General features: G+C 30.2%; 2 protein-coding genes across 3 annotated transcripts; one reads left to right on the forward strand and one right to left on the reverse strand.

The window, feature by feature from the left end:
* Positions 1 to 30,576: 30,576 nt before the first annotated feature.
* LOC128989304 (uncharacterized) lies at positions 30,577 to 73,996 on the forward strand. Its single transcript, XM_054411183.1, has 4 exons — positions 30,577 to 30,652; positions 44,394 to 44,637; positions 50,201 to 50,355; positions 73,849 to 73,996. The coding sequence occupies exons 2-4, from the start codon at positions 44,407 to 44,409 to the stop codon at positions 73,994 to 73,996; spliced, it is 534 nt and encodes a 177-aa protein (XP_054267158.1). The 5' UTR covers positions 30,577 to 30,652; positions 44,394 to 44,406.
* Positions 55,782 to 71,407, reverse strand: LOC128989720 (epidermal retinol dehydrogenase 2-like). Of its 2 annotated transcripts, none has more exons than XM_054411735.1 (7): positions 71,324 to 71,407; positions 69,635 to 69,797; positions 64,775 to 65,116; positions 62,132 to 62,264; positions 60,449 to 60,563; positions 58,205 to 58,324; positions 55,782 to 56,724 (listed from the first exon to the last, which is right to left on the reverse strand). In XM_054411735.1, exons 2-7 carry the CDS (start codon positions 69,776 to 69,778, stop codon positions 56,649 to 56,651), a joined length of 930 nt encoding a protein of 309 aa, XP_054267710.1. In that variant the 5' UTR covers positions 69,779 to 69,797; positions 71,324 to 71,407; the 3' UTR covers positions 55,782 to 56,648. The 2 variants fall into 2 exon arrangements, with proteins under 2 accessions (XP_054267710.1, XP_054267709.1); XM_054411734.1 differs by lacking the exon at positions 71,324 to 71,407 and adding an exon at positions 71,225 to 71,256.
* Positions 73,997 to 144,179: the final 70,183 nt, after the last annotated feature.

The raw sequence follows: 144,179 nt of genomic DNA on the forward strand, positions 1-144,179 counted from the left end.
GCTGATCTTGTTTATTAGTGTTTTCAAAAATTGTTTCCTACTCATAGCATTAAGTTGTCCATAGTAATTTTTTTTTTTTAATTTGTAATTGTTATTATTATTTCTATTTCTTCTACTTGGTGGTGTTCTACGTTTCCTATGTTACTTTCCTATGTTTCCATAGCTTGCAAATCGGCTCTTTCAATGATTGCTCAAGAAATAAAGCAAAGTGTTAATTCAGTTTTCTTTTTATTTTACAAAATTGTCCAGGCTTTCTCGTATTTTTTCATTGTAATATTTACGCCAACCCAAATTCAAATAGTAAATATTTCATTTCATCCAAGTCAGTAAATGTTTGTAGCACACGTTTCCTTAAATTGCAACTAAAATATTAACAGCAATTAAATTATCCAGCGGATCATAATTTAAACAAATTTGTTCTTCATAAGGATAATTTGGGAACTTTAACAGCCACAGGGGCAGAGTCCATGGTACTGTTTCAAAAATGTAAGGTCAGTTTGAAAATCTACACACCTAGACGAATATTTTTGTATATCATATGTGGGATTAAATCTTAAGTTTCTAAGTTTCATGTAGCGAATTAATAATATAAATTGTTACTTTTATCTTTAATCATCCTTATATATAATACGTGAAGGCGATTTCTACAAAACACTACTCCTCCGTTAATAATAAACGGATTTTTACAAACGACGTGTCAAAATCAAGTATTTTTTGTGTAGATGCCCCCTTTCACCAATTCCTGTAATAAAAATCTTTGGGCTTTGCCCCACAGGCCATCAAAGTTGGATTTTCTCCCATAAGATTAACATGGGGGAATTTAAATATTTAATTGGAAAATTTGTCTCCACTAATTTGAGAGAACGGCTGGGCGTAGAAACTCGGTAGAGGTGTCCAAAGAAAGGTCTTGGTCTGTACATGAGTTATCAAAAGAAAAACTAAGCAAAATCCCTCAGGGCTCTGCCCCAGAAGCCTTTAAAGATCCCTCCACAGAGTTGTTTACATTTTGGACATGTGAATAATACTTTTTAATAAAACAGCTGTTCATTTTTAAATTGTATTTCACATATTTATTGGGAGTTACTGAATTGTACCAAATAAGTATTTGCAATGTTATTTTCTTCTGATTTTAAAATTAATTTTCCTCTTTATCATGTCATGTTTTGCAATATAACGTTCCATTACGGAATCAATGTAAAATCATTTTATCACAGCAATTCTTAAATTATTTCTTATTGAACTATCTTATATCTATTGTACTGTGTCTGCCTTTGTAGGTGTCTGCCTTTTTCACCACTTTTGCCTACATTTTATCATATTATTCTACACATATCAAATATTTATGTAGAAATGTCTGCTCTTATTAATCGTGTCTAATAAAATCCAAACATAAAAACCTTGCCTAAAATGGTACCCATCTTGATAAATGATTTGCACCTGCCTATATTACAGACTTTGGCGCACTTGGTTGGTAACATTATTGAAAATAACTCTACATTTTGGCTGTAAAATATGGTACAAAGAGAAAATACGATGTAAGCAGCTACTGCCATGACAGAAAGTTCATATTCCTTTAAACTAGATCACATAATCCTTTATAAGATACGTTGATTACCAATATGTAAACGTCAATATATACGTAACAGCCAATTTACAGTATTTTTGCTTTTTCGAAATGTCCCATTGCTATGTCATTTGTATTATTTGTTGCCCATGAAGCAGCCAAGACCATATAAATGAGGAGGCCCTTAACAGTTCAAGAATTAAAGCCAACTTCACTTCAAGTATTCCACTACTATACACCTAACATTCCGTAGAGAGATTATTTTGACAACTTTATGTTATTGATAAGGCTGAGACAACTACCTGACACCCCCCATGTCAAGGAATTCCAGCTTTAATAGTAACCCCACAATCAATTTCTCAAAACTATGCTAGAGGGTTCATTCATTGGCACAGAAGTACGATATGAACTGACGCGACGTGACGAAGGAAAAATCAAACTTACACTGTAACGGATATACCTTCCTTTGAAGTTAGAATATGTCTTCCCAAAAAATATTCTCTTTTAAAATAAAATCATATTACACTGATGAAATCACAGAAGTGTTTAACTACAAAAGACCCACCAATACGATTTTAATACTATTTAAAGGTTCTTCCAAAGGAAGAGATGTCATATAACATACTAATAATAACTCCGATGAGTCCAATGACGTACGGTATGGGAAATATTTTAATCACTGAATGATCAACCAAATTTGGCAACTAACGCAATTAAAATCATTATTGTTTTTACACTTATTACCCTTTAAACAATGCTAAATGCTAAAAATATGTATATTCACCAAATTTATCGCAGTTAGATGAATTAACGTAAGCCTTGAAAGTAACCGTCGATTTCGACAGGTTTCACCTAGTATTTTTAATTATGTGTACAATGCAGCTGTCTGCTTGAAATATTGAGGGGGGCAAGTGGCTATCCAATATTTTCCAAAGTTAAAGCTCAATCATTCTGTTTTATGTAAATGAAATCTGAAAGTGCAAAAATACGTTAAATAACAAATGAAATAAAATATTTACTAGAGAGCTCAGAAATGATATTTCTATTCTGTGCTCTCTGATATTTACACTTATACTGATCGCTTATTGGGGATGATGGTGATTGGAGTGTCCAATCACAATCGATCACCACATAACATCTTTTATATGTATATTCTATATGTATATGTCTTGTGAGTAAAAAGTATACGCGTAAATATACACTTATATTTAACACATTACAACTGTTATTCGACGTATTTTTGTACATTCAAGGAAAACACGTACGATGCTCATAAAGAAGTTATTTAGTTAATGAAATGTATACTTGCTGTATCTAATGTCATGTTAGATCTGGTTTACATAATCGGAATGTCTACTTGCAGTAGCCAAAGTCAAAGCTGGACCTGTTTCTTGTAAACGACATTAGATACATTTACATTTACATTTACATTTACATTAGATACATTGACATAGGATACATTTACAGTATCCAAAGTCAATGGTACATTTGGTTTGCATGAAAGAAATGCCTACTTGGAGTATCAGGAGTCAATGCTGCATCGGGTTTACTCATATGAAATGTCTACTTGCAGTATCAAAAGTCAATGGTACATCTGGGTTACATGAATGAAATGTCTACTTACGCCTACTCAGCAGGAGTGAATAAGAACTTCGATCGCTCAAAAAGACTAAAATAATTGCACCTATTTTGATCAATAAATAAAACAATTCAATGGATAAAATATTATCAGAAAAAATTAGGTAATCCAAAATTTCTCTTCTAACTTCTACAACTTAATTTTACAACTTTTGTCTGTCACTAAGACCTATAAAAGTGTTATGGTTAGATCAACAGGGTACTGAACCATCTCTTTACTCGCACCTGGTGATGATTCAATTCAATTCTTATTCCTATTTCCTATTCAATTCAAGTATTGACGGATTCTATCGATAGGTTGTAAACGTGTTAGGAAGTAATGGTTTGCTGAGGGTACATAGTTAAGTTTGGTCTAAACAACTCCAACTAGTTGAATATGCCATTTTACATTTCAGCAATAGAGAGTTGGTTGAACAACTAATTTCAAATGCTGTTTGGTTTTGTACTGTGCGAACGGTTTTCGGTATTGTAAGAGAGGTTGGGGAAGGTACATTGTCTACCTTATAACAGTTGAATAATAACCTGCCACAGTAGATGAAATATAAAACGTTTTTCAATATCAAACGAAAATTTAATATGCCTAAGGAATTACGTACTCTACAACAAAAATTCTATATATTTATAGCAAATTTCCCATATATGGATAAGCACTATTACCGTAGGTCTCATGGTAATACCTGGACCTGGGGCTGATTTACTTTTTCTTTTTGACAACTAGAGCAAAAATAATCTGATTTTGATGAAACTGGGTACAAACGTGTTGAGCAATCATGCTCAGACTATGGGGACGGGGTTTTATGGGGTAAAAATTTGTTTGACCAATTCTTTCCCCACAAAACAAAAAGTTCACAATTTCTTAACCACTTTGTAGAGCTTAAAAAAACAATAAATTTATTATGTCGTAGAGCTTGTATTTTGTATATTGTATATTGTACTTGTACTGGTATCGATGAAAATTCCAATTTTAAAATTTAAAATTCTTATTAAAATGTTATTCTTATGGAGAATAAATGAACATTTGTAGTTTGCTTGTTGATGGATATATTTGGATTAAAATTATCGATTGTATTAATATTGTACTAAGCTTTTAACATTTGAATAAAAAAATACATTTTATTTTATCTCAGTCCATAGTTACCTTGGTCTGCAGGTTAGTTTTGGTGTGGGTAGTTTATCTAAATTATTTTATATTTAAACGTGAATTTTTTTTTAACTGGAACTAAAATTATGAATGATTTCGTACAAAAACGTTTAAAACTTTAAAAACTACTTTTTACATAAGTGGTACAAGAGGAAATGAAAAGCTTTTCAAGCGATTAAATGGTGTAACTTTAAATGGGTAGCTATTTCGCTGAGCTTGACACTTAATGGATTGTACAGTATTTTCTAACTGAGTCAGGCACTCATGGGCCGTCGCATGCTGTGATGGGGAATTTATTAAAGAAGCTTGACTGAATAAATAATCAATAATAAATGCGACTCAAGAACTTATGGTCCCACCTAAACCTACTTGTAAGGTTTCGATTTACACTCTTAAAATACACTTTTTTTCAAATCTGTATATTAATAATATGTAGGAAAATAATTATTTCCAATGTAAACTGTATAAAGGAATATACTTAACAGGGATTACATTACAAATCCTACTCCAAAGTTACAATTTAGATTGCATATTAGTTTGGGATATACCTGTGTATTATTTACCAGCCCATATTATCAAAGCAAAAAATAATTTTCAACTATAAAATTTAATTAAGTGTTTTAATCACAAATGATTGTTAAATCTAAAATGGAAACACATACGAAATAAACAAGTTTACCAACCCTTTATCTTTGATCAAATACTCTCTCAAAACATATTTAACAGAGATGGATTAAGGATACTTTTATTTTATTGATCCTTCATTTTTTTTGCGGAACATGTTGATATATGTAGTTGTATGTTTACTGTTCAATGTTGTAGAAATATGTATATTTCTATTTTGTAAATTCCAAAACAATTTCAGTACAATTTACCTAATGTTCCAAATATTAACGATGTTTTATAGTCTCTATTCAAAAAGATTTCTAGGTCAATATTTAATTAGAATGAGGCTAACTAAAATCGTTCGACATATTTAATTTTATTTTCAAGGAGTAAAAAAACGTAAAGTAGCAGTGCGTATGTGAGGATAAGAATATCTTTGTATGAAAATAACTCTTTCTGCTCATGGAATCGGTTCGCATTGCTTTTCCCTAAAGTGGCTGTACACACATTTCATCCACTGTAAACATTTTAACATTGAATATGCACAGGGTAAACGTAAAAGTGTTTCAATATTTAAATTTCGCTTTAACAGCCAAAATAGGTCGTGAACTCCATTGTAAATACTAAATGTTTACTTGTAAGCTAATAATGCTAAAGATGTCACTTTGCTATCTACTTCACTTAAATATAACATTTTCAATCAATCAATCAATTGTTTGAAATACAAATTGTATTTAATGTTTTTCTTGCAGGAACTCAACCTTGGCCCTTAAATAAAAACGGGAAATTAGGTACTAAACATCGCCTAACTTAGGTTGGAATAGGTGTAATTATGAATAATGTAGTAAATGACTATTTGACATAATGAATTGCTATTCTTTAGAAAACAAAAAATAAATATTATATTTTCGCCAATTTTAAAATACGTCGTATTCATGTCACAAATAACATCTTACTTAAAAAATATAAGTAGAAAGATGAGAAACAGAAGCAATTAATAATGGCAATTTCAGTTAGTATTTTAACATTTAATAGTTTCAAACCGACACTTAATTTAATTTATTATTTTACTATTATAATTTGGCATTTTAACTTATAGGCAATGATAATTTAACTAATAATTTATCTTAGAGGTAATGTTTAGCTCTAGAAATAATTTTCACTTATATTGCACAAGGGGAAGAACTGCTTTGGATAAGCCCTACCCTAAACTAACAACGGTACGGCAAAATTTTGCTAGTATATCTGTTAAAATAGTCAATTACTTTCCAAGTGAAACACTATAGTTTGGTTTGCTCACCACACCACCGTTTTTACAGTCCAGATGATTATTTTGGAGAGCACAAAATAGCGGTACCGGTACTAAAATTGTTATCTAGTTCTTAGGTATTCCCTAGTCAACTGTTAGATAGTCTTCAACTCTTTGTTAAGTGCCTAACTTTTGTTATTGTATATAGTGCTGTGTTTCCCAAATGATTTTGAATTTATTTATTTTCTTGTTATCACTGCTTATTGTGTAGAATCTGTGCTGTTTCTGCTAGTCGACTTAAATAAGTTGATTAAGCTAAGCCTAGTTTCCTCCTTTATTAGGCTAAGTCAGTGAAATTCGATTTTAGTACCTGTGACGGTCTTGAGGTTTTTAACGGCTGTGTTTTAACTATTTAGTAATCTAGCCCTTTTTGACGCTATTTTCATTGTTAACGACGCCTATTGAAGCTTGTTATTTAACGACAAAAAAAGCTACACAGAGCTACGTGTTTTAAGATCTGACTCGGTAGAAGATGAGTATACAGTAGAATGACTGTTATGGAAGGTTTAAAGGCCAGGGGCATTGTAGGCAAAGAAAACAAGTTAAACTTCTAGTGGCAATGACAGCTGAGCCGTTTCAATGTTACTGACTTCTCAAAATCGAATGTGATACCTTATGCGTATAATATGGATCTGAAACACAAAACAAAACACACAAAACAAAAACTTGACACTCGAAACAAATTAAACGAGTTCCAAGCTTAAAAGAGACTAAAAAATTGTTAAGGAATAAAATATTGGTGAGTCACGATAGTTGGTGGTAGTTCAATTTATTTTTACATTTATTTATATGTAATTTTATTTATTTAAATATAATTTATTCACACGTTATATACTATTTTAAAACCTTTTGTTTAGCTCGCTTTCGTGTCCGGTACAATTTTTGCAATCGATTTTAGATTAACTTCCTGATAAGCTAGAGACTTGAAACTTGAAACATAGCTCACAAATGTATGACAATGCAACATTAAATCATTTTTTTTTTGTTTTCCTTGGACTGCCCCTATTGGCTTCCAAATATTCAATTTTTACATTTTGTAAGAGTTTAAATATATCAATTGAAGTCACCTGTAAATACTTTGATTTGACAGTTTGCTTAAAGACAGGTTCTGCTCATGAAAGATTCTAAAGTTTTATGACCATAAGAATAGTAGCAACGACATCTAATAAAACATTTAAAAATGTTTTGGTTTTTTTAACAGGCCATATAATATTGATATTATATTTTACATTAAAGAGTAAAAAAATAGAAAATGATTTATAAATAAAAAGAATTTCGAAACACCACGTTTTTAAACGAACTAAAAAGTAGAAAATAATTTACAAAAATATGGAGAATAAAAATACTTGTAGGATTTAAAACGAAAAACGTGAGGTGCATGCAATAGATAATAATAGTTCGATAGCTGTAAGATATTTGTGAATTAGCTATAACATGCACCCAATGTTTTTGTTTTAAATCTTACAAGTATTTTTTTCTCTTCACATTTTTGTAAATTATTTTCTAATTTTTAGTTCGTTTAAAAATGTGTTATTTTAAAAAGGTTTTTTTTATTCACAATTGAATATGAAGTGTAGAAATTTAAAAAGATATATGTGAGAAAAACCATGTTATGTTTAAATTTAACCAATAATTACATTTCCTGCTCATAATGAAGTGAAATACTAAGATCTAAATCGGTGTTTCATTAAATGTGTAACTTGTATATGATACAAGTTAGCCGTGGTCTAAACTACCATGTAGGTTTACCAGATTGTTTGACTGTGGTTACAATAAGGCAGCACAGTCAAACGATTGTCTCGTGTATTATGTAAGTAGTGGGAGCTGTTGTCTGTGGCTATTGTGTTTGGGGACAGTCTGTCCACTGTTCTATGTACTTAGCTGCTGGATTACATTGCGCGGTTACTGACAGATTTTCTAAGGATTATTGGTAATCCAATGTCCTTGTGACGATAATATACCATTATGATATTGTAGAATATTGTATAGACATTTATATAGCAAATAATAACAGATTATTAAATGAGTACTTGATAAGATTATACATAAAATTTTGGATTTCTACTGTTTTAGGAATCAACGTTTTAAAGGTTTTTAACGGTGAATTAAAAAGTGACAATCATAAGTACCTAGTAAATATGTGTAATTTTAAAAGACTCTACCAAACGGGATTTAATTCCAATGCTATCAAAAACACTTTTATATCAACCAATTTATCCTAGCTCCACAAATTTACGATCCTATATTAAATAAAGTTATGAAAAGGCGTAAAAAGCGATCACTTTAAAAGCAACCGCTCTGTAAATTGCTGAACGAAGTCTTTTCAGAACTTAATAGGGTTAAATCTTTCCTGCTAAAATGTGTTGGATTCCTTTCTTATATTGGAACCACAAGCTACATGATTTTATAAAATATTAAAAGTTAATAGTGTTATCCAGATTAAAGAACTGTTTTAAGTGGAACTCAAGTTCCAATTTGATCTAATTAATTTTTGATTACATAATACTGTCATCATAGAATAAATATTGCGTTTTTATAATACACTTATCTCCTACATCTTTTATGTAGGAATAAAGATAATCATGCTTCCATAGCAAAAGGCTTGACATTGATTATTAAGGTGTCAAACATTTTCCTCAAGTGTTTGAAATAGTTTAAAAACAGCCAAATAAGTAAGTTTGAATGTGTTGAAGTTATTTCCGTGACCGATGTCCTTTAAAATATACAGGCAAGTTTGACAAAATAATATTCATCCATACAAGTTTATATTGGATATTGGATAAGTTTTGGTCATTTGGCATTTGGTCATTGGTGGGATTTTAAGAGGATAAAATTGTTTAAGAACAAATTTTGTTTGTTAATAATATTTATATTAAGAAACGGATCTCCAAAAATTTTAAAATTCAAACATTGTCTATTTTTAAGCTCCATTAGAAATGTTTTTTAATATTCCATACAATATCCATTTTCTTCATTAACTTTGGGGAAACCTATTTAGGAGATAATTTTTGGCTTCGCATTTAAAATGTTAAGAAAAAAAAAATATTTTTTTTCATATCCCTTCACTTCGATGTGTAATTATTGTCAAAATTTGCTCAAATGTGTAGTTTTTTACCAACCTATTGACCCAGGACTATTTGTTTACACATTTCTCTATTGATTATTTTTCTGCTTATGTCCTGTAAAGTCTTTATTTTGTGTATTTCAACACGATATGCCCATATTTAACCAAAGTAAATACAAAAAAGGCAAATATCTGCCTTCCTCCTCTATGGTAATGTTAAAAGAAGCAAAACAGGTGCTTTGCAATCTCCATTAAACGTAGTAATGCTGTTAACTTCCAATCAAGCCAGGCACAGTTTATTTAAGGCCAGCTAGGCCACACATTATTTAAGGCCACACATTATTTAGCCGCATCTGGATTGCACATGTGCGGGATTCGAACTCGCGCACATTGACGCTACCCTCGTCAGTGCAATGCATTGGCCAACTGAGCTACCATTTCATCTTGATTACATATAAAAGCCCATTCATTACAATATGTAACTACTGTCAACCCTTGATAAACTGCTTAATTTTTTTAATAATTATCACTAATAAGGTCTTTGTTACCCGGCTTCTGCCTCCAATCCACGGCAATTTTAGGAAACTACAGCTGTTTCATGCCTTTTATTGCCTAAAACCACCGTGGGTCGGAGACAGAAGCCAGGTAACATAAACCTTATTGTTGCTAATTTTAACGATCCAGTGGCCAACCATCATGAAAATGTTTTTAACAACACATTTAATGCATTTTAGATTTATAAGACGTAACAAATTATTATTATTATCCTACTTTAAAATGTTAAATGTAGTGTCATAAGTGAAACAACAAGGAAAACTAAGTAACTGATTATGAAAATAGTCCTAGTGCCTTACTAGGTATAAATAGATTATTTTAAACATACAATTTTAAGTTCCCTGGTAAGTTCAATAGATATTGTTTTAATTTTTTTCAACTCCACCTCAGCTACAACCTTTGATTTAATTTAGAGTAATTTCTTATAAAACAGCAAATAACAAATTCAGCAAAGAGATGTAATCCATGTAGTTATAGTCACGTTTGATTATACAGTTGTTGGTTTACACGGATTCGAGGTTCTATTATCTGTCCATTAATTAATCGGACAATCCCAATTGCATTCTCACCAAACATTGTTATTTCAACCAAACACCAAATCAAAAACATTTAGTAAACCGATACGTCGAATTAATGGTACTGACCTTTCCATGTTTATAACTGCTGTGTAAACAATAACTAACATCTCTCTGGCATATTTACTGAACACTTAGTATGAATATGGTCTAGTTGTTTTTTTTTATTTATCTCTAAGGAATTAAGACGCGGAATTGTAACGTGCATTAATTCTACTGTTAGAAATAATTATCCATTATTAGACACAAAATTGCTTCTTGGTTTTGCAGAACCCTTTTTTGGGGGTGGGCATTCGCCAACTGACCTGGGTCAGGTAGTAGGGTATTCCTGAATTGCGCCAACTACTCCAGGGAGCCATTCAAAAAGCTCATTCGGGACCGCAAGTGAATACAATTGAGTAGGTTAAGTAATGTTAGGCTATGTTAGGTTTCGTTAGGTTAGGTTAGGATAGGTAAGGATGACACGTAAACAAAGTTATTCCTTCTGCCGGCAACTCAATCCTACCATAGGCTTGGGCTTGGCGCAATTAAGGAACTCTTTGGCGTAATTAATGTACGACCAGTTTTGGTTTCATCCAATTTCATGTGCTACCTACAGTTTTAAGATAATCCTGGGTTAAAAACAATGTCAAAACTTATCAATAATATTGGAAAGTGAATTTCATTTGCATCCTATCAGTTTTGTGGTCCGATTGAACGTAAAAATGCCACAGTAATAACAATCATTTACATACATAATTTACATAATACATTTCAAGGTAAGTAAGAACATGCTCAGTTACACAAAAAGATGTAATGTATCCTTTGTAAATAATGAAACACAAGAACTTTTCCCCAGGGCATTATTTTCAATCACGTAAGGATCGCAAAAGGAATGGTAAATAATACTTTCTTACATAAGGAAAATACATATCACGTACAAAATAGTTGAATCCCTTCAGGTCTCTGTAGTTTTGATAGTTTACGGACAGGGAAAATTTGCATTCTTTCAACACTGAATTCACATCGTATAGCAAAGGTTAATTTGTTTTAAAGGTGCATATAAATAAATATATATATATATGGTATTTAAACTAATTAAGAATGTTTATAACATCAAAAATAGTAAAAAATAATTTGTATACACATGGTATTTTAATTTACTAAATGTTTTCTTCAATTAAGCCCTCATATTTCGGTTTTGTCCCAATTAAGAGAGTTAGAAAGTTTATTTGACCTTACGTATGCAATTTAGTTCTTTTATAAGATTAGAATCAAGTCAGATCTAAGATAACTTCATGAGTTTAAAATACGACGCTTAACACCTGTTAAGGAGTTCAAAGAATAACTCAAATCAAATCAAAATTATTTATTCCATAAAATAAAAAACAATATTACAATACATTGTAAGTAAAGGGAATTATTCCCCCGAATAGACTATTGATCCGTGATCGGGGGAAGAGTTAACAATATCATCAGTCTATGGGTATTGTAAAATTGTTCGATTCACTGCACTTTTTTTATTTTAAGCACATAAACTAAATAAATCTAAGCTCTAAACTAAATAACTGTATTTTAAATGCTAACAAAATTTTAATTCTAAAATGAGGTTAATTACTTTTTAACATTAAACACAACGTCGCACTACCCTGTACAAGACTCAGTCCATTGTATTTATTCCAACACAATGGGCTGAATCCCATACAGAAACAATATGGATTACAATGTTTTACAAGTAAAATATTAAAAAAAATATACCTATAAATATAAAAAATGTGATCGATGACTGAATCATGACAATATCATACTTTTGGAATATAGACCGACTGGATCAAAGCCTCTGCAGCTGCCCGCCCGATGTGCGCGAGCCACTCGCCGATCATCCGCTTATAAACAGCAACACTGCAACTCTCAGCCTCAATAATGTTTGTTGGAAGATTACGGTACAGGACGTGAGCAATATAAAATGAATTTTTGTTAGTGGTCGTAAGAATAGATTTTGGGCAGCTGAAGCCAAAGTTTAAACGATTTCTTGTAGGGTACCTATGGTGAATCTCAGAAAATATTTGTTCTTTATTGGATTTAATGAATAATAATAATGTTCTTATGAAAAGCTGTCTGACGTTTAGTACTGGAAAGTCAAGGAAAAGCTGGTCTGTTGAGTAACGGAAAGGTTTTTTAAGAATTTTTTTAATCAATGATTTTTGTGAGATGAATAAGGGCTCTAACACAGCTGACGAGACGCCACCCCATGCCAGGACACCGTATTGTAACACCGACTGCACATAGGCGTAATACACCATCCTGCAGTGATCCACCGTCAGCACCTGGCCCAGCTGATCGAATGCATATACTAATTTTCGAAGCCTTTGCTTGACATACCTGACATTCTTGACATAACTAGGACCCTGAATATGCTTTGATGTTAGTTAAATCCAATGTTACTTTTTTTACTATACAATTTAATATTAAATCTTCATGAAGTGTAAAAGTAAGATAGCCATAACCTATTTTAAAATTAATGAGAAAGTAAACTAAATATTATGTTTTAAAAACTGTAAAAAGTTACGAAAACATTTTTGCGAGAATTAGTTTAGGATTGTAAACTAACCAATAAGTCATAAGTCATAAGTCATAAGTCATAAGTCATTTATTTAGCCAAATTAACCAAATACAATCAGCGTTAGCCATGTCAAAATAAACTAAAATACAAAACTTCTTATGTAGTACATTTTTATAACTATTTACAAGCGGTTTGACTACCAGCCAAAAAATCCCGGACGCTGTAGTAAACCCCATTCAAGAGCAGTCTCTTCACTGCTCGTTTGAAAGTCTGGTGATCCTGCTCGGTCTTCAACCCCAGAGGAAGGCTATTGTACAGCTTTGTAGCGTTGTACTGAAAATGATGTTGGAAGAATGAAGTGGAGTGTTTGGGGATGGGAATGTTGTTAGTGTTTCGAAGAGAATACTGGTGACAAGAAGCAACATCAAACATTTCAAGATTCTTTTTTACAAACGACAGCGTCTCCAAAATGTACAAAGAGGGAAATGGTAAAATTTTATACTGCCTAAAGATTTCCCTGCAAGATTGTTTTTTTGAGAGGGAGAAGATTACTCTTATAGCCTTCTTTTGGAGACGAAACAATAGCAGAGTCCTTTGGTTTTCACTTCCCCAGACAGATACAGCATATGATAGATATGGAAATACTATGCCATAGTACGCTGACAGAAGTACCTCAATACCAGCCTTTTGTTTCAGAGTTCGAAGAACAAAAACCCCAGTGGAGACTTTACTGGTTACACTTTCAATGTGATAAAAAGTTAATCTTTATGTGATAAAAAGTGGCTAAACATTTCAATAAAAATGTTTAGCTTGACTATAGATGATTTCACGGGTACTATCATAGCCACCTCTAATACATGTATTAGAGGTGGCTTTGGTACTATTGATTATGTTGAGATATCAGAATTTATAATGTTCCCCACTCATCTTAAAAGATTTTGTTTGTTTGTCTCAATACAAAAGTACTGTCTACGAAGTTAATATCATGGCTGTTGATTTATTTGTTACAGTGAGGAAACCATTACGTTATTTCTAATTACAGAGAAAAAAATAGTCCGTTATAGCACCCCTCACAAAAAAATTTCCTAGTATTAAATACTATGCCCATGAGGCAAAGCACCTTCTTATTTTAAATACTAACTCGACCTTTGTCCACTCAGTAATGGTCAGTATGAAAGCATTCACACGATGTCTGACGTCAGCTCAGTAATTTCATATTAGATTTTGCTTACTCTTACGTAAATCTAAATATTATCTTTGTAAACGCTCAGCATACCCTAACATAACCTTACATGACTATCCCAACATAAAATTATTCGTTTACTTTATTATAAATATTTACATTACATACACTTTCTTCTGATTGTTATACATTTTTTTATCAACGAAATAGCAGATTTTCAACAATAAACCCATATATGGGGTGATACTGACTGATAACAGTATTCCATTATATCGAGATCAAAAGGCACTTCCTCACTAACAATGAACATAAACGGTTAATAAACTTATAAAATGTGTGATTATTCTTGAAGTTTCGCAATCAATCTGGTATTAATTATATTTACATTATGCCTGCCTACTCTGGAAAAAAATACAATATCATAAATAATAAAATTATAAGTCTTCAATTGGATTAGCTCTTGGACTGAAGAAATGGAAATTTCAGAAGAAAGTCTTGATTAGCAGGATAAATTGACGTAGTTATTAAGGTGTCCTTCGTTGATAATCTAATCAAGAAGTTGTTAATAAAGCTTCATACTTCATCACTTTCAATTTTTTTTTTTTTTTTTTTTTTTTTTTTTGTCCTAGGACGCTAGGCACGAGCCTGGGATTGTTTTTCACATTACTTCAGGCTAGACCTAGGGGTTGCGGCATTATCACTTAGATAAAATCCATTGGTGACTTGGCGGGGATCGAACCCGGGACCTCACGGACCGAAGTCCCGCGCTCTAGCCACTACGCCAGCTCGCTCCTATTAAAGAATACCATACTGATAATAATCAGCACGCTAATTTTTACCGAATGCTGGTTCACTAAAAATTGTATATTTCATAACAAGAGTAGAAAGTATGTCATTACATATTTGAGACCATAATGTTTGAAGTGCGAGATTTTTCGAGCACTTTAAATGGTCGACATTATGTATAGACTCATTTTCACTTGTGTTTTGTACGTTACTTTTTGTCACGCTATGAATATATATATATTTTTTTGAAAGTACAAAAAATACGTCAAATAAAACTTGAGATAATTTATTTACACTTATGTTTTTTACTCACGAGATGGTAAATACATATCAAACCCAATAGGCTATCGAAATCGAAATCGATCACTATTTACAATTTTTTTTGTCTTGTGGGTAAACCGTATAAGTGTAAATATATTATCACAAGTGTTATTTGACGTATTTTTTGTACTTTCAGGTATTTTAATAACACGTATGAGCTGATCAAGTTTTTTAGATATTTTTCCTTGATTAAACATACATTGGATATTTCTTTATCACAATTAGTATAATAATCATTTGTATAATCAAAAAACCAATTGTATTTTTAAAGTTGTGCCTTCAATTTAAGTTTAATATTTACATTGATTTTACAGTTTTGGTTGTTTGCAGACCATAAAAAATCTTTGTTTGTTTATGTTGGAAATATCCAAAAAGACAGTAAACATCGTTTTTCCGTAGTCAACAATGTAATGATAATATTATTTCGCAGGTGATAAAATGTAACGAAAACAAGTCATTACACAGTAGTGAAGCGAAAAATATTATTACCTCATTGATAACAAACATAATGAATAAATAAAACTACCAAAAGAGCAAAGGTCTATTAATTATCATAAAGGTATAAGCTGACCTATTAAAACTGCCATCTCCTTGTTCATAACAATATTTTTAAATTTAAGCTGTAGTGAATGAATATTATTTTGGTTCATTCCTTACGCGTGTGTACCGTATAGCCTATTGATTTTGAAGTGATTTTGAAGGAACAAATGTTTGAATGTATAACTGCATATAAATATGTTTCAATACGGAAAAATGCAAAGATGCTTAAAATGTTTCAGAATCAGAATCAGAATGTTTTATTGCCATAATATATATATATATATATATATATATATATATATATATATATATATATATATATATATATATATATAAATGTTATAAATATAAATATACAGGGTGACAAAAAAGTCTGGAAACGGCTTAATATCTTTTTAACTAAATCAGTTAGAAAAGTCAAACTTTTAACATCAACTTACATGTATAAAAACTACTTTTTCCAAGCATTTTCATGTTTTTACCTCCACCAGGGGACGACCCGTAAGGAGTAGTTACAAAATCTTTAATGTAAGCATAGGTTGATATGCACACCATTTTAAAGGTCTGGTCAAGTGGAGTTCATTGCCGGAAACCGCATCTCAAAAGGTTCATTCGTTACAAAATGGCGGCATTTCAAAGTTCTTGTGGAATATACCTTTACAGGCCTTAATATTGGTAAATACTCGTATTAAACATTATCTTGAGAGCTGAAATTGTATTTTAAAGTCAACTAGCCCATAGACTAAGTTTATTCAATCTTCAAAACAAATTTAAACGGGTTTCAGATTTCCCGGCTAATTTTGACTATGAGTATTTACCATTACTAAGGCCTGAGCAGGTATATTCCGCAAGAACTTTGAAATGCCACCATTTTGTAACGAATGAACCTTTTTTGACGCGGTTTCCGGCAATAAACTCCACTTGACCAGACCTTTAAAATGATGTGCATATCAACCTATGCTTACATTAAAGATTATGTACCTACTCCTCGTGGGCCGTCCCCTGGTGAAGGTAAAAAAATGGTAATACTTGCAAAAAGTAGTTTTCATACATATAAGTTGATGGGAAAGGTTTGAATTTTCTAACGAATTTAGTTAAAAAGATATCAAGCCGTTTCCAGACTTTTTTGTCACCCTGTATAATGTTTTCATTGCTGCTGTTTGTAGAACAATTCAAGAACGTTGGAATATCCCCGATATCGAATTAAATGTTGCTCAATTCAGATTTTAGAGACAAAGATATGCCATTAAGTTCATATATTTCTTTATCTGCACCCATATAAAATATTTCATACAGGACCCAATTTAAAATTTTGTAACTTTAAAGGAGCTATTTAACTTCGCCAATATTTTCATTAAACTAGTGTTAAAGTACTACATTGAAATCGAAAAGTAATGTCACCTATCAGCTGTTCTAATCCCGTTTTATTTCTTCTAAAGGAAAATGCCTTTGTTAAGGTAAATGGAGAATAAAATGTAGAAATAAACACCAAGTTCCATAAACACTTGAGCCTTTTGATTTTAAATAAGTCGAATATTCCCCATCCATAAATGAGTTAACAAATGCACAAACGAAAACTGAACTAGTTTACCTATTCACATTACTTCCGATTGGAACTTGATTTACTCTCTGGGATGAATTATTAGTTGGACTACTTTATCTGCAGACCAAATATTTTATAAATATTATCCGTGATATTCTTTTTGGCATTTTTTGACTTGCCATGACCTGTGTACCACATGAATGCAGACAATGTAAGGAGACTGTACGAAGTGAACTTACAAAGCTCCATTTTCCAGAGAGTGGTCAAAGAGTCGTCTCCTAGTCTTCAAAACATTCTCTTGCCTTTAAGGAATTCAGATCTCTCGCATGCGTCGGTTTATTGTGGTGAATAATATAATATAAAATAAATATGTTCACTCATAGATAAAAATTTAAGTTATATATTGGTTAATAATTTTACTTAAATCTATTCAGGGTAATTATTTTGTAATATACAGTGTAGCTGTAAACTTAGTACCGTATTATGAACGGTAATTTTAATACCATGTTTATTGATGAAAAATGAACATTTAAGGTTTTAACTTTTCATTGTTTCCCTCAAATGTGCGTTTCGAATTTATTTCTAGATCGTGCTTTGCAATTCCATTCAATCTATGAAATAAAAGGTTATACAAATATATTGGGTTGAAAAAATTCTACATTTAAATAAGTTTCTCTTAATGAACTTATTATTTGTGTATTTTCAAAAAGGGGTAGCCACTTATTTACGGCGCACTGTAGTGGTTAGGTTGGGTTAGGTAAGGTCAACTAGGTTAGTTTTTATGGCATAAAACATAAAAAATTACGTTAAAAACAAACTTTGTAATTTCGTTTTATTAGTCAATGAGACAAAAATAACAATTATGTAACTCTGTATTCTCACCCTCTTTTTTAAAAGAGGGTGATATCAAAAGAGGGGAGAGGTTTCAAAATTATGCAATTGCTAATTTTATCTTAGTGTCACAACTCTAAAAAAGGTAATTTTGTATAGCCTACCTTGTTCCAAACTTACAACATAGCTAGTAACATAGCTGTTTTGTATAGCTATACCAAACTAACCTATTCTAACCACACTGTGAAATAATGGACTCACTCTCATTGAAAAGTCCTCATGGAACGATTGATGGAACGTAGTCTAACTCTAGCATAAATGTGTTTTGTTCTTTGTTACATTTTATCGCAAATTCAGATATTTTAACAATATTTTATTCGACATAATTTAATTTCTTATCAATCATAACAAATTTCACAACCTACCATGGTACACCACAGTTATCAAGGTGGCTGATAGACTTGTACACTCCTAATGATGCAATCAATTCGACGAACTTATCACACTAAAGCCACAATCCTGTGTTAATTTTATGGCTGCTCTGTAATCAGCTGTTGAGATTGATTGGTCTCATTAGTAACTCCAAACCTATCTCGTTACAAGATTCTACATCTCTATCTTCGAGTCAAACTGTTATTACTTCCGACAAATCGCTTATAAATCATGTGTTTTAAAATACTTGGTAATTAATAGAGCGTTAATTGGCCCTTTTAGACTCGAACTTCAGTAAAAGAACAATTGTTGACAGAAACCTTGTCGCTATTGTGATGACCTATGTTTGTCGTCATATTGCATCACTATTCAAGCAAAATAAGTTGCATAACGAAAACACTTTTCATGTAAAGATAAGCTAAAAAATGACTTTATTATTTTCAATTGCAAACAATCAGCTTTTTAGCAAGTATTTCAATCGTTTCATCTATTACATTTGTGTCAGTGCACATTATACCATCGATATGTCAAACTAATGACAAGAATGCAACAATAAGCTACTACCAATTTATCAATAATTTCGATACATGCAATCACTTGATGAGTCGATAAAAAAACTTCTGAACATAAAAATCTAGTTAGGCATTTATGGTGTTTAATTATGTCAATTCGAAAGAATACAGTATAGGTTTTATATTGATTTTATGGTGCTAATTGGAACTGAAAGTATTTTTTTTTTGCACGAAACTATATCATAACTCTTGTATTTTAAATGTTTTATTGCTTTCTACGTAATCTTCAATTAACACGTAACTCACTCTACTAAGTTGACTAACAGTTATGGGCATGTAGTAAAATCCTAATAAAGCTTACTTTGCCTTATTGTCATCGAAAAGAATCCGCTTCAAAAGTAACCATTTAAACTTCCATTTAAACATTTTAAAATCCTTTAAACTACCAACGAAAGGCCGAAGTAAAAAAAAATATATCAAAGGTCGTTTCTGTCTTTGACGCCTACTGTAATATGTAATTTACTTACCTTCAATCGCATTGACTACATTAATTTTGAGTTTTAGAAAGGAAACCTATCATTTTCCTATTATATATAGTTCCTGGAGTGTTTACAGAATCTATACTTTTAAATAACCTGAAGTTATAAAAGTCATATTAAACACCTGTGGTGATAGTTCTTAAGATCTTGATGTATTTCGATTAAAGTAATATTAGTTATTTTAAAGATAAAATGTAGTAATAATTTTCCAAAGTAAAAAAGAAGTAAGTAAAGAACAAGAAGAAAGAGATAAATAAGTAAGAAATACATTCCATAGTTATTCTAATTACTAGCAACAGAACCCGCCGTGTTCGAATACAACGGTCTCTAGAAAAATAATGGTTATAAAATCCACAGAAGGTAAATAAAAGGAACGCCGTATAACACTTTAAACATATATTTACGCTTATACTGATACTCACAAGACGGTAAATATAGAAAAAAGATGTTGCAATGGGCGAATGTTGGGTCTGATGATGATTGGAGTGTCCATCGAAATCGATCACCACTTACCATCTTTTTTGTATGATTACCATCTTGTGAGTAACAGTATAAGCGTAAATATTTTGTTTTCAGTGTTATAAGATGTTTCTTTTATTTACTTTCCGTAAATTTAATAACACGTAAAATGCTGATCAAGAAGTTATTTATAGAATCTATACACGACTTTACTCACTTATAATTAATTAGAACTTTACAGTACACATAAATTTAGAAACACACACAAAACTTAATACACTTTAACCACAAATAATAGTCAAACAACAAAATGTAAACAACGAAAAATCAAGGAAATAACAATACAACAAATCAGCTGTTCAATTATTAACACATCTTCCATATGATCAGATGATGCATACGAGCAAAAACCCGTTAATATCATAAATCTTTTTAAAATCATCGAATTTTTATAACTATTTGCAAATATACACGGATGAAGCTTTCAAATGGAATAAAATCGGAACTCAGTATTTTCTCACCACTACAAATTTAGAGATTGCTTACTTTTTTTGGAAATAACTTTTAAATGATTAGGAAATATACCAAAGTGGAAAGTGATATTCTGGAATAGAATAATCATTGCCCGCTATTTACTTTTAAGCATTGTATTTACACTTATACTTTCAACTCACAAGACAGTAAATACTAAAAACATTGCAAGCAGTGATCGATTTCGATTGAACACTCCAATCACGAAAAATCTAAACAGGCGAATGACCTATAAACCATAATTCTTCCAACAACTGACTACTCTACAGTCACAAGCAGGACAAAACGTGTATGACCTGTGAACCTCTATGACGTCACTAGCATTGCAAAGGTCACGTGACCTACGGATAAATACTTTCACTGGGGAAAGGTAACCCCAGCTGTTTTCATTGTTGTCACATTCTTAATTTGCATATTGCGCAATTTGAAGAAAGCATTTCGGTACAAGCATAGACAAACAGGTCAACAAATAGTATATTTTGTCGCTTTGGCCCGAGCTTAAATTGAACGTATGTATAAAACATGTTTACTTATATTTTAGCATTAACATCATAATAAGTTAATTGGGACTATTTTCTTTGAAAAATAGCGGATGAATTCTACAACCATACAAATATACAGCGGTTCCCTTGAGTCAAGTTGTATATTTTGTTTCCCTAAGGAATAAAATAATACCTTTTACCCAAGCATTTTGTGTATTTGAAACAACCGTTTTAACTAGAGTATATAACGTGAATTATGAGCATTTGGAAATATTTGTGAGTGATTTTATTTATGCATATAAACATATAAATTAGGTAATAGACTACGTGAGTTTTCTCTGTGTGGATTATTTTGGTTTTTATCAAAGGTCGACCACCGAAGGGACAGAATTTACCTTTAAAGAAGTCAACTTGGAAACCAGAAACACTTAAATACGCTGGGACCGCTTTTACAACGGAATAGAAAAGCAATATTCCTTGCACGTGGTTATAAAACCAGTTTATATTTTTCTTTCATGTTCGTCTGTACAAATAGGTTTTCAGGGTGGTGTTACAGACATACAGAAATACAAGACAGACAAATATAAGGACAGAAAGACAGACAGACAGACAGACAGAAATTAGGATAACATGCGTTTCGACTTTCCTATCGAATGAAATGAAAAAAATAACCGAAACATTTATGATTCTCCGCAATGTAAAGACAAAACTATAATTTTATTTATATACATGAATAGTTACTTTGTAAAATCTGTTCATGTTTAATGCCATTTATTGACAGGGTTTTTATGCAAGCTGCAGAAATATACAGAATCACGACAAAATTCAAACTTCATCATTTTATATTAAACGAGTTATTTATTTTTTCCAGCAACTGCGACTTAAGAGTAACATGTTATCCAATTACAGTACACGACATTTTTAGAAAATAAGTTGGAACCTTTTTCATTATTTAATGAACTACATCTTAAGTTCGAGGAGATAAAATCTACAGTTTTAATAAATAACTTTGTATACGTCATTAAATACTTTGGCCACATCTTTTTTCTAGAACTTTGTGGGTTTAGGACATTGCATATGGATCAAGAAAAGCAAGGGACGAGTTTTTTTTAAAGAATCGGGCTACCATTGTTTAAATTAGCCTTTTGTAAATAAAGATGGTGTTAAGAAATTTAGCCTCGACTAATCTAGGTCTTCGGGTGATGACCACCTGTTACGGCTCTTCACGTTATTGCAATCCGTCTTCGGTACAAGCTACTTTCATATTGAACTCAGTTGCATATGAAGTTGAATAGTACTTTGCCCCAAAGATGGATGGATATTACGCATCCAAAACATCAGCCTCTATATGAAACAAAACGCTAATTTGACCAATGGTAGTCCGGGTTTAACTTATTCATCGACGCTGTCATCAACCCAAAAATCCACATTTGACAATCTAGGCACACTATAACCACGGAAGCTTGTCATTTAGATCAATTTAATCTTGATTAACGTAAATGTAACCTAGCTTAAAAGCGTATCGTCTATATCTATTTAATCAAAACCTAGCCTAACATTTTGTAACCATGAAAGATTGTCATCTAGACCAATTTACATGACCTAACCTTATCCAACCTAACCTGACCTGCCCTAAGCATTAATTCACATTCGCATTAATGAATTTATCCTATTTGAGAGCAAACTTAATCCGTCGCAACACTTTTTTTGAAACTACCTATTTAGTTCTCCAATTTATATTCTTTATTCTCCATGTAACCCCGAATAAATTGCGATTTATCGATAGAAAATTGTCTGCAACATTTTAACAAATGACTTGAAAAACAACAAACGGCACATGTTGCTTTCTACAACACGTAGTGACTATTTTATCCGGCCATTGGTTTACGAGCTTTCCACCAGCCTATTGTTACCGTCGATGCTGCTGGATTTGGATTCATTGTGACTTTTGACGCTCTCGTCATTAAATTCACTCTTGGATCCCGTTACGGCTTCGCAGAACAATACGTTCGCTCCTGTAATCATATGCTGTTCTCGCTTTGGCCCTTGCGTGACAGCTCTTACTTTCTGGATAACTAAACCAGCTGGTTGCAGCATTGATTATATACGGGTCTTTCTGAGGGTTGCCACTATTTTAAAGTGCACTGCGGCTGTTGGTTTGATTTAGTCTAGTTAATTAAAATGACGAACTTAGTAATGTTTAATTTACAGGATTAACCTTTTTCGAAACAATTTAAAAATGGGACTACAAATTTACATATTTGTATTATTTTTTCTCATTGACAAACCACTCAACATCAAAAATTTTTATTATGTAAATCTTTCCTTGTTCCTCAAAAAATAAACAAGCTGATCCCAACTTAGCCAAACTATATTACACCAATATACCTACCGCAGTGCATTGTATAAATCGTCTTTTAACCTATACACAGTATAACTATTACCTATAACTATTACAGTATAAGTGTTATTACACGTTTTTTATTTTTGTTTTCATAAAGTTAATAACACCAATAGTCAATGATAACACGTACTATGCTGATTAAATAGTTTACTAAACTATTTAGACAATGAAGATAAGGAATAATTGTAATTTCTGAAATAACCAAAGTAATATTCATTTCATTCCGTCGGTGTACAATATGTTAGTTCGGCACTGTACGGATATAAGCCTTTGTTGTAACTTTTTAATAAATTAATTCAAAAATGTCTCCACTTTAACACATAATTAACTAAATCGTTACTATTCTCTAAATACTATGTGATTCACCAACGTTGTCATCAATAAATACAAATTGAATAAATTACTATTTATCACCAAACCCTTCTGGTAACAGGCCACAAATTCTCCATTGACCATTTTAAAAGCCCCGTCAATAAGAATTTTAGTTAATAAGAATATTAGTCCCATTTGTAGTAAACAGACTTGGGAGAGTCTTAAACACACACCGTCATTAAAATATTGTTTTTGGTAAAATCTTAAGAAATTTTACTGTAACAATAGTCATGTAAATCGGTAGAAAACAGTATTAAATAAAATAACTGCGTTAAGAACTACTCGTTTTGAGAACCACGCTATTGCCAAATGTTCACATACGTTACGTGATTATATTGTTCACATTGTCCTTTATTCAGGATGTGCACCACTGATCAGCGGATGTTGCTTGTTTGTTGCTTGTTTGTTGCTTGTTTGTTGCATGTTGTTACAGAGATGTTACAGTTGCGATATGTCCCATGTGGGAGAAGGAAAGTGGTCCTAGAGCTCCAACATAATTGGGCAGCTTGTCTAGCTCCGAAACAGCGGGAAAGTAGCCGGATAGACTTAGCAAACTTCCGGAAATAACGTAGACTAGAAAACTATCTGTTTTGGACATTTGCCAATCAATTATACAAAATTGAGCTGAACAGTTAAGTATGTTAAGTAGGACGGTGTTAGAGAGAAACCCAGGAATTCCTTGGATACAAAATTAAATTTAATATTGAAAGCAATAGGACTTGAAGGTTAATAGTTTAGTTACTACGTTGATAAAATCTACGTTCAAATCGTTGTTTTTGAATATATTTTAGCATAATATTTATTTCTTGAAGTAGGTATTATTAATAGGCAAGTATTTTTCTTGAAAACCTTTTTTTCAGCTCGTGTGCATCACAGGAAATATCTACGAATACTGTTGGAACGATATTTTCCTGTAGATGTGCAGAATCCCTTTGTAAATTAAAAAAGGCTAAAAAATAAGCACAAAAATGAATTTAAAATTAAAAAGAATTGGGTCTTATGGGTTACCACGCTGGTAACGAAATAACAAAGAAATATAAACAGAAAATCAAAACAAATGGAAGAAATTCCAATAACATGTTTCATTTACAGCGTGGGGAGAAAATAGAGTCTTTAATACTTTATTCTGAAATGGCGACCATACGAATGTAGTATTTTAAACCAATCATGAATGGAGATGAGTGTAGGATGAGTGGCGCGATCTTGTAGTCTAATTTGTGACCAAGGCCGACACGTTAGTCTATACATTACATATTTTTGGCGAGTTTTCGACCAATGGATCTATAATCAATGTATACTGACATGTGTATTGCAAATCACAGCTAAATGTTGTGCAAATTTATTTAAGTAAATCCTGTGGTAGTCAGTCAATAAATATAAACTTAATTTGGACATTATAAGCTGAAAATGAACCAACATAAATAGAATTGCCATCTCACACAATAAAAACATTTTGTTATTGAATTCAATTGCTGCACCTATTAAAGTAGTATTTTTACTTAGGTTGGACTAATAATTACTCGTAACATACTCTGGTTGTTTGAATTAGTCATTGCTAACGGCCGATCATGTGGAATGATCAAACATGTGTATCAACATTTACGTAAACAAATCGAAAATTCACAAGTCCACAGGCAATATAAAAACAGAGCCTCGTAAATAGGCTATAAACAACGCCATCATCACTATCAACCAATCATCAATCCATCGAGATAATCATGTAAATACTTTTAATTACCAACACGATGTAATACATTAACAAATTACATAAATCAAACAAAATATGAGCCTACAGCAAGTTAACCGTCCACAATATAATATTTATTAATTAGTAAACACATCGAGTTGATGAAGAGCCAAATTAGGCTCCGCGAGGTAATCAAAGTAATAAAAGCAACTTGATTTACACCAGCTGACCGTAATGGGTTGGATAAATTGACACCCTTGGTAACTAACAGGTTGTCTCGGGTGTGAAGTTGAGAATGACGATCAATTAATTTGTACGAGACCGCCGCGATGTGTTATCAAGGTGACGCCGCGTTGTGTGCGCATGATGTGGCGTTTATATAGTATTCATCAAGGAAATGACAATTGATAGTAATGGTTTATATATCTAGTCGTCCAGTTCAAAGTATGTAGTTTTTCTGTGACCCACATTTCAGCAATTTAATGTTCTATGAATTGTAGTAATAAGACGTCGTTGAGAAGATTTATATGCCACATTAAAAGAACACGGATACAAATAAGTGGGTCAATGTTTAATATTTGTATGTAACTTATCTCAACGATGTCCAATGGACTGCATTTTGCACTGGAGTCAGGTAGCACAACAATGTGCTGAAACTTGGATCGCAGAAATAATATTTTATTTGAATTGGTCGACATAAATGTAATTCCAGTTCAGGGACACTTTTATGTTTCATAATGTCGAAAATACATTAATAGTTCTCCAATTAATCTTACATACGTCGTTATGCATCTTCCAATAAATCTCTTAAGACGATTTGACGCATTGTAGCCAGATTAGTGAGTATCTTAGGCACATATTGGTTCAAGACTAATTTAAGCTTAGATTAAGACTTAAGACTGGATTAAGTTTAGAACTATCAATAAATTGAAAAAGCTATGGACATTGACATAAATACATTGATTTTATTTTGTAAAATATTAAAGATTAAAGTAAAATATAGTTATTTTAGAATACTTGAATGTCAAATATAATTATGACTGGGAATTATAGTGTGCTATGTTGTATTGTATTGGCGTCCACCGAAGCATGCCCTTCTTGCCACTAAAGAGGTAAACCTATGCCCGTATCAAAGTATTCTATATAGCCATGGACTCTTATAGTCATGTTATGGTAAATGCAAATGAATTGTTCATATGGATTCATTCCTTTTAAAATCATTAAATTTTATGTAGCATTGTTAGCATTAAAATATGATCTATGCAATACTGTAAGAGTGCAACCGACAAGTAGGGTTATGGTTTATGTTGTTCCATAGAAATAAAAGTTTGTCCAAGCTTATGTTTAGCTTTCTGCATGAAATAACGAGATTGTAATAATTGGAGTATAATTTTTGATTTTAAGTGTGCCTGACTCAAGCTCCTTGCACTCTATGTAATATGTCTGATATGTGCTATTACCGTTGTTGATAGCTAGTATGAATCTTCAATTAAAACATTGTAAATTGTTTGGATATTAGAGTGAATTAGGTCGTATGTCGTTGAGATGGACAGAAAACGTATACAATACATTTAAAAAGTATGCAATTGTTGAAGTGAAAATAACTGATTTGGAAAGTGGATTATTGCAAAAAGATGTATCATTAGTCATTGTCATTTCTGGGCGTTGAAGGATGTCGTTGGATGACAGGTGAACTGAAGCAATCAAATAAATGGGTTACGCAACATTTGACGTCAATAACATCAATATAAGGAATGAGGTTCCTATTGAGCTGAGAGCGAAAGCGATTTTATAGAGGTCAACGTGCTGTCCATCTATATCATTGGAAAGTCAGTGGTGGTTAAAAATTCGTATTTCATATAATTTGAATATTCTGGGTACACATTTTTTGGAGTGTTGTTAGAATATTGGTTAGCTTTCAGGACTTCGGTGCGGGAGGGACGGGTTCAATTCCTGAAACATCCACAAAACTTTTTTGGGTTAGGACCACTTTACCACCAAGTTTAGGACCACTTCAAGTGTTTGCAAATTGAATAAAAATGCTATTGGTACGGAAACAAAAAAAAAAACTAAATATTTTTTTTTTTTAGAAAACCTAAATATTTTAGTTGAAGAAGTATCAAGGGGCTGTAATTTGGGTAGCCCAGTGGTTACAGTGCTCACCTTCAAATCTGAAGGTCGCTGGTTTGATTGTAAGCGAGATTAACTGGACCCAGATGCAATTTGTTATTTGGCTAATCATTAAAAATGTTTATTAAGTATGGCATTGCATCAAAAGGTTGACGTTAGTTATATTCAGATTAAGGTTGCGATATTTTCCTCATAAAAAAATGTGAAAAATGCCACAGCCGTATATATACACAATATGCTAATGGTATTACAGATATAGAGCTTAAACTTTCTGTCACGTCTGCCGCTGTTACATAAGCAAAACTGCAACTTATTTCTTACAATAATGACGTCAGCAAACCATTGGTTAAACTCTTGGAACTTTACCTAACAAGCTGTTGAAAACATAATAACAGATCTTTTAGAAAGCAAGAAAGAAATTGAGTCGGTGACGAAATCAGAAATACCAACATCTAGCATGTGATAAATCCAACCACTGATCAGGTCCACTTTCCCCAATTCTGCAGAGACCTCGACACCAGAAGAAACCGGTTGTATTATCAAAACATATACACAGGAACTAGGGTCGCGGACGTCACCGTTGCGTGGAACCGGTTCCGCGTTGCGTCCAGATCATCGGTAGCCCTCTGTGTTTTGGAACTGGTTCACTTTTCGTACGTTTTATGAGTTTAATTCCCTCACAAAATACCCTACTGGTTCCTCGACCTTGAGAATGTAGACTTGTCGATTGGGTTTATTAATTTACTGAAATAGGAGATACTTTCTGCGTTTTTATGCGTGTTTTATATCGCCTATAACATTTACAACTTTGATTTAGAGACCTGTTCCAAATATTGGGATTGTTACCGTCTGGTTACGGCCTTGTATAAGATAACACCAGTTATCAATAGATAGCCCAAAAAAATAATGGTATCTATGTCAGGAACCGATAACTTTGGATTTACACCAGTGACGTTCATAATACTTATTGTCGAGTACTGTAACCACTCAAGTATACAGAAAACAATGCAACATACAACATGCTTTCGTACTAAGCAATATAATGAAGTTTCCTTTAGCTACTAAATCGGTAGCTTCCCATTACATGTATAATCGACAATCAATCAATATACTTTTAAAGTGCATATTAGTTATTAAAATATTTAGATTGAAAAATGTTTTGTTAGACAGGTAATGAATAATGAACACGTTTACTGTACTTACTGATCAAATGCATTCAGTTCTGTCAAACCAGGATAAACGATAGAATTTTAATTATTTTCTTCAGTTCCTAGAAAACAAGTCATATAATCAGTACATTGGAAATGACAAAGATTTATCAATTAATTTTTAAATTCCTGGTACACAAATTATTAAGGTTCAGTGTAATAAATGTCGCTGTAGAATTCGAGCAATTTATGCGATTAAAATCCACGGAATTGTTCCAATTTACTGAATAGACAGTCTATTATATGATATTATTTGTTTACTATTATATCATTTTAAATATTTTGAGGAAAAGTTCTCGATCTATATTTTTAAGTGTCATTTAGAAGCAAAGTATGTTTTGACGCAACACCTATGGGATAAGTAACTTATCCATTATTATGTGTTATTTTTTTAAAGAATAGTGGTTAATACATGATTATCGATTGTATCAATATCAACTCTTTCATTAACATGCCGAATGAACGCATTGTCATCAGTGTAAATATTTTATTTGAAATACATTTTTTGTTGGATATCCAATACAGAAAATGTTACTGAAATTATTAGCCTACGAGTAATATTTCACGTATACCAGACGAGGGTGTGATGTGTTATCCATGTGTATGAATAGAGTTGTTTGTTATCTGTTATTTTATAGTTGTCCTTTCTTACAATTTATCAAATAAATTGTGTTTCATTTGTCCTATCTCGTATGATTCAATTTATTTTTTTTTTACAAAAAATAAAATAAAATCTAGAACAACACACGCACAGCTGGATTGCATTAGTATTGGAGTTGAAGCGCAGGCACCAAAATTGAAGACATGCCTTATATCTAAAAACATTTATAGAACAACACGATTTGGCGAGTAAGAACAAAACTATGAGTAGGTAACGTTGTTGTTGTAAGCTCAAATCTTCAACGATCAACAATTGTTGGGAAAAAGTGTTCATACCTTCGGGCACTTGCCAGATTACCTTTGATTTTAGATCACCTTGAACAAAAACCTCAACATTGTGTCTAATTCATTTCTTGCCAAGGTCACTTTTTAAGATTCTAGCAGTACAGAATCCAAAATCAAAAACCCATTTTTCATCACACTGTCCACAAAACAGTAGTGTTTAGTTATCTAATTCGTCCACGAAATCATCGTTTTCTGTTAACTCCAAACAGGGCACAGAAAATAGTAATTATTTCCGTTCGCTAACCTCAAAATTGTATTGGTAGTTTATGGAAACGCTGCTAATCAAACGATATTTTAAGTTATGTTTGTAAACTACAGAAATTTAAACATTTATAACGACTTTGTATAACATCAAATTATGTGGTATAATTTTGTAACGATTAGAAGATTATTTCCACAGTATGATGAAAAAAGTGTGTCTTTTTGGTACTTAATCAAATTTTCAAACTCGGCTGCGCCTCACTTGTAAAACACGATTGCGCACCAAAAAGAGCCACTTTCGGTCCAAGTGATGAAAACTACAATTTTGCACCCTCAACTACACATGTTGTACGGTTCACCGCAGGGGCGTGGTTTCGCACCGTTCCGATTGTTACGCAAGTTGCTCGTCTCCAATCAGCTGAGCAGGAGCCGAGTCCAGTTTAAAGAAAGTGAATTTCTCCTCGGGAGTCAGTCCGCAACCCCACAAGGTCAGAGTGTACCACGCCTTGACACTGGATGCTGGAGACCTAGGAGCTGCTGGGACATTGTCAGGTAATGTGCAGACTTACATATTTAACGTAGTGTATACGTTTACAAATTTATGAATTTAGTCTTTTACAGCCAAAGCATTAAGGTCTTTTCGTGAACATATATTTATATGTTTTAAAAACGGTTCACGTTACAGATACGGAAATCCCTGTGGTTAGTAAAAAGATTAAAATGTTTGTATTTTGTAAAATAATATGTAAATGTGTAATATCATGGTGTATTTTTAACTTATCCTACGTTTAGTACTATCAAACCTTATCTAAATTGAAACAAATAGAACTAGATACATTTTGCTACGATTACCAATAGTATAAATTTAGTTTATTGAAAATCTCAAATTACTTTGGTTTGTAGAAAATGTTTTTTTGTTTCGTAGTTGTTATAACGTTGCCACTTATAACAATATTTTACGTATAAAATATCCGTAGAAAGAGTTGGTAAAACTTTACTCGCCTGCAAGGAGGTACATTCAACCGTGTTTTGACTTAACCACGGGTTTTTAAAGAAAACACCGACCACTGATTTACTCAAGATTGATTTTGAACGTAATTTTGCAAAGATTTTTAAGGATAATTATGCAAAATACCCAAATAAATTTGGTTTTAACTAATTTTTACTGAACTGAGTTGAACTTAAAGCTCGGTCTAAATGAAAGGAACTACATCAAATCGTAGTTTGAACAAAATCTGTTTATTGAAATACAAAATACATAACTTTAATAGTTAATTAATACCAAAGAGTTTATTTATTTAATTTGTAAAAAACCTTCGGTATTTGTATTTATTGTACAAAAACTATAGAATCATTCATAAACAACAGTATTCAGGCCACGCAAATGTATAAGTGTTTGCATCATAAGAAACAAAGTGCTAGATCTGTCTTTGTGGAAAAATAATTATAAGTTTATCACAAATGATATTTCTACAATGTTTTGTATGTATCGTTTTAAAGTTAAATTCGGAAAATAAACTAGAACAAACCTCCATTAAGATTTATAGCCCTTGAACTGAACCATCTAGGTGGAAGACTTATGCTTGCACTCGACAAAGAGATAAACCACTAAAGCGGTTTGTAGGTTAACCCTTTGTTTGAATATAGTGTCTGTCTAAATTACCCCTTGGTAAATGGACCAGCCATGTTGTTTGACCAACCGAAAATACAACATGCAGAATTTTTCTGTATTTTCATTGTTTTTATTTTAACTAGTGTATTATTCGAGCTATTTTGCCAATATTTTTAAGAGGAGGGTGATAATGAGTGTTGCGTTTCGATTAAGATATTGAGGCTAGAGTTTATTCCACTCATTGTAAAACCACCCATTTAACCGTAAAATTTTTAGAATCGTTGTGAAACGGATTATATCCAAAACATATTAAAGATTATCATGATAGAACATTTCTTTACATTTAAATATGTTTAGTTTTATTTTAAATTTGTATAGGCGACATTTTGAAATAAAAAAAAGCCAATTCACATCTAATCTGTTGTTACTTACAAACCTCAGAGCACACATAGTTATATGACACACGCCACATTACGGAGAGAAATAATGTCGAAATTAAATAGTTTAACTATGTTTTGCTTGGTTTTGTAATAAACCTAATGGTTACGGAGAAAATTCCCAAAAAATTGAAATTTATAATTCCCACGTTACTATTATGAAGAAAAGTAAACCGTTGTAGTTCGCTTGTTTATGAACATACTTTGATAAAGTTAGGAAAATGCATTTATTTATTTATAAAATATTAACATTTTAGAAGAAAAAAAAACAACTTTTTATCCTCCCTGTTGCAGCAAACCTAAGTACTCGTTAATCTAATTATATTTAAATAGGGAATAAACGTGGTATTTTTAAGGATAAATTTTAGTGTAAATCCAATCAGGCGATTGGAAATTCGCTTAGTCTGCAGGTTTGGTGCAGCGGGGTTATTAACTCTTAGACTATTAACAATTCTAAAGCCGGTAACATAGTAGGCTTAATTATCATTCATAGAAGCAAATTGGATGTCAAAGCTAACAATCTTGATTCTCTGTGCTATATGGATGGAATTAATTACTAAAACAAATCTTTTATACGTTGCAATTATTGTACATATAAACATATTCTATAGAAAAAATAAATCCTACTTGATCGTTTTATCCCAATTTTATTTCTTATCAATCATAAAACCAAGAATTTCAGTTGAGTTTTTTTATAAACAATATACATATTTATTGTCTTATTATCTTTCTTTTTTCCTAGGACGCTAGGCACGGACCCGGGATTGTTTTTCACATTACATCAGGCGCTACCTAGGGGCTAGGGCATTATCACCTAGATTAAATCCATTGGTGATTTGGCGGAATTTGAACCCGGGACCCCAGGAAACGGAGTCCCGCGCTCTAATCACTGGACCAGCTCGCTACCCCATTATCTTATTATATGAGCAAGGAAAATGAAATTGGGTAGATATTAACCATTATAAAAATTTCAGACAGCTGAATAATTTTTTTACAGGAATTACCATAGAATATATGTATATTTATTCTTTTAGTTAATCTAAAACCTTGATATTTGATGTAACACGAAGCTTTTATTGTTTACAGTAAATGGCCCATTCTGTTTGGCTTTGTTTCAAACGTAATGTACATTATATACAATATGAGGAAACTGCATTTGACAGAGACCCATTGTCTTGAAGATTCAATTTATCTTTTTATTTGCCTCTATAGCCTCTTGTTTTCAAAAAAGTATTCTTTAATCTAGTTGAAACATTAACACTTGAATGGGTGTATTAACAACAGAGTAATGTGTCTGCCAGCTTCCAGCCTTCTGTTGATTTTGTAGTCAGTGATGTGAAATTAAAAATTAATTCGTATTCGATGAAAAAATGGTGCTACAATTGCAAAGCAATATAATTTCACTAAAAATAATTTATATAGTATTTAGTTGAAAAAGATTTAACACGATCTTGTTATAAATCTGTTGATTTCGGTTTGATAACCAAAGTTAGACAACAATCAACGAAATAAACGACATGGCAAAAATAACGATACTGACAAAAATAATATGATTTTTGATTTTATAATTAAGAGTGTGTATAATATTATTGATTACATTTTTGTCTAGAAAAATAGGCATCTTTAATAAACAACTTGAATTTGTTGAACCAAAAACCAACATTTTGTCAAAGGTTGGCTGATAAATCAGCGCTGGTAGATTTCTTTCAATCTAGAGGCATCTTAAACCACGCTGAAAGATGAAAAGGAACCCTTGGAAGTAAATGAACACCCAATCTAGTCGAAAACTCTAAGCGAAACTATCTGTCTTTGAATTTATTTGATTCATTCCTCACTCAATAGCAATGATGGATTTCAATAGGGTAAATGTGAAGTCAATTACCACATTTTAATACAGAATTTCCATTTAAAAGGTCGAAATTTGTGATTTAAATATTTTGTTCAGGAAACAAGTAAATAAAGAGGTTGTTAGGTGAATAAAATCTACTTGTGGTTAAGTGTTATTAGCCTATGAAACTTTATGACGACTATAACTTGAGGAGTATAGCCTACACCTTCTATTAAACCTTACTAGGTATATAATAAAATAAACAGTTACCTTGTTCAATATCCTTTGGTGCTATTAGATGACGACCGGTTTCGTGACAACAATCACATCATCGGGTCAATCCTCGTCTAATCGGTCGTCATCTAATAGCACCAAAGGATATTGAACAAGGTAACTGTTTATTTTATTATTAAAATTTTCAATATCCAGTGGTAGGAAAATGAACTCTTTCTAGATAGTCTGGGATTTACCTTTAATATAACACTTGATAGATTGTACAGTGTAGCCATTAAAACTGGTCTAAATTAAATGTAATGTGAATGTTTATTAATTTGTAAATAAAATAACCAAATAACTTATTGATCAGCAGTGTACGTGTTATTTAATTTACGGAAAGATAAAAGAAACGTCTTATAACATATTTTAAGTGTTCTAAGACGTTTCTTTTAATAAAAGAGCCCTCAAATCGGCATGTAATATGGCCTAGTATGATGATTATCTAGAAAACCCCTACATGCTATAAATACCTGCAGTTGAATTAGTTCTTGGCCCCAACTTAATTTATAAGAGCGAAACCTATAATTTAATTTAATCTTTGTTTGAAGATTTTAAAAATTGTCAACGGATTTATGTAACAACACATATTACACGGTAAGAATTCACAATTAAAAATCCTTAAGTTGGCCTAGGGCAAACTAACTATTATAAAAAGTAATGAGTCCATTCAATACAAAATTAACAAATTAAAAATGTTACTTTAACTACACGGTAGTATAATTTAAGCTAGAGCTATGTTTAGAAACACTGTTTAAATAATACTAAATTTATTCCATTTCACAATCTAAATATCTGAAATACATTTGCATTTATTTGTTAAGCCAACCTCTAACACATTTCCCATTACAGCCTTTAATGGCTTTGAGTGTTTGATACTGTTAGCAAATACTGTATAATCCATTTAACTGTCAGACTCAGCAAAGTGGCTACGCGTTTCAGGTTGTATCGAGCAAAGAGTATTCATTTACGCTGATACCTATTTCAACCCGAATAATGATGCAGATCGGAAGCGCTTGCAAAAAGATTCGTCCTTCTTTAGTTTTTGTGAAGTATACGTTTATAAAATGTTTTAATCGGAAAAAGAATTCTTGAGTTTATTTTATATGTTTTAAGATCTTAAACGAATCTAAAACGGGTGTGTTCGTATGGGAAATCTTAATAGCACTAACCGAATTGCGAGTACCGGGTGTCCAAAAAGTCTTGGCCTGATTTAATAGATTTGGTGAACGAAAACCCCCAATTCGACACTTAACTTGTATGCCTTGTTTGGGAATTCAATCAAGTTTTATTTAATGAAGCTGGTAACACCCAAACACAGCTGATTGACAGCAATACAGTCATGGTCCAATACAATAACAAATCAGAATTGTGAGTTTACAAGATCAAATCAAATCAAAATATCATTTATTTCGCAAAAAACAGACATAACATAATATTATGATCCCTGTACAAAAATATTTACAATATTTTTTATTTTTCTAGGTTATATTTAATTTTCTATAAAAGCTTATTAAAATCAAGCGAAATTATCCCCCACAAAGGATAAATTAGTCCTGTGAGTGGGAGAGAGTCGTTATATTATTAGAGATTTTTTTAAATTATGAAAAAAAGGAAATTTGAACAAGTTAAAAGTTGAAAGTTGCGCTGAAGGACTGAGCGAATGGTGCCCCCCACCTCCCCCCTACCCTACCCCCAAAATATAACCTGCTACTGTACTTCCCAAGCACACCCAACACGCGCACGCACACACCCACGCACACACACACACACGCACACGCACACTCACACTGCTGCACTCACTCCGACACCAACAGGCGGCTGGTAGCCCTAGTATAGGGCCGTCAATGCTCTGTCCCTGTGGCGCAGAATCGGGAACAGTTCACATACGTGCTAGCATACAATCGTTCTTTCACTCTATCAGCTGATGTGAGTGTAAATTTGTTGCCTGTAGGTTGTTCATTGTCTGTAGGTTGAGATCAGTAAATTTTGAGCAGTTGATCTCCCAATGCTTTGTAGCCATAGGGTAATTTGTTTTTTGTATTTGACCAGTGGTCCAAAATAGTTTTCGCGTAAGTTGTAGGGCAGATTGTTGTAGATAGTGTAAAGAGTAATCACAGTGTCTTTTGTAGTTTTACGAATTGTATTTTTTGTTATTATTTTAATGTTATTATTAGTTTTTTTATAGGTTAACTGTAAGAAAGGACCATGTGGTCCTAAGTTCGCCCCAATAAAGAAGCATTTTCATTTCATTCCAAACCCAATCTCCTATAACAGTTCGACGACTTTTCAAGCGAACATTAAAAATACCTGCTCCTAGTGTTTGTGTTATTCGGTTAAAATACTCGATAGTGGGAAAGTGAAATAAGTTTAAAAAAGTGAAATAAGTGCAGGAAAGTAAGTTAATTCAGGAATAAGCTACTTTGCGTGTTATCAGTGCAAGAAAGACTTCTTTGTCAGGTCACTGTATGGTAAAATATTCAATTCCTAAAATTAACGTATCAATGGGATGTTTTGATTCGTACATAATAAAATCAATACATAATTTTTAACATTAAAAACAATACTACCGAACATTATTTCGTTTCCAACAATTAACTGAGTTCAAAAACATTTTACGTTTTAAACTCCTAGGACGGAGTTCTGGCCTATGAGTGATAATTAATTGGATTTGTATATTCTTGTAGTACACTTGTGTTGCTCCTGTTAATACTATCAATACCTTTTTACGGATGCATTTTAGCGAATTTCCCATATAGGGAATAAGCTATTAACGTAGTACTCATGGTAAGACCTCTGGACCCGGGACCGATATAATTTTTCATTTTGAGGTCCCTAGAGGTCAAAAACGCCATCTGTTCAAATTAATATATATTTCTTGATAGCGTTATTAAAAATGAGAAATGAAACATTGCAAATTTTCGTTTAATACAAACGTTTTCAAACAAAGAGAAATTAATGAAATATGTAAAAATGAAAAATAACCAATATAAATTACAGGGTGATTGATATAAGTGTGCCAGCCGTTTTATTCGAAAGCTATAAGAGATATTAAAAAAAGTTAAATGGTAAGTGTCCTAGATTTTTTGTTTAAAAATTTTAGTCAAGTCGAAAAAAATATTTTTGCCGCCATTTTTCCAATATGGCCACCAACTTTGATTTTTCTTACGGAACACCCTGTATTTTATGATGTATTCCGGTAGAAAATGTAATTTTTATACGATTTTATTCTTGTGACTTTTTTCATAAACCTAACCGTTTAAAAGATAATAATAGTTAAAGTTGTGAAATTTTGAATAGTTTTTTAATAAAACGGCTGGCTTGCTTGCTTAGGCCTTTATCGAAACTCTTTCTCATGCCAAAATTTCTAGACTTTAACCATTATTATCTTTGAAACGGTTAGGTTTATGGAAAAAAACACAAGAATAAAATCGTCTTATAATTTAATTTCCTACCGGAATACATCGTAAAACACAGGGTGTTCCATAAGAAAAATCAAAGTTGGCGGCCATATTGGAAAAATGGCGGCTAAAATAATTTTTCCGACTTGACTACAATTTTTTAAATAAAAAATCCAAGGCCCTTACAATTTAACTTTTTTTGATATCTCTTATAGTTTTTTGAATAAACGGCTGACACACTTATATCAATCATCCTGTATATATACAGGGTGTTTCAGAATTAGTGTCGGATATTTTTGGGTATTATTTCTGGGTAAGAAACATATCCAAATATCATATTTAAAAAGTCCGGAAGTCTTTATTTACTCAAACAGCCGCCATTTTGTTTTTTTCCTTTAATATTTCTTTTAAAGAGAATGGTAAAACATACGAAATTGAAACTTTGCACAAACATTTCTGACTACTAGGCAAAGCTACAAAAAAACTATGAACATTTTCCAAATACATAAAACAAAATGGCGGCCATTTAAAATTTTGTTTCTTAAATAACTCAAAAACCGTTGATTTTATGAAAATTTTACAAGTATAACTTTTTTTAGGTAATTTTATTACAAATCGATTGACACCTTAATTTTGTACAATTAAACGTATATTAACTGAGTTATGACAGTTTTAGTGATACGTGACCACTGGAGGCTAGTTGTAGTGCATGCGGCGGGCTAAAGTCTGCCACAACAATGCATGGCTCCGCATGCCTACAACTAGCCTCCGGTGGTCACGTATCACTAAAACTGCCATATCTCAGTTAATATACGTTTAATTGTACAAAATTAAGGTGTCAATCGATTTGTAATAAAATTACCTAAAAAAAGTTATACTTGTAAAACTTTCATAAAATCAACGGTTTTTGAGTTATTTAAGAAACAAAATTTTAAATGGCCGCCATTTTGTTTTATGTATTTGGAAAATGTTCATATTTTTTTTGTAGCTTTGCCTAGTAGTCAGAAATGTTTGTGCAAAGTTTCAATTCCGTATGTTTTACCATTCTCTTTAAAAAAAATATTAAAGGAAAAAAACAAAATGGCGGCTGTTTGAGTAAATAAAGACTTCCGGACTGTTTAAATATGATATTTGGATATGTTTCTTACCCAGGAATAATACCCTAAAATATCCGACACTAATTCTGAAACACCCTGTATATAACAATTTTCATATGGGTGAGTTTCTACTGACCGTGTTAACTTCGCCAGTGGGTTCTACTCACTAAAAGGAACAAAAAAGTTCCTATAAACCCATGTCCGATTTTCGACCGTTTGGCTGTTTTGGGGGATTTTGTGTTTTTCTTATTTTATTAGACTTTGCTCCACAATTTATGTAATAAAAACTTAATCAAATACTTTAGAGAGTTGTAGTTAAAATCATTGGAAAGAACATTAAATTTGCTATAAATCAAAGGTTTCATTCAACAATTATACCATTACATAGTCCACGTTATATCCAAAATAAAGTAAAAATGTCATTAAATTAATTAATTACGATAACTTTCATGAGCCTCCTTTGATACATAAACCTGCATTTATGCAATGTTGAAATGCATAAAAAACTTGGCATTTTAATAATCTTTCAAATGATATGCTATTCAATACTATTATTGATATAAACCAGTGAGAAATTACTAATAAACTACTATAAAACACAGTTTACAGATTTTGTTTTTGCACAGTTTTATTGTTAATAATAATTACTGTATTCATCATGTTGGCATAATCTTGATTGGTAAAAGGCTCCATATTTTAATAAATGTTGAAAAACACTTAATTGACTTGGAAATATAAAGTTAAAACAGCAAATTACTCAACAAGGTATGTTCAAGCAGCTGAGTTATCTAGCTATAGATGACAAATCAATAAAAGCTGACTTAATCAAGCACAAGGTAAAACTAATTACACAGCATTTAAGAATCAAACACACTACATCTTTGAAAATGTGAAAAACCTTGAGTTTATACATTTTATTAATTCAGATAATTTTAATAAATATTTAAAAGTTAAAATAATGTACAAATTTTATCAGATAGTTCAATAAAATACATCATGGAGTATACAGTAATTATTATTAACAGTAAAACTGTGCAAAAACAAAATCTGTAAACCGTGTTTTATTGTAGTTTATTAGTAATTTCTCACTGGTTTATATCAATAATAGTATTGAATAGCATATCATTTGAAAGATTATTAAAATGCCAAGTTTTTTATGCATTTCAACATTGCATAAATGCAGGTTTATGTATCAAAGGAGGTCCATGAAAATTATCGTAATTAATTAATTTAATGACATTTTTACTTTATTTTGGTTATAACATGGACTATGTAATGGTATAATTGTTGAATGAAACCTTTGATTTATAGCAAATTTAATGTTCTTTCCAATGATTTTAACTACAACTCTCTAAAGTAATTGGTTAAGTTTTTATTACATAAATTGTGGAGCAAGGTCTAATAAAATAAGAAAAACACAAAATCCCCCAAAACAGCTAAACGGTCGAAAATCGGACATGGGTTTATAGGAACTTTTTTGTTCCTTTTAGTGAGTAGAACCCACTGGCGAAGTTAACACGGTCAGTAGAAACTCACCCTACAGGATGATTGATATAAGTGTGCCAGCCGTTTTATTCGAAAACCATAAGAGATATAAAAAAAGTTAAATGGTAAGTGCCTTAGATTTTTTATTTTAAAAATAGTAGTCAAGTCGATAAAAAAATTAGCCGCCATTTTTCCAATATGGCCGCCAACTTTGATTTTTCTTATGGAACACCCTGTATTTAATGATGTATTCCGGTAGAGAATGTAGTTTTAAGACGATTTTATTCTTGTGATTTTTTTCATAAACCTAACCGTTTCAAAGATAATAATGGTTAAAGTTGTGAAATTTTGAATAGTTTTTGAATAAAACAGCTGGCATGCTTGCTTAGGCCTTTATCAAAACTCTTTCTTATGCCTAATTTTTTAAAACTTTAAACATTATTATCTTTGAAACGGTTAGGTTTATAAAAAAAATTCCCAAAAATAAAATCGTCTTAAAATTGCATTTTATACCGGAATACATCATAAAATACAGGGTGTTCTGTAAGAAAAATCTAAGTTGGCGTCCATATTGGAAAAATGGCGGCTAAAATAATTTTTTTGACTTGACTAAACAATTTTTAAAATAAAAAATCCAAGGCACTTACCTTTTAACTTTTTTTGATATCTCTTATAGTTTTAGTATGAAACGGCTGGCACACTTATATCAATCACCCTGTATATGTCCGTTAGCGCAAAAATTACTCGAGCAAAAATGATGGAATTTTGATAAAATTTAATACAAACGTGTAAACCTACGTTTATTAGACCGAGTTCGCGAACCAGCATAATTGGACCATGGAAACGGGGGTTTATGGGGGGTTTTATGGGGTAAAAATGGGATTTTCCCATTATTTACCCTAAAAACAAAAAGTTTCGCAATTTCTTTTTAAACCGTTTTGTACAGCTTAAAAAAATAAATAATGTAGTATATTGAAGCACTGTTGTATGCCTAACGGTCACGGAGAAAATTAAAAAATAGTGTAATTTTAAATTCGCATGTTATTCTTATGGAGAAAATGAAAACTGTTTTAGTTTACTTGTTTATGGATATATGTTGATAAAATTTGGCAAATTTATTTATCTCATCCTATACTATTGACGTATGGTAAAAAACACTTTTTACCTTCCCCGTAGCAGCAAACCTATAAGCACTCGTTAAATCTAATGTTATTTAAATAGGGAATAAATATCTATTATTCATGGAAATATTTTAGTAATAATGTAATCAGACAAGTTGAAATTCGCTTAGTCTGCAGGTTTACTGCAGCGGGGGTATTAATTACATGAATACATTTTAAACGCCTAAAACCTTTAATAGTTACAAACGCTGGAACAAATATCAGTCATACAATTTTCTTACAAAGCCTAGCCAATTCACCGTAAGGGCGAAACTTCTATCAGTCTATTAGTGACGACGGGGTTGACGCTGAAAACACCACCACAAACTCATCAGTCAAATTACATGATTAAAGATAAATAAATGAAGATTACACTGATAAATAAATATAAATAAAATAAATAAATAAATAATGATAAATGAATTAAATAAGAAGATAATACGGTTTAAAGTACTGTCGTTTTTCAATCTGTCCCGTAGATTGACAGTTTGTTGAAAACTACGTTATTAAAAAAAATCATCGTACCATTAAAAATATTATTTAATAACAATGGTACTCCGTTAACAATGCAATTTATTAATTTCCTTCAATTAGGTAGTATATCTTCAAAATAGTTAGCTATAATTAAAAAAATTGTGAAATATTTATTATACTCCATGATGTAATGAGTTTCATGTTCATGTGTTTGAGACTCGTTTTAATTAACCTTCATTTTAACAGCAGGAGAGGACGGGCTTTTCCTTTTCCTTTGCGAAAGCAATTTTCATGTTTGAATAATATTTTACACAAACAGATTTAATGTAGCTAATGTTTGGATGGAACGGTTTACTATAGTACACATGCACGAGGGAATGATTAGGACGGAACCTCATTCTAACTTAGAGTGACAAATGACACACACTTTAACCCTCTGAATGTTGTGGGGATTAGTGATATTTGATTCATAAAATGTTGTATTAACTAACCAGTTGATGATACCAATAACCATCTGATGATACCAATAACCAGCTGATGATACCAATAACCATCTGATGATACCAATAACCATCTGATGATACCAATAACTAGCTGATGATACCAATAACCATCTGATAATACCAATAACCAGCTGATGATACCAATAACCATCTGATGATACCAATAACCAGCTGATGATACCAATAACCAGCTGCATCTCTGACGATACCATATTGTTAAACATTTTATCTACGACCTTTTTTTAAGTAGCCGTTTCAGTTCAGTTCTTAGAATTGAAAAGTTTCACATAACAGCATTGTTTACTTTCATAACAGCATACATTTACTGGGTAACGGACCAATAAGGTTTAAGGATTGAGAGAGAAGAAGTAAAATTGCAATGATTCTAACTTCAGCTAATCAGCTGTTCATGCAAATTTAATTGTTGAGTGTTGCAATTAGTGTTTGGTACAATGTTTCGTTGCATCACTGTCAGGGGCAATGAGAGGTTATAAACGAAAACATTACCTCTCTTAGAAGTTATGAGTTAGGATTTTAGTGTAATTAAAACACTGCCTTAGGTAAAGTAGTAACTCGCGTAAATAGTGTTAACGACACTCGTGGAAGTTTTTAAGGCACCCGCTTACTCGTGTCCTTGTTCAATCCTTGTTGTTGAACACTATATTTACGCAATCGTTGCGTAAACTGCTATTATAAACCCTGTGGAAACGTTAACTTTAACCTCCATTAATGTTTACCCAACCCGATCCAAGAACAACATAATCTTATTCACCCAAAACATGCACATTTTTTACACAGTATATTTTATGAATTTTAATATTGTTACAAAGAAAATGATGTTCTTTTTACGCAAATATATGTTTGAATTTAATAAGGAAAGATGCCAAAAACAATAAGTCAAAGGAAATTATTCGGTTTTGATGGTATCCACGTGAAAATACGTGTATTTCAGTGGTATAAATTACAGGGAAGCTAACCACATCGCCTCGGGAATCGTCGAAATTGCCTCTTGGAGAAGTCTTGTTTTGAAATGAGCTCCGCCATTGAAATGTTTCCCGCGTGTATTTGTTTTTTGTTTCTATTGTTTTTTAAAAGAGTATTGGTTTTTTAATCAAAATTAAAACTAAAGTTCAATCATAAATTGTAAAACAAAGGATTCATAGGTTTGATAGGCTAATAGTGGCAAATTTGTATCCAACAAACTTTAAACCGTTTATCATTACTTTAAATATATCAGTGTTCTCGTGAGAAATAAATTTCCTAACTTTCATATGTGCTTTTTGGAATCCCTATTGTCAAGATTTTGATCAGACTTTTTTCACTTGGTGTTTATGAAAGTTATAAAGATAAGTTAAATACATAAAAAAATATGAATTTAAGAGATCGAAAGTTTACATGGTGCAAAGTAACGTATAGGACTATTTCCTGACCATTTAACTTTAAATGAGTGCATTAGCGTTAATTAATATAATTTTAAACATTTTGTTAAGAGTGGACAAAATTACGTTTATTTTAATTTTAGATCTCCATACTTCATCCTATAAAACGATGCAAGCAAGCAGTTAAAAAGATTCAAAGAATTCAAGTGGTTATAGTGCTCTTTTTGTAATTAAACCCAGATGCCATTCGTCCATTGATCAAATGAAAAGTCTATTGTATATAAATTGATTTCAAATGAAGTCCCAAGGTTTGCTAGAACAAAACCAGAGTTTGGACAGTTGATTTACAAAAAATTAAAATATCAAAACCACCCGATTTTTTTTTTTTTTTTTTTTTTTTTGTCTTAGGATGCACGAACCCGGAATTGTTTTTTTCACATTATTTCAGGGTAGACCTAGGGGTTGCGGCATTATCACATAGATAAAATCCATTGGTGATTTGGCGGGATTTGAACCCAAGACCTCTGGAACCGAACTACCGCGCTCTAACACTAGACCACCTCGCCCCCCCCCACCCTAAACACATTAAACATAACATTATAAACTATCTAATAGAAATATTAAATCAAGGATTTTCGTTTCAGATAACCAGAAACAATGTTGACGAGGTCGGTGTGTATGACGATACTTCTGCTGGTGTTGACCGGGGTAGTCAAAGCTCACATTCACTTCCTCCGTCTAGTAGTCCTGGCACTGGCGGGTCTCGCTGGAATGTACATGGTCCACCTTCTGGCCAACGACTGGACCAAGATACGCCCCAACCGCCCCAGCGCTGGTAGGCTGCTGCAGTCTGCGCTGCAAGGCATCTCCAAGAGGTCTATACCTGATGTAAGTATTCTAGAAATTTTTACTATTCGAATATGTTGGAGAACTCATATCGGTCAATTTTTATCAAGGTTTAGTTTGGGGGGTCACCAGGAGATCGACAAGATATTTGGTCGTCTGGCCACTAGGCCGTCTTTTTTTATTGTTTAGCAAAATGAGCTGTGTTATGATAGCTTAGGACATCGAACTTCACTTGTAACTTTAGTGAACCGTTTTCATTGCTAAAAACTTAAGTTTTGGTAAAAGTGATCCAGCTAATTTATTTTGAAGATATTTAAATAATTTTAAGATCTAGGGCGTATTATTTAGAATTATGTATGGGAGATTCTGGGCCGAACACTGCTTCTCACCAATATTACAATGCTTCTCACTTGTACCATTGTGTTTATCACCAATGCTAATATGTTTACCTAAATGTCAAAATGATTATCAACAATTATCACAATATGCTTATCAGTAATGCTAATTAATTAGTCGGTGGCCCGGGGATTCGCGATCTACCCTAGTAAGACCATCAAGTAGAAAGATTTAGATATTTGTAAACGAAACCATCTGCTTTTTTTTAGATGAATCTTTAAGAAAAAGGAAACCAAAGTCTCTTTATTAAATTTTAGTATAAAAAATATTTATAGCAAAAGTAGTGTGGTAAATTTGTTTTTCTCTAATTGCCTACTATTCACGCCTAGGACTTTCACACCCATGTAAACCACATTAAGGTTAAATTTAAGAAGTAAGCTAGACAGTACGTTACATAAGTAACATAAAGAGGGATTCCCTGAATTGCAGAGCTAAATGGACCCATAATCACCACTTGGCACCAACTCAACTTTTAACTTCGTTTACTGCCCAGATGTTCCGATTTGTTAGAGGAAAGTAGCACAATTCCATTTAGACTTTACCTGTGATAGGACCATAATTCTCTATCGTTCTTTCTGATTAACTTCTCCGAAACACGTTTCAGTAATAGGACTTATAAGGAATTCAGTTAGTTTTGCAATTTAAATGTTAAGGTAAATACAAAGAAACACATTATACTTGTAGTGGAAGAATATTAGGAAAATCTACCTAACAAATTCGGACTAAGTGGAAACTTTGCACAGTTGTTAAGTAAGCCTAAATAAATAAAATATCAAAAGTCCCCATAAATCCCGGCTGTGCTTCAGCCACCATCTTGGAAAATGGCGGCCAATTTTCACTTTTTTGACAATATTTCACAAACTATTGGTATTAGAGAATTTGTGTATTTGCAAAAGTTAAAGGACGTCTAAAAATACATCTTTTTATATTTGAAGGTTTGCTCCATCACTAACGGTTATTGAGATAAATAATAAAAGTTAGTATTAAATTTAAGATTTCCATGTTGTTCTTATGGATGAAATTAAAATTGTTACAGTTTGCTTATTTGTGGATATACTTGGATCAAACTTGGCAAATTTATTTATTTCATACTAAGCTAATGATATTTAACATAAATACACGCTTTATTACTCTCCCCGAGCAGTAAACCTAGTACTCGTTAAATTTAAAGTTACCGTATTTAAATAGGGAATCTATCTTACATTTTTAAGAAGTATTTTAGTAATGATCCCGTCAGGCAAATGGAAATTGATTTTTTGACATATTAACAATAGTTTTCCTTATTATTATTAAAGTTAAATAACTGTGAAAAATTTCAATTTAGTCCGGATTTTAAGGTTCAATTTCCTAATATTTACCGACCAAAAAATTATACCGGGAGTAATAACGTACCATGTAAGTTTTATTAGTTGTTTTTGTTTCATACAGTAAAAAGTGCTCCAGCAATGTTTTTCTCAACCCCTTATTATATGTAGATGTTTTGTCAATTTATAAAAAAAATCCATATTACAAAGAACCAAATAGTTGGGTGTTTTAATAATGTAATATAGTTAATTAATGGAATGTTTAGCCTTGTTACCTTGTTCTATGGCGTTGTCTACTGATGAACTAAGCCCTCAAACGTCTAATCACAAGTTAACGATGCTATAACAAGAAGCTATACGGTATCATTAGTTACAACAATTAGTTACAATCGTCTTAGTAACCGTATTAACAACAATTAGGCCACAATCTAGTTTAGGTGTTTTCTTACAGTTTTCTTGCAAAATGACTCGTAAAACTATATAGTTAACTAGAGAAAAACGGTAAGAATTCACCTGCTGTGTACTCTATGGAAAATATTTATAACCTTTATTTGTACATTGTTTGGTGTTCCAACAAAGTTGCACAAACACCATTAAAATCAAATGACACTGGATCAGTACTATTCTAACTCAAACATTATGTAATCGATAAGGATGTTTTTGTTTCATGTTTTATTTTAGATTCTCCCATTTAAATTATATGGCTCATTTTTAGAATAATTTAAACAAATTAAAAACTAAAAAAATATTCAGCTAAACCTTTTACAGTGTTTTAGGGCTCTGCCGCAGCCAGCCAGGGCTAAAATATTTATTGAATTATGCGAAAGTTCAATTTTTTAATTTATATTTATGTCACTTTTTAAGAAATTAATAGAAATGTCTTTTAGCGAATTTCCCATATAGGGAATAAGCTATTACCGTAGTACTCATGGTAAGACCTGGACGCGGGACCGATTTTTTTTCATTTTGAGGTCCCTAGAGGCCAAAAACACCATCCGTTCAAATTCATATATATAAATATATATATTTATATATTTATATATATATATTTAAATATTTATATATTTATATATTTAAATATTTATATATTTATATATTTATATATATATACAGGGTGTCCATAAAAAACGTTTCAGGACTTTGGGAAATGGATCCCCATACTAGAAGAAAGAAAAAGTTTAAGGGAAGGTATGTCCGAAAATGCATATTTACCCAGATATCCGCCATTTTGTTTTTTATACAAAAATATTTTTATCTGTGAAGTTTTTTATTCGATGATTATGAAACTTGGTAAACATGTTACCATACACAAGACCTATTATAGAAAAAATAATAAAGTTGTTCCAATTGTAAATTTCAAAATGGCGGCCGTTTGAATTTTTCTAACTTTATTAACTCGAAAACGGCTAATTCTATGAAAAAATGTCAAGAATACTTTTTTTAGCATTTTTAATTGCCTATTAAACAATACCAAGATCAAAAAGATCGGACAAAAGATAACTGAAATGTTACGTTTTTTCTGTAAAAATAAGGCAAAAATTAGGGGTTCCCCGACTAACTTTGCCTTATTTTTACAGAAAAAACGTAATATTTCAGTTATCTTTTGTCCGATCTTTTGATCTTGGTATTGTTTGATAGGCAATTAAAAATGCTAAAAAAAAGTATCCTTGAAACTTTTTCATAGAATTAGCCGTTTTCGAGTTAATAAAGTTAGAAAAATTCAAACGGCCGCCATTTTGAAATTTACAATCGGAACAACTTTATTATTTTTTCTAAAATAGGTCTTGTGTATGGTAACATGTTTACCAAGTTTCATAATCATCGAATAAAAAACTTCACAGATAAAAATATTTTTGTATAAAAAAAAAATGGCGGATATCTGGGTAAATATGCATTTTCGGACATACCTTCCCATAAACCTTTTTCTTCCTTCTAGTATGGGGATCCATTTCCCAAAGTCCTGAAACGTTTTTTATGGACACCCTGTATACTGTATACATATATGTCCGTTAGCACGATAACTCGAACAAAAATGATCCGATTTTGATGAAATTTGGTACAAACGTGTAAACCTACGTTTTTTCGAACGAGTTCGCGATCCAGCATGATCGGACCATGGGAACGGGGGTTTACGGGGGGTTTTATGGGGTTAAAATGGGTTTTTCCCATTTTTGACCCAAAAATCATAAAATTTAGCAATTTCTTTCCAAACCATTTTGTAGAGCTTAAAAAAACTAATAATTTAGTATATTGAAGCGTTATTATGCGCCTAATGGTTACGGAGAAAATTCCAAAAAATTTTAAATTTAAAATTCCCATGTTATTCTTATGGAGAATAAGTAAATTGTTGTAGTTTGCTTGTTTATGAACATATTTTGATCAAATTCGGAAAATAATTTTATTGCTTACTAACTATTAACGTTTTACAAAAAAAAAACAGTTTTACCCTCCCTGATGCAGCAAATCTAAGTACTAGTTAAACTAATTCTATTTAAATAGAGAATAAATGTTATATTTTTAAGTAGACATTTCAGTGTAAATCCAATCAGTCAAATGGAAATTCGCTTAGTCTACAGGCTTGCTGCGGCGGGGGTATTTTGAGATTTCAGGGTATTATTGACGAGTTTCCCTAAAGGGAAGTAGCTATTACCGTAGGTGGCACGGTGAGACCTAGACCCGGGACCGATTTACTTTTTTATTTTGATGTCCCCAGAGGCCAAAAACACCATTCGTTCAAATTTTTATATATGTATATATATATAAACTTATATATATATACATATATATACATATATATATATATATACGTCCGTGAACGCGATAACTTGAGTAACTTTTGTCCGATTTTGATGAAATTTGGTTTAAAGGTGTAATGCGGGATAAACTTGAATGAGTTCGCGAAACAGCACGATCGGACCATGGGAACGGGGCTTTACGGGGGGTTTTATGGGGTAAAAATTGGTTTTTCTCACTTTTGACCCTAAAAACACAAAATTTTCCGATTTCTCTTTAGACCTTTTTAAAGACCTTAAAAAAACAAATAATTAAGTATATAAAAGTATTTTTGTTCGATTATTAGTAACGGAGAAAATTAAAAAAATTGTAAATTTAAAATTCCCATGTTATTCTTATGGAGAATATTGTCAAATGTTGTATTTTGCTTGTTTATGGATATATTTTGATAAAACTTTGCAAATTTATTTATTTTGTACTAAGCTATCAATATTTTACTCAAAAACACACTTTATTAGTTTCCTTGTAGCAGCAAACCTAGGTACTCGTTAAACATAATGTTATTAAAATATAATTAACTGAAAATCAATTCAGACAAATGGAAATTCGCTTTGTCGGCAGGTTTGCTGCGGTGGGGGTATTTTATCATTATTACTAATATCTTGCATGAGATTTTCATAAAACCTCTAGTGTTTGCTGATGGTTCTTGGGGAGAATGGGATTTACTTGCTTCAAAGCTATGTAAGTGTTTGAATTTAACTTAAGAGTCCATGCAGCCTAGACGTTCTGACTCATAAAACAATTAAAAAACTACAAAGAAAATGTCTAATTTCACAGTACACTAGATATTTAAAATACAATCACGTTGGCATTTGAATAAAATATTTTTGATATGGTAAATAACTCAGCGGCTATTTGAAATTAATGAAGCTATCATTGCTCTTATTGCACTCAAACCCAAGATGGTCGTTGGCTTCCATGGGCTTCCTTAAAAAAAAATTCAAAACTACCAAGAAAATGTCTATTTTCACAGTGTCCCACCTATTTAAATTATAGTCACTTTAGAAAAAATATTTTTGGATGATAATTAACTTTTCAGTACCGGTAGCTGTTTGAAATTATCATAGATGGCTGCTAGCCTCCAAGGTCTCTAATCTTATACTGTCTTTCAGGCGATGCTGGAAGAACGAGTGAATGAGATACCGAGCCTAGAGGCGGCGCTACATCAAGACCCTCTGGGATGTGCTCGTAAGCTGGTATGCGCTCTGGCGGCGAGACCCAGCAACTCTCTCAGTCGAGAGGAGGTCAACATACTCGCCATGATAAGGTAAAGCCACTAAAATAATACCACCGCCGCAGCAAACCTGCAGACTAATCGAATTCCAAATTCCCTGACTGGATTTCTATTAAAATAATCCCTTAAAACTTCCAGATCTATTTACTAATTAAATTACATTAATTTTAATGATCAAATAGGTATGCTGGTACAGGGAAGGTAATTGGGTGAGTTTTTTATTGAAATTCTGAAAACTTGGTGTTAAATAATAAAACTGCCAAATTTAATGGAAATATTATAAACGAACAAACTACAAGAGTTAATTTACTCTCCATAAAAATAACATGGAGTTTCAAAATGTTAAATCTTTTTGAACTATCCCCCTAACTGTTAGGCATAGTACAACGCTTCTATATACTATATTATTTGTTTTCTTGTAAGCTCTTTAAAATGGCTTGAAAAAATGTAATGTTGTATGTTAGTAGGGTCAAATATAGGCAAAACTAATTTTTACCACATAAGCCTCCGTTAATATAGTCCGATCATGCTGGTTTGCGAACTCGTTCGATTAAAAGTAGGTTAACACGATTGTACCAAATTTTGTCAAAATCTTATCATTTTTGCTCGAGTTATCACACTAACGGACACATATATAATATGTTCGTATGAATTTGAACGGATGGGGTTTAACCTCTCGGGACCTCAAAACGATCATGTAAATCAGCCCCGGGTCCATGTCTTATTATGAGACCTACGGTAATAGCTTATTCCCTATATGGGAAATTCGCTAAAAGAGGCTAAATCCTAATTTAACCCTAATGCCGATACTTTTGGAATCCTAGGGAAATAAATAAATTGCGACCTACAAGACCGGTTAAACCACCGTTTTTTACTCAAAAGTATTCCTAGCACCCCCTCGCTCCAGCTCCAGTTCACTATGGAAATTGATTTTGAGAATGAGTATGTCTAGAGATACCCCTAGTTTAAACCTATCTGATTTTTATGAATACAAATTGAATACATCAAATATTCCTTACGAGTATAAATGTGATTTAACCATCAGATTAAGAACAAGGGTGGGCTGACTTCTTCAGGTTCTAGTCTCTTCAAATAATGGATTCATGTTAACCTTCTTTATTTTTTTTTTACTTTAATATATCAAATACTGCTTGGTTTGCAGGCATGTTTGTTTAAGGTTAATAGCAAATGAACCACTGAAATTTGAGTTGACAATTCATTCGATTTACAATTCAGCATAGGCAACCTTATGCATGAAATAATAAGTTTTTTTTAATAACTAAACAAATTAACTATGGTAAATTAGTCATAATTTCATATAATCTGAAAAAAAATACATCGTAATATTTCATTGTTACCATTCAATGTACTCGTATACCTCCATAGTTGAAATCGTTAAAATACAAACAAACTAATAACCGTTTACTGTCTTAAGGCTATAAAATACCGATAAAAGATTGGCCAGTTTGACTAAATAAATGAACAAGATGGTTATATTTTGAGGTGAAACGACAAAATGTGTTTTTTTTACTATTGACGTATTTTTTGTTGGGACTGTAATATTGACCTATATAACATTAACTACTGTCTTAAGGCTATAAAAATACTGATAGATTGTTTAATTTGACAAAATAAACAAACCCTATAGATATATTTTGAGTCGAGACGACAAAATATAGTTGTTTTCGAAACTAACAACGTATTTTTGTTGGGACTGTAATGTTGACTTCCATGTCAAGTGTTTACCTCAGGCTGTGGGAGCTTCAACGACTCTAGTCACCATCAACACAAAATTGCATCTCAAGGTGACCATTCTGATCCCCAACTCGTTTTTACAGTTACAGTATTTTTTTACTAACTATGTATTTGAGTAATTTTTTTTTACGTTACTTTTTATGGACTCTTTTTATAACGGCAAGTAAATTCTTTTCATATATAGGGGACATTAAATATTAAATGAAAATATTTGTTCACAATCAGAGTTAACTATAAAAGTCATGCTGATCTTGCTGATTTTGTTTAAACAATTGCAAGTCCCATCGTTATAATGTACAACAACCGTGCACCAAGTCGTTATATTAACTTATAACAACTCCGGGTCGCTAGTACCCGTAAATTGAATTAATGGGGTTTTACCTTTAGACGCATAGTTTTAGGATGCATATGAGTAAAAAAAAGTAAAAAAGATATATGATGTTTTAACTTACAACATCTGCATACACATTTGATTTCTTAGTTAAGATATAAATCAATCAGTGATAAATATTTTACCTACTAATTATTTACAAGCCGTGCACATAATTTATAGCCATGAAATAAAAAGATATCCTCTCTTTCGTTAATGCTAATGTGTTAGTAGTCTTATGTTTAAAAACTGTGAAATGTGCTTAAGTTATGAAAAAACTTTTTTAAAAATGCAAGAATCTATCTTTTCTCAAACGGTTATTCCCAATGTTGAAACAGTTTACGATATGCCTACACGTCTTCTAACCACTTGGTTATAGAAAGTTGCCATTCATTTTTGTAATATTATAAATTTATACTTTACAATACAAGAACAATCGCGTACGCTAACTCCTATATAGCTGAGTGATTGAAGTGCCCGACTGACAACCAAAAGGTCACAGGTTCATCCCCGAGAATAAAAGTCAGTAGCTTTTTGATGGTTTGAACCTGGAAATGGTTCCTGATCATTGGGATATAAATAAATTATTTTGGCTAATGGCTGACAGCTAAGGCCCCTCGCCCACTATACGATTTCGGTCGTACGACACTGTGTCGGAACGACAACATTTCCACAGTGAACCATGGGATCTTATGAGAGCTCGCCCACTGTACGATAATCTCACGACTACGACAAACTGTCGTGAAGCAGTCGTCCACTGCCACTGTGATACACGACTGTCGTACGACTGTTTTACTCGCAGTGGCGTACACGATCGAATGGGCGCTCGCCCACTATACGATTTTTATCGTGTGTCGTGCGTTCTCCCCAGTAGTCCTATATATACTTTTTACAATTAACTCATACTTCGTCATTATTATAGTTGTTATATCACTTTGCGTATTTCTTATCGTGAATAAATATTTTTTTCAATTCATTCATACTTTTTTATTAGCCTATAATGTTTGATATATCACTTGGTTTTATTTTTCAACCATTATTTTGCGTAATTTTGATCTTCCTATTTATTTTTTACAATTTGTTCATATTTTTCTTTATATTATGTTTAAATACTGCATCACTTATGAGTAAATATACCAAAATTATTATTGAAAAAATGCGAGTTTGGCTATTATTTATTCTTAATTATCTTAATTATTAATTATATTGTGTAAAAAAAGTTCCACTAAAACCTATAAATATAATTTTTTGTAGATTATATTAATAAAATTAAATCATTAATATTTAAAAACTAATCCAAAAAAATTTAACATACAGACTTTTTACCAGAATATCCCAAAACCCTATGATAGTTATGGTAAATTTAAAAACTTGTAAAAGGCATGGACTAATATAATTTGAAAATGTCTTTAAATACATTAACATAAAAAAATAATTTACACCTAAAAATAAATGTTTCTTTAATGCTGTAGGCCTACATTGGCCACTATCGCTTAATCTGCGCCACAGTACCACATTGCAACAACACGTAACGGAATCATTGTTTTACTATTTGATACAGAACCACTGTTTTAAGATATTGCGCAACACACCCACACCTCACTCTTCCAGGGCTACCGAGCAACTGGTCATTTATCCGACAAAGTGTCGTAAAGTGGGCGAGGACCACACATACGATAAGAATATCGTACGACACAGTGTCGTACGACCGATATCGTATAGTGGGCGAGAGGCCTAACAGCTGATACTAGTCAATAACAAAGCTACACAGATCATCGCACATCATTCTGCACTCGTCCTTCACTCATATTTGGGTAAAAATACGCACCTAGGTGGCGTCTCCGTTTCAATTGGTAATAATATAATATTAACCACAACAGTTCAGTGACAACAATCATAAACCAAATGTATTTTCCGATATAAATAATTTCCTTTAACCACTTTTCTTGACGTCGATGCCGATGGAAGGCTCGGCGTTTTGCCAACAAAGATCCTCTGGAGAAAGCACCTCGACGGAGGACATCACTATACCATACACATGTCCTGCCTAGAGTCAGGAAGTCCTTCCAGGGTCAATGGTGACGTAACGATCCGACCGCAACCCACGTCGTGCGAAAGTGACAGAAGTAGAAAGCTATTAGACGACTGATCATTACTGAAATAAATAGCCAATCAAAATCACTCAATCAACTATTGACTTACTACTATTGACTATTGACTATTGTACTTAAAATACTTGTAAAGATATCAGGCTAGCTTTCAACAAGTTTGTTGGATGCTTACCAAGGTGTTTGTGTATATTCCAATTTGGAGGAGACTCTCCGTTAGTTTGTTAGATAATTTAGTTTCGACCCGAGTGAAAGTTTGTGGCTAGAAACATATCAAACTACAATATAAACACAAAATTCCTATGGATAACATTTTTCTACAAATACAAAGGTTAAATTGAAATGCCAATAATCCATATTCCGCCTAGTGACCGTGGTTTTGAACTTAGTAGTAGTTGAAAAAACCTCTTCGCCCATTACAAATACAAATTTTGAATACCTGTTGTACTTTCAAAGATCCGTTTCGAATGACCAAGTTTTCGAACGTGAAGGATTATTTTCAAGCTGAATAGTCTAGTGAATTGGGAAAATTCTATTCATACCCGGGGTTTTGTGAACAATTGTCACACACACTTAACACTTACACGAACACGAAAACATTTAACAACATTTTTCTAAACTAATAATGTAAGGTACATATTGTACCTGACACGAATACATGGTGTAGTTGACAGAAGGTTAGTTATGTGGTTTATAACCTAAGTCACTAGACAAAAGCCAAATCATCATACAACATCCTATTTCACCTCTAAATTGTCAATTCTTTCTTTCAATTGGTTATGCATTAAGGGCACGTGGTACACGTGGCATCCTAGGGATCAAAACCATTCTCTGGCACCTGTCCGAGACGCTTACAGGGCTAGCACCGAACGAATTGAAGATACATATAATATTGCAGACATTTCTCCTTTCACTTGTATGATTTTGAGTACATAGAATAAACGGTATCAGCATTCTGACACATACTTTCTCCCATAAGTTTGTCAACAACCTTTATCATGGGTAAGTGGTGAGAGGAAATACGATATTTTATAGTTAAAATCACAAGTTGCAGCAACTTTTGAACCAGAATTGTTACTATGGGATTTTATACTTTTTATTATAAGGACCATAACATATTAATTTTGATCAAAACTAGCTTTTCTCCAAAAATCTGATTTTGTTGTTATTTTGTTTTTATGGGAAAATAACATCAGTTACAATAACTTTTGAATCGCATTTTTTACGGAAATGGAATTTGTACCATTTCGTTCAAAATGTAAAGGACTATAACATACTGAATTTTTATCAAAATCGTTTGGGCCATTTTTTAGAAAATCCGATCTTTCCATTATTTTATGGCTTTTTACAGAAAATTTAACATAAAAAATCTAAATTTCAAAAAAATTATAAAATACCTGGAGATACCATGGATTAAAACCTACACACCAAACTTCATCAAAATCAGACCACGGGTGTACTCCCTTGTACACATCCAGACACACACACACTCACACACACAGAGCTCATCACTTCAAAACCCACTTTTTTGGGTCCAGGGGGTCAAAATAAAAATGGCGAAAACAATACTTTCTCCATATACTATGGTATAGGGGGAGAAAGTAAAAATGTTGTTCTATTACCAAGGAGGATAATATTACAAGAGTTATTTTAATTGTATGTTTGACGCATTGGACAATAAAACGGGTTTAATCACCAAATGATCAAAGGGTAATTGTGAATACACCGTAAACATTGATTTTGCTTAAATTGGTTGTTACGATGAACAAAACATTAACACGTGTTAATATGTTAATATTAAACATGTTTAGTACTGGTAATTATGTTATTGTGTTGGGCTTAGTGTTGGATTATGTTTTGAAATTGACAGTTCCTTATTGCAACTGTTAGTAGTTTACATGAATATTGAGTTTACCGAGTATACAAAACAGTTTAAATTTTATTGGAAACTGGTATTAATAATCATATTATACGATACTAGTTATCCGTCCTAATCAAATCAAATTAAAGCTAGTACAATACTGAATCTTACAATAGAGACAAAACCTTTAAACTTTTTCAAATTTATGTAAATTAGAAAGAGTAGTTTCTTTTTATTTGTTCTTGATCGAGTCGATATCAGCTGCGAATATATCTCTCCACCAGTCGGCTGCTTTGGCGGGTATCAACCTGTAAAAAGAAGCATTTCCGTTAAGTTATTGTTGGTTTAAAACATAAGAAATTGCACGTTTTCATTAAAGTTACAACTTTGCCCCAGCCAACGAAATGGGCTATTTTGGGGGCAGCCCCAATCTTTCAAATGTTAACACCTATCATGTGACCCCTCATTTTAAAGGGTTTATCAAGAGAAATTCAATGGCGTAAACCTAAGGTCAATATCGACCCCTAATCAAAATGGCAGCCATTTTAATTATTTAAGATGAGCAAGCAGGATAAAGCCTATACACACCCAGTTAACTTAAAAAATTCAATATTTTAATACTGACCAAAAGGTGAATTCTCTTTTTTTTTTATAAAGATATGCTGAGTTTAGTTTTCCTGCTATGGCCTGTGAAAAAGTTAATCGGGAATATTTCAAAATGACTGGTATTTTAATTAGGGGTGCGATATTGACCTCTTGTTTTCACCATTTAATTTGTCTTAAGAAACCCTTTAAAATGAGGCGTCACATGATAGGTGTTCTTATTTGAAAATTTGGGGCTGCCTCCAAAATACCCCATTTCCGGGGCTGGGGCAAAGTTGTAACTTTGATAAAAAAGTGAAGTTTTTTTGTTGTAGATATGTACCGAGTTTGGTTTTCCTACTGCAACGCTTAAAGAGTTAACTGGGGGGTTCCAGACTTTTGCCTAACCATGTATTTATAAAGCTGGTAAAAGAGTGGTAGGCATTTTGGTAGTAATTTCAATTACAACCAATGATTACAAAAGCACTCTCCTAACAACAATTGTTCTTTCATCACAATACATTCATTTTCGACATCACTTTTTTCCCAAGGTAAATGTTATTACAAATGTATTATGTGAAATTGACGTTTTTGTTAATTAAGAATTGATGTTTAATAAAGAATAGGTATAGGCTTTACAAAGCTTAAAATTACTTTGGAACTTAACAAAAAGATAATTATGCACATTCATTTAGTATTATATAGCCTACTTTGTCCATTCAACAACCCCATAAAAAACGTTTAAGTGTTTTTTTTTTTTTTTTATCAGATGTTTACGTTATTTTTTAGGGTTATAAGGAAACCCCTATTAAAAATCTAAATTTAACAAAAATGAACGACTGGGGAGAGGCAATTATTATGGGCTGGTACCCACATGAAAAATTTCTTAAAAATCAATCTACAGGTTATTTTTATACTCAAACTCGAAAATATTTACGAAATCAATACTTTCTCCATTTATTTATGGAAAATAAACATTCATTTTGCGCGTTTCCTCTTTTGCTGCACAACTGATCCTACAACTTAAAATTAAACTATTGTTTGATAACCATACATGAAATCAAAATAAACAGAATCATTACACAAATTCAAAACTATTATTAAAGTTTTGATTGAAATGTAAATTAGTTGTTTATCCAAATAAAATTAACTCACATTAAGAGGCTTGCATTATATGTGTACAAATAATTTATTTTCTTTTGTTACCTGACGTAGTACATGACGAAATAGAGGTATGTAGGAATGGTGAGTGTGACTTTTTCTCTCTTGACAGCCCTAACTGTAGCTCTTGCTACTGAAGCAGCAGTTATGTCAGGTAGCACAGACCTGTAAAAAAATACACATTTGTCTTAAACGGAAACATCTAAACCATTTCCATCGTTGGAACGCTTACTAGCTGTAGGTTCCAAAACATTCATTCACGTACTGTATCAATAAATATTAGATCTTGCACATTTTGAATTGTTTTGGAGCAAAGTAAAAAAACTCTAGTACGTTTATCTAAAACAATAACTACCGTGAATTTCTCAAGAATTGAACATTAAATAATATACTCGAAATTAATTAGGGATAAAAAAATTTTGATGATATGAAATAATTTTTAAAAGCTAGATTTACATTAAGACGTATAATTTTAGGATTTTATAATATATGTATATAAATAATAAAATCATAACACCTTCGTTAACTCGTTCTTCTTCGATCAGTATCTTTACTACTTCTTTACTACTCTACTTTCTAATTACTGCCTAACTGAATATATTCGAAATGAATACAGGGTGATTGATATAAGTGTGCCAGCTGTTTTATTTGAAAACTATAAGAGATATAAAATACCCCCGCCGCAGCAAACCTGCCGACTAAGCGAATTTCCATTTGTCTGAATTGATTTTCAGTTAAATATATTTTAATAACATTTGGTTTAACGAGTACCTAGGTTTGCTGCTACAAGGAAATTAATAAAGTGTGTTTTTGAGTAAAATATTGATAGCTTAGTACAAAATGAATAAATTTGCCAAGTTTGATCAAAATATATCCATAAACAAGCAAACTACAACATTTGACAATATTCTCCATAAGAATAACATGGGAATTTTAAATTTAAAATTTTTTTAATTTTCTCCGTTACTAACAATTGAACAAAAATACTTTTGTATACTAAATTATTTGTTTTTTTTAAGCTCTTTAAAAAGGTCTAAAGAGAAATCGGAAAATTTTGTGTTTTGAGGGTCAAAAGTGAGAAAACCCAATTTTTACCCCATAAAACCCCCCGTTCCCATGGTCCGAACGTGCTGGTTCGCGAACTCATTCAAGTTTATCCCGTTTTACACCTTTGAACCAAATTTCATCAAAATCGGACAAAAATTACTCAAGTTATCGCGTTCGCGGACGTATATAGTGCTTATATATATTTATATATATAAGTCTATATATATATATATATATATATATATATATATACATATATAAAAATTTGAACGAATGGTGTTTTTGGCCTCTAGGGACATCAAAATGAAAAAGTAAATCGGTCCCGGGTCTAGGTCTTACCGTGCCACCTACGGTAATAGCTACTTCCCTATAGGGAAATTCGCTAAAATATGAAAAAAAGTTAAATGGTAAGTGCCTTGGATTTTTTATTTTAAAAAATTGTAGTCAAATCGAAAAAAAATATTTTAGCCGTTATTTTTCCATTATGGCCGCCAACTTAGATTTGTCTTATGGAACACCCTGTATTTTATGATGTATACCGGTAGAAAATGTAATTTTAAGACGATTTTATTCTTGTGATTTTTTCTTAGACCTAACCGTTTCAAAGATAATAATGGTTAAAGTTTTGAAATTTCGGCATGAGAAAAAGTTTCGATAAAGCCAAGCATGCCAGCTGTTTTATTCGAAAACTATTTCGCAATTCAAACCATTATTATCTTTGAAACGGTTAGGTTTATGAAAAAAAATCACTTGAATAAGATCGTCTTAAAATTACATTTTCTACCGGAATACATCATAAATTACAGGGTGTTCCATAATAAAAATCTAGGTTGGTGGCCATATTGGAATGGTGGCTAAAATATTTTTTTCGACTTGACTACAATTTTTTTAATAAAAAATCTAAAGCACTTTCCATTTAACTTTTTTTTATATCTTATAGTTTTCGAATAAAACGGCTGGCACACTTATATCAATCACCCTGTATATTCGAGTTTATAAGTTATTAACTCCTATATTTATATCCCTAGTTATATTTATTATCCTAAAAGAGACACTCCGACATCATATATATACACACCAAAAGTGGTAAAAACTGTTTTTGTTATTTCATGTAAGTTTCAATAAAATACTTTACAATTATTACTCGTCATGAATTATTTAAATCCTCCAACACACAAAAAGGTTTCCAAATTAATAATGTCATGTTTGTTTCGAAACAGGTAAAAACCTCTTTCTTCTTACTTGACTTCCCAATGTTTCTTGTCCTGGGGTGGTGCTAGAAAGAACGGTTGTACGGTTGTGGTTTTGATGTGTCTATGATGCTTCCTCAACTCCTCTCTCAAACAGCCCATCAAAGCTGAAAAAAACATGTTTAGAAAAAGATAAGCATTAAAAAATAATTTGAAGATGGAGTTAGAGTGCGCTTGGGGTTGAATAAGCATTATAACCATTGTAAATGTAGTATAAGATACTTAGACAATCTTAATTGGTCATCTATTTGGACAAAACATGAGAGAATATTCACCCATTGCCCTTACTGTAACCTACGCCAAGGTCTCTAAGACTACTATTGACCATTTCCAGTTATTATAAAAGCTTTTATTGTAAAGTAAGGTCGTAAAGCCGAAGCTGAAGCTGAAGCTGAAGCTCTTTACATGGCAATGATTGAATAAAACCCTATTCAACTCAACTTCTCGACAACTCCAACGATTGGTTGTAAAACGTCTTTATGTACTCGCGTGTACATTTATTACTTTACGTACTCACGTGCCAATTTATTTCTTAACATGCTCACGTCTTTTACTGGCATAAAAAATGGAAAATGATTTGGTAAATCTGACAAAGAAATGCTCATGTGCACATTTATTGGAATGTGTTCTATTAAAATACTTCTTTAATCTAATCGAAGATAAAAGAAGCAATCTAATATTTGTGTCGAGAACATCGTGTAAGCACTTTCCACGAAATGGAGCACGATATCGTGACAACAAGTCAAACAAATTCTATATTAAATGTGCAATTTTATGTCAAAGAACGTACCTTCTTTATTGTAATGTGAATTGAGAACTATATGGTACTTTGCCGATTACTGCTGCTTCCCTGAAGGAATTGTAATTTAGATTTAAATTGCTTTATCCTCGTTGAGTTTTAATCGACACGGTTCCTTAGAAAGCTTTAGTTCAATTTTAGCCTGTTAGTAACAGTAGGCAAACAAAACTGTTAAACAAGATAAATGTATGTTTATCCTCAACACTTTGATCTTTATAATGTTAATTACTTTTTAACCTGCAATAGCTCTGTACTGTAATTTAGCTTTGAACTGTAATTAATAAAAGCACAAGATAAATAAATGTTATTAATATAGATTGTAAACATGTTATCCAACTTTATAATAGGTGTTTACTATAAAAATACTAGTGTTTCATAATTTATTTATAATGTGATTAAATTGAGTTATAAAATGGTGATTTTTTTAATCTTTTCGGTAAAATACTCAAAGATTTTGAGCAGTCGTACTCATTGGCCATTGCTTAGTAAAATATCATAAGTATTAAACTACCAATGGTATTCATAGGAATGTCATTTTCTTTGTATTGTATTTAGTAATTTACTACTGTACTGTAGATGATTTATACACTGCACGTGTCACGATTAATTTATTAACATTTTTGTTTAACTGATTTGTCTATTTGGCTATCCATAGAACAGTGTAAAATATTACAATTTGATTTATAGTTTTAACGAAAAACAAATATTCCCAGAACAGAGGCTAGCACTGATAATGTTTTTAGCCTTAAACTAAGAAATTTCCATCAATTCAGAGCCGTTTCATTGACGCTGTTTTTGAAATGATTGTGGGCAAACGTTACTCGTATATAGTAAAGGTAATATAATTGTTATAATAGTAATCATATTTGTTGTTACCTGAAACTCCAGCCTTGGAAGCTGTGTAGGGTGCAATGTTCGCAGCGACTGCTAGCGCTGCAGCGGATGAAATAGCAACTATGTGGCCTCCGGTGGGTCTCTCTATCATTCCTGGTAGGAACGCCTTTATCGTCTGAAAATTATAACATTTGTTCGTTTAATTTCAATGTTATAGACAACTGGCAACTATTTAAAGGACCATTAAACATGTTCAGCCAAGATTTTTAAATAATTTACATCTTAAACTGGCCCAAATACTGTAACAATTTGAATTACTAATTTTGATTTTTTTTGTGATAGAATAGCTATCACATATTATTCACTGTTATGGGAAATTATAAATTTGTTAATGCAAACAGATCCGATAAAATTTATTTATAACTAGAAAAAAAGAGCATGTATATTTTGAATTCGGTTCTTAAATAGAGCATATTAGATGGTTAGGAATATTTAAAACCCACTATATCACTGTAAAAATGGTTAATTCTTCATTATATCAAACAATCTTCCCAAGTTAGCGTGTTTACTATTAATCGTTAATAGAGTTATTTGCGTAAGTTTAATTGTCCATTAATAATTTGAAAATATACCAACCATTAAAAGGAATATTTATCTTATTCCTTACAATTACCTCTTGAAAATATCGGATACAACCAATTTTGAATATCAGACTCCTGATAGTGATTGATTTAATTTAATTAGATACTAAGCTTTGTTAAATACATTGTTCTTCTTTCACTGTAAGTAAGGGAAGATCCAATTACAAAATCCTACCCACCATTAAAATAGATTTAATAAATAACTCTTGATGAAAAATTCCTCCGTCCCTTATTTGATCCTTTGCTGGTTTTGCCATTTATTATATGCTACACTATATAGGACTTAATTTATTAAACTTTGGAAATATTCCCAGCGGTTTCAATGGGTCAAAGAGTACTAGGCAGTGCCATCCCTTTAATTTTTGGAGTACGTACTTTTTAAACACTTATATTCCCCACGGATACTAGAACAGACCCGGTATGGAACATAAACATAAACAAATGGTGTTTGTGGCCCGAAAGTAAATATTATTTAACATCGCTTAGAACGGTCTAAACCGTATGTTAATGTTAGTATAGGATTCAGGCCAGTTATGTAATTTGTATAGGTTTATGATCGATATCTGTTCCTGATCTAATATTCGTGATCTTCCCTCAGTAATCAGCTGATCTTAAAGTCCAATGTCTCTCACGGACTTTAACTGACGTTTAATTTGAACAATATTTTAACCCTGAATGGCGTAAGGTACCTTTATTACGAGTAGTCCAAAAAAATTTGTATCCAATTAGCTTCATAGCTAAACATTGGTTTGTCCACGTACTGTTCCGTATAGCCGTTGATTATGGGGAGTAAAATCAATGGTATACATATTATAATCAATGGTAGTTGTATTTTGATTATATTCAATGGTCCCACCTGATGTACATAATAAATTTTAACGCATTTCAACATTACAGATATAATTTTAAATATTTTTAGCATTGAATAAGTTACACAATATAACACTAAAAACATCAGATTAAGATCCTTAAAAATAAATACGACTTATATTATTTTTAACTCTAAAAATATGACTTCTTGCTCTACTAGACCATGTACAGAAATGTATAAAACAGAAGGAAATCGAATAGGTTACATTCAATATTTCATACACAAGTTATCCTGAATACGCATATCTCTCTGTGTATATACAGTTTTCTCTTAGTTTAGCTTATACAACTAATCTAAATTCATAACTAAAGTAGGGTTTCCATTTGTTTGGGTCAGTAAGCTAATAAATATGCATAGCCAAAGTTTTAGTCGTTTACATGTGGAAACAAACAACACATTTCCACTCAGTTCTGCTGATTCGAATATCTAATCTTTTAATTTTGCTGTACTGAACACTGATTGAATTACCCCCGCCACAAATCTGCAGAGTAAACGAATTTACATTTAACTGATTATATCTTCACTAAAATATCTCCATACAAATTTCAGATTTATTTCCATCAGTTTAACGAGTACATAGGTTTTCTGCTCTAGGGAAGGTAATAAGATGTTATTTTGTAAAATATCAATAGTTCAGTGATTTGTCTAACTTTGATTGAAGTATATTCATAAACAAGAAAACTGCATAATATTATGAGAATTTAATAATCTATTTTTAAGCTCTACAAAAAAATTTAGAAAGAAATTTTGAAATTGTATGCCCAAATAGAAAAATCCAATGTCTTCCCCATAAACCCACGCTCCATAGTCCAATCATGATGGTTCACGAAATCGTTTGGATAAACGTAAGTTTATGCTACACGCTTGTAAAAAAATTTGTAAAAGTTGGATCATATTTGCCAAATTTATCGTGCTAACGGAAACACACGTAGGGTCTATATAATGTATAAATATATATTTTTAGAGTACGAACAGTTTCTGGTATTTAGTTTTGTATGACCTAGACCGAGTCCCAGTCAAGGTCAAGCTTCTTGACTGAATATTCTGACGTGACACATAGGTCTAATCGTGCTCAAGACACCTTTAATGTGGAGCCTTCAGGTGCAAAAACTTTATTATATTAAATCTGTATAGTTTAGCCCCAATTCCAAATGATATTTGACCAAATCTTACCCAGAACTGAGCGAGCAAGTTGACGTCTATGATTCTCATTATCTGGTCCTCCGATGTGCTCAGAAGACTTCCCGCCTGGACGATTCCCGCGTTGTTCACCAGGATATCCACAGGCCCCTTCTCTGACGTCACCCTCTTGGCGAAGCTGCTGACGTCATCGCGTGACGTCACATCCAGCCTGTAACTGGTCACGTGATCCTTCACAGCCACGTGTTCTTGTTGTACCAGACGTGATGTTTCTTGACATTCCGTCTCATTAACGTCCACAACTGTGACATGACAGCCCTCCTTGGCGAAGCTGAGGGCGAGTTCTCTACCTAGGGCTCCACCCCCACCGGTTATCTGGAATTCAAAAATGATCCGTATGGGAGATACTGGAGTAGACACCTGTCTACATGGACGAACTGTTGCTGAGTTATTGTTAGTCAGATGATAAATGGAGCAAATAAATAATGACCTACATAAAAAATTGTCCATCCCTTAGTTGTAGTCGTGTATTTATACTCAACCGAGTTATCTCATCTCTTTATTAGCGTTTGGTCAATCAGAATCAAACGTTACGTCTATTTTATTTCAAACTTATGACAAATTACCCCAAGAGTGTAATGTGAAGCAGTATACGTCTAACCCTCAAGATGAGCTGAAATTTTAGTGGAATTGAACAACTGCAGTTATAATTAAACTGCAGAGAATTGCTCGTAGTATCAAAAATAACCTTTATTTGTTTATTCCTTATGATTTTTTGGTACCAAAACCTAAATGTGGTTTGTAATCAATCCAAGAAGGACGAACCATAGATTATTCTAGAGATTAAATTGAACCCAAACAATCAATTAATTAAACTATGTCACACAACCATAGAATGTCTAATTGAGCCAAACAAACTGTAGCAGGACAACATTGCTTACTCAGTGTTAGAGATATGTCAGATGCTGACATAATGCTACGACATGATGACGTCATCATAACAGCTGAGCTGAGACATGAGTGATTGATATTCATATGTTTGTCAAGTACTAATGTGTTTACGTCCAATACCTTGAAGCGTGAAATAATAAAATACATTACTAAGAGATGAGGTAATTTATAATAACGTGTTGAGAAATCGTGAGATATATTTCATTCGAACTAAATAATTGTATAGAAATTACTCCCAATAAGAAAATTGTAGTAAGCCTGACTAATATGCACAACTCCTACCTGTTCCCGGTTTTGGTAATTTTTGTTAAATCAGGTTCGTAGCAACAGGAATAAAATGTTACCTAAAAAAACTAGTTGATAATGTTAGCTAAGTTTAGCGCCATTAAACTGACTCCGGTATTTTCACGACAAAGTATACAGACCGTTTTGTTCGAGCTGAATTATTATAAATTAAGTAAATAATGTGTTTTTCATTGTGTTTTTTTCAAAATTGCTGGAGTCGTGTACTTTTCTTGTTAAGTCTTATATCACCTGATCGGATTTCTTCACGGCGTCGGATTTCAAATACCAAAACGACGAGAAACCGTTGATTTCAACTAATCGAGATGAGACATTTCCGCAATATAGTTAGATTATACAGGGTGTTGAAAATGTCTGGAACCAACATTATATCTGGTGAGTGGTTAAAGAAAAACAACTGATATTTTGTGTACGGATATACTATGGTTTTACCTATCTTTTGGTGCCGTATGAAATTTTTTACCACTTATAGGGAACGTCCTGTGGAGGATGCAGTAAAAAGTTTCAATGGAAGCCTATGGTAAATGATACATCATTTTAAAGGCCATTTTTTTCTGAGTAAGGAGCCGCAAGTTTCATCTCAAAAGGACCACCCTAGCAAAAATGGCGACTGTTTGAAATTTTAAAACCCACTCATAGGGAACGTCCTGTGGAGGATGCAGTAAAAGGTTTTAATGGAAGCCTATGGTAAATGATACATCATTTTAAAGGTAACTTTTTTCTGAGTAAGGAGCCACAAGTTTCATCTCAAAGGACCACCCTAGCGAAAATGGCGACTGTTTGAAGTTTTTGAAAATAATTGAAAGCTTAATTGGTATTTTATTTATGTTAAAAATAAGTTTAGTAAAACAATACAAACAATTTAGTTAAATGTTTTTTTAGTCACTTTTCAGTTCACCACGTTATAAACTACTGTACTTCATAACTGGCTTGTAATAGCATTTAAAGGAAACAAATACGGACCATTTAAATAGCAATGTTTTTAAATTTCAAACAGTCGCCATTTTTGCTAGGGTGGTCCTTTTGAGATGAAACTTGTGGCTCCTTACTCAGAAAATAATTGCCTTTAAAATGATGTATCATTTACCATATGCTTCTATTAAAACTTTTTACTGCATCCTCCACAGGACGTTCCCTATAAGTGGTAAAAAATGTCATAAGGCACCAAAAGATGATTAAACCATAGTATATCCGTACACAAAATATCAGTTGTTTTTCTTTAACCACTCACCAGATATAATGTTGGTTCCAGACATTTTCAACACCCTGTATAAACTCGTGGTCAACTAAACTTTAAAAACCCCTAGTTGTGTGTAAAGAAAGAAGTTATGTCCAAACCGTGTCACGTTCAATGTATTCTACAGTACATAGAACGAGGACTGATGTTCTATTTAATTATATCGCATTACCGATATTGAAATATAAATAAAGTTAAACAGTTAATGAAAAAATACAAAACTAATTCCAAACATTGTGTATTAACTTCCACATATTTATCCCTTAGCAGCGATCTAAAAGGTCTCTTATGTACAATACGCTAGCTAAAAAGTACTAAATTTACACTATTGTCACCAAAAGAAACCCATTGATTCTTTGAGTTTCAACAACTACACTGTAGTAATGATTTAAATAATAGTTTAGATTTCAGAAGCGACAAAATCAAATTTTAATAATATTAGTTAACTCGTAGAATGCTTTCATTAATTTACATTGGCACGCTCCGATTAATGGTTAGTTGGATGGCTTAATAAACTTTATATTATTTTCTAGGATCGGTAAAACATGTCAGGAACGGAGTTATTTTAAATAAAGTTGTACATTTTAAACAGAACTACCCACTAAGTGTTTATTTCTTATTATTTTAAATATAACGATTATTATTTTATTATTACTATTATTTTATTATTATTATTACTTATTATTTTAAATATAACAGTCTAAAAATATAACTTTTGGAATAGATAATTTACGTTCTTAGGGTTTTCTAAATATGCATGAAATAAGTAGTCTCTTCAAGTATTGTATGATTTCAACAATTTGTTGCATTCTTGATAAAGTTTCCCAAAAAGGATAATGGCTAATCAATGTCATTTTATCTAGTTTTAGTGCACCTTAATAATTGTAGTGTAAAGTAAATTATTTAAATAGGTATCTCCAAAAATTTATGACGAAAGATTCTGAACAAAACACTCACATTACTTCATATTCCTTACTTTTGGACATTTATATATATATATATATATATATATATTTATTTTTATTTTTTTTAGTGAGTTTAATTTTACATGAAGCATTTATTTTCACTTGGGTGTTTCTGTGTCATAAAGAAACTTAACACAACTTAAAAATATTCAAACAAATCTTTGAAAATAACGGTGGGATATTGTGAATTGTAAATAAAAAAAACATTCAGTACAAAAACCTGTACAGTTAAAACAAATTTTGGTTGGTTATGTAAAGTCTACTGTCCCGTTAACTGGTTTGTTAAACAAATTAACATTGGAAACTCTATATTTGCACGGCCAGAACGAAACCAGTTGTCCAACAGGAAGAAAGGACAAGGCCAGAAGACCAGACGTTGTCCTCATGGACGACAGCTTAACCATCTACCTGTCACTATGGAACCAGCTATCTGTTTCCTGATCCAACTTTTCTTTTGGACAGTTTGATGTATTAAATCAGCAATTTACAAATAAATGGAGACCTGGCTTTGACATCAAAGTTATCATTAGTCGTTCAGACTTGGATGGAATACTTTTGAGGAAAGTTTCGCATTCTGGTTTGCAAATTGTGAAAAACTCTTTAAGAACACGTTGATAGTAAACCGAGTAGTAACTGATTGTTCAACCAAAGTTTAAAGGTAAAATGTATTCTATAAAACGACTAACGTGTGTTCACACAGATTTCAAAATCGACTGCAATGAGTTATTTCAAATTGTTAAAAATTTCTTAGTTTTAGGCTTAAAACAATACCCACGCTAGGCTCTGTTTTGGGAAAAAAAAATTTTCGTTAAAAACTTAAACATAAATTTTAATATATTTAACATTAGTCGGATTGTCAAGTAGCTATGGCAGTTTTGCGAAAATGTAAATAAATAAATTGCAACATATGCTTGTAACAAATCATCTACAGTACAGAAGCAAATTGAAATTGTGCTACTTGTTACAGTAAAAATGAGTTTAATTTCTCTAGAACAACCCATAAAACCTTTAATAGGGGATATTAGTCTATATTTTTAAATGAGGTCTCTCAGGCTAATGGAAAATATTAAAAATTGCTGCCATTCTGTAATGGGTTCAAATAGAGACCTCTAGTTTTCGCTGATTTTTTTTTACTAATGACCTTCTAAATTAATTATGTGTCACTTTACATATAATCATTTGATTTGCCCCTAAAATAACCCGTTTTGGGTTTTCGAATTATACTGGGATGGCAAAAAAGTGCACTTTCATGCCAATTTTATAGAGCTGTGTTTTGGTTTTATACTTTTGCCCATTCTGTATAAATACTATTGTCTATAGTGCAAATACAATTATTAATCATAGGGAGAATTTGTGTGGATATAACGATATTTACTTATGGTTATCTTATCTTCATAAGGTTCTAGTACGTTCACGATTTATTAGTTAATTACTCACCAAAACATGTTTTCCAACGAGGCTTTTCCCTGGCTTGGGATAGAAGTAGTGCCAAATCTCGAGCACACTGAGATAAATAGAGTAGTACATAGCCAAACACGATCTCAGACCCAGCTTCAACATCTCACCAGGGCTTTGGTCCATGGCTGTCGTGTGAATCTGACTGTTAAACAATTACAACTAATTATAATTAATTACTGTTTACTTAGAAACTCAAAAAATATAGAGATATGTGTTTCATTCGAACTAGATAATTGTATAGGAATTACTCCCATTAAGAAAATTGTAGTAAACCTGACTAATATGCACAACTCCTACCTGTTCCCGGTTTTGGTATTTTTTGTATTAACGGTATTTTTTGTTTTAACGGTGTATTTCCATTATTGGAGTTAGGTATATATTGAATTAAAAACCCCTTTGCTCCCATTTGATAGTGACATTAAATTAAATTAGTTTTCTTCTACGAAATGTATTCATTGTGGTTTGGATTTTACCTGAGGGTTGTATATGGAATAAATTGTTCACAGATCCATTAGAACTGTAATCTGCTTTTTTGACATAAAACATGGTGACATGGAAATTTCCATTTGATAATTAAAAGTTAAAACAAAACGAGATATATTTTGCCGGTGATAATACAAAGCCAATACAATATTCAAAACCATCCAATTTGTTGAAAAGGACGACGTGTGTTTTTTTCAAACATTTCAAATTGCCTCTGTCAAAACATTGACGGTTGTTGAGGTTATACGATTTTGACGTTAAATTTAATATGTTAATTTGTATATAGATAAGAAAATCGCTGGTACCTGATATTGCAGGTAATATAAGCAATTTTCTGTTTTGTTTAAAGAAAATCAACACTTCATTATAAAAACGAAAATATAGTTTGTGTTATTGATATCGAGTTTATTTCATAATATTTTACAATTAAAGGAATTACACCAATATTTTCCTATCATGAATATGAACGGCGAAATAAAATATTTTGTAATGTCTATGTAACAGTGTGCTATCTCACATAACATATTTGCCATGCAAAAATCTTAATAGATGTCAAAATTGATGGATTAAAGTAAGGGTTGAAATGAAATATAGGTCAGCAAGAATTCAGATACAAAAAATATTTAAATTTCAGAAAAAATATTCCGAAACCGCAGTATTTCAAGCATTAAATCAAACGCTGTGTTTCAACAATTCAACTTTGTCATCAATTGTGTAGTTTTATCCATTGTAGAATTGATGTGGGTTTCCACTAGGTTTTTGAAATTGACATATATACTGAGCCTATATATTTAACCATTTGTTTAATATTTGACAAATATTTATTCTTCTGTCTAAAGTGTGCCCTATTTTACTTTAATTCTTCATTTAAGATTAAAATTAGGATTCGATAAAAAAAATATACTATGACAATTTATACAGGCGGAGTTATTTAGTTTTTGTTTTCTTTCTTATTTATAGTAAAATTTATTTTTGCGTCACAACACATTTTCATGAAAAAAATATTTATGATTTAAGCTATATGTTGCAGGGTTTTTTTTCCTTTTCCTACATAGAGGCTATAATATATACAACAACTCAACATACTATTGAAAAATCAACATATCAATACTCCACGGTTCAACCTATAGCAATTCTATCTGATCAAATCCTTATAGTAAACTCTTAGCAGACCAATAAGCTTACCTCGGTCGTGTAGCTGGTGACGATATAACTGTAGACTGCAAACAGTATTGTCTACCTGGGCAGGACAAAGTGGTTAACCATGAAGCCCTTCCTCAACATACCCAGATTGTCGCCACAGAACACCGGTAGAACATCTAGAACAGGCCGACGAACTCACCGACCTTGCCGCTTATCTCATACTTGTGTATCTTGGATTTAGACACCAAATGATGTGACTGGGATCTCCGCTCTAGTAGATTTGTTTGAAAGATTACTAATGAAATTACTTGTTTTTGTCAGACAAGTGCGGAAATGCTACGACTGTAATCAAAACAATCAATTACACATTTCGATATAGTTATTGTTGTACTAAGAAAAGTTTTCCGTGATTTTAAAGGAGTTAGGACTTCTCATCCCAAACTAAATTTTGACGCTCGTTTTTCTTGTCTACGTGACGCTGATTGCTAGGGTCGACGAAATTTTGTTTCTATTATTTGAGGACCAATTTCATGATTAATTCATTAACGCATGATAATTAAATTTTCAATAATTAAATTTTGTGCTTTACTGTTTGGTTGAGGAGACGAATTTTTGTTTATGATTAGATCGGTTTATTTTTGGGTAAACGAGGTTTTAAATGACCTAAATTGTTATTTTACATCTTTATTTATAAACAATTTAGTAACAAATTTGTAAACAAAACACGACCGCTACAGTGCACCGGACATAACTAAGAATAAAATTGGCTTCAGCTGTTCCATAAGGATGAGAAATCTACTAAAGGGAGTATAATTATCTATGGTAATATATACACATGGGGATTGAAATCATAGTGCGCATATAGTGAAATGATTTATATAATAGTTTTGTTACTCCTGCTGATTATTTTCTGAAGTATTACTGAATTTCTAATATTTGGTCAAAACTAAAGATAAATATGTTATTAACATTACCAAGACAAATTTATCTTTAGAAAGTGCAGCTTCTGACAAGATTTATTATGTTGATCTCATTACTAAACATAGACGATAAGCTTTAGTCGATTTCCCGGATGTAATATATTATTGAGTACCACTCTACTCCAATCTTAGGCTTAATATTTGGGTATTGTCATTTTTGAATCGTTACTAAATTGACCATGGACATTATTCTACAAATTACTAGGTTTTTACCTATTATAACTACAATGGTAGGCTTTAAGTTTGATCGAGTATATCTTTTATGTAGTGCTACCACTATTCCTAAAGATAATATATTGACCATTCTGCATCTTTTGACACATAGGTATCTTACTCGCTTACCTTTTGAACATTTCCGTTTAAGGAAATGTGTATAGAGTACATTATTGAACATCAAAATCAAAATTGTATTGGGCCATTCAACATTTACAGTAATAGGCTAGGCAAAAAATAACAAATGACGACCATCTTAAGTCCTCTTGACGCATAATAGAGTTCATGCATAAACCATCAGTCCAAGCTAAATAAAAATAAAACATGAACAAGTAACACCATGCAGAAAACACTAAAAGTATTAAAAAAAAAGTAAAAAAGAATAATATCAAACACGACATGCACGAACGACATTCAAATCTAAACCTAAATAATTTATACGTTTATCAGATTGATCACTGCTCAACCTGAGGAAAATTTTATAGATCCAGTGATACCTGATCAATTTCCAGATTTGTATAAAATATTAGTTCTATTGCTAAAATTAAATAAGGGGATTCCCTACAAAAAATTACCAAAATATAATGTTTTTAATGTTTTTACAGGTTATTGTTATACGGTATGTCCTCTTTCAGAAAACCCATACATAACAAGGTATAAGTGGTTTTGTAAATGAATAAAATATTATAGGAGGCTCTATATGCCTGTACCCCAATGGCAAATAGCCAAGCCAGGTGAACCAATAAGCCTAGCCCATCGATGTATAATAACTCCCGCCTAGCCAGCCTCCGATTCCAGCAAATTTGGGTTTTTCGCGTTTTTTTTACACTAAAATGAATGTACTGTATCTCATAAAGTACTTGTAGTGCGGTTAAAATTGTAACCCAATATTTCATATAAGTATGTATAAAAAGTTAGGAATAGTTATGCGTGTAACACAATTAGAAGTAAAATGAAAATGATTTTTTTTTTAAGTGAAAAGTATTTTTTTATGTTTTTTCTTATTATAACTTTTTCCCTAAATAGATACAAATATAATTTTACCCAAATTATAAGAAGACTAAAAACCCTTCAATATTACACCTTGAATATGAAATTCTAGCAGATAGAAACTGAGACATAAGTTTTTATATAACCGTTATTTTTAAGAATATAGATACAACAAATATACAGAAAAAGTAAAAAAGTTTGACCACAAAGTTTTTTTTTTGTAACAAGTACAAACTACAAAAACCTTATTTAGTACTAAAAAGAAGAATATTAACATAATTAGCATTTTCAGTGGGTAATCCCTCCGTGTTATAGGGACTCCAGAATTGTATCAATCTATATTCTATACTGTAAACAACCACTTAAACCACTTTTTTTTTGTAGGGTGAACGTTGGCCGCAGAGGGGCCAAAGAGTTCAGAGAAGCTGAAGACCTCGGAGCCAAGTCACGGCGGGAAGCAATATGTGATCAGAAATTCAACAAGTGCTTCTTCTCTTCGCGGCAACTCGTTAAGATCCTCCGAAGTTTCTAGCCATAGTAGTTCATCAATTGTATATAGTCAGTTTGTAAACTACCGAAAAAACTGAACTCCAAACACGGTAGCTCATTTGTAGATATACCTAACCAGTTGCTAAAACCGTCTTACCATTGTTACTACTAGCTTGTGACCAGTGACGATGTTACCATTTTATTTCTTGATACCCAAAAATATTGAGCACATTTCTTGCTACTCCAGCAAATGCCAATTTTGAAGAGAGAAAGAATAAAGATCAAGAACGGTATTACGAATAATTTAGTTACCTTCGTATCTGAGCTGGATGAAAACATTATCTTGAATATACACTTTGTGTAAGGGAAGAATGTAAAGATGATCATAGGTAGTCGTGTACTTTATAAAACTGAAGAAAAATATGTAACTGTTTAAAACTGGTTAATTGATATTTAAGTTTGCCTATAATCAAAGCTAAAAGTTGTTCATTGTATTACAGAATTAAACCAAATATTCCTCGATTTACTGTATACATGCACATTATATACACTGGAGTTGTGTATAACCATATTTGTAATAAAAGATAATTTTGTAGTTAAACGTTTGCAGCCTGTAACCGTTGAATAGCGTTAACGTCAATTAACTGACCAAACTAACACATGTAGTCATTATTATCTTGTGTTTTGTTGAATAATTTTAAGTTTTGTAAATAAACGAATTTATTTTTTGTTGTCTACATTATTTTTACATGCATTTTTTATAATCGAGTGAATAGAGAGGTCTGATAATTTACAAAAATGCATTTTTTTATGTCGGTCCACAGTAAAATCAAGATTACTGATCCACATAAACATTCACAAACAATAAATTATATCTGTAGGATGTTTAATTTAGAATACAATATCAATGAACAACACAACGGACTAACCCTTGAATTCCATTACATTTGTAAGATAAACAAATGAAAAGTGATTAACTGTTTGTAATTAGCAACAAAACCAAGTAAACGTTGCATTGAATTATGTTTGATCAAAACGTATGTTATAAATATTTGCTGAAGATTAGTATCCTTGGATCAAAATCAAGTTTCAGAAATTCGTAGTAACTTTTTACTGAAAAATTATCATGGTAGTACGACAAAAAGGAACTATTATTCTTTCTGACAAATTATCATGGTAGTACGCCAAAATGGAGCTATTTTTCATACAATGCTTAGCAACTATTGCAGACAAAACTTGGCAACTGTTGAACGTGGATAAAATGCTGTCATAGCCCTTTTTTGTAAATATCATTCCATGCGAAATGTTATTCCAGCTTTAACCAAGCAGCCCATTTATAGTCGGTCGTGGCTTTACTCAATTTCCAAAATCCATAACATACATCCAAAATAAGTTCATGTTTATATGTCGTTTAAAATATATATAAGTAATATTTTTCCAAAAAGTTACAAAAAATTATATAAATTATAACCTTAGTAATCTGTAATTCTCAAGAAACCATTAAAAAACAAAAAATCCAAGTTCAAAAGGATAACTGGTTTGTCATGTATAAAGGGTTACTGTATCTAAGTTTTAAGACGCATTAGGGACAATTAAATGCCAAACGGGCCGTTGACAAATATCAAACATCTAAAGGTGAATCCGAAGGTCAATATGGAAATAGAGGTTACAAGGGTTATGCAATTTCCTGCCAACATTTCCAGCTTCCTCAGTGAAAGGTCGGCTCAACCCTGTTTGTATATAGCTTCTCACTCTATTCGTTTTGGATGCAATTAAATGCAAAAAAAGTAAGTACCGTAAAATTATCTTACTATAAAGCTGGGTTTTCCTAGACGCGGAGTCGGCCAGCGGAGAGCGGACAATGGAGAGCGGAATTGAAATTAACATGGCATTCCGCTCCGCTGCTAGGAAAACAGTAACATTAAATTGCCTAAGACCAGCTGAGTCCGCTCTCCGTTGTCCGCTCTCCGCTGGCCGACTCCGCGTCTAGGAAAACCCAGCTTAACGGAGAGTGAGAAGATTTCCCTCAACTGAGAGAGCTATCATTTTATTTTATTGTCGTATACATACAGTAGTATGTGGAGAAATTTTACTTTCTTGCTCTATACGGAGAGTAGTATATAAGAAAGTTGTTTATGTTTTTAAAAGGTTAATGGTGATTTCACCATATAAACCCATAAAATAATAGAAAATCAAACTTACTCAAAAATAGCCTGAACCATTATGATTAAAATTTTATATGTTATAGTCCTTTAAATTCTTAACAAAACAAAATTCACATTACTGTAAATGTCATGGTTTATTGTAACTTATATGATTTTGTCATAAAAACTCATATAGGCCTAATAACAAAAACTCAGTTTTTTTTTCAAAAATCTCGACCGATTTTGATTAGAGTTAAGTGTTTTATAGTTATTATAATTCTAAACAGAATAGTGCAACCATTGCTGTACAAATTACGATTCCATAGTTAGTTATCGCAACATTTGTAATTTTACGCAAAAAATACAATACAATCTCTCACTGCTTGCCTATGATAAGGGTTGTTTGCAAGCTTGGGAGAAAGCATGTGTCAGATTTCTGATACCATTTGTTTCATATTAAATTGGTGCAGCTAATTACAACAAAATTGGTCAGCACCTAACCTTCAGGGAAAATTAGCTTATGACCATTGGTGATTATTGTGATCGAACCCTTGTCTCCATAACACAGTTTATGCTCTAGCCACTATAGCAGCTTGTCGCCATATGACGGTAATAGGATTCTAATAGTAAAAAAATCCTAAGCCCTCGACAGCATTGAAAATCATTAAAGTGGATCAAATAAATAAACTAACGTTGCATCACTCAAGTACGGCGAGTTTAGTTTATATTGGGAATTTTCAACAATTTCAAGGAAAATATATTAAGTTGATGTGCCAAGTTTAGGTGCTAAAACAAAAGAGTGTGTGATATTATAATTGTAAAAAAAGTCATAAAGGTAAAGGTAAATTAGTCGGAAAAATTCACAAAGGCAAATTGGTCGGAAAATATTCATAAAGGACACAATGAAAAATTAATCGTCTCCATAATTATACACTCTAATTGTAATTTTTTGTTGAAATGCCAAAATACAGTCCATGTCAAAACGTACAGGTTAGTCAACTTTACTTTTTAAACACAGTTATGAAACTATCAAATTAATTTAATTAGTTAATATCTAAAATAAGTGTTTTGTGTTGTGGTAAAATATAAGACGTTTAGCTTCTGTATTATACAATGCTGTAAAAATATAGCCAAACTTTCTAACTATAATAGTAGTAACACTCTAGATACTTCAACCATTTGACCGAAAGGTATAGAGTGTCGGGGTCAAGTAGGTATAGCAGTTGTTATGAGGGGACCCTGGGGGGGGGGGGCTCGGGGGGATTGTGGGGGGCTCTTGACAATGTGGGTAGCCCCAACTACCGGGCTTCACTTGTCCTGTCAAAGTGACAGGGAAAGTCCCCTTTGAGCTCTATTGTAAATTTGAAGCTTGGTCGTTGCATAATCCTTTATCGTTGTGTAAGAGCATTGACTATATAACACTTAGTGTTATAGTCAATGTAGTGTTATATAGTTATATAACTACTAGTGTTATATAGTAGTGTTATATAGTCAATGGTAAGAGCTACAGTGTTGTGTGATCTATGTTTTAGTGGTATAAAGTAATTGTAGCTAAGAAAGGTTAAGATAAATGAGGATACATTGTTACACTTCATATCTCCCTCAAGAGTATTCTTATTGACAGAATGAATAACCTACAGGTATGAATAGTTCTGCTTTGTAAGAACTACTAAATAATAACTTCTTCAGTTCCCAATAGTCAGTGGTAGTCCTGTAAGTACTAAACTACTAAGTAATATGCTCAAGTAAGATGGTCTAGTGATAGAGTACGGGACATTGGTTCCCAAGGTACTAATTGGAAAGCAATCTTGGGCTAGAGCCTATAAAACATGACTAAGTCATCTAGGTACTAACTACTACGCAACTTGTCAAAACATATAGTTCCCTTGATATTGTAAATAGCAAAACACAAATCTGTAGTTAATATTATATGTGTTTAAACTGATTGTATATCTAATAATGATATGTTTACGTATCACAACTTTAGATATTACAGTTGTGTGGCATTATGTTTTGTTTCCGTGTAGCCTATAATTATGTGTCAATAGATATAGTTATTGTGTGACAACATTAACTTATAATTAAGATAATTAACTAAATTAACTAAATATCAAGATTTGTAGTTGTGAAGTGGGACAAACCTGACTAGCTTCTGTCTTATTCTACTCCATTTTACAACAAAAAATCTTAATATTTCAGCTATTTCTTATTCGATTTTTTACCTTGGTATCGTTTGATAGGAAATTAAAAACTCTAAATAAAAGGGTACAAGAATCTTTTTCGAAAAATCAGCCATTTTCGAGTAATTTAAGTTTAAAAAATTAAAATGGCCGCCATTATGAAATTTTCAGTTGAATTCACATTTTTTAAACATGGGTCTCTTCTACCTTAATATGCATACCAAGTTTCATAAAGATGGTTGAAAAAATTTTAAAGATAAAAATGATAATGTCAAAAATACAAAATGGCCGATATCTAGTTAACGAAGTGATTTTGGAAAAAATATTATTCATTATTTTATATTTATTTTGACCCAAGAAATCAGGACTACGTAAATTATTTCCCACCTTTTTTTAAACACCCTGTATAACACAGATAAATAATTTGTGTTATGCCACTCAATAACACATTGAAATGGTTTCCATTCAAAGTGAAATAATAATTAATTTTCATTTAGTTTCTTTTCACATCGTCCAAAATGGAATCAAGCGTATCTTCCTTATGTCGGAATTAAATTCAATATCACACTGAATGGTTTACATCCATTTTGTCAATTGGAACATTTTATGGGCTTTTAAATTATATGATATATTGAAACGTGAACTGAAATGGTTATACATAATCATTCTTGTCTATCGATCTTTTTATAAATTCTTACTCTTTGAAAATGCTTAAATTTTCCAGCACTTCCATATAACAACAATAATAAAAGTTAATTAGTTTTAAGATATATTAAAGGTAGATTGATTTATATTCATCGGAATTACTAATTAAAAAGTTATCTTACAATAAAAACATATTTATTCTTGATATTTGTATTTTACAAATATATGCCAGTAAGGAAATGTCCTTCTTAAATTATGGAAGATATTCATCCCAAAGATATGTAATGTGTTACGTATATGTCGTGTAAGTGATAGGCCTACCAATATACCATACCCATAAACCTCATGGTTTAGTTTACACACTACACTAGGCTATATCTGAAACATGAAACCTAATGTTAGATGTTTCCCCATGTTATTATCTAGCTAATAGTGAGTGATGATTATTACGTCCTAGCATGCATATGTATTTACCAATTAAACCCGTTTATATCCTTTGCAGTGGGGAGCGAGTCCAGTGGTTAGAGCGCGAAACTTCGGTCCCTAAGTCCCGGGTTCAAATCCTGACATATCACAAATGGTTTTTACTTTCTCCCTTTATACGATAGTATATGGAAAAAGTATTGTTTACGTCATTTTCGAGTTTGAGATTGGAGTGGATGTATACATTGTTTGTAGTTTATCACCGAAAATTATCGAAAACCAAAAGGTCTGTGGAGAATAAAGTATTATTAGTTAGGTAAACTATAATTTTACAAGTCATTGAGTTCAATACGTCATGAATAGCTCAAGGGGATTATTAAAGTTCAAAGGAAGGTTATTATGTACCTACATTTATTTATCCGTGCTCTCATTCTCAAAGTTAAACGGGCCAAAGCCTTTTGAGACAGGCCTACGGTTTATCGGGTTTATCTTTTACCAAAGTATGTAAATATAATCTTCTAAAATATTATTAAGAATAGAATTCAAACAATGCCTTGATAATCCATCTACATCCACGCTAAAAAGAGCTTAATCGGATTATAATCCCGTTTGAAAAGGTTATTTTGTTTTATAATTATAACTCATGTCTGTGCTGTAATCGTATTAAAAAAAACTTGTTAAATATTTCATCGTACCTCAGAAATATACTCATCATGTATAATTTTATTTAACCATTATTGAGAAAGAATATGGTGTGTAACTATTTTACCAATACATAGGTTTGAACACTGTGAATACAGTACTTTCAATATTCTTAAAATGAAATAAACATTTTTATGGTATAGCCTCTGGATCACAGATATTTATAATAAAAGGTTTTAATTACCTGTATCCATCAAGTAGTGTTCCTGGCTTGTAGTTGGTTGTCTACAGCTATTTCGTGTTTATATTAACACACCTTCAGGTCAAAACGTTGCATTGATTTATTCCATAGAATGGTCGTAAGTTCAAATTACTAAATTCGTAATTTAGTAAGTATAACTTCTAAATTTCGTAACTTACTAAATTTTAATCAAAATCGGCCATCGAATCGTTTATCTAAAATCCGATTTTTCCATTATTTTATGTTTTTTGAATGGGACAAATTTTTTTCTTCACATGAATTACAATAACTTTGGATAATAACATTGGACTTTTTTTGCCATTTTGCTTAGTGTTAAAAGGTCTATAATATACAAATGTTTGATCAAAATCGTTCTGGGAGTACAGTTCTGGTTTTGTAAAAAAATTACAAATCCGTAAATTGTTTATTTTTTTACATAAATCAGACCTGTGAACATAGATTTAAACTTTTCTTGGCATAAAACCAATCATCAGTTTTTAATGTATTTTCCAACAATATATAATATGGTAAAAACTGCGCCATTTTATAAGCTTTCCAACCATATGCTACACCATTGAGATTTATGTCTGCTTATGTACGCTTTAGTGGTTTGAAGACTACAAAACATGGTGTCTTTAACATTTAAAACATAGAAAGTCGGCATGAATTAAACAAAAGTTGTATTTTCGTTTCACCTTGAACAGTAAAAACAGTAAAAAATCTCCCTGTTTTCTGGAATTCAAACCAGTAAAACAAACAAAAGAATATCTAAACCTCAATAGTTTAGCATATGGTTGGAAAGCTTATAAAATGGTGCAGTTTTTACCATATTCGGACACTTTCATGTATATAGGGTGTGAACAAATGCAATAGACCAATGTTTTTTTTTAATCAAACATCTTAATTTTTATCTTTGAATCTATTTACAATGGAGTTTTTACAACTGATCCCCCGTAATTTTCTATTATTCTTATTCAAAATTTAATATAGAACACGAAAATGACATTATTTAATCAAATCCATATAAAGGTAATTCAGAAATAGCTGTATTATGTTTAAACACAGTTATTTATGAAAAACATAAAATAATCTTTTGGGAAGCTAATTTTTAGACTTGGAACCTTTTATATGTATCATCACACTTCATTTACTTTGTACTTACACACCAAAAAAGTTTTGTCACACTGAGTACCAATCACCCTGTAAAGACTGGGAAAGTGAATACATTAATATTTGACCTATTCTTTAATAATTGAGTTTACCTCATTTCTTTCTAAGTAAAAATATTTATTTACCTTTAAACTGTGAACTGAAAGATTTTACTTGGTAGTAAACATTTCAATAAACTTATCAGCTTAAATTGTGTGCCAATGAATACTAATGTATGTTTTTATACTTAGATGTAACATATGTATTTTCATTAAAATCACGAAAAAATGTGCTTTTTTTCTCAGCATACAAAAGAATCACAAGGGTTTTACACTTCATAAGGGCAACAATTGGGAGAGTCTCAATTTTGTTTTTCGCTCGCAGAAAACTTTCTTTAGTTACTAATTAGCATCAATGTCTTCTTGGGCTTTGTGGAATTCATTAGTGAGAACCTCATTATTGGAAGAGAAAGGATTTCCTTTGCCTAAGACAAAACTCAAAAATGAACTTTGTAGGGCTTCGAAGAACAGAATTGAAATACGTCTCATAAAAAGTTCATTAGACGAATTAACTTATTCACTCCATAACACTTCTAGTGGATAGGCCTAGTATACAATCAATTCATCCCGTAGAATAAAAACGATTAACTTATAATACATCGGAAAACGTAAATTAATCACTGCAATTATCATAATGGAAATTAGTACTTTTCCACATAACAATGCTAAATTATGTGTCACAACACATAAATACACTAAGATAAATTTGCCAAGCTCAACCATACTGACAAATGTAAAATAAAATGTTATGGTCAAGGTTATGTAACCAGTAGTTTGTGGTGTTTTCCCTTGGCCGGACCCAAAAGAAACATGTAAAACAATAAGGGTATTACATTACTGATTGTAATATAAATTTTGTTGCATAAATCAATAATGTTACTGATCTGAAAAATTGTCGACGAGTTTTGTTATTTTACGTGTAACATGGCGTAATAGCGTATGTGATATTTTGTAGGCTATGCCTCCCCTTCACATCCTAGGACGCTATGTTCTCGCTCGGAACTGTTTTACACGTTACTTCAGAGTAATAGAGTGTTGCGGTATTATCACATAAATAAAATCAATTGGTGATTGGTGGGGTTCGAACACAAAATCTCTAGTCTGAAGCCCCTGCTCTACTACTAGACCATCTCGCTCCCCAATAGTGTATGAATTGGTTGCAGCAATATGAGTTAACAAAACCTTCTTCTTCTTCTAATCACATTTATCAAAAATGGAACAACTTACCTCACTTTTTCCACAACAATTAATTACAACCAAAATGTCATGCGTTCTAAATAAACACGTACTTTGAAACTGAAGAAAGCAGTTGAACTTCGAGTAGTAAGTAATTTTAGACAGAAACATGACAAGTCTGTATTGTTCAAAAGAGTACAAATATTGCTCCAAAAACCATTTTAATTCAAAACCCACTGTTAAATTAATGAGAAAAGTTATCCAATAATCTAGGGGCAGAGGATTCGTGGTATGTTGGCCAAACATTCCAGTTAGGTCGATCTTGCAATTTGCGGGAAAATAAAAATACTAAACGTGTGTTTTAATATTATTATATTATACATATGGCACTCTTATTGCATTAACATAAGCATATTTATTTTTTTATTAATGTAAATAATTCAGACACTAAAATTTTATTAGCTTCAATATTTTAAAGAGTGAAATTATTAATTTCGATAGTTGGGTTTTCTATTGTAGTAACTTTCCAAAGACACACATCTTTCCCATTACACGTTATTAATGTTTAAAACTAAAGATCCATTTTAACAATCCATAAGTTTAGAGTAAAAAATAAACGTGACATGTAATTTATTATAAATAAGCTAATATAACGTAATTAAATGTTCGCATGCAATTTGAGCTACAACATATCATAAGTAACAAAATATTTATAGGGAAAGCAGGTCTGTTGCATTTACAATACAGTGGCTGAATTGGTGATTTTTAGTAATAATATTGTAGTGATGTCCATGTCAAACTTTAAAGGCAATAACCCTTAGGTTATCAGATTACAATATAATAACCTAAGGATTATTTGTGTAACTTTTCAGTTAAAGCTTCAACCTAAGTTTCGCATACACCACATTTTAAGAGATTATCATGTTCTCTTAGCCTATAGGATTAACAGAAAAATCTTTATGTGTACCTATTTTACTGTAAATATATAATACACACACATTATACTTCTGTTTTTTATCCTTAGATATTTTATTAAATTGAATAGAATATTTAGCTCTTAAAAAATCAATGCTCTTTTTGATTTTTGTTTCTACGGCTGTAGTCCTTTATCCTTTTTACTTTCTCCCCCTATACCATAGTATATGGAGAAAGTATTGTTTTCGTCAAAATTTTCGAGTTTGAGTTTTGAGTGGATATATTCGTTTTGGGTCCCCCTGGACCCAAAAAAGTGGTTTTCGAAGTGATGTCTGTGTGTGTGTGTGTGTCTGTGTGTGTGTCTGTGTGTCTGGATGTGTACAGAGCTAGGGACTACACCTGTGGTCCGATTTCGATGAAATTTGGTATGTAGGTTCTAATCCATAGTATCTCCAGGAATTTTTTTCATTTTTTTGAAATTTTGATTTTTAATGGGGATTTTCCCATAAAAACCCCAAAAAAACCGGAAAAATTGAATTTTCTCGAAAATGGCCCGAACGATTTCGATAAAAAATTAGTATGCTGTAGCCCTTTAAATTCTGAACAAAATGGTACAAATCCCATTTCTGTAAAAATTATGGTTCAAAAGTTATGGTAAATTATGTTATTTTCCCATAAAAATCCCATAAAATAACGAAAAATAGGATTTTAGAAAAAAAATACGGTTTTATTTTAACATAGTATGTTATAGTACCTACTTAAAGTTTTTATAGTTTTTCATTTTTTTTTTTAATTTATTTTTAATGGGAATTTTCCCATAAAACTCCATAAAATAACGGAAAAATAGGATTTTCCCAAAAACGGCCAGAACGATTTTGATAAAAATTTTGTATGTTATAGTCCTTTATATTCTGAACAAAATGGTACAAATCCCATTTCTGTAAACATTATGGTTCAAAAGTTATTGTAAATTATGTTATTTTCCCATAAAAACCCCATAAAATAACGGAAAAATCGGATTTTTACAAAAATGGCCCGAACGATTTTGATAAAAATTAAGTACGTAGTCCTTTAAATTCTGAACAAAATTGTACTAATCCCATTTCCGTATATTTACTCTCACCGCTTACACATGATAAAGGTTGTTGACAAACTTATGGGAGAAAGTATGTGTCAGAATGCTGATACCGTTTATTTTAAATTGTCCTCAAAAGGACAACTTGACTTAAGTTTAAGAGTTACTAGGTTACGTAATGTAAACGTTTAACTTTATGTTAACGATCAACTCAGTCACACATCAGAAACTCAATTACATAAATTAGATTCCCTGGAAATTTCATTACCTCGGTTCATGTTTACATGTAATTGTTTAAGTATTTTTTTACGTTTTATAGAATCAATAATTTATGAACTTATTAACATCCAAATTGGTTTTTAACAATGCAATTACAAGATGTTACAGTGTTATTGGAAAAAAGATTGTTCCTACCTATTTTATACTGAAATCTAAAAACTGTGTGTGTCTAGTTTCAAAATAGCTTCAAAATAGTTTCATAGCTTTCAAAAGTCAACTAACTCTAAATTATTATTGTAGAAATTTAAATTATAACTATCACAATGTCTGCTACGTCCCGATTGTTTTCACCGTAATTTTCTATGGTGAAAAAAATAAATTAATTATAGATTAATTAAGGCACAAACACAGTCATTTTTGTTATCACTGAGTTTTATTATTAGGTATAATTGTTTATGAAACTTGTGCTTGAGTTTTCATCTTGTCTTACAAAAGAACGCCTACTCGTTTGACGATCTTAATCTCTTTGTAGCTATAATTGGCTTTGATACCAACAATATAGCAGTCGTGGGTTAAGAAATGTAATATCATGATCCCTGAAGTTAGAAAAATATTTAATATAGGCTACTCGTGGGAGATTATTACTCGAAATGTCATTCGGAACATTAAGCCTTTCGCTACACAATAAACATGATAGAATGTCAAATTCCATATAGGCCTAATCAATTTAAATTATTAACTAAAAGGAATCATCTTAATCCCATTTATCTTCCCATGGAAGACAAGCTTTTACCCAGATTCCAGGCCAATGATATCTTGGAGAACTATTGTTTCCTATATTAACCTCTGTGTGACATGGACAATTTAAACTCGTAATGTAAAACGCTTTTAGCCAAGGAAAATGTTATTTTGACCTTTGTATAATCGTTTATTTCTTTAGTGTCGTGAATTTCTTTAAAAGAACTTTCGTAAAAGTGAACGTTTTTTCTGTGAATTTGAGAGCAAAAATTGCTCTTAAAATACAATAATATTTCTCTAATAAGAATAAATTAATAAGCTTTTAATTAACAGCAGTGTCTAAGGTATATGTTGGTCTTAGTCACGAACAAGACTACAAGATTGCGCCACTCGTCCTACATTCATATCATCGAAGTATATAACACAACTTTAATATACTTCGATGATTCATATCCATTTATACTTGGCTTAAAATACCTACTTTTCTTGTTGTCATTTAAATAAAAAGAATAAAAGTATTAAAGGTTGGTTCCTAAGTACTGATAATTAAAATTTTCGTCATATTAAATTTTTTTACATGATAAAGTAATTTTATTTTTTCTCATAGAAACGAATGCCGTAAGTGGTATTTTAATTAAAATAAAGTAATAAAATTCAATCTTCAAGAAGAACTGGTAATATTGGAATTAATATTAATTTGAAATAACAACTTCACCAATATTTCTGAATTTTTAATTTTTATGAGGCCTTTCGCCAGCTATGCTGGCATCATCAGACACATCTCAAAACTGAAGGTTATGTTTATGTTTAAAAAATACAATTATAAATTTTAAAGAATGTAACATATGGGTAGTTAAAAATAAAAAATAAACTATTCTGTTAAGTATATTTAGCTAAAATTATGAAAATTAATTATATATGTATACAAAATGAAATATAAAGTAGAATTCACTTATAACTTTGTAAATTTAGAATTTAGTAATGTAACATATTGAATTGGACCGTTATCATTATTTACCAAATTGTCCATTTTATTTATAAATAATGATTCCCAAGCATTTAGTTCATTGGATTTTGTTATATTTTTTAGTAATTTAGTATTATTGATTGATATTGTGTGGTCTGTTTCTAAGCAATGTTTTGCTATTGCTGATTTTTCAGGTCTGTTGTGTGTTATGTGAGAAGTGTGTTCTTTGAATCTAGTTTTAATATTTCTTTTTGTTTGTCCAACATACTTCATCTCACAACTGTCACACTGAATTTGATAAATGCCAGATTTTGTTGTATTTTCCAATTTACTTTTTGGATTTCCAAGAATGTTTTTAATTTTGTTTTTCGTTTTAAATGAAACCATTAATTCAGCATTTTTCTGAAACGTTTTCTTGACGTCTTTTACATTCTTCATATGTTACATTCTTTAAAATTTATAATTGTATTTTTTAAACATATACATAACCTTCAGTTTTGAGATGTGTCTGATGATGCCAGCATAGCTGGCGAAAGGCCTCATAAAAATTAAAAATTCAGAAATATTGGTGAAGTTGTTATTTTAAATTAATAAAATTCAGCTTGAGGGTTGCATGAAGTTGATGCTTTAAACGTTGTTGCATTCTTGTAACTATTAAAATGTATTTTGGTCCACTAGGTCCAATTTCCCGTTGACATTTTCTACATACAGAATATGAAATTGGACCTCGTGGACTTCCCGTCCAGTTTCCCACTCATATTAGTTTCATGAAAACAATAGTATTCCAAACATCACTTTGAAATTAACCCCAAGCGGAAAGTGTTGTTTCATTTCTGTAAAAACAATGCTTATGCCAGATTATTCTTGTATATTTAAAATAAAAGCAATTATTTGCTTTTATTTTAAGGAATTATTTATCCATAAGCCTATGCATTATTCTTTATTATAATTAATAATTATTGTTATCACCCAAAATAAAAAAAAAATACTCACATACTTCTCTTTTATATAATATTATTATCATTGCTTTCTCCTGGATTATTATTGTACTAAAATAAAAAAAATCTATCTGCAAATAACTATTGTAACACTGAGGTAAAATCTCAAATTTGTTGAACAAATCTGAAAATATGTAATGTAAGTGCTCCCATTTAATGACATAAGTTACACGTGTCGTACTCATACTTTCCTTATTGTTTCGTTGTGATCAATTCCGTCGAAATTTGAGTTTACACACATTTTCCCGGATTCCAGTGCATGTTATCTCCTGGTGTAAAGCTATAATATCTTTACATAATGCAGCGTTTATTCACATTTTTAAAGGGTCACATTTAGGTTTTTTTATTTTAATACTTACAAGTGTTTTCATAATGCATTGCATCAGCTTGTATTCTTGTATAGCAGTTACTAAAGAAAAAGTGTATTTATTGCCATTACAGAATAATCTTAGTTATAATAAGGATTTTTGGATTTCGAGTGATAAATACCGGTATCATAACTTGTAAACTTTAGTAAAATCTTCCACAATTATTAAACACTATTACTAAAGAGTAGTGTTTGAATATCCTTAAAAATTTGGCTAACCGATATTTTTCAAGTTACTTTTACGAAAAACTAATTAGTTCTGTCATATACTATAAAACTACCAACGTTTTAATTTTTACCGTCCGGAAAATACATTTAGAAACAACAAAGGCAATTACTTTAAATTGATAAAATGAAGAATCTTTTTAAACAGTTTACTTGTCAACAATCAAGAAACTTGGGAAAATGTTTGACATATCTGGTGAAAATGTTCTGTTATTTAACAATTTTAAACTCCAATAACATGACGGAATGTGTTTATCAGAGAAAGCTTGTTGGAATTTAGTTGGGTGGTGTTCCTTTTAAATTATTCTTTTTATGACCCATTCGAAAATGTACACCAACTAAACAGAATATGTTTGCATACAAAATGGCGGAAGGCTTTACAGTTAACATTTTTGAGCTGCCTCAAAAATTTCCCATTTTTGGTTCTCATGTGAAATTGTGGTACCAACTAAAAGTTGCACTTCTATCTCTTATGAAGGCCCTAATGAATTCACGTTTGCTGGCACTACCCGGTAAACTGTTAATGGAGAATATCGATTTATATTTTCAAGTGGGGTCTCTCAGGTAGAAGAGAACTAAAAACTGCCGTCATTTTCTATCAGGATGAGATAGGAATTTTAAGTTTCACTGATATTCTTTTAATCTTTTTAGTATACAAATATCTATTGGAAAATTTTGTTTGTATACAGTATTTTGTTTTGTCAGTATACATTATCCATTTATTTTTATATTTAATGATCGTTATCTTATTCACGACACAGTAAGCATTATGCGAATTGTATTTGGTATTAGTTTCGCAATACTATAAAAACAAATAGCATTAATTTACTACCAAGATCGCCATTCATTTAATTTTAAGACGAACACTTTTAACCCCTGGTAACTATGTTTAACCTTGTGTATATATTTTTTAACACTTGTTTTCATGTTTAGCTCGAATTGACACTTATATTTACCGTCGCAACTAAAATATTTTAAAAGTACCGGTAATAATAGCCTTCGTTAATTATTTTTCAAAAAAGTACATAATTGAGGGAAAACATTTCGTTCAGTATTTGATAAAAAAAATTCTTCCCTGTCAAGAAAAGTGGTTTTGGTATTTTTTACTAAAAGTGGTTAAGGGCACATACTGTACATTTAAACATTCAAGAATTTCCTTAAAATCTAACACCCACATACCAAGCTCAACAGATTGTTTCAATATTTGAAATTCACCACACAACGTGGTTTCAATGGTTTTATTTTCTTTGGGGTTAATACCTGTTAAATCTCTATACCTGACGTCGGTATGAATTATAAACATGAACAAACTACGCCACTGGTCCGAAAATAATCATGCTTGTTATTTAAATGGAACTGTTAAAAAACTTTCAATGAAGATTTTAAGGTTATTAGTATCAGATTGTCAGTAACCGCATTATTACGTTTATGATCTATGCCGCTTCTGTTCCTATATTCGTTTACGGTATTTTGTATTCACAGTGGCAGTACTCATGAAACTAGTAATAGTGTTGAGTTTATAGTGTCATAAATGTTCACGACTGACTCTCCAGGTAGTCTACCGCCCCAACAGGTCGGCGATAACAATTTGCTTTTCAAAGACACAATAAATGATTTCTTCATTCATATTGGTTTAAAATGCCTCAAATTGATGATAAGCTGAAATTATAGAATGTGGAACTGTCTTGCTTTGCATCCAACGAGATTTGAAGACGAGCACTATAACCACTCTACTCTATAAATACAATAAAAATTTTACAGAAATATTAAATATTTCATCGGAAAAGTTTTCAGGAAGGTTAAAATTAGTATAACGGACCTTATTAAGAACTCAAGCTCCGGGCCAATCAATAGCCATGAAAGCTAAGTTTAACTTTCGCAAAATGAAAAGATCTTAGTAAGTGCATGTTGAGCATCTAAGGCGCCGATCCATCTTATATCTAAATAAGGTGAGTGCACCAAAACTAAAATACCCTCGCCACAACAAACCTGCAGACTAAGGAATTTCCATTTACCTGGCTGGATTTCTATTAAAATATACCCTCATAATTGTCAGAGTGATTTCCTATTTAATTAACATTAATTTTAGTGAGTACCTAGGTTTGCTGCAACAGGGGAAATATTGTGTTTTCTATTGAAATGTCAATAGCCTAGTATTAGATAAACAAGATTTCCAAATTTGATTCAAATATATCCATAAACAAGCAAACTACAAAAGTTTTTTTCTCCATAAGAATAACATGGGAATTTCAAATTTACTATGTTTAAATTATCTCCGTAACCGTTGGGCTTACGACAAATCTTCAATATACAAAAGTATTTCTTTTTTAAGCTCTATGAAATTGTTTGGAGAGAAATTATGAAATTTTGTGTTTTTAGGGTAAAAAATGGGAAAAATCAATCAAGTTTTCCGATTATGATGGTTCGCGAGCTCGTTCATATAAACGTATAACATATAAAAAGGTCTCTGGGGACCTCAAAGCGAAAAAATAAATCGTTTCCGGATCTAGGTCTAACCATGAGACCTGCGGTAATAGCTTATTCCCTATATGGGAAATAAAAAAATTAATCAAAATCTAATTAATGACTAAAATGGTCATTTACTAGTTTTTCCCAATGTTGTGATCAAGAAAAATGAAATGATCGACTGTTTAAACAAATATTTGTCTTAAAACGTTACTTAATTCAACCTCAACATGTGTACTGTGAATTACATATAATATATTTGGAGTTCCCACCAATAATCAACAAACATGAACAACCTTGAAAGAGAGAATCATCATTGTTTGTACAAGATACAATAGTGGGAAGCTTGAAGATGAACTGGGTAGGGCACTTATTATTTTCGTGTTACAAAAGGAATTTAAACAATAGAACCAATAACAGAGTAGAATCTAATCAGGCTCCAAAGTTACTATTAAGACAGCTTGTGGTCGAATAGGCAAAACCAAAAGAATAATACTTTATGCTATTTCTAATTAAATAAGTGTGATTAAGTTAGACTGATTCACTGATGAACTCGCCCTACTTACCTTACTCTGGTTCATTCTGCTTTTGTCTTTAGACAGCGCTCCGATGCCAAATGTTGGCTCACTGTATTTAGTGACATTTTGAACAATAATTATAACCATTTTGTTAAACTAAATATGCTTACGGTATACTGAATTTTAGCTTTCATAATAAAACCAAATATATAGAAAAGTAAAAGTAGAAACTTACAGGAGACCTGGAGGCATTCAGTTACACTACACCCTGATTCATGTTGAGCCATGTTTTGAGCACTGCAAAAATAATAATAGATAAGTGATGGTAAAAATGTTAAAAGTTTTATTGGATAGCTTAAAGCACCTCCCTTTTCTCCTATGATATAAGCTATGAGACAATTTCAAAATAGAACAAAGGAACTAAAATATATTTGCTAAGCTAACGTCAGTATTATTTTTCAAAGTATTTGAATCATCGCCAAGATTATCCAGAATATTGTCAAAACTAGGCTATAAAACCCCATACAACTAATTTTTAAAAGCATAAATATGGTAAAAAGTTACCGTAAACCTGAATAAAATGTGTGGTTATCAAGCTCAACATGACTAATTTAACTCTTATTAAATTATTTAATAATACTTTTATTTTTAAGGCTTTTTTAAGGCTTTTTATTTTATGACTTCATTTAAAATATTGCATATTAACAACTCTCTTCATTTTATTTTGTTTTCCTACTATCAAAGCTACATTCGTAAACCAATTACTTTTCAAAAAATAGGGGAGGGATTGACTGAGCGTTGTAGTTTTTTATACATCTGTTTAATAGGGTTTTTTCATTTAAAGAAGCTGGTGGGCTTTTTAACCTTGCATTTGTCCTTCAACAAAGGCTACGGACCTGTTGGTGGAACGTATGCAGCAAAGCAAGGGGTGAGCCGATAGAGTACAAGGTCGAACTGTACTGATAAAATGTTTGTGGTAAGTACCAGGATCTGAACCCACAAAATCGCTCTATGGCCTGAACTCCATTATTTAAATTTATTAATATACAGCGTTTATGATATCATGTATAGCATATTGCAAAACTCTTTGAATACAAATTCAAACGTATAATGGAAACGTTATTTAAAGTAAAATACAAAGTGCATTATACTTCACAAAATTGCCCAAATTGAGATGACAAAACTAGCAAAAAAGAAATATTTATTGGATTTCCTCTAAGATTGAAGAGAATTAAATTCTTGAAGAGAACCTTGATTAACAGGATTAATGAGATTAGCTAAGGCATTCTCCGGTAATAATCTACTAACGGAGTTCTTAATGAACCCTTTCTACTTCATAACTTTCGATGAAATCATCTGTTTTTTTGTTTTCTTTTTTTATATGGGACGACCCATTCTATTGTCTGGTGTATATTTAAAGTATTGTTTCTGGCATCTTTGTAAACTTTTAATGTTGAAAAAATTAGACATACCACTAAACATATGCATCGTGTAAGAAGCTGGCAATCGACGTATCTAGGACATAAAATTCTCTTCTCAAAGCCTAAGAACTTTGATCTCACGCACGACAAAACAAAAAAATATTTCTCTGACAGTTTTTAAATCAGACTAATACATGGGTTTATTAAAACTATTCTTTTCTCAAATAGAAAAAATCCTCAACGAACACATTTTCAAAAAAAAATCTGAAACATGACATTGTTATTAATAGATGCTATTAATAGATTAAACTCATAGTATGAATAATCCTACCAAAGCGCATAATGGTTGTGATAAGTTTCAGTTAAAAACTGTTTAAAATTACACATTTTTCAAATTGATTGTATGTGTATTTTTAAAATTTTTATCTGGATGTATAGAAAATGGACACAAAAGAGAGTCATTAATTTCTTTTATTTCAAACTTGGCCTCATTGAGAATGTTTTACACCCATTGAAATATTGTTTTCGACGGTTTCATTAATCAAGTTTTGTGAAAGCATTTTTATTGTTTCTCGCATTAATAAATGGATTTCCAAGTTTTTTTTCTCGTTTGCGCTTAAATTAAAATTATTTTTTTAAATAAAATTGTTTGATTGTAAAACCTTTTATTTTATGACAAACCCCAATTAATTGTTTCTAAAGCTACAAGATAAATAAGATACATCAAAAATAAGAGCGACATATGGATATGGATAATATGGATAACGTTTTGAATGTCTTTTGATAAACGGGTTTTACCTTCAAATAAAATTAGATTTCCTTCCTGTTGAAGCCAACAATAAGGTTAATAGTAAAACTAACATATTTTGGCTACTGTAGATATATTTTGAGAAATATAGCATTGTGTAATATGTTGTTTATTCTAATATTCTTTAGCTACCAGTGATAACTACGTATCTGATATCATCGGTAGGTCAGTGTCTGATATCAAGTATATTTTAGTGTCTTTAATTAGTTACATCAGTGTCTGATATCAGTGATATGTCAGTGTCTGATATCAGTAACATATCAGTGTCTGATATCAGTAATATATCGGTGTCTGATATCAGTAATATATCAGTGTCTGATATCAGTAATATATCAGTGTCTGATATCAGTGATATATCAGTGTCTGATATCAGTAATATATCAGTGTCTGATATCAGTAATATATCAGTGTCTGATATCAGTAATATATCAGTGTCTGATATCAGTAATATATCAGTGTCTGATATCAGTAATATATCAGTGTCTGATATCAGTAATATATCAGTGTCTGATATCAGTAATATCTCAGTGTCTGATATCAGTAATGTATCAGTGTCTGATATCAGTAATATCTCAGTGTCTGATATCAGTAATGTATCAGTGTCTGATATCAGTAATGTATCAGTGTCTGATATCAGTAATATATCAGTGTCTGATATCAGTAATATATCAGTGTCTGATATCAGTAATATATCTGTGTCTGATAACAGTAATATATCAGTGTCTGATATCAGTAATGTATCAGTGTCTGATATCAGTGTCTGATATCAGTAATATATCAGTTTATTTTATGACAAACCCCAATTAATTGTTTCTAAAGCTACAAGATAAATAAGATACATCAAAAATAAGAGCGACATATGGATATGGATAATATGGATAACGTTTTGAATGTCTTTTGATAAACGGTTTTTACCTTCAAATAAAATTAGATTTCCTTACTGTTGAAGCCAATAATAAGGTTAATAGTAAAACTAACATATTTTGGCTACTGTAGATATATTTTGAGAAATATAGCATTGTGTAATATGTTGTTTATTCTAATATTCTTTAGCTACCAATGATAACTACGTATCTGATATCATCGGTAGGTCAGTGTCTGATATCACGTATATATTTTAGTGTCTTTAATTAGTTACATCAGTGTCTGATATCAGTGATATGTCAGTGTCTGATATCAGTAATATATCAGTGTCTGATATCAGTGATATATCAGTGTCTGATATCAGTAATATATCGGTGTCTGATATCAGTAATATATCTGTGTCTGATAACAGTAATATATCAGTGTCTGATAACATTAATATATCAGTGTCTGATATCAGTAATATATCAGTGTCTGATATCAGTAATATATCAGTGTCTGATATCAGTAATATATCAGTGTCTGATATCAGTAATATATCAGTGGCTGATATCAGTAATATATCAGTGGCTGATATCAGTAATATATCAGTGTCTGATATCAGTAATATATCAGTGGCTGATATCAGTAATATATCAGTGTCTGATATCAGTAATATATCGGTGTCTGATATCAGTAATATATCTGTGTCTGATAACAGTAATATATCAGTGTCTGATAACATTAATATATCAGTGTCTGATATCAGTAATATATCAGTGTCTGATATCAGTAATATATCAGTGTCTGATATCAGTAATAACTCAGTGTCTGATATCAGTGATAACTCAGTGTCTAATATCACATTAGAGACAGGCGGAGACTAATGGTTGAAACGTGACAGAACTTAACACAGCTAACCAGTTTCAAATGGCTTTGGTCAAAGCCATTACCTACAGTTTAACACCAAATGTATCTAGAGTTTGGTAAATGAGATTTGGTATGATTAGTCATCAAAATTGAAAATTCGTGAATTGAGAAACTGACGCATGTCCTACGCACAGTATTTGAGAGTTTGCCATTATTCTTTTAATGTCCAATGCTTTTGATATTTGATTAGACTCATGGTTTTTCAAAGTTAATTTTTTTTTTGTCTTGAGTATTTAATCATGTAGGTGCCTTAAAAGCGTAATGTGACATGTTTGATTTATTTTAACACCACTAATTAACTAAATTAACATCTTAGTTACACATTATATATCTCATTTTAAGCTGGCATTGAATATTATTTCTGAATTATTCTTTCTTTATGCAGAGGGCTAGTTAAGTAAATAAATTTAAATTTGGAATGATAATGAGTCAGCATAACGTGATTAAGAACTTTCTTTTCTTTCTTTTTTTTCTTTAAAAAAAAAGAGGTTGGCGGCCTCTTTTAACCTTGCATTTGCCCGTCCACATAGACTAAGCGCCCGTGCGTGGATCGTTTGTAACTATGTCTGTAACAATGTCCATAGAAGGTATAACATACTCCTTTTATCTATGGTATAACCTAAATTAAAAATTATAACTTTAAACACAAAACATGAAGCGTTAAGTTATTAGGCTTATTATGTGATATACTGTATTATAAGTCCACTATTTAGAGAATATTAATTTCAAGTTAAGTTTTGATGTAATGGAAGTGTAAGTGTAAATTTGACTAAAATCCGTTTTCAAAAGGACATGTGCATTTCATATAACTGCTACAGTGGTGATACTGTTTCTACAAGCCGAACTGAGACAAATCAATATAAACTCAAAGCCTCGACAGCGAATTTCTCCTTGGGGCTCGATGGATCCAAGGTCTTAAAATATTGAAACAGAAATAAAATGTCCATGACACAACGTGGTACATTGGGAAATTTAGTTTGAATTTTAATTTGATCGTGAAAGCTAATTTAGTGAGTTAACAGGTCTAAAGAGAGGAACGTAAATTTACTTTGATAAAAAATAAAAAAGATAAGTTTTTTGGATGCTCCTAGCTCAAAAGGTTTTATAAGTTGAAAATGTCAATATTAACATTGATTAATTGTCAACATATTAATTGACACATTTGATAATTCGTTGTCAGCGTTTAAGCAGTACAACACTTTAAAAATGTGTTTTCAATTATTTTGTTTAATATTGCAATTTGGGGTTTCTATGATCATAAATTAATATTTTTTTTACTTTTATAAACTATCGCAAAATATACCATATAAATACCATGACAAATGGAACACATATATTGAATACCTTACAACTACAAAGTCTGAGAGCTAAAGGTATACTCTTCAGCAAAATCGTTTCCTTTGATGACACATTTTATCCCAATGCATTTTAAATATAAAACAATGAAAACTATTTATTTTACTGTTTAAATTGGCCGTACTTATTTAACCTTCCTCAACTTTTTTTCAACTGAGTTTATATACATTTATTTTATATTAAATTGGGTTCCTTACAGAGTGTATGACGGTAAATCATCCCAATAATTCACTGATAAAAATAATTAAGATAGATTATTAAATAACGTTGCCATTAAAGTTGTGAATAATAATTGTTTCATTTAACCCTTATAATGTATATACATATTGATTGATTGATATATTGTAGTACTAAAATAAGTTGACCTAATTTGTAATATGAGCTGGTTAATTAACTACATTTGGTTGAGAATAAAAAATACATTTTTAGCTTTAATTTTGGTTTTGTCGCAATCGCTCTTCTCGTATTCATACAAAATCATCGAATAAAGTAAATCTTTTTTGTTTTGTTTATATATTTTAAATTTATTTACAAGAACTTAAATTTGCAAATTATCATTGCCAAACTAGCCAAGTTTCCAATAATATTGGTGCTTTAAAGTAATTGAGAATCGTCCATTGCAAAACACGTAAATAATGGCAGACTGTAGCTGAATTTATTACAAATTATGAGAAAAAATTACATTTCAGACTCATATTTATGTGAAATATTTAGCAGCTTTCTAAACATTTATGTCACACCCTGTATGAACATTCGATGAATCATTTCCCTTCTGACATCCTTACTATTTTGGCCACGTTTTTTTATATACTTGGATTGCAAGAAAAATTGTAATATGTTTTGAAAACTTTCCAGACATCCTATATTGATGACCAATTTTGTAGTTTGTTTCACAACAAGAAAAGTTTGAAGTGAGGCAATTTCTTCTGCTTCGTTACAGCAAGGGTTGAGTCTGTATCGCCTAGAGCTGTGAGTTGGGAAGGGAAGAAAAACTACTCTATCTAGGGATATAACGACTGAAAGAAGACAGTGTGCGCATTCAACATAGATTTTTAATATATACAGAAGAAGCAGACCACCTACAGGTACACACACTTTTACGGAAGAACGTTTTCACCCAAAAACGCGAAATACAAATTCCCCCCCCCCCCCTAAATACGAAGAATCCAATACAAATACTTAGAACATGATAAAACGCAGGATGTTCCAGAAAACAGGGTCACGGGTTTGAATCTCAAAATTTCCATATGAAAACCTATATCTCATTGAAAATTTGTAAATGGTCTTGCCTTAAGCAAAAATTTTTTTTGAAAACATAACTCAATTCGTTTCAAAATGACGGCCACTTTTGTGAATTTCTTTGTGTTTTGACGTAATACCCTGTAATTTCGAAACCACTAAACATTTTTCCGTTGTGATTGAAAAATTCGTAATCCTGGTAGACACAGCTTTACAATGATGTGTCCGTCACGTGTAATAAATTCAAAGTGATAATTTTTTACCAACCTTTTATTTTTTTGTAATGTTGGTTGCCTTGTAAATAAAAAGTTTTGGACCTTTGAAGCCAATCTATAAAATGACAACGCAATTAATCTAGTTAAATGTTAACTAGCTTGGCACAAATGCACGCGAACATAATTAAGGACTAAGAGATTGTAATCGTTGATAATACTAGTCCTTGATATAGTTATTAGGAAGGACAAAAGTCTCACATACACGCTTAACTTATTCAGTTGGGTATGATTAGGTACAGTATAAAATGTATAACAGTAGTGATAAACTATATTGGTGCGATGAAAACTATTGAAAGTACACTTTTTTATCGCGACATACTATCAACTTCATGAGCTATTAAAAACGTAAAGATTTTTTAGTGCCAATATTCACAAATACATAATTATGTCGGTACGTTTAGTGTTAATTAATCTTGTATTTATCGAGTACCCTATTTTGTCAACAATTCATTGTCAAGTGTGTATACATTGTTTTTGTAGCGAAAGTAATGTTTATGTAGAGAAAGTAGTGTTTTGTCAGGAAAAGGCAGCCGATCACTATTTGTTTTTGGAGTATGGAAATTGACGATTTCCGAAGATCTCAGCAGTATGGAAATGGGCTATTTCCGAATACAGAGTAAAGAAATAACGGTATTTGGGTATAAACACGTACAGTATTAGGTATGGTTAGCTCTGTTGCACAAGTCATAAATAAATAATTTATAATTTTAGAGTTGTATACTAATTAGTGTATATTATGTTATGTCAATAAGTTTTTTTTTTTACTTTAATAACATTTCAGTATTTAAGAACACAAATACGTTATAGTCAAACATGGTTGGATAGAATTATTTGACAGTACCAGCAGAATGAGTTTGACCTAGACATCCCATCTATGGACCAGCTGTAGCCAATTTTTTGTTAAAAAAAGAACGTATTTGTGTAAGCCAGTCACAGAATGCGCTAGTGACTAAAATTCTATTTTTGACCTTATTTTTTATTGCTGGACAAGTTAAATGGGGCCTAATAGTTGCTATAGCTCACAATAGGTCATTTCATTATTTTTAATTGTTAAAAAATATTGTGTATTCTACATAAATCAGTAATTTAAATCAGCACAATCTTTCGGTGGCTTACATCACTTACGATCATTTTGGTTAAAAAACTGGCTACAAATTTAATATGGGGATCGAATGTGTAAGGTATGACTTAACACTTAATTATACTGACCAAGTAGAATCAGCTGTAAACATTGTGGATATTTTTAAATTAATTATATTACTATTAGTGGAAGAATATTAGAAAATCGACCTAACAAATTCGGACTAAGTGGAAACTTTGCACAGTTGTTTAGTAAGCCTAAATAAATAAAATTTCAAAAGTCCCCATAAATCCCAACTGTGCTTCAGCCGCCATCTTGGAAAATGGCGGCCAATTTTCACTTTTTTGACAATATTTCACAAACTATTGGTATTAGAGAATTTTTGTAAATAAAAAAGTTAAAGAACGTCTAAAAATACATCTTTTTATAGTACAAGGTTTGCTCTATCTCTAACGGTTATTGAGATAAAAAATATAAGTTAGTATTAAATAAAAAATTCCCATGTTATTGTTATGGAGGAAAATAAAATTGTTCCAGTTTGCTTATTTATGGATATATATCTTTTATCAAACTTGGCAAATTTATTTATTTTATACTAACCTATTAATATTTAACATAAATATACACTTTAGTACCCTTCCTATAGCAGTAAACCTAGTACTCGTTAAATTTAAAGTTATTTAAATAGGGAATCTATCTTACATTTTTAGGATATATTTTTAGTAAAAAGCCAGTCAGGCAAATGGATATTCATTTTTCAATCATATTAGCAATCATTTTTCTTATTAGTATTATGATTTAAAGAACACTTACTATTTTGTCACTACCATGTAACTACTTAAAACTTAAGTGGTACCTACGTTATTACTCCCGGTATAATTTTTTGTCGGAAAATATTAGGAAATGGAACCTTAAAATCCAGACTAAATTGAAATTTTGCACAGTTAAGCACAGTGAAACTAGTTGATGAAAATGGCAAAAGTTCCCAAAAATACTGGCTGTGCCTCAGCCGCATTAAGTCCGGATTTTAAGGTTGAATTTCCTAATATTTACCGACAAAATAATTATACCGGGAGTAATAAGTAGGCCTACCATGTAAGTAGTTACATAGTAGTGAAAATATAGTGAGTGAGCTTTAAACTTATTAATATTAATAAGGGAAAACTACTCTTAATATGTCTAAAAAAATAAATTTCCATTTGCCGGACTGGATCTTTACTAAAATATATCCTAAAAATGTAAGATAGATTCCCTATTTAAATAACTTTAAATTTAACGAGTACTAGGTTTACTGCTATAGGGAGGGTACTAAAGTGTATATTTATGTTAAATATTAATAGCTTAGTATAAAATAAATAAATTTGCCAAGTTTGATGAAAATATATCCATAAATAAGCAAACTGCAACAATTTTATTTTCCTCCATAACAATAACATGGGAATTTTTTATTTAATACTAACTTATATTTTTTATCTCAATAACCGTTAGAGATAGAGCAAACCTTGTAATATAAAAAAGATGTATTTTTAGACGTTCTTTAACTTTTGTATTTACAAAAATTCTCTAATACCAATAGTTTGTGAAATATTGTCAAAAAAGTGAAAATTGGCCGCCATTTTCCAAGATGGCGGCTGAAGCACAGCAGGGATTTATGGGGACTTTTGAAATTTTATTTATTTAGGCTTACTAAACAACTGTGCAAAGTTTCCACTTCGTCCGAATTTGTTAGGTCGAATGGCTTTATTATTCCTAAAATTCTTGGACTATATCTTAGGATACAAATCATGTTTTTATGAAGTATCGTATATATATGACAAATCCTATATATCTTCAGATAAAGTCGAAATGTTTCTTTCTGAAAAACATCCAAGGAATTGTTTTACCAACAAACGCATCAACAATTCTAATGTAGTTTTATCTGCACGCTTTCAATTTGCGTCGATTCAAAGAATTCCTGAGACCGCACTAACAGAAGAATTCCTGTGTTAAGTAGATTTAATATTTTATTTATGATTGGTTGGTTTTATTTATTGATTATGCAATATAATGTATATCTTTTCATTTTCAAAAACTAACAATTAGGCTATACTTGCTGGTTGTTGAAACTAGCTTTACTGCATACATTTAGCCAATAGCTAACGCTCGCTATTAGAGAAGGGTTTTTACAACGATTGATAAACATTTGTCAAGTTGGCAATAATGTGTTAGTTGTGGGGTTTCTCAATACATATATGCTCGTTGTATTTTTGACCATTTTTAGTATATATTTGTTTGTAACCTTTTTATTATTTGTTTAAACTATTTAACTTTTACTGACTTATAAATGTACCTGCATTTCCAACCATGAGTTGGTTAAAAACTAATAACTTCTTTAGTATAATAACTTTAATGAAAGAAGAAAACTTTTTATATATTTTCGTATTACTGTAGAATAATGTAAGATTAAATTTTGCAACGGATTTTTAATAGTATTAAAAATTATGGATCTATTTAGAATCTTTGTCATGTACGAGACAAAATTACTTTAAACCAACTAAGTTTTGTAAGGACCTCAGGATCTAAAAAGAAACCCCCCTATGACGAATCTAGTCCCTCTAAACCTTATTAAGATATGCATAATCACAAATTTGTAATTGCCAGAATTTTCATATTACATCTTTTGTTTCATAGTGTTTGCAAGCAATAAGTAACATAGAAACAACATTTTATTATTTCGAAATCTATAAAAACGCGTTTAAGTTCTTTTGAGGCTTAACCAAACTCTTTGGAACCAAATACTCTTTGGTAATTACTTTGAATGTTTTCTTTGAATACGTTACGAGAGATATGTAAAACCAGTAATTAGGTAAGGTTCACAAGCACAAAAAACTGTAGGCAAATTCTTTGTGCTTCGTCTGACATAAAATACCTTTGTTGCAAAAGAGCAGATGGCAGTGAAATCAAAAGAGTAGTATCATTCATTGTGATTGATGGAGTCACATTCCACTGTTTACGTAACGTCCATCCACTTTGTTTAGCTGACACAACGAAGCAAACTTTGTTTATAAAAAAATGTTGGATGATACGAATATTAATACCCCCGCCGCAGCAAACCTGCAGGGGTATATATGAATTTGAACGGATCGTGTTTTTGGCCTCTGAGGACATCAAAATAGCTACTTTCCTATTAGGAAATTCAATAAAAGTACGATGTATTAAATCTACAAGTATTTTATAAAATTACTAAATCGTGGAATCAATCAGGGGTCACTTATGAGGCTATTGTCTTTTTAGTTGTGGGTTAGATGGAACAACATGTTTTCTTAAATTAAAAACTTAAGTTTGAAATAGTATACTACGTTACTAGTCCGGTGAACACATTTTGTACGAGTGACGTACGATAGTTTACGCTATACTACTAAGTCCGTTAAAATCTTTATATATTACCACCAACTAAAGGACTAAAGATTACTAGTCATAACCTCTAAGAGAGGTTATGTTATTGTTATAAACACTCATTGCCACCCAAATACAGTATAATCAGCTGAATGGCGTCTGGTAAAACCATCGATATAACAGTACAGTAGTACACAATGAAACCCCATTTGAATAAGCTGGCGGCAAACAGCTGTTTTCTGGACTAAATCCTTGCGTGGGAAGTTCGTCAAAATAGTGTAGTGTGGCGTAAAATAATTTTACATCGGTCCACTACTTGAACTTGACTAAAGTTGGTCATTGGAGTTCAAGATGTTGTGTCTCTCATATACAGCAAAGTTACACATCGCACACTAGTTACACAAAAAAACTATTACTTAAAAACTAAAACTATTACTAAAAACTATTACGCCATACTACACTATTTTTACGAACTTCCCACGCAAGTATTTAGTCCAGAAAACAGCTGTTTGCCACCAGCTTAATCAAATGGGGCTTCATTACTGTACTGTATGAGTTTTACCGGACACCAATCAGCTGATTATACTGTATTTGACTTGCAATGAGTGGTCATATAAACAAAAAAATAACCTCTCTTAACAGATTTAGTAGTATGGAATAACTATCGTACGTCACTCAGTAAACACTTATTTTCAGGACTAGTAACGTAATATACCATTACAGTTATAGTTAAAGATAAATTATCAACCAATCGAACTATAATTGACAGAGGAAGTCATATTTTGCTACAATGTTCAACCATTACTTCTGCAACAACATTGTGACACCAGCAATATTGTGACAGAGTATCAAAAGGAATGTTAAAACAGTTCTGAGTGAGTTGTTATATAAATAATGTCTTGTTGATTTTCCGTCTATATTTATAACTACAGTTTATTAACCTCAAATTCGTTGTATACTTTGTGATTTCTCACCTAACCTATAGGGCGCTTTCATTTTACAATAGTGGGTTAAATGTTACTAAAAATATATATTTGTGTAGTAAAAACTCCCTTAATTCCTACAGTTTAATTAAGCACTAGGACTAGGTTTTAAAAATACTCATAATATAATGGTTAAAGTTTAGTTGAGGCAACGTTTTTGTAATTTCTAAATTAAACGGGAATTTAGTCGTACTATATGCAGTTAAAACGCCGTTTTATCTTTTTAAGGTAATGCAATAATGTAAACCATGCTTAGATGAGGAGTTTGGTAAGAAATACCTTACCAAAAAGATGAGACGAAAAGAAATGATCATGCATTATTTGTAAGACAAAAGTAATTATTGGACAAAGCTAATTCTTAATGTGGACTGCTCATTTTAATTTCTTTGTGACAAAATTTCCATTCCAGGAAGTGATCCAACAATTGAAAAATTCTATACTATTTATGACTAAAAAATAAATGAGTACCCAAGTTCATAGTAGATTCAAGAGATATATTGTTACGATAAAAAAACTGTATTCTCTAACAAACTCGTTCCGATAGTTTAAATGAAAGCTGGGTTCAATGTTTTTAATTAAATTTGGATCAGCTAGCTGATATAGGGAGATCATAACTTCAAAGGATCCACACTAACTAGCGCGCTTTTAATTATTTGTATATATATTTGATATAAAATGTATTGTTGAAATAAGAATATACATACAAGTTACTAGTAAGAATACCGTAATTAATTTATAAAGATATTTAACGACTTTTACGCTGTCTCATGCAGCTTTATACATCTTTAAATTATACAATACAATCTTTAATAATAATAATAATCTTTAATAATATAATCTTTATGTAATACAATTGTAAAACAAACTATGTGAAACAGCATTAAACTATTTAGGATGTTGATGAAATTCGTTTATTGTTGTTAATTCCTAAAAAAATGGACAATAAGTAAACTAGCTTCTATCATCACACATACAAATTTTTATCCTATCGTTGTTGTTTCTCTACCTCCACGAATTAAACTTATGCACAAGAAATTACTTGAAATACATTGGTATGGAAGAAAATATATTTAACCGATTACGTGTATCACAGATTATTTCAATTTTGTCAATTTGTAAGAAGAGGTAATTTAGTTTAAGTTACAATTTGTTAAAAATAAACTGAAGAAGTAATTGTTCTGTTTATTTCTAGCTACATTTCAAATTTGTCACGATCATAAAATGTAGCTTAACGATTACAATAATGACTGTTAAACTTTCCAAAAGCTAAAAATATGTGTTGTAGGAGGAAAAATATACAAAACTATTAGACTTTAATAAACCGTATAGTTGATTTAGTACAAATAATTTATGGCAAAATGTTATAAGAATTATAAACGTCTCATTTTTTGTTATTATTATTATAATTAATAACGTTTTAGCGAATTTCCCTATAGGGAAGTAGCTATTACCGTAGGTCTCATGGTAAGACTTAGGCCCGGGACCGATTTACTTTTTCATTTTGATGTCCCCAGAGGCCAAAAACACCATTCGTTCAAATTTTTATATATGTATATATATATATATATATATATATATATATATATATGTGTGTCCGTGAACACGATAACTTGAGTAATTTTTATTCGATTTTGATGAAATTTGGTTTGAAGGTGTAAGGCGGGATAAACTTGAATGAGTTCGCGAACCAGCATGATCGGACCATGGGAACAGGGTTTTATGGGGGGTTTTATGGGGTAAAAATTGGTTTTTCTCACTTTTGACCCTCAAAACACAAAATTTCCCAATTTTTCTCTAACCCTTCTTAAAGAGCTTAAAAAAACAAACAATTCAGTATATCAAAGTGTTTTTGTATGGTTATTGGTTACGTAGAAAACTAAAAAAAATGGTAAATTTAAAATTCCCATGTTATTCTTATGGAGGATATTGTAAAATGTTGTAGTTTGCTTGTTTATGGATATCTGTTGATCAAACTTGGCAAATATATTCATTTTATACTAAGCAATAATTATTTTACTTAAAACACACACTTTATTAGTTTCCTTGTAGCAGCAAACCTAGGTACTCGTTAAACCTAATGTTATTTAAATAGATCATTGAAAATCAATTCAGCAAAATGGAAATTCGCTTAGACGGCAGGTTTGCTGCGGCGGGGGTATTTTTTTATAAGTTCGTATATACTTTTTTTAGTTTGTGAACTTTCTCGAAAAACTTCACAGGATTGTTCCTTGGATTAATACAAGAATATGTTACATTATAAACATGGGTCGCCGGAGCCTCGATTTCCGCTGTACGTCTGTATGTTTTTTATAAATGACCTTATAACTCGAGTGTGAAGTAAGGTAAAAACTTTAGTTTCCTTGATTAAAGCCGTTTCAAAATGGCGGTAATCTAAAATCTTTGACGTCGAAATACATGAAAACCATTAGAGTAACAAAGTAAACATAATCAAAAAGCATTACGAAATTTAATGTCGAATCAAATGAAACCTAGCTTTTATAGACCGAACAACAAATTACAGATAAACAACAAATTGAGTTATTAAATTTGCAAATAATTAACTATATGGTATTGCTAGGAAAAATTGTTGACTGTATCTTGTTAAGTATAAAATACACATTCCTGTTACAGAAAAATATATAAAATATTATTAACCTTTAGTGTAGTATTTAAGTAGTTGTGAAGTTAATTAACCTCCGGATGTTTAAGTCAAATGTATGTAGAGGAGTGTTTGGACACTACTTATAGTCCTCACCTCCCTGTAACATGGGGCTATTAGGTGATTAAAAGCACTACAAAATGCAGATGCAACCGAAACATGCTCAAACTACCCATGCTCAGCGTAATGAATCTAACCATTGTACCTTTGAAGAAGCGTTCAACCAAACTAGACCAATCGTTGCTAGTAACATGTGCGAATTAATAGAATTTTAGGGGATTCGGTTTAAAACTGGTTCTAGTATTTAATTTGTTAATTGTTAATTTAATTTCAGAATTTAAATTTTCTATTTGTCGATTTTTGTGACAGAATTGACTATTTAACATGTTTCCACAAATCTGTATCATAAAGATCAAGTTTATTCAATGGTATTATCATCTAGAATTTATTTTGAACGATGTTTTTAACTATTCTTACTGATACACATTCCAGGTAATGTGTTAGTGATAAACACAAGCAGAATACTGATGTGGATTTCTCCTAATCCACTGTAAATGTTGTTCTGAAAGATTCCCCGAGGCAAAAACTAATATTGTAATACATGCATATGGTTAATTTACCCGACAATTTACATTTATTGATCACATTGGTTCCGTTCTTGTTACAATGGTTTATGTAACGAAAATGTCTCATGAAAACATTCTTTTAAATTCATTTTTGCATATTAGTTCGTTATTAACACACTATGATTTAAGTTTGCTATCTTCGTGATGCAAATAAAAACTATTTTGCTAAGAATCATTCATAGTGTTGTTTATAACATGTGTTCACTTCAAATATCATTAAATTAAGATAAATCTACAAATTAAAATGTCTTGTCACATATTTTGATCAGTCTCGTCCCCCGTTGAAAAGTTAGACCAGAGATATCAGTTAAGAAAACTCATTATAACTCGAAACTAGAAACGCGCGCTACAATTTCACAGCAGGACTTATCATTTGTAATTTTTTTGCATTATTTTTTTGTATCTAAAGTATATAGAAATACTAGCTGACCCGGCGAACTTCGTATCGCCTAAGTTATAGGTTTCCCCTAAGACAGACCGATGGAAAGAAAGTACCGTTACGTTTAATTTTCAAGATGATCTCGTTCGCATCGCTCAATCACGTCCTGGTTGAAGTTCGTTCGCTACGCTCACTCACTTTTGGGTTGGAGCTCGTTCGCTACGCTCACTCACCTTTAGGTTGGAGCTCGTTCGCTGCGCTCACTTGCCTTCAGGTTAGCTCGTTCGCTACGCTAACTCGCCTCCAGGTTGAAGTTCGTTCGCTACGCTCACTCACCTTTTGGTTGCAAATTAGCTGTTGTCATAAATGTAAAAGAAATAATAGTGCTGCACCCTGTTGGTAATCCTTGTAACTTTAATGCTATTGAACATCATAGAACAGAACCAACTTGTTTAATTGAAACAGCTGTTAAGATTCATTAATTCCATTTCTCATAAGAATAACATGGGAAACTCCAGAGCCACTGGGGCGGAGCCCTTTTAAGAATTTCGAAACGGGAAATAGTTTACGTCCGATTCGCATACCTACAGAATTTACACACCAAATTTCATAACGATCGGTGAAGTCGTTCCGGAGGAGTTTGCAGACAAACACTGTGACACGAGAATTTTATATATTAGATATTAAAACGACAAACGTTATAGCATATTGGTTTTCACCAGCCTATTGAACTAACTAAATTTAATACATGGTGTATGTATAATGTTGATTGAATAGTCTATACTTACGAAGGAATTAGCAGCAAGGCCCGGCTTTGCCCAGGTACAAAATTTAATGTAGGCTACAATAATGATTATAGAATTTGTTTTTCTCTGTTTCATTGAAGTAAACAAAGCTTGGTAGCATTAAATCTATAAATATGTGAAATATTTTTCTCTATGGTAGACCAACTACATTATAGACCAACTACTCCCATGCATTTTTATATTTCAATTTAAAAGTTAAAAACGCCCTAGGATATCCTACACATAAAACTTCCTAGAACGTGTCCTAGATCACGCTGGAAATCTTTGGAATGTGTAAAAAAATTTCAATATTTTCACGCACATGCAAATTTTACGCCATTTTCAGAACGATCTCTACCTTCTGTCAATTAACATAACTGTATGTTAACTAAGACATACAGGGTGATTCTAAACTGTCTGCACATATTTTCTGGACTTGTTCCTTGGGCAAAGGCATAAAAACATAAAATGACATATAAGTATGGGTCTAAAATGTGTAGATTTCTGTTTGTCGGTCCGTTTGAGATTTTTAAGAATTATTCTATATCTTGTAAATTTGTCGAGGTAGAAATTTCAAAATTGGTATAAATGTGTATTTTAGAAGGTCAAAAGAGCTTACAAAGTTTAGGTCCAATATCTCAAGCCGTTTCAATATGGCAGAAAATATAGTTTGAATCAAGGTCTTATTTGATTTGGATATAAATTCTCAATCTTTTTTATCCAAAGAACGATTTTCTTATTGTTTACGGTTTTCATGAAATTTGGCACTAAAGATTTTTAATGACCACCATATTGAAACGGCTTGAGATATTGAAATGAATGTTGTAGCTTTTTTACCTACTAAAATACACTTTTATACCAATTTTGAAATTTGTATCTTGAAAAATACCCAAGATTTAAAATAATTCTTAAATATCACAAACAGATCGACAAACAGAAATCTAGGCTGTTTAGATTCATACTTATATGGCATTTTATATTTGTCTTAGCCCAAAGAATCATTCTATAAAATATGCCCAGACAATTTGCAAACACCCTGTATATATGATATAAATAATTATTATGTTGTCATAATAAAAACCTTTTTCAAGAACTGCTGAATGGTTTCCAAATTAAAATCACATCATCAGGCTTATAATAGCCATAAACTAAAATTGAAGTTGTTGGTAATCTCAACAAAACAAACAATATCGGAAAACGTAGAATATGCAAAACTGGACAGTACAAGACAAGAAGCGGCACGGGTAGATGCGTGGCCATAACATATTTCAAGTCGCAATTATATCCATGTTTATTGAAATGTTGTCCGTTTTTGACTTGCAACAAAGTGTTTTACGAAACTGCTAGTTTGATAGGTTACATTACCTTTTGATAATATGAAATTAGAATGTATAAAGAGGTTTTCATGCGAAAATTGAGCCTTGACAAGGACCTGTAAAAGTGCAACCCTTTAATCTAATATCCAAGCAATAAAGCACTTAACAGAACGGTGGCTTTTGAAGGGCTCCGTTCTTAAGTATTTTTATAATTTCATATAATTTCAACATGGAAAATTTACGGAGCGAGGATAAATTGGTAATTAAGAACTGTTTTCCACTAGAGCTGACATAAAACCTCTGCTCATTTTTCGATTTAAGGTTTTAAAATTTTAAAAAATGTGTAAATACTTACAGTCTATTAATAGTATTTACACAATTAGGGCTTAACGAATACGGATTTATTTATAGAAAGAAAAACTGCCATCTTAAATCATAGAATCAAGGAATTATTTGGTTCATTATTAAAAGATATAGAATATGAATATGTAATTCACATTGTGTAACATAATATGTTTTCATTTCATTTAGTTTTCTGGATAACCTATACAAATTCTCAATGAAAAACAACAATTAAGTCTAATGTTAAATAAACCTCTACTTTAGATTACATTCAAGTTCTTTGTATAGCCAATGTAAAATGCTTGTGTAAATACTCTACATTAAAATACTTTTCGTGGAAATGTTTGAGTAGCAAATTTGTACGTTTACTCTCAGATAGGAATAGAATTATTCATATTTATTAGTCAGTTTTTAAATAATTCAACTAAAATTTTGTATAGCTTCGTTACATAAACATATATGATTTATATGGTTTTAGTGGAATTTCGCTTTCTGTTGATACATCCATTTCTACATCCAAGTATTATACCATAATCTAAAATAAAATTAACCCGTTGAAAAAAAACGAGTCAAACATGTGTTAACTCATTTTTAAAGGGTTATCTACGTTTCTAACTATTCATAAATACATTCGAAGTCGTACTTGCCATATCAGCTGATTTGTTTGTTTCTCATTTTCGGTTTTTCTTACATGTTATTTTTATAATTTTTGACGAACTGCTCTCACAGCAAATACGCTATTACCTGAGTGGTACAAGATCCAAGATAAATGAATGGTATATTTCACTACTAGGACTGAAAGTGGCATTTTCCCAAGCGCGCTCAAGTTTCTTGGTCGAGGCAAAGCCAAGAATGTGAGAGTCATTTTCACGTACGAGGAGAAGTCAAGGACGGGAATAATGGAGCAAGTGACGGAAAAGAACCTTGGGTACGAGTTATGAACGATACTTTTCATCACGATGTAAATGTGTATACTAATACAGAACATTAAAATCCTTAATGTAAAAATTGTCTTAGACCACTCTTTATCAGTGAAAATCGACTTCACAACGTATGGTATTATGAGCAGGCTATACATTTTTAAGATGAATATATATAAAATACTTCGTAATTTACTTCATTTGATTTAACATTTTATCAGTTGTACCAGTTCGTTAACTTTCTGTATTCCTCTTCATACATTTATCGTAATTTCTGTGTTCGAAAATGTTTAGTTTTATCTGAAGATTTGTCATCAAATAATTAGGAATGTTAAACATATTTTTACCAATTTCATACACGCATTAAACAAAATAAACTTTTTATTACTCAGCAAAACAGCCTCTTTCTGTATACATTTAGATTATGTAAAAATGATAACAGCTGATTTAAGTCATTGAAATGAACCTTAACGAAACACTAGCGCACGTAGTAGGTAAATGGGGAACTGATTGAGAACGAGGGAAAGAAAATTTAGAGCGAGGGAAAATCAGCGGATTGTTTTTCCCTCGCTCTAAATTAGAGCTTGGGAAACAACTACTTTCATTGATGTCAGCTGTTATCGAAAATAGTTACTTTCGGCACGTTGTTATGAAAAATAAATTTTGTTATTACCATAACCAGGGAATAAGTGGCAACAAACATCGACGTTTGTTCCTTTTACATATGATTAGTCAGCGTGTTTCAGTAGCACACAGTCTCCATAAAATGAATGTCCTAGCAACTTAAGTCGAATTCAATTTATATGAGATACAGATATCTTAGTCGATTAGTCTATAATGCATTATTGACCAAAACAACAACTTGAAACAGTTTCAACTAAAGTGATTATTATTTTTGTTTCTGTGTTTTCTCCGCCATTGGAATTTTTTTTACGTGTTGAAAGGGAATGGTACAAACCCTGGTCTTTTTACTATTTAACGTTGACATTTTTGTTAAATAGCATCATTAATTCGTAGTCTAATGACAAATGGCATCTGGATCTGGAAACGAACTCGTTGGGAATCGAACCAGCGACCTTCAGATTTGAAGGCGAGCACTATAAAAAGTCAGCTACCCAGAAAATAAAAAAAATAAAAAAAGGTAGGCCTAATACTGGTTAGAAAAATGTTTTGCCTCGTACACGATTTATATTGTGGAAAAACTCTAAACGTGTTTGAGCTATTTGGGTGACTTCGTTTATTTTAAAATTAAGGGATTTGTTTTGTATCACCATCACCACAATATAAATCTACACTTGAATAAACAAACCTCTTCACAATAGCTCGAAATCACAAACCGGTTTACTTATCTACACAGTGCAGGAAAACAACTTTTATTGTTATAATAATTAAGTTAGTATAAATCAGTTTCCGATCTCAATTAATACAAAGCTCTTATTTATCGATGTGGGTAGCCTCCGGATTACCAACACTATAAGTGGTTTTAAACACCTGTAATGTTGGTAATCCAAATGGTTGCTGTGGCATCTAGTCTCCACAATAAAAAACTACTGTATATTGATTGTTTGAAAATAAATGCATAATTAAAATTACTTAAGGTTAGAATTTTTATGTAATTCATTTTATGCGTTCAGGCTTTTAACATGCAATAAATAATATACTTACGCTCCCTCCAAATTGTTTGGAAACAAAACGAAATTTTACAATGTTACCATTTTTATTATTAAACATTAATAAATTGTACGTTACTTGTTCGTCTCGAATCGTGGATTTTGGACCAACCCTACTTCCTACGTCTTTATTTCTTCTATGAGACTTCATAAAAAAGTGACCATGTGGCTTAGTGCGGTTTACCACAACCACAGACCAACATCCAGGGACGAGGTACCACAGATAGTCTCTAGGGCGTTGTGGTCATCGTTAGAAGACCTGGGGTATCTGCTGGTGGTTTGTACTGCAAACTATTGTGTGATGAATAGAATAGTAATCGGTCCTGACTTAACCATGTAACCCTAATCCTAACAGCGGCTAAGCACATTGTGGCTGTTGTACACAACTACACAAGCTAACCACAATAACCAAGAACAACAAATCCCCCACTAAGTAAACATGTCACTAGACAAGCTATTGCCTGTGGGGACTTAATGTAGCCATTGTAAACCTATATGGTAGTTACCACTACAAGTCATTAATCCTTTAAAGTAAATTTTACAATTTAATTGGTTTTATTTCCCTGTCCATCTGGTCCTATTGTTGTCAACAGACAATCAAATTTTATATTCAAGTTGAGGTCGTCAGTGAACACATAAACATGTTGTATGGATGTGATTTTGCATTGTAACAATGTTGTATCAAAATAGTTCTTAATTCACTAATTTTCGATAGAATAGCTTTGTTGGTAATGTTCATATGTTAAATAACATATGTTCTTTAATTGTATTGATTTTGTTGTTTATTTATGTTTTGATTCTGTTTTGTCTTGAATTGTGATGAAGACACTTTTATGATATTACAGTACAATATTAAATTAGTTTTATGAAAACTGTGTTACTTTATATAAGTTAAGATATCAACAAGCTTATAAAAAATAACCACATACGTTAATACGTTGACGCATAAATACGTAAGTGGGTGTGTGGGTACGTAAGATAGAATCGTAAAACTTGCAAAAAAGGCTTAATCCGTTCTTAAAATACAAATTTGCTCTGGACGTTACCATAAAACCAAATATTTGTAGTATCAAATGAGCTTGGTATTTCATCAAACAAATTGATTAGTTTATAAAATGATAATTAGAACGCTATACTTACTCTTGATATTAAACCGAGACATCCATTACTGGTGTGTTCAGTAAAACGTGTTGTATCAATATTGGTTAAAAGGTGTAACTGTAAATCCGATTATTAAGCTCACACGTTTATCAAAAAGCCTTAAGAAATAACAGCTGGTACCAGTTTAAAAATGGTAAATATTTTACAAAGATTTGTATAACAAGACTGGAAAAAAAACCATTTTTAATAAAGACTTTTATAATTTCTGCTTGCGCAAGATGATGCATAAACTAGTAGTGTTATCCAATTCCAATTCAAATTATTTTAGAAAATATTTTTATCAAGAATAGTTTACTAGTTTACTAATTAGGACTTAGGTGTGAGCTCATTGTTCTTTTTTGTTTTGTGATCTGACTTGGCCAAATACAACTTAAAAATTTTTTGATCACAGAAATAGCTAGATCTTGCTAGTTAAGCTTTAAGATTGAACTTTCCTCATTTTAATTCACGTCAGCGAAATACTTTAAGCGTTGATAAAATCTGAAGAATATCAATTAGGCGTCAACTCTGTTCACTGAAACTTAATACTTAACTCAAAGACTTCGTTTGTTACATCTCTAAAGTCGTTTATCTGGAAATGACTATTGAAAGTCAATACTAAAATTTCCACTACACTGTTTTTATTAAGCAATTAGAAACGAATCATGTTTTTTGTACATTGAGGTGTATTCTGTATGGAAAATGCTGTTTCAATAGATTAAATCATTTATACATTTTCTCGCCACTCTCTTTTTTCAATTGGTGTTATTAAACTTACTTGAATGCTAGTAAAAGTGTTAGTCAAAATCAGGGTTGGATTCTGGGTGATGTTTAAAACTTCTAAGCAAATATATTTTAGCATGTGGATTCATTGTATTTCGTAACAAAGGGAATATTGGCATCGGTATTTGTAGCTTTATTGGTTAGTAAATTTGCATTGTAATGATGCAAAATGTTTTGAACTATCCAAATATTTTATAAATATACTCTAGTACCTTGGGAAATTAAAATTAGATGTATAAATATAGGCTAAAATGTGTATCACTAGGATTTAAATGGGTCTTTAAAGTAGTATAATACCATAGACTAACCAACAAAAGATAATACCTATCAGTATGCCTTAACCATCCATAAGATATTACGATTTTATGAGCCGGGCGGATTGCCTCTTTATGGGGCAATGGCAAGAGTTATAGGCTAATCTTTCTATTTCTCCAGGGATAAAACTGCTTTAATAATATCTCCACGTCTTCATGGTCTGATAGGGTCTGATAAAATACCTAAGAACACAACTTTTTTAGTTTATTTAAATGTCAAAACTCAAAATGAATTGCAGCCATTAATGAAATCTAGTTAATGAAAAACACAACGATTTGTAAAATCTTTCAAATTAATCATTTAAAAAAGGGAATAATAGCATAGCCTTCTCTTGTGTATTAGAGGTGGCTAAGATAATAGTATTACCAAGGGTTCATGACAAGCGTATACATTGGTATTAGAAGAATTTAATTCTTTGAGGGGACTGTGAAAATTCAATTGCGAGGTTTGATCAGATATTCTCTTTGGTTCGTTTCGTTTTACTAAACAACCAAATGCTTTCAAAAGATCGATCTTACGTAAAAAAATCTTTGTTAAGAGTATTTATTTTTCAGGTCCAAGTTAAAAGAAGAGTTTAGTTTTTTGGTTTGAAAGTAATATAATTTGAATTGACGCAACATTTTTAAACATAACAGTTATAAATATTTTAAGAAGCACTTTAAACGTGTTAAGCTTAAACATACAGAGAAAATTATCTTCAATCAATACACCTAACATTATCATAAGCTTTATATTTACTGATTGTATTTGTATTATTGTATTGTAAATGAGTTTTATTAGTGGAGAGAGTTTTACAGAGAATTACTCTTTATAATATAAATAATAAATATAAAATACTCTTTTGAGTTGTAAATGTATTTTTTATTTTTTATAATTGTGACCGGAAATGTCAACTATAAATTATTTATTTTAGTTTAAAAGTCTACAAATGTTACGAAACAGGACGATGTAAGATCGATACTTATCTTCAAAAAAGATTCTGAATATAATAAGAGAGCTGGAATTTGCTCCAAATGTAATTTTGCAGATATGGTAATACGAAAAGTCAATTATCGCAACAAAGTGAATCAGAGAGATCTAGATGACTAACTTCTCTTTGCCTACCTTTGATTACAAAGTTTGCCTCTGCTTATTTTACATCACTTCAAAGCTGCAATATTCATAGCTCATAATAGGGTTAGGATATTTCGGATGTATTTCACTAATCCGAATTACAGTACTCGTTATTCAAAATAAATACTCCACAAAACAATTTATTTATTTACTTAAAGCTAAATTTAATGGGGTTTTAAGATCCTTCATAGTTTACAGCCTGTTTGGAAAGAGCTGTAATAACATCAGATAAGTAACGCTGGTGGATATTGGTTGATTAAGTACCTATTTAACCAACAAATACAGAAAACAACTCAAACAACTAACAACTAATACGTATTAATTTTTATATATTTTTTTCCTAAATAAACTGTCATTAATCCCGCATTGCTACTGTATCAACTAGACACATTCGTGTCAACCTTAAAACTCCATTATAAAAGATAGGTGTTATATAAATTTTGCTCAATATTAATATTGCTATGACATGGTTAAGTATCCAGCCAACTACACAGTGTCAAATTGAAGGAACTGCCAATCTACCCAAACATGCGTAAAATAGGAGACACGATGTGTTCAATTATTGGACAAGTCATTATTTAAAAGGCTCATAAATTATGTCAACCTCAATATTTGACGTGGGTTTATCAGCCAAACTGTCCATCAAAGTCTCGGTTTGAGTTTGGGGTGAGAAAACTTAGTGAATCATTTTCATAGTTTTTTTTTTTCAGAACACACATGATTCACGTGAATTGTACAAAAATTGATATACTTTAATTAACAGTTTTGGATTTTTTGTAGTGATTTAAACTCATTAAAATGCAGTCACATTACACCGGCAAAAAGTAGATTTTACTATAAAATGTATTGCATTTATAGGCTATATTAAATCAGAAAGTTAATAAACATATTTATCTAGATTTATTTGTATAAATAGTAGAAGAGTTCATGCACTTCATTAAAAAAATCTCATCATCTTAAGAGAAGCAATTTAAAAAAAAATATTTCTTATTTAACGGAACTTAATATCAAATAAATACTGCTTTTATATCATTAAAATTTTTTTTGCAATTATGTGATTTCGTGGATACGTGAATTAAATTCGTTTGGTGTGGGAAAGCAAAAAATAGGTTTTGGCCATAGTCAATAATGTTTAAGATAGGCCTAATGTTTCTTTAATACATCCATTACCTGAAGGTTAATGATGAATATGTCGACGCCTTCAACCATAACATAGAAGTAACACACCCATGTTTGTACTGAAGTATCTGATGTTTTGAAGGCACATCTGTAATCAATGTACTGATTTAGGATCAGCTAAGAGAATGAATTAATTCTGTGGTAAAGTCTTAAAGACTTTAGACACATACATTGGAGAACCACAACTTTTAACATTTAAAGTGTCTACGTTTTAATGTATCATAAACGCTCGATTAATTTTACCGAGGTTTTTTATGCCAGAATATTGGTGCGATGGTTAAATATCATTGCAAAAACATATTTCATTCAAACAAGCCATTCCAAATACATATACCAAGTAACCTCATAACCTTTTAAGTAAAACCAGCAGAGAAACTCTGCCGATCTCCCTATAACCTCTTGTAAGGGACGACACTTGGGATTGATTGGGAATCTATTTATTTTGTCGAGGTTTACGAATCAAACTAATAGTTTAGTCAAATTCATTAACGTTTACGCCTATAGAACAAATTATTCAGTAATTGCAGTGTTTCTAATACATACAAAGCTTATAATAAATCTAAGAAAACGTAATATTATGTTTGGGTAAATTGTAAAATGTTAATTTTTATTCTTATAAAGTCTCATATTACACTATGAAACTGAATGAAAGTCAAAACATCCAATTACAAACAGTGTTTAAACAATACCTGTAACTTGTCCTGACGAATATCACAATCAGTTAAGACTGACAAATGGACTATTTGATGTAGATTGCACGTTTTCTAGTCATCTAACAAAACATAAACCAAGTCACTGAATTCCAAACACGGTAGTTCATTGATAGATAAATCTGACCAATTGCTAAAACCGTATTACCACTAGCGTGCGACCAGTGACGAAGTTACCATTTTATTTCTTGATACTCCAAAATATTGAGCACATTTCTTGCTACTCCAGCAAATGCCAATTTTGAAGAGAGAAAGAATAAACATCAAGAACAGTATTACGAATAATTTAGTTACCTTCGTATCTGAGCTGGATGAAAACATTATCTAGAATATACACTTTGTGTAAGGGAAGAATGTAAAGATGATCATAGGTAATCGTGTACTTTAGAAAACTGAAGAAAAATATGTAACCATTTTAAACTGGTTAATTGATATTTAAGTTTGCCTATAATCAAAGCTAAAAGTAGTTCATTGTATTACAGAATTAAACCAAATATTCCTCGATTTACTGTATACATGTACATTATATACACTGGAGTTGTGTATAACCATATTTGTAATAAAAGATAATTTTGTAGTTAAACGTTTGCAGCCTGTAACCGTTGAAAATAACGTTGAATAGCGTTAAGGTCAATTAACTGACCAAACTAACTCATGTAGTCATTATTATCTTGTGTTTTGTTGAATAATTTTAAGTTTTGTAAATAAACGAATCTATTTTTTGTTGTCTACATTATTTTTACATGCATTTTTTTATAAACCAGTGAATAGAGAGGTCTGTTAATTTACAAAAATGCATTGTTTATGTTGGTCGACAATAAAATCAAGATTACTGATCCACATAAACATTCACAACCAATAAATTATATCTGTAGGATGTTTAATTAAGAATGAAATATCAATGAACAACACAACGGACTTGCACTTGAATTCCATTACATTTGGAAAACAAACAAATGAAAAGTGATTAATTGTTTGTAATTAGCAACAAAACCAAGTAAACGTTCCATTAAATTATGTTTGATCAAAACATCTGTTATAAATCTTTGCTGAAGATTAGTATCCTTGGATCAAAATCAAGTTTCAGAAATCCGTAATAACTTTTTACTGAAAATTTATCATGGTAGTACGACAAAAAGGATCAATTTTTCTTTCTGACAAATTATCATGGTAGTACGCCAAAAAGGAACCATTTTTCATTCAATGATGAACAACTTTTGTAGACAAAACTTGGCAACTGTTGAACGTGGATAAAATGTAATCATAGCCCTTTTTTGTAAATATCATTCCATGCGAAACGTTATTCCAGCTTTAACCAAGCAGCCCATTTATAGTCGGTCGTTATTATTATTATTTATATATATAAATAATATTTTCCAAAAAGTGACAAAGAAATTATATAAATTACAACCTCAGTAATCTTCTCAAAAAACCAATAAAACAACAAATCCAAGTACAAAAGGATAACTGGTTTGTCATGTATAAAGGGTTATCTAAGTTTTAAGACGCATTAGGGACAATTAAATGCCAAACGAGACTTTGGACAAATATCAAATATCTAAAGGTGAATCTGAAGGTCAATATGGAAATTGAGGTTACAGGAGTTATGCAATTTCCTGCCAACAGTTCCAGCTTCCTCAGTGAAAGGTCGGCTCAACCCTGTTTGTATATAGCTTCTCACACTATTCGTTTTGGATGCAATTAAATGCAAAAAGTAAGTACCGTAACATTTATTTACTATAACGGAGAGTGAGAAGATTTCCCTCAACTGAGAGAGCTATCATTTTATTTTCTTGCCGTATACATACCGTAGTATATGGAGAAATTGTTTATGTTTTTGAAAGATTTATGGTGTTTTCACCATAAAAACAGATAAAATAATAGAAAATCAAACTTTCTCAAAAACGGCCTGAACCATTATGATTAAAATTTAATTATAGTCCTTTAAATTCATAACAAAAAAAAAACTTACATTACTTCAAATATCATAGTTTATTGTAACTTATATGATTTTGCCATAAAAACTCATAAAATAACAAAACTCAGTTTTTTTTCGAAAAAGCTTTATAGTTATTATAATTCTTAACAGAATAATGCAACCATTGCTGTACAAATTACTATTCCATAGTTATCGCAACATTTGTAATTTTACCCAAAAAATACAATACAATCTCTCACTGCTTGCCTATGATAAGGGTTGTTTGCAAGCTTGGGAGAAAGCATGTGTTAGATTACTAATACCATTTATTTCATATTAAATTGGTGCAGCTAATTACAACAAAATTGGTCAGCATCTAACCATCAGGGAAAATTAACATGTGACCATTAGTGATTATTGTGATCGAACCCTTGTCTCCATAATAACGTTTATGCTCTAGCCACTTTAGCAGCTCGTTGCCACATGACATAAATAGGATTCTAATAGTTAAAAAGTCCTCAGCCATCGACAGCATTGACAAACATTAAAGTGGATCTAATCAATAAACTAACGTTGCATATTGGGAGTTTTAAAAAATTTAAGGGAAATATATTAAGTTGATGTGCTAAGTGTAGGTGTTAAAACGAAAAAGTGTGTGATATGATACTTGTAAAATAAGTCATAAAGGTAAATGTAAATTTGTCGGAAAAGTCACAAAGGTAAATTGGTCGGAAAATATTCATAAAGGAAACAATGAAAAATTAATCGTCTCTATAATTATACACTCTAATTGTTATTTTTTGTTTAAATGCCAAAAATACAGTCCATGCAGTCCATGACTAAAAAGTTACACAACACAGTTATGAAACTATCAAATTAATTTAATTAGTTAATATCTAAAAAATGTTTTTTGTTGAGGTAAAATAAAAGATTTTTAGCTTCTGTATTATACAATGCTGTAAAAATATAGCCAAACAATCTAATTATAGTAGTAGTAACACCCTAGATACTTCAACCATTTGACCGAAAGGTATAGAGTTTCGGGGTCAAGTAGGTATAGCAGTCGGTAGGAGGGGACCCAGGGGGGGCATGGGGGATTGGGGGGGAATTGACAATGTGGGTAGCCCAAACTACCGGGCTTCACTTGTCCTGTCAAAGTGACAGGGAAAGTCCCCTTTGAGCTCTATTGTAAACTTGAAGCTTGGTCGTTGCATAATCCTTTAATATCGTTGTGTAAGAACTACAGTGTTGTGTGATTTATGTTTTAGTGGTATAAAGTAATTGTATCTAAGAAAGGTTAAGATAAATAAGGATACATTGTTACACTTCACATCTCACTCTAGAGTATTCTTTTTGACAGAGTGAATAACATACAGGTATGAATGGTTCTGCTTTGTAAGATCTACTAAGTAATAACTTCTTCAGTTCCCAATAGTCAATGGTAGTCCTGTAAGTACTTAACTACTAAGTAATATGCTCAAGTAAAATTGTCTAGTGATAGAGTACGGGACATTGGTTCCCAAGGTACCAGGTTCAAATCCCGGCGTTCACCAATTTAACTAGCTGATATTGCCGCAACCCTTGGCCTAGCCTAATTGAAAAGCAATCTTGGGCCAGAGCCTAAAAAACATTACTAAGTCATGTATGTTCACTACTAACTACTACGCAACTTGTCAAAACATATTGTTCCCTTGATATTGTAAATAACAAAACACAAATCTGTTGTTAATATCATATGTGTTTAAAACTGATTGTATATCTAATAATGACATGTTTACGTACCATTCTATCATACAACTTTAGATGTTACAGATGTGTGGCATTATCTTTTGTTTACTTTTAGCCTATACTTATTTCTTAATAGATATAGTTATTGTGTGACAACATTAACTAATAATTAGGATAATAAACTAAATTAACTAAATATTAAGATTTTTAGTTGTGAAGTGGGACAAACCTGACTAGCTACTGTCTTATTCTACCCTATTTCACAACAACAAATCGTAATATTTCAGCTATTTCTTATTCGATTTTTTTACCTTGGTATCGTTTGATAGGAAATTAAAAATTCTAAATAAAAGGGTACAAGAATCTTTTTCGTAAAATCAGCCATTTTCGAGTAATTTAAGTTTAAAAATTAAAATGGCCACCATTATGAAATTTTAAGTTGAATACACATTTTTCTAACATGGGTCTCTTCTACCTTAATATGCATACCAAGTTTCATAAAGATCGGTTGAAAAAATGTTAATGATAAAAATGATAATGTAAAAAATACAAAACGGCCGATATCTAGTTAACGAAATGATTTTGGGAAAAATATTATTCTTTATTTTATATTTATTTTGACCCAAGAAATCAGGACTACGTAAATTATTTCCCACCTTTTTTAAAACACCCTGTATAACACAGATAAATAATTTTTTATTATACAGGTTTTTAAATTATATGATATATTGAAACGTGAACTGAAATGGTTATACATAATCATTCTTGTCTATCGATCTTTTTATAAATTCTTACTCTTTGAAAATGCTTAAATTTTCCAGCACTTCCATATAACAACAATAATAAAAGTTAATTAGTTTTAAGATATATTAAAGGTAGATTGATTTATATTCATCGGGATTACTAATTAAAAAGTTATCTTACAATAAAAACATATTAGTAGATAGTAATGTACCAATCCTAGACCAAAAAAGGAAGACTTTAATAATTTAATGAAATTTGTTGTTTTTCAATACTAATATGTTAAATTTTTGCCTCTTTTAGGCCAATTTCTAACATTTTCATATTTTTCTAGAAAAAGTATATAATTTTGATGAAATTTTTTATGAATATGTCTATATTTTCCATAAAATTGAGTACAAAACAAAATGTTTTTAAAAACAAGTAAAATTTTAAAATTTAATGAGTAGTTTTTATACAAATTTAACTAAAACAGTTTCTTTATCTTTGAATGTTTTAATTTCAGTAATAATTAAGTTTAAATCTTTTTTATTTAATTCTTTAATTGTTTTTTCATCAAATATATTAATAAATCTATGAGGCAAATGAACTTTACATTTTTCTAATTCAACAATAACTGTTGGTCCATATTTATCTTTAACTTTTTCAAATTTTTCTATTTTATATTTTGTATTCAATTCTAAACTTTTTATTGGTTTATATTCTTTGAATTTACATTCTCCAATATTATTAATCTCTTCTAATAGATCCATTTATTACAAAAAATAATTATAGAAATTTTAAACAGTTAATAATTGAAATATATGAAAAGAATTTTAAATATCACACAACAGTTTGTTAGAACTGTTGTGTGATATTTAAAATTCTATTTTTTTAAATAATATCTGATGTATCACTTATGTTATCAGAAAAACCATTATGTTAATTTATTATGCATGGATCATTTAAAGTTGATAGATGTTTTAAGAATTTTAAAAAAATATCATCAAATTCTGGTTTTATATAAAAATGCAATTCTAAAAGTTTAAAAATCATTGGTAATAGTTTTTTAAATGATATATTTCTTTTTGTAAAACTGAAATATGCATTAAAAATTACTGTAATATTTCTTTTATCTTCAAAATTTAATTCAAAATCAATATTGAATATTTTGTTTAAGAATTGATAGTAAAATATCCAGTTTGTATAATTTCTTTGTTTTAAGAATAATTTTATATTTTTAGGTGTTATTTCAAAACTATTGTCTAAAATACATAATGTATAGATTTCATTGATTAATTGTTGTGTACGATATGGTTGAAAATGATTAAATTCTCTTAAAATATTTATAAGATGTTTGTTCTTATTCTTTCGTCTATTAATCTTTTTTTCAGAAATAATTCTTTTACATATATTACATCCTATACAATTTTCAATAATTGTAAAGTTATTAAAATTATGACATCTATAACATACATACATTTATATATAAAATTTTTATATCTAAATGGAAGAACTTATTCAGTGTCATAAATGTAAGAAGAAAACTAAAAATATTAATCCAGAAATTGTTGAAATGAAGAATGGTTTGTTTAGAATTGCTACCAAGTGTTCAATATGTAAAACAAATAAAAGTAAAATAATTAAAAAAGAAATTAAACCAATAATAAAAAAGGAATTAAATAAAAAAGATCAAATAATTGAAGCTAAAGAAATTCATGCTCCAATAAGAAAAAAATTTCCAAAAAGAAAGATAGTTACATTAGGTATTGATGATTTATGGGCAGCTGATTTGATCATTATAAAAAGTTATGAAAAAGAAAATGATGGTTATAAATATATGTTGAATGTTATTGATACATTTTCTAAATATGTTTGGTCAAAACCTTTAAAGAAAAAAGATGCAAAATGTGTATCTATAGCATTTGAACAAATTATAAAAGATGCAATAAAAATTGGTCATAAATCACCAAACTTATTACATACAGATAAAGGACTAGAATTTATAAATAAAGAATTTAATGGAGTTTTAAAAAAGTATAATATTAAATTGTATCATACAGAAAATGAAGAAAAATCAAGTATTATTGAAAGATATAACAGGACTCAAAATGAAAAAATGAAAGTTCTATTTGAAATTAATAAAAATTTTAGATGGATTGATATTCTTCAAAAAATAGTTAAAGAATATAATAATTCATATCATTCAACAATTAAAATGAAACCAATTGATGTAAATAAAGAAAATGAAAATGATTTATTAGATACAGTTTTTAAATATATCCCACCAAAAATAATTACAAAATCTAAATTTAAAATAAATTATAGAGTTAGAATAGGAAACAAAAAATCAACTTTTTCAAATAAATATAAAAACAATTGGTCAAGAGAAATATTTGCTGTTTCTAGAATTAATAATACAAATCCTGTTACATATAGTATTAAAGACTTGAATGATGAAGATATAATTGGTAGTTTTTATGATTATGAATTGAAGAAAACTAATTTGTAAAATTTTATACTATATAAATGGAGAAAAAATGTATAAGGTGTAATTTATATAAAGATGTATCAGAATTTTCAAAAATGAAATCAGCAAAAGATGGTTTATAATATTATTGTAAAGAATGTTATACAAGTTATAAAAAGAAATTATTTGATAATATTAAAGTAATTGAAATAAATCAAAAAGAGTGTTTGAATTGTAAAGAAATTAAAGACATATCAAATTTTTATAAAAATTACTATAGTAAAGATAAAAAGTTGGCAATTTGTATTGAATGTATTAGACATATGTTTTTAAAACCACAAATGTGTGAATGTGGAAGAAGTATTAAATGGGTCAATAACTATTCAAAACATTTAGAAACTAAAATTCATAAAGAAAATATAACAAATAAGATGAATTAATAAACTAGTTTATAAAAGTTTTATTGAAAACAAATACTCTAGAAAATATAAATTGACTAGTTGATTACTAATTTTATAAAAAAATACTCTAGAAAAAATAAATTAATCATTAATTTGGGTATATTACTTATATTTTATAAAAACATATTTTCTAAGTAAAAATTATTTTTATTAAATAAAGGAATTTTTTCTCATCTAAATGGAAAGACGAAATGAAAATATATTATGTCCTTATTGTATTAAAAATATATATTCTAAAAACTATGCAAGACATTACAACTCAAAGAAACATTTAGAAAATAAAATAAAATATGAAAATGAAGCTAATAATTTAAAAATATGGTGTAAACAAAATTATATTAATGATTATAAAAACAAAAATCTAGATAAATTAAAAGAAATAAAAAAGTCATATGATCCAACAAACTATTCTTTATTTAAAGAAGAAAAATTAAAGGAAATTGCTAACAAACTATCTGTTAGAAACTATACAAATTTAGTAAGAAATGAACTGATTAAAAGACTAAATAAAATTAAACAAAATCCTAATAATTTAAAATATAGATCATTGAAATTTATTCGAGATTTAGCTGTTAAAAATAATATTAAAATTGTAAATAAAACTAGAAAGGAATTGACTGAATTATTGACTGATCATCTTAAAAATAAACCAATTCTAAAAGAAAATATAATAAATATTCAAGAAGCTTCTTCATTAAAAGGTTATTTTCAAGAATATATTCTAACAAATTCAAATGATGGTTTGGATATATCTGATTATTTAGAATCACAAAGAAGTGAAATTCAAAAATTAATTGAAAAACAAAAATTTAAAAATATAAAAGGACAATTAGCTTTAACATGTGAATATCAAAGAAAATTGGTTAGTGGTGAAAATCAAACCAGTACAATGTATTTTGCTCTTAGGAGTTCAGATATCTTAAATATTAATGAATTTATAAATGATCAGTTTAAAAAATTAATATTAAGAGAAAATTTGAATCAACCATCAAATGGTAGTGGTTGGTCATTAAGTAGATGTTTAGAATTAAATCTCAAATTGTATAAAGTTAATTCATTAAATGCTGGTTCATATATTGAACTACCAAATAAAATCAAAAACAAGAAGAGTTGTATAAATTTTAAAAATAAAGATGAATATTGCTTCATTTATGCAATTAGATGTGCGATTGATAAATATAAAAATAGAAAATTAGATCATCCAGATAGGGTTAAACAGTATCAGAGTTATATAAATGATGAAATTTTTAAAGGTTTTGATTATCCAATAACATTAAAAGACATAAAATTGTTTGAAAAAAGATCATTTGATCCTAAATATAACTATCCATCCATGTCAATTAATGTTTATAGAATTGATGAAGATGAAAAGATTGTTCCATTACAAATATCTGAAAATTATGATGCAAAATTAGACATTGATTTGTTGTATTATAAAGATGGTGACAACTCACATTACATATTAATAACTGATTTAAGTAAATTAGTTTCTAACCAAGTTTCAAAAGATGGTCATAAACTATATATTTGTAGACGATGTTTGACACATTTTTATAAAAATAGTGATTTGAATAATCATTTAATAATTTGTAAATCTCTTGAACCTTGTCGACCAATTATGCCATTTCCTGGTGAAACTGTTAAATTTAAAAATTATTATAAAAAACTTGAACATCCTTATGTAGTTTATATGGATTTTGAAAGCATTCTGAAAAAGATTAATACTTGTGAAAATAATCCAAACAACTCATATACAAATAAAATTCAGAAACATATACCTTATGGATTTACAATTTATTTAGTTTCTAGAGTGACTAATAAAATATATAAACCAATTTGTTATAGAGCAAAAACAGATGAAGAGTTGAAAAATGTACCAAATAAATTTTTTGAATACTTAGATGAGATTTCAAAGTACATAGCTAAAAAATATAATTCGAAAAACAAAAAGCCTATGAGTTTAACTAAAAATGAGGAAATTGAATATCATAAAGCAAGTGTTTGTCATATTTGTGAAACTAGTGGTTTTGATAATGACACAAGACGAAAGGTAAGAGATCACTGTCATTTAACAGGAAAATTTAGAGGTGCAGCACATTCAAGTTGTAATTTAAATCTAAAATTTCCACAAAATATACCTGTGTTTTGTCATAATAGTTCAAACTATGATACACATTTGTTTATCAAAGAATTAGCTAAAAAATATGGTAAAATTGATTTAATAGCAAATACTGATGAAAAATATATAAATTATTCAGTAAATTCAGGATATGGTTATGAATTTGAAGATGATAAACCTAGAAAATTTGTAAAATTCTCATTTGTAGATACGTTTAGATTTATGGCCTCATCAATTGATAAGTTAGCTAAAAATCTGAAAGAATTTAAACACTTGACTAAATTTATAAAAAACATTGATATAATTGAAAAAGATGATGAAACATTTGAAATATTATCTTCTAAAGGTATATTTCCTTATGAGTTTATAGATGATATTGAAAAATTAAATTATGATAAAATATTAGATAAAGATAAATTTTATAGTTCTTTGACTGATGAAAATATTAGTGATGATGATTATAAATACTATCTAAAAGTTTGGAATAAATTAAAAGTTAAAAACCTAGGAAATTATTCTGATTTATACAATATTCAAGATGTTTTATTATTAGCTGATATATTTGAAAATTTTAGATCAGTTTGTTTAAAGAACTATCAATTAGATCCTGCACATTATTTAACATCACCATCATTAGCACTCTATGTTAAAATTAACAAAAATAGAATTAGAATTGATAAGCGATTATGATATGTATTTGATGATTGAAAAAGGTATAAGAGGTGGAATTTCTCAATGTGTTACAAGGTATTGTAAAGCAAATAACAAATATACCAAAAATTATGATCCTAATAAACCTGAAAATTACATGTTATATGTAGATGCAAACAATTTATATGGATGGGCCTTAAGTCAAAAACTACCATACAAAGATATTAAATGGATGAATCCAAATGTATATACAACTAATGAATGGAAAGAAACTATATTAGAATTAGATGAAAATGTTGATTATGGCTATATATTAGATGTTGATTTAGAATATCCAAAGGAATTACATGATAATCACAAGGATTTACCATTAGCTCCTGAACATTATAATAATAAGCTTTGTACTACATTATTTGATAAAAAAGACTATGTGGTTCATTCAAGAAACTTAAAATATTACCTAAAACAAGGTCTAGAATTAAAAAGAGTAAATCGAGTAATAGCATTTGATCAAGATAACTATATGGAAAAATATATAAAACTGAACACAAAATTAAGAGCTCAATCAAAATCAGACTTTGAAAAAGACTTCTTTAAGTTAATGAATAATTCTGTATTTGGTAAAACAATGGAAAATGTAAGGAATAGATGTAATATAAAATTAGGTGATGAAGAATATTCATTAAAACAAGCTAAAAAACCAAACTTTAAAACGTTTAGTATATTTGATAAAAATTGTATTGCTTCACATTTGATTAAAGAAAAAGTTAAATTTGATAAACCAATATATGTGGGATTTTCAGTTTTAGAATTATCAAAATTAATAATGTATGAATTTTACTATGATAAGCTAAAGAAATATGATCCAAATGCAAAATTATTATATATGGACACTGATAGTTATTTTGTGGAATTAAAGAAAGATCCTTATAAAATTATTAAAGAAAATATAAATGAGTTTGATACAAGTGATTATAAAAAAGATCATGAGTGTTACACTGAAAAAAATAAAAAAGTAATTGGTAAATTTAAAGATGAGCTAAATGGTGAAATACTAGAAGAATATTGTGGATTAAGATCGAAATTATATAGTTATGAATTTAACAATAAAAATCCTGTAAAATGTAAAGGTATCAAGAAAAGTGTTGTAAATAAGACAATTAATATGAGTGATTTTAAGAAATGCTTGTTTGATGATATAGAACAATATAGAACAATGACATGTATTAGAAGTTATAAACATGAATTGTATACTATTAGAATAAACAAATTAGCTTTGAGTAATAAGGATGATAAAAGATTTGTATGTGAAAATAGAATTGATACATTACCTTGGGGACATAAAAATATAATTTAAACATAAATAAATGGAAATAATAATCATACCAAAAGAATTAATAGACAGTGAATATGATCAAAAATTGTTTTTGTTTAAAACTAAATTATCAAATAAATATTTAATTTATCTTTTTAAATATAAAGGATATTATGTTTATCACAATGCCTTTAATTTTAATATAAAACCATTTTTATATAAAGTAATACAATATGTTAAAGAAAGTTTTAAGGAAAATGATCAAAATGTAATTAATTTAAGATTTTAAAATTAGTGAATATAAACCTGATTCATGAATTAATATATTTTTATTTTTAAATATAAAATTATTATTAAATAAATCAATAGTTGTCATTATTTATATAGAAAAAAATTTAAGTTAGAAATTTTGTTTTAATCTTAAATACACAATATTCTTAACATTTTTATTATTTATCAAATTTCCTTCATTATCTTGAATAGATATTACAATATTTTGAATTTTATTAATATTTTTTAAAGGAACATAGTCTATTTGATTTGGTTTTTCACTTATTTTTGAACCATATTTAACATTTGGATAAAAAGTATATAGAATTTCTGATTCTTTATGTAAATGCGAGTGATCATTATGATTTTCAGAGCTAGGTTCAACCAAATTACAATGGATTTCTAAAACATCAAAAGATCTTAATTTAGGTAACTTAATTCCTTTAATTAAAGTGTCTGGTTCAATCATTTCATTCTTTAAACCTAATAAATCAGTTATAATAGCTGTTACTATAATTTTAACAGGTGATTTTATCACAATAAGAGAACCCTCATTTTCTAATAAAAACTCATTTTCATCAAAATTATCTGCTTTGTTTTTAAATTCTTTTAAGCTATTTTTAAAGTTTTCTTTTATAGTTTCTAATGTGTGATATCCTTTGTTTAAATTAAAATATTGATTTATTTCTTTTTCACCATTCTTAATAGTAAAACCATATACATTTTTATAATCATTTGGTACATTTAATACAAAATTATCTGAATAAAATCCACAAAGACCAATACTATAATTTCCATCCAAATGAATTGGATGTTCTAATCTTAGTTCAATCTTTGAAGAATTGCCTGTAATTTTAAATAATTTCATCTTATTTAAATGGAAAATTTTTTAAAGGAAAAAAATAAGATAAAATTTGATACATATGATGAAAAAATCAAGAATAATCAACCAATTAGATTGTTAATAATAGGATCAAGTGGTTCTGGTAAAACAACATTACTATTAAATTTCATCTATAAAAGATTGATACCATACACAAATTTATATGTTTTTAGTAAATCACTAGAGCAGCCTGCATATATAAAATTACAACATAGATTTAAAAATATTGAAATGAACATTAACAAAAAAGTTGCAAATTTCTTTGGTTCATGTGAAGATATAATTTCATTAAATGATTGTAAACCAAATTCATTAATTGTTTTTGATGATTGTATTTTAGAAAATCAAGATAAAATAAAAGAGTATTTTGTAATGGGTAGACATAAAAACATATCATGTATTTATCTTTCACAATGTTATTCAAAAGTTGACATTAAATTGATAAGGAATAATTTAAATATGTTATGTATTTTTAAGCAAAATAATCATTATATAAAACAAATTTTTGATCATTTTGTAGGTTCTGATATGTCATTTAATGAATTTAAGGACATTTGTAATGATTGTTGGAAAGAAAATTATGGATTTTTAACTATGAATTTGATATTAAAAACAAATGAAGGAAAATATATGAATAAGTTTTCTAATATAAAATTTTCTTCTAAATAAATGTGGTGTATGCTTGATTTAATTGTTGATAAAATATTTTTTATAATAATATTTGCCTTATCTTTAGTGTTTATTTTTCTTATTAAATTTACAGAAAATAAAAAATGATGTGTTTGTGTTTAATTTTAGATTTACTTATTATTTTTGTTTTATTTATATTAATCATTAGTGTAGTGTTGATTGTGCTTAATCGACATAGTTTATGTTTATGTTAACATGGTTTATGTTTATGTTAACATCATTTATGTTTATGTTAACATATTTTTTCTTTTAATAAATGGATAACATAACTGTTGACAAAGCTAAAATGTTAGATGAAATTGAAAAAAAATTAATAAAAGAATTTAAAAATCAGATTAAAATTGATGAAAATTATGAACAAATTAAACAAAAAGCATATGAACCAATAACATCTGCAATTGGTAAAGTAGAAAATAAAATTGGTGATGTTTTAAATGAAAATAAAAATTTAATGGATTTAGTACCTATTGTTAATCAATTTGCAAACATATCAATACCACAATCTGAAGAAGAATTTATGTTACCTTCAAGTACTCCATTTAGACCAATAAGAGAACAAATTATTGAAGAAGAATCAACATTTATAGATCCAAATATTGTTTCACCTCAAATATTAAATAAAATCATTGGTCCAATTGCACAAAAATATTTACCTAGAGCAAAAGATGATAAATTTGGTTTGTATTGGGATAAACATAAAAAATCATTTATGATTGGTGATAAAATAACAGTAATTGATAATGATGATTTACTTGTTAATGGTAAAACATATACTGGCACTCAAGGTTTATGGAGATTATTGACATATAAAGACAAACCAGATGATAATTTATATAGTCAAGATGATTTAAATAATTACTCAAAGATTTTATGGGAAACAGATTCAATTTATAAAAATAATGATCCAAGTACTAGAAAACCAAAATCAAGTAAAGGTAATAAATATATGAATTTGATTAAATTTATTTGGGATTCTAAAGGAAATATTGAAGGATCTGGTATAAGAAAATATTCAGAAAATAAAATTGAATACAGATATATTGATGATTTAAACAAATTAGAAAGTATAATCAATTATATATATGCTCAAGAAAAAGCTGGAAATAATAACTTTATCAATGAAAAAAGGGCTATTAAAGATTTTATTTCAAACAAATTAGATGAATTAATTGAAAAACCTGATGGTATAAAATATTTAAAAAGAATATTACCAACTATAACATCACCAATTATAGGTTCAGGATTATTAAATGATTTTATAAATAATTTACCATTTGAATTGCATGTACCTGGTTTTCAATATCTAGGACCTGGAACTAAGCTACAAAAAAGATTAAAAAGAGGTGATCCTGGAATAAATGATTTAGATAAAGCTGCTAAAGAACATGATATATTTTATAGAGATCATAAAGATACAGAATCTAGAAATGATATTGCTGATAAAATATTACAAGATAAAGCATGGGATATAGCAACATCTAGTGATCATGATATAGGTGAAAGATTAGTTGCTTTACCAACATCAGGTGCTATGTGATTAAAAAGAAAATTTGGAATGGGATTAGAAATAGGATTAAAATTTTAACCTATATAAATGGAGAAAGTTAAGGTAAATTTAACTGATTATCAAAAATCTAAAATTAAATCTGCTTTTAAGAAAAATAAAAATTTGACTATACAATTTGAAATAGATCAATTTAAAAATGGTAATGATATATTATTATTAACTAAAAGACAATTGAATAAATTAGAAAAACATAAAAAATTAAATACTGGATTAAGACTTGAATTTTCTTATAATCAACTTAAACAAATAAAAGATGGTGGTTTATTAAATGAAATATTAAATGTTGCTGATTATATTCCTGGCATAAATAGTTTAACACCAAAAGTTAGAAGAGGAGCTAAAGTAGTAAAAGACAATGTTATTCCTAAATTTAGAGACTTTATTAATTGGTTAGATCAAGAATTAGCTAATGTAAAAGGATCTGGATTAGATGAAAAAACATTAAAATATGTTAAGAAAAAAATTTCAACCCATTGACTTTAGCTGATTTAGAAAAATTATGTCAAAATATTAAGAATTTTAGAGGTGTTTTTATGAGAGATATGCTTCCAAAAACTGTTAATAAATTTGAATGTGGTATAGTCAATTTAGATTCTTTTTCTGGTAATGGAACTCATTGGATATGTTATTATAAAAAAGATAAAATTAAATATTACTTTGATTCTTATGGAAAAATTGTTAATAAACCTTTTAAGGAAATTGTTAAATATTTAGGAAAAGACAATATATTTTTTAATGATTCACAAATTCAAAATTATGATGATCCACCTATATGTGGTCATTTGTGTGTTTTTGTATTAAATGAGTTGAATAAAAATACAAGATTTGATAACATAATCAATAAATTAATTCTTAATAAATATGGATTCATTAAATATATTTGATCTATTTGGTAGACAAATAAAAGATTTAATTGAAGTAAAAAATGATTATATTAATTCAAAATTAAATTCCATTTTTAATGATATTAATAAGGATTTAAAAAACCATATTAAGAAAACTAATAATTTGGTTAATGCTATTAGTTTATCTAAAAATTATTTAAGTATTAATTCTAGAAGAATTGTTAATGTAAAACCAAGTATTAATGATTATGATGTTGTTATAAAATCTGAGTTAAATGAAGTTTTAAATTCTATTATTAAGATTGGTAATGATCATTCAAAAACTAAACAGGATTTAAATGAATTGGTTAATTCATTATTTAATCTAAAAACATATGTTGAAGATTTAGAAAAACAACTTGAAGGTAAACTTGCTGAAGTGATAAGATTAGTAACTACTGGATTAGCACAAATAGCAAGTTTTACATTAGAAGATAAACTTAATACAGGAAACCAAGAAGATGAATAATTTTTACTATATAAATGGAGTTAATTTACTGTCTTAAATGTAAACAAAAAACCAATTCTAAAGACATTCAAGCAATAAAATTAAAAAATAAAAATATGATTAAAGCAAAATATTGTATATGTAATTCAAAGAAAAGTTGTTTTGCAAAAATTTCTTCCTAATAAATGGCAAACTATAACTCATTTGATCTTTTTATTATCAGAAACCAATTTATGTTGACCAATGAAGATTGGAATATTATTTCAGAAAAATATGAATTGAATGAAGATATGATCAGATTGTTTCAAAATAAACTAAATTGGGAAAAAATTGCACAATATCAAACATTAAGTATACAATTTATTGATGAGTTTATTAATTATCAACTTAATGCTTATATTAATTTGGTTTGTAAGTATCAAAATTTAGATGAAGATTTTATTGATAAATATAAAAATGATTTGGATTGGGAAATAGTGTTACAATATCAAAATATATCAGCAAAATTCATCATAGATCATGCACTGAATATTGAACAGTTTAAAGAAAAAATGGATTATGACGAGATTGATTAAATTATTCCAAAAAGATTTATAAAACTATTCTTTATTACAAAAATTTTACTGGTTTTAAAAAACCTTTTTCTTTCCATATTTTTTTCATAAATTTCTCCTTAATAAATGGCTAATACTTATGAAATTGAAAGAGCTGAATATAAAAATTTTTATCCTTTATCTAAACTACATTTGAATGAACCAAACAAAAAAACTGAATTTAATATTGATTTTGGAGATGGTTTTTGTACATCTAAATTTCAATTTTATATTTCAGGAACACTAAAAAAATCTGATGATAGAGACTATGGTGCTACAGATAATGTAAAGTTGATTAATAATTTTGTACCATTCTTATTTTCAAAAATTGAAATTAGAAAACATAATAAATTAATTGAGGAAATCGAATATCCTGGACAATTAAGTACAATAAAAGGTACTGTTACTTATTCAAAAACAGAAGCAGTATCCAACATTTGTAATGGATTTCAATCAGATTTCAAAAAAACATTTGAAGCTGTGGGTAATCTATCACATTTTGGATTAGGTTTCTTTGAAAATGTTAATGTTCCAATATACAAAGGAGGATTCAATATATGTTTTGTTAGATCTGAAGATAATGATGCCATTTTTAGATGGAAAACTAAAAAAGTGGATGGAACTTTTGATGATACTACATTACCAAGTGCTGGAAAAATAATTATTGATGACTTTTTTATTAGAGTTCCAATAATTGAGTATAAAACTACAAGTAAAATTCAATATATTAATGAAATAACTAAAAAAGAAAAAATACTATTTCACTTTAATCATTGGCAATGTATTGAACAAAAGACAATAACTGGAAAAACAGTTAGTTTTGATATAACAAATATTTATCGAAACATCTATAATCCAAAATTTATAATAATTGGTTTTCAAAAAGGTAGAACTAATGATCAATTATATGACACTTCAAAATTTGATAGTATGTATATTAAAAATATTAGAGTAAAATTAAATGGTCACTATTATCCTGATGAATTAATGAATCTAGATATAAATAATGGAAAATTTAGAATTTTATATCAAATGTATCAAGATTATAAAAAGGTTTATTATAACAATAGTGAAATGTATTATGATCCAACAGAATTCATTGAAAATAGACCATTGTATGTGATTGATACTACAAAAACTACTGTAAATATTTCAGGATCGAAAAATGATATAATAATAAATATGGATTTTGATTATGATATAACTGTTGCTAGTAAAACTAATTGCTATGTAGTTGTTGTATCTGAAAAACTATTAGAGTATAATGTGATTAAAAATGATATTACTGAAATAAAATAAGATTATTATAGAATTGTCATTTATCAACTACTAATAATTTTTTTCAAAGTATTATTATATTTTATGAATAAACAGACTAATATTAATAATTTAAAATTTGTTTCATTAAAAAATATTAATAAATAAAAATTTTTGATTTTCAAGGTCACAGGATGTGAATATTTTTGGTTTCATTATTTAATAAATTTGTACTTATCATATAGATATACCATACCAAATTTCATGTAAATATCTTAAAAAACAAAAAAGTTATTAAAGTTTTTAGTTTAAGGGTAGTTCACCCTAAATTTTAAAATTTTACTAAAAACATTGATGATTGTTCATACTTTTTTAGTTTCAGAGTTATTCAATCATTTTTAGAATTTTTATAAATAAAATAAAAAATAGGGGATGAAACTACCCTTAACATAAGTCAAAAAATTATTTAATATTCAATATATCTGTATACCAAAATTGATCAAAATTGGTTGAAGAACACATGAAATATAACACTTATAAGTTTTAATACCATATTTTTACCAAAGCAACATTTTAATTCAAAGAAATAATAGAGAAATCTCATTTTATGGTGTTGGCTAACTTGCTTGCGTTTGACACTAGCGAACCTAGCGGGATAACCTTGCGTAATGCGACGATCATAGTACCATTTATCTGATCTTTTATATTGCCATCTAACTTAGTAGACTTGACACTTTGTAGCTCAATCCATTTGTTTGTTTCATTCTATTTCTATTTAGACTTAGCATTGATTATATATTTTAAGCATATATTATAAAACATTTTTCAATTAGTTAAAATAAATCAAAACAATCATATAAATCCACACTGCATTTTACTAACATTCTATTAGTTATTATTAATTATTCAATCACTTATTTTCATCAAAAGATCAACCAAACAAATTAGGCCATAGACTAATATTCCTTCAATAACATTATATTTACAACGCAATTTGTTTTTATTGATTTTTACATTATCTTTAATCGTACAGAAATGTATAATATATGAAATAGCATTAATTTTTAACAAGCTTTTCATTGGTGATATTTATTTTCAATTTAAATCAATACTTATCTTTTTATCTTAAGATTATCATTTTGTTAACATTTTTATGATTTCACAATTGAAATATATAAAAAGATATTTTTGATAATTAAACCTTAAATAAACCTTTACAAACTTGTTTTTTTAATCAATTAATCTACTTCAAGATTTTTATGATATAAAAAACTTTAATAATTTTGATAAATTTCATATTTTTTAATAGTTTATTTAATAATTAAACCTTTATAAACTCATTTTTAATCATTTATTAACGCGTCGCGTTTTTGCGACGCGTCAAATATTTAATAAATTCCATAAATTTAATAATTTATTTGATAATTAAACCTTAAATAAACCTTTACAAACTTGTTTTTTTAATCAATTAATCTACTTCAAGATTTTTATGATATAAAAAACTTTAATAATTTTGATAAATTTCATATTTTTTAATAGTTTATTTAATAATTAAACCTTTATAAACTCATTTTTAATCATTTATTAACGCGTCGCGATTTTTGCGACGCGTCAAATATTTAATAAATTCCATAAATTTAATAATTTATTTGATAATTAAACCTTAAATAAACCTTTACAAACTTGTTTTTTTAATCAATTAATCTACTTCAAGATTTTTATGACATAAAAAACTTTAATAATTTTGATAAATTTCATATTTTTTAATAGTTTATTTAATAATTAAACCTTTATAAACTCATTTTTAATCATTTATTAACGCGTCGCTTTGCGTTCATTTTTAATAAATGATTAAAAATGAGTTTATAAAGGTTTAATTATTAAATAAACTATTAAAAAATATGAAATTTATCAAAATTATTAAAGTTTTTTATATCATAAAAATCTTGAAGTAGATTAATTGATTAAAAAAACAAGTTTGTAAAGGTTTATTTAAGGTTTAATTATTAAATAAATTATTAAATTTATGGAATTTATTATTTAAAATTCTTTTCATATATTTCAATTATTAACTGTTTAAAATTTCTATAATTATTTTTTGTAATAAATGGATCTATTAGAAGAGATTAATAATATTGGAGAATGTAAATTCAAAGAATATAAACCAATAAAAAGTTTAGAATTGAATACAAAATATAAAATAGAAAAATTTGAAAAATAAGTTAAAGATAAATATGGACCAACAGTTATTGTTGAATTAGAAAAATGTAAAGTTCATTTGCCTCATAGATTTATTAATATATTTGATGAAAAACAATTAAAGAATTAAATAAAAAAGATTTAAACTTAATTATTACTGAAATTAAAACATTCAAAGATAAAGAAACTGTTTTAGTTAAATTTGTATAAAAACTACTCATTAAATTTTAAAATTTTACTTGTTTTTAAAAACATTTTGTTTTGTACTCAATTTTATGGAAAATATAGACATATTCATGAAAATTTCATCAAAATTATATACTTTTTCTAGAAAAATATGAAAATGTTAGAAATTGGCCTAAAAGAGGCAAAAATTTAACATATTAGTATTGAAAAACAACAAATTTCATTAAATTATTAAAGTCTTCCTTTTTTGGTCTAGGATTGGTACATTACTATCTACTCATATTTATTCTTGATATTTGTATTTTACAAATATATACCAGTAAGGAAATTTCCTTCTTAAATTATGGAAGATATTCATCCCAAAGATTTGTAATGTGTTACGTATATGTCGTGTAAGTGATAGGCCTACCAATATACCATACCCATAAACCTCATGGTTTAGTTTACACACTACACTAGGCTATATCTGAAACATGAAACTTAATGTTCGATGTTTCCCCATGTTATTATCTAGCTAATAGTGAGTGATGATTATTACGTCCTAGCATGCATATATATTTACCAATTAAACCCGTTTATATCCTTTGCAGTGGGGAGCGAGTCCAGCGGTTAGAGCGCGAAACTTCGGTCCCTAAGTCCAGGGTTCAAATCCTGACATATCACAAATTGTTTTAACTTTCTCCCTTTATACGATGGTATATGGAAAAAATATTGCTTACGTCAGTTTCGAGTTTGAGATTTGAGTGTATGTATACATTGTTTGTAGTTTATCACCGAAAATTATCGAAAACCAAAAGGTCTGTGGAGAATAAAGTATTATTAGTTAGGTAAACTATAAATTTACAAGTCATTGAGTTCAATACGTCATGAATAGCTCAAGGGGATTATTAAAGTTCAAAGGAAGGTTATTTTGTACCTACATTTATTTATCTGTGCTCTCATTCTCAAAGCTAAACGGGCCAAAGCCTTTTGAGACAGGCCTACGGTTTATCGGGTTTATCTTTTACCAAAGTATGTAAATATAATCTTCTAAAATATTATTAAGAATGGAATTTAAACAATGCCTTGATAATCCATCTACACCCACGCTAAAGAGAGCTTAATCGGATTATAATCCCGTTTGAAAAGGTTATTTTGTTTTATAATGATAACTCATGTCTGTGCTATAATCGTATTAAAAAACCTGTTAAATATTTCGACGTACCTCAGAGATATTCTCATCATGTATATTGTTATTTAACCTAGCAAAAAAGAATATGGCTTGTAACTATTTTACCAATGCATAGGTTTGAGCACTGTAAACACAGTACTTTAAATATTCTCAAAATGAAATAAACGGTACAGCAATCTGACACATAGTTTCTACCATTAGCTTGTCAACAACCTTTATCTTGGGTAAGTGGTGGTAGTAACTATGATATTTTATGGGGAGGATAACAAATGTTTCATTAAATTTGGAATCTTACCTTTTACAGCAATGGGGTTTGCACTATCAAGTTTAGAATTATAAGGACCGTAACTTACTAAATTTTAATCAAAATCGGCCATCGAATCGTTTATCTAAAATCCGATTTTTCCATTATTTTATGTTTTTTAAACGGGAAAAATTTTTTCTTCACATGAATTACAATAACTTTAAAAATATTTTTTACAGCAATGGAAGTTTTTTTGCCATTTTGTTTAGTGTTAAAATATCTATAATATACAAATGTTTGATCAAAATCGTTCTGGGTGTACAGTTCTGGTTTTGTAAAAAGTTTTTACAATTCCATAATTTTTTTTTATTTTTTTACATAAATCAGACCTGTGAACATACATTCAAACTGTTCTTGGCATAAAACCAATCATTAGTTTTTAATGTATTTTCCTACAATACATAATATGGTAAAAACTGCGCCATTTTATAAGCTTTCTAACCATACGCTACACCATTGAGCTTTATGTCTGCTTATGTACGCTTTAGTGGTTTGAAGACTACAAAACATGGTGTCTTTAACATTTAAAACACAGAAAGTCGGCATGTATTAAGCAAAAGTTGTATTTTCGTTGCAGCTTGAACAGAAAAAACAGTAAAAAGTTCCCTGTTTTCTGGTATTCAAACCAGTAAAACAAACAAAAGAATATCTAAACCTCAATAGTGTAGCATATGGTTGGAAGGCTTATAAAATGGTGCAGTTTTTACCATATTCGGACCCTTTAATGTATACAGGGTGTGAAAAAATGCAATAGACCAATTTTTTTTTTCAATTGTTATCAAACATCATAATTTTTATCTTTGAATCTATTTACAATGGAGTTTTTACAACTTATCCCCCGCAATTTTATATTATTCTTATTCAAAATTTCATGTAGAACACGAAAATGTCATTATTTACTCAAACCCATATACAGGTAATTCAGAAATAGCTGTATTAAGTTTAAAAAAATAGTTATTTATGAAAAACATAAAATATTTTTTTGGGAAGCAAATTTTTAGACTTGGAACCTTTTATATGCATCATCACACTTCATTTACTTTGTACTTACGCAAAAAAAAAATTGTCACACTGAGTACCAATCACCCTGTATAGACTGGGCAAGTGAATACATTTATATTTGACCTATTCTTTAATAATTGAATTTACCTAATTTCTTTCTAAGTAGAAATATTTATATACCTTTACACTTTGAACTAGAAGATTTTGCTTGGTAGTAAACATTTCAATAAACTTATCAGCTTAAACTGTGCACCAATGAACACTAATGTATGTTTTTTCACATATGTATTTTCATTAAAATCACGAAAAAATACAATGTGCTTTATTTCTCAGCATACAAAAGAATCACAAGGGTTTTGCACTTCATAAGGGCAACAATTGGGAGAGTCTCAATTGTATTTTTCGCTCGCAGAAAACTTTCTTTAGTTACTAATTAGCATCAATGTCTTCTCGAGCTTTGTGGAATTCATTAGTGAGAACCTCATTATTGAAAGAGAAAGGATTTCCTTTGCCTAAGACAAAACTCAAAAATAAACTTTGTAGGGCTTTGAAGACCAAAATTGAAATACGTCTCATAAAAAGTTCCTTAGACGAATTAACTTATTCACTCTATAACACTTCTAGTGGATAGGCCTGTATACAATCAATTCATTCCGTGGAATAAAAAACGATTCATTTATAAGACATCGGAAAACGTAAATTAATCACTGCAAATATCATGTAAATTAGTACTTTTCCACATAACAATGCTAAATTAAGTGTCACAATACATAAATACACCAAGACAAATTCGACAAGTTCAACCATACAGACAAATGTAAAATAAAATGTTATGGTCAAGGTTATGTAACCAGTAGTTTGTGGTGTTTTCCTTGGCTGGATCTAAAAATAAAACAATAAGGGTATTACATCACTGATTCTAATAAACATTTTGTTTTTTTAATAAATATTGTTACTGATCTGAAAAATTTTCGACGAGTTTTGTTATTTTACGTGTAACATGACGTAATAGCGTATGAAATTTGTATAGGCTATGTCCCACATTCACATCCTAGGACGCTATGTTCTAGCCAGGAACTGTTTTGCACGTTACTTCAGGCTAGTAATAGAGTGTTGCGGTATTATGACATAAATAAAATCAATTGGTGATTGGTGGGGTTTGAACACAAAATCTCTAGTCTGAAGCCCCTGCTCTACTACTAGATTATCTCGCTCCCCAATAGTGTATGGATTGGTTGCAGCAATATGAGTTAACAAAACCTTCTTCTTCTTCTAATCACATTTATCAAAAATGGAACAACTTACCTCACTTTTTCCACAACAATTAATGACAACCAAAATGTCATGCATTCTAAATAAACATATACTTTGAAACTGAAGAAAGCAGTTGAACTTCAAGAGTAGTAAGTGATTTTAAACACAAACATGTAAAGTCTGTATACTTCAAAAGAGTAAAAATATTGCTCCAAACACTGTTTTAATTCAAAATCCACTGTTAAATTAATGAGAAAAGTTATTCAATAATGTAGGAGCAGAGGGTTCGTGGTATGTTGGCCAAACATTCCAGTTAGGTCAATCTTGCGATTTGCGGGAAAATAAAAATACTAAACGTGTGTTTTTATATTATTATATTATACATATGGCACTCTTATTGCATAAACATAAGCATATTTTTTTTATTAATGTAAATAATTCATACACTAAAATTTTATTAGCTTCAATATTTTAAAGAGTGAAATTATTAATTTCGATAGTTGGGTTTTCTATTGTAGTAGCACACACATCTTTCCCATTACACGTTATTAATGTTTAAAACTAAAGATCCATTTTAACAATCCATAAGTTTAGGGTAAAAAATAAACGTGACATGTAAGTTATTAGAAATAAGCTAATATAACGTAATTAAATGTTCGCATGCAATTTGAGCTACACCATATCATAAGTAACAAAATATTTATAGGGAAAGCAGGTCTGTTGCATATACAATACAGTGGCTGAATTGGTGATTTTTTAGTAATAATATTGTAGTGATGTCCATGTCAAACTTTAAAGGCAATAACCCTTAGGTTATCAGATTACAATATAATAACCTAAGGATTATCTGTGTAACTTTTCAGTTAAATCTTAAACCCAAGTTTCGCATACACCACATTTTAAGAGATTATCATGTTCTCTTAGCCTATAGGATTAACAGAAACATCTTTATGTGTACCTATTTTACTGTAAATATATAATACACACACAAAATACTTCTGTTTTTTATCCTTAGATATTTTATTAATTTGAGTAGAATATTTAGCTCTTGAAAAATCAATGCTCTTTTTGATTTTTGTTTCTACGGCTGTAGTCCTTTATCCTTTTTTTAAATTGTCCTCAAAAGGACAACTTGACTTAAGTTTAAAAGTTACTAGGTTACGTAATGTAAACGTTTAACTTTATGTTAACGATCAACTCAGTCACACATCAGAAACTCAATTACATAAATTAGATTCCCTGGAAATTTCATTACCTAGGTTCATGTTTACATGTAATTGTTTAAGTATTTTTTTACGTTTTATAGAATCAATAATTTATGAATTTATTAACATCCGAATTGGTTTTTAACAATGCAATTACAAGATGTTACGGTGTTATTGGAAAAAATATTGTTCCTACCTATTTTATACTGAAATCTAAAAACTGTGTGTGCCTAGATTCAAAATAGCTTCAAAATAGTTTCATAGCTTTCAAAAGTCAACTAACTCTAAATTATTATTGTAGAAATTTAAATTTATAACTATCACAATGTCTGCTACGTCCTGCTTGTTTTCACCGTAATTTTCTATGGTGAAAAAATAATAAATTAATTATAGATTAATTAAGGCACAAACACAGTCATTTTTGTTATCACTGAGTTTTATTATTAGGTATAATTGTTTCTGAAACTTGTGCTTGAGTTTTCATCTTGTCTTACAAAGAAACGCCTACTCGTTTGACGATCTTAATCTCTTTGTAGCTATAATTGGCTTTGATATCAACAATTATAGCAGTCGTGGGTTAAGAAATGTAATATCATGATCCCTAAAGTTAGAAAAATGTTTAATATAGGCTACTCGTGGGACTTACTTATCCAATAGTAATTGGATATTATCGTTAATATTACTCGAAATGTCATTTGAAACATTAAGCCTTCCGCTACATAGTAAACATGATATAATGTCAAATTCCATATAGGCCTAATCAATCTAAATTATTAACTAAAAGGAATCATCTTAATCCCATTCATCTTCCCATGGAAGACAAGCTTTTACCCAGATTCCAGACCAATGAAATCTTGGAGAACTATTGTTTCCTATATTAACCTCTGTGTGACATGGACAATTTAAACTCGTAATGTAAAACGCTTTTAGCCAAGGAAAATGTTATTTTGACCTTTGTATCTATAATATTAAAACGAAACAGTGTTTTTTTATTTCACGATTCTGAATCAACCACTCGACGGATTTACATGATTTTTGTGTTGAAAGAAAGATAATTTTGAGAACTAGGGAATGTCGAAGCCATAATTTTAGTTTTGGGTCCCAGTTTTTTAGAAATTAAGTTTTAATTTTTAAAAAGTCTAGCAGCCGACGCTAAGATTCTAAACTAGCTTTCGGCATAAAATAATTTGCTTAACATAACAGCTGTAAACATTCAGCTTTTGTGTCACAAATTCAGCATTTGGATAAAAATGTAAAGACATACTTAGCGTTGACTTATTTATACTATGTGTAATGCTAACCATTGATACGATCAATTCTTCTGTAAGAGGATGACAGATTAATTAAATATGCATAGTAAAATACTAGGATGTTCAAAATATTTTTTAATCTTTGTAATCTTTGATTTGTTTTAGAGCCATATAATTTGTTTTAACTAACAGCTGGTTAAATATAAACTATGGAACTATGAGGTTATTTTATTTACTCTTATTTTGTCATTGATTATAGGAAATAAGTCAGATTAGTAGAAATAAT

The sequence above is a fragment of the Macrosteles quadrilineatus genome, unplaced genomic scaffold (assembly GCF_028750875.1).
Source record: "Macrosteles quadrilineatus isolate MER2022 unplaced genomic scaffold, UCM_ALF_1.0 Scaffold_3__2_contigs__length_128488019, whole genome shotgun sequence".
Taxonomy (NCBI): Eukaryota; Metazoa; Arthropoda; class Insecta; order Hemiptera; family Cicadellidae; genus Macrosteles; species Macrosteles quadrilineatus.

Coding starts and splice junctions, on each gene's coding strand:
- LOC128989304 (XM_054411183.1), top strand. CDS start 44,407: ATGTTGACGAGGTCGGTGTGTATGACGATACTTCTGCTGGTGTTGACC. Junction 44,638..50,200: donor CCAAGAGGTCTATACCTGAT/GTAAGTATTCTA, acceptor ACTGTCTTTCAG/GCGATGCTGGAAGAACGAGT. Junction 50,356..73,848: donor AACATACTCGCCATGATAAG/GTAAAGCCACTA, acceptor TTTTTTTTGTAG/GGTGAACGTTGGCCGCAGAG.
- LOC128989720 (XM_054411734.1), bottom strand. Junction 62,265..64,774: donor ACTTGCTCGCTCAGTTCTGG/GTAAGATTTGGT, acceptor TATAATTTTCAG/ACGATAAAGGCGTTCCTACC. Junction 58,325..60,448: donor AAGAAACATTGGGAAGTCAA/GTAAGAAGAAAG, acceptor ATTTTTTTACAG/GTCTGTGCTACCTGACATAA.